The sequence below is a fragment of the Entelurus aequoreus genome, linkage group LG07, assembly GCF_033978785.1.
Source record: "Entelurus aequoreus isolate RoL-2023_Sb linkage group LG07, RoL_Eaeq_v1.1, whole genome shotgun sequence".
Taxonomy (NCBI): Eukaryota; Metazoa; Chordata; class Actinopteri; order Syngnathiformes; family Syngnathidae; genus Entelurus; species Entelurus aequoreus.
The window spans coordinates 49,498,986-49,643,164 of record NC_084737.1 but is presented as its reverse complement, the minus strand read 5'-3'; the positions used below and the strand labels follow the sequence as shown (position 1 = coordinate 49,643,164).

Below are 144,179 nucleotides of genomic sequence, written 5' to 3'. Positions count from 1 at the left end.
CGGGACATCCTCAAAAGGTCATAAACCGTTTTTAAATGTTCTAAATATAAACATATTACATTTATTGATTATAATCCTACTTTGCAGAAATCATCATATAGCAGTCAACAGTTAATTGGGCAATTACATACAGATATACAATCGCCCAATTAAACGAGGGGCGGTTGTGTATCTGTGTACATTGTATTGCTGAGGAAAATGATTAAAATAGTAACACAAAGTGACTTGGGTAAGTAACTTAAATCTCTTTACTGGTTTGGAAATAGTAGGGTGTTGCATTACTGAAACAAAAAAAAAGTGGTGTAATGCTTATCATGTTACATCACTGCCCAAAAGTGGATGAACATTTCATCTTGATCCCAAACCTTTCAATGGTCATCTGCACTACTGTGGTATATTACAGGAAATGTTGTAAGGGTGAGGACATTTGATGTCCCAAAATCAATTCTAATACTCAAACAGTTAAACATATCACATTATTGGCATGACATGTTACCTATGACCTTTACTTCAGGAATGTAACTCTAATGTCACCCCTTATGGTATCTATCCTCTATTAAACCCAGGCAATCATCATCAGACGTCTGTGTATATGGTAACATTTGGAATTCCTTGGGGGATTTTCTTCGTCTAACCAACAGTTTGAAAAGCAAGGCAACAAATTGACACTGGCAGGAGCCCGCGTTAGAACAAAGATGGTAACCATGAGGTTAATCCAAACAACTGCCACCTCTGGCCCTTTGCAGAGGGGCAACCCCCATTCCACATACACAAACACTTACACATTCAAACATCCACATGACCTGCCCCACATTGATTTATACCAAACAATCTGGATGCTGGTCCACATATGGAGAGAATGTGAATTCTTACAGTATTTCTATACAAAACCAGTTTAAAAAATAATTTTAAATAAAAAGGTTACATTTTGCGACAAAAACTAAACCAATGTATAGTGGTACTTCACTTTATGAGTTTGGTTCTACAGACCTCATAACCCAAAATATTTGTATCTCAAATCAATAATCCCCATTGAAATTATTTTCAATTCCGTTATTCTGTTCTTGAACCCCCCAAACACCACAATTTTAACATGTCACATGCTTCTCGATAGGAAAAACAAACTTCTACATCACAAACAATTCAGAAGCATGTACTACAACTACAGTAGTTTTGGTAAGTACTGTAATATTAATAATGTTCAGCAACGATTCTCAAACTGTGGCACGTGTACCACTAATGGTACGCCAAATAATCACTTAATTAAATATTCAAACACAGTGTTACTGTGTGGAATGTTACAGTGGCCAAAAAATTTAATATACTTGTGAAATTAAACCCCCGCATAGTGAAAACGAATACTTAGGCCTACAACACTTCTGTATTTTAATGTTGGTCATTAAGGTGGTACTTGGAGAGCCATTTTTTTTCTGTTGTACTTGGTGAAAACAATCTGAGATCCACTTATGCAAAGCATTTATATTGGAGAGCATACTTCTACAGTATCTCCTGCCAGCTGCCTCACCGTCAAACACACCATCAGCAGCTTCTCCATTATTTATGGATAAATATCCTCTGTTCAAAAATCATATTATAATCCCTTGGCTGGTGTTTTCAACTCATGTTGCTTCAGAATGGTGTTGATTATTGAAGCAATTGTATACCCATGGCTACATGCACATGTGTCATATTTTTTCATTGATTTCTTTCTTGATTTCAAGGAAAATCATCAGCTTCTTCTTCTCAACACTGTCCTACACATGCATTTTATGTATTCCTTTAATTGCAAAAACAAAGCAATCAAGGTTCTATAAGCTAATGCTAGCGAGTGAGACACTGGATATTTTGGTCGGATCTTACGGGGTTCACCAACTAGTGGTGAGGGGACTCATAAGCCACAGATTTTAACCTAAAGCATAACAATTAGCCGAGGGACAGCTTGTATCTCAAATAAATGGTAACGCAAGGTACTAGGGAGTGCACATTACTGTCTTTACCCATTACAAACAAAATACCCCAATCTAAACTTGTGTAGACACATTGCTATCTGAGAAACTAAGATATTTAATTGTGCACATTAAACCTACAGGGTGTGCTCTCTTAGAACAGAGTGGTAGAGCTATACATGGAGGTACATTATATGAGTGTCTACAACAAGAATTAAACCCGTTTGATGTCACACAAAACAGTCACAGAATTACACTTTTTTGGGACCAAGTGTCCATCCTATATAGGTCCAACCACCTGGACCTATACTCAAAATAGGGTTTAAGTCATTTAAGTTTTGACAAAGGTACTCTATTTTGACCAGTGCAGCTTTTAATGGACTTTCTGGAACTGGTTGATCAGATCAGGAAAGCCACCGACCAATTACATCAGCCAATCAAATCTATGTTTCTTAGGGGCGAAACATGACAACTCCAAACTATTGGTGGCTGCTGGTCTATCACGTAAGAAACGCTCATTTTCAGCTACTTTATAGCAAATAAAAGATGCTAGATTTTACAAAGAAAACATCACTTAAAGCAGGGGTCGGTAACCTTTTTGGCTGAGAGACCCATGAACGGCAAATATTTTAAAATGTATTTCCGTGAGAGCCATATAATATTTTTTAACACTGAATACAACTAAATGACTGCATCTTTAAGTAAGACCAACATTTTTAGAGTATAACAAGTCGCTTATTCTTTTTAATAACATTGTTATTCTGAAGCTAACCAGTAATAAATAAAATACTTCTTAACATTAATGCGACTTCTTTAACAAGTTCGGTAGAAAACGGATGGAAGGATTAAAATGCATTAGAATGTTTTATATTTTGAACGTTATTTTTAACACTGTAATTACCAGCGGAATTATTCATTACTTATCGTGTTAAGCAATGTCAGCTAAGATTTATCTGAGCGCCAGATGCAGTCATCAAAAGAGCCACATCTGGCTCGAGAGCCATAGGTTCCCTACCTCTGACTTAAAGAATTGTAAACATCCAGAGACGCCCAGCAACCGATGGGCGGGGCAAAGCCTGGCATTTATCCAATGACTGTATAGTTTGGCTGCAGTGGAACAACCTACTGCAGGCTCCCCCATTGAAGTGAATGTACACTCGGCTTCAACACTGTTCAATGCACTGTGACGCTACCACACTCAATGAGAAGAAAGTCGCGTCAGCTGTTGCGCAATACATTTTAGCAGTCTTGGAGCAATCGCCACTGTTCTAAATGCAGAGACAGACAAACGAGAAGCGAAGGGAGTGACACAAAAGAAAGACTGATATACCGGGAAAGAAAAGTTAAACCTGACTTTAAGGACATTTTCTGTATCTGGGCTTTTTTTTTAAATTTGAGTTGAAAACCCCTGCCCAATATGGACAAAAGTGTGTAATTAGTCCAAAAATTGCATTTAGAAAATGTACGACTTTTAAAATATGTCTGCAAAAAACATTAAGTCAGGGCTCTTGATTGGGTGGGTTCTTCCACATCAAACGTTCTCACTTATGCCTTTATGGGTGTATCATTGTGCACTGGGCTCCAAAACTGTATGTCAGTGTCAGGCTCCACGTAAAAGCAGACTTGAATAGCACCGTTTCTGTAAGTTAAACTGAGATTTATAAACAGTTTGACAGCACAGAACCATTAATTCAGTTTATTTCCTCTCAATGCCAGGAAGAGCTTTAAAAGCAGTTAACATAGCAAACAGTTAGTCTGTGTTTCATCTTCTACTTCCATCCACCTGCCAGACAGCAATATCTGGACCTCTCCGATGTGGTGAAAGTAAACAGGACGATTGTCAGCTGGTTTCAATGAAAGCATTGTTTTTCTGCATCTCAAATGGAAGATTACCAGTCATATTTTACATCAAGATGTAAAACAGATCAACTCTCACCAAAAGAACTGGCTGATGCTGTGGGCATTTCCGGACACAAAAAAGTGTGAAGGCTGTTTGCTGAGCCTTGGCCAACATTGTGCAGACCAGCGACGTGGCAACAGCAGCATGTGACATCATTAATGAGTCTCTGGACATAATTCAAACAGGACATTCGTCATTCCGACATTGTTTTGTCCGGTTGATTTTTGCTGAACTTCCTCCGCTATGTTCTTTCTGGTTGTGCTTCTCAATGGCTGCCATGAAGTGAAGCACAAGTGTGAACTAGAATGTAAAACTGTTCACCCCTTCAGACTGAGAGGCCAGATGATTAATTTTACACAAAAGCATCTCCAACAAGAATATACACATAGGGCTCATACAGATGACACTTTTATTTTTTTTGGCAAACATAGGTGCTCTGATGAATGCATGCGGTATGTAGGATGTCTATAGATTGTGATCATCAATAGCATAATGAAATAATACACGATGATCAGTTACATTTGAAACCAGACGTTGCAGGATATTCTCTGATTTGTTCTCTATTCCTTCTAATCTGTGTTATATTAAAATGTGCCGTTAATTTTTAAAAAAAAATAGGTCAGCATTTTTAAGGCCACTGGTGTGAATCACATTCCTGAAATTTGTGAAACACTTTTATTCACAACGTTGCTCGAGTTTTATGCGGTTTGGTTTACTGTGATGTCATTTGACAAGAATTCCTTGCTAAATGTGTGCCATGGTTGTGGTTGCAGACACAGGAAGTTGGTAAGAATCTTGGCCAGCAAACAAAAAGGCTTGCAGTCAAAATGCAAACAATGAAATGTCTTGATGTAGTCTCTTTGTGTTCTGCGGTTGTCTCCAGTTTCTGATCAAGAACATGCAAGTGAGTCATTGACTTGAGAGGGAAATTTTAAAATGATGGCAATATCTAATGCATTGAAAAATTCACCATTTGCACAAATATATAAAAGCTGACGTAATATTAATTTGCATTCTTGCAACTCTTGTATATATTCATTTATTCATTTAGATAAGTTTAGACAAGGCTCAATGAAACAATACAATTCATTTTAACAGTGAACAAACAACAAGAGGAGCACAGTACATGTGGTGAGCATGTCCCGCCACAATCAGGCTCAGACTTGGGCTCAAATTTCTCTCTGTTGTATGTTGTGTTCGTTATGAAAGAAACATCAATGACATTCGTCTTAAAGATATACATATATTTATCAGTGTAGATTTTTGAAAACTAAATGACGATGCTTTGGGAGAGACATTGGTTTTATTTGCCATCTGGGAACACCTCCATAAATAAATATCTTGCACACACAAAAAAGCAGATTATAAATGTGACTGTGGAGCAAAATCTACGCAAAGTTTACACCAAAGCATATCCGTGGTCCGGATCATGTTTTTGTGTTTTCTGTTAGTTTTGGACTCCTTTTGTTATTGCTTGTGCACCTGTGAGTTTGTTTCGTCACCATGGTTACTTGATTTTCACCTGCCTTGTACGCGCACCTGTTACTCATCAGATACTCTATTTAAGCCTACCTTTGTTGATCACTCGTTCTGCCTTCATTGTGTTTGCTTCACGCGAATGTCACATAAGTTTTAGACTTCCTGATTCCATGCTTAGAGTAAGCTTCTTTGTTTTCGGCGCTAAGTTTTAGCCTTAGCTTCCGCGTGCCACCGGCACGCATCCGTTTTGCTTGTCGTGTGTTTTTGGATGATTTATGATAAATACATCACTTCCTACCTTACGCCTTGGTCCGGAGCTATCCGTCTTGCATCCCAGGAGAACAACCGCGCAGCAAGCGCGACCCCCCCCCTGCCGCAAACGGACCACGAGGTGATGGAGACACGCTGGCGAAGATGGAAGCCAGCCAGAAAGGCTTCTTTTCGCCGTCATGACGTGTCGTTCCCCCAAACTCCTCCTCCGGACAGCTGGGGCCGGGAGCTGTGCTGATGGGGTGGCTCAGCTGCGCCCAGCCAGGCAACAACCTCAATCCCGGCCGCCACCACCAGTCTTTCGGCCTGCCAAGCTGCAACCTCCAGCCCGTCCTCCACCACCAGTCCGTCAACATGCCAAGCCGCAACCCCCAGCTAGACCACCTCCACCATGCTCATTGCTAACCTCAGCCGGGTGGGCCTGCAGACGCCACCATCATCTCCGGTGGGCTTGCAGACGCCACCATCATCTCCGGTGGGCTTGCAGACGCCACCATCATCTCTGGTGGGCTTGCAGACGCCACCATCATCTCCGGTGAGCTTGCAGATGCCACCATCATCTCCGGTGGGCTTGCAAACGCCACCATCATCTCCGGTGGGCCTGCAAACGCCACCATCTCCAGTTCCTGTTCCTGCTCCTCGGCTAGCTCCTGTTCCTGCTCCTCGGCTAGCTCCTGTTTCTGCTCCTCGGCTAGCTCCTGTTCCTAGTCCTCGGCTAGCTCCAGTTCCTGCTCCTCGGCTAGCACCTGCTCCAGTTCCTGCTCCTCGGCTGGCTCAAGTTCCTGCTCCTCGGATAGCACCTGCTCCAGTTCCTGCTCCTCGGCTGGCTCAAGCTCCAGTACCTGCACCACGCCAAGCTTCGCCGCCTGTACCTGCACCACGCCAAGCTTCGCCGCCTGTGCCTGCTATCACGCCTGACTCATCTGCTGCTGCGTCCACGCCTGACTCGTCTGCTGCTGCGTCCACGCCTGACTCGTCTGCTGCGGCGTCCACGTCGGACTTGTCGTCTACGTCCACGCCTGACTCGTCCACTGCTTCCAAGCCTGCCACGACGACGGCGCTGACACGCCCACCTCCACGTCGACCACGGATGTGGCCGCTCCCTGGTCATCCGTCGCACCAAGTGCGCCCACCTCCCCGATGGCCACGGGTGTGGCCGTTCCCGGGTCGGCCGCCTCACCTGCTGCAGCGGCGTTCCACTCGCCGCCGCGACTTGACTTTGCCTCGGTGGATTTGGGGACACTTGGCCTGGCGATCCACCGCCAAGTCCTCCCTCCGCCCTCCCGTGACTTTTTACCCTGCTTGTTTTTTTAAGGACATCTAGTATCTGTCCTTGAGGAAGGGGTACTGTCATGATCCGTGGTCCGGATTATGTTTTTGTATTTTCTGTTAGTTTTGGACTCCTTTCGTTATTGCTTCTGCACCTGTGAGTTTGTTTCGTCACCATGGTTACTTGATTTTCACCTTTGATTGATTGATTGATTGAGACTTTTATTAGTAGGTTGCACAGTGAAGTACATATTCCGTACAATTGACCACTAAATGGTAACACCCGAATAAGTTTTTCAACTTGTTTAAGTCGGGGTACGCTTTGTATGCGTACCTGTTACTCATCAGAGACTCTATTTAAGCCTACCTTTGTTGATCACTCGTTCTGCCTTCATTGTGTTTGCTTCACGTGAATGACACGTAAGTTTTAGAGTTCCTGATTCCATGCTTAGAGTAAGCTTCTTTGTTTTCTGCGCTAAGTTTTAGCCTTAGCTTCAGCGTGCAACCGTCATGCATCCGTTTTGCTTGTCGTGTGTTTTTGGATGATTTATGATAAATAAATCACTTCCTACCTTACGCCTTGGTCCGGAGCTGTCCGTCTTGCATCCCGGGAGAACAACCGCGCAGCAAGCGCGACCCCCCCCCCCCCCCCACCGTGACAAATACATATTATCTAGGAGCACTTTGGGTGGCTGGAGGCCGTACTTTGGCTCCTGCACATTCTGGAAGACAAATATATTGTTCATACAACACACAAACATATGCACATACACAAAAATTCATACATACATACATACATACATACATACGTACATTCATTCATACATAGATACGCGCACACATAGGTACATATGTGCTCACAAAGCATGCATATACGGACACAAATACAGAACATACATACACACTCATAGTACATATATCCTCACACACATTCACTGTACAAACACACATATACACATACTGTACATACACAAGCACATATACATACATACACTCATGATCATGTTTCATCAAACATATATTAACGTTGTTCCCCGTAGGGAAAACTGGGTAAAACACTGATAAAGCTTAACCGATCTATACTATAACAATCTACAAGGTTGATATAGTCGGCTTCCCTTTTATTCCCCCCCCAATTATCTGCCTTCTTTTGTAATTTAGATTTTCATTACATATATGTATTGATGCATTTGAAACAATTATATTGTTGATATTAGAGGTTATTATTATTATTATTATTATTATTATTATTATTATTATTATTATTATTATTATTACTATTCATTATCAACTGTGGCCCTGCGATGAGGTGGCGACTTGTCCAGGGTGTACCCCGCCTTCTGCCCGATTGTAGCTGAGATAGGCTCCAGCACCCCCCACGACCCCGAAGGGAATAAGCGGTAGAAAATGGATGGATGGATGGATGGATTATCAACTGTGTTATTTCTATTGGTATTTTTTTTATTGTTCCATGGTAATTGTAATGCAATAATGTTCATTGTCATTATGACAATGCGTTATTATTATCTCCTTCAGTAAATGGTTCTTTGCGTTTTTTGAATCATATTTGTACATATCATATATGCTGACGTTGTTCTGTTGTTGTTGTTTTTATGTTGTTGTTGTTCTCTGTCTTATCTCCCTCTTCTCCCCGCAATTCCCCCTCTGTCTTTCTTTTTTCTCTCCTTTATATCCCCTCCTGCTCAGGTCGGATTTTAAGGTGCATTAAAGGGGTAATATTATGATTTTTTTCTACATTTAAAACACTTCCTTGTGGTATAGATAACATGTAATGGTGGTTCTTTGGTCAAAATGTTGCATAGATTATGTTTTACAGACCATCTTCAAGTCGCTTTCTGACAGTCGCTTCAGGATGTGCCGTTTTGTGGGCAGTCTTATTTACGTGGCTCACTTTCGACCGTGTCTTCTCCCCGGCATCTTTGTTGTACCGGTGTAGCGTGCAAGGACGGGAGTTGAAGAAGTGTCAAAAGATGGAGCTAACTGTTTTAATGACATTCAGACCTTGATGAAAACGATGAAAACAGAGCTGTTTGTATTGGGACACAATGGTGTCCCAATACTTCCACAAACTCAGTGACGTCACGCGCAAACGCAATTATACCGAGACGTTTTCAGCCGGATATTTCCCAGGAAATTTAAAATTGCACTTTATAAGTTAACCCGGCCGTATTGGCATGTGTTGCAATGTTAAGATTTCATCATTGATATATAAACTATCAGACTGCGTGGTCGGTAGTAGTGGGTTTCAGTAGGCCTTTAATTATTTAATAACAGAGCAGCATCTCCTCATACGTGACTCACGAGTGCAACAACAACGCCGTAAATGGGTTTGTGAAAACCGTCCGACCGGAACTCTCTAATAACTAAAGTTCCGTGGGTGAATTATGTAAACTCACTATACCGGTAGTTTTTAGCGCTATAGTAGCGTGTCGACTGACAGATATAAGTTAGAACTTTAAGCTACTTAATATTAGAAATGGAAACAGCGGAGGATGAATGTCTCATAACAAGAGGATATAGAAAAATGGTAGACAACGGTGTCGGCTCGGACTACGAAGGCGGACCCGCGCAAATTTTCAGGACTTATGCAGATCCCAAATACAGCAGGTACCAGAAGGTAAGAAAATTTGGTTTTGCATAATACTGCGAAACAAAACGCCAATGTGATGTCTGCTAATAGGTGCCCTTTTGCGGTCTTTATACACACACCATACTAATACTCGTATGTTGAAGAGTATGTCTGACTATTGTAGCCGCAACGCGCCGACAATCCATCAAGTGGTGCGGCTTCATAACTTTTTGTGCGCCGTGTGTAATGTTTTGGTGTTGTTAACTGACATTATATTGCAGTCTACACGTATTTCCTATGTGTGACTGCCATCCGCTGATTACACTTATCATCACACCATGTACCAAATGAAATAGATTTGAGGTTGTTTAGCACGACCAAAATTATTCCGTACATTAGGCGCACCGGGTTATAAGGCGCACTGTCGATTTTTGAGAAAATTTAAGTATTTTAAGTGCGCCTTACATTCCGAAAAATACGGTAATTTTTTAATTTGTCCACAACAATATCTTAAATTGATCGATAAACAGATATTTTCAAGCCTAGTTACAGCAACGCGGGCCCACTCACCCACACTGATGTGGTGTGGTCCTGTGTGGTCCCACTCGGTTGGGAAGGCGTTAGTCAGAGGTTTAAGTTTGAAGTGGGAGAGACATCTTTATGGCTCTGAGGCCCACACTCGCGCCACAACACTAAACACTGAAATTGGCTCAGCAGACCACCAGGACACCCCCTAAGTGTGTGTGCGTGTGTGCGTGTGTGTGTGTGTGTGTGTGTGTGCGTGTGTGTGTGTGTGTGTGTGTGTGTGTGTGTGTGTGTGTGTGTGTGTGTGTGTGTGTGTGTTAGCATATATTGTATATCGTCCCTCTATTAAAGATAGAAAATGCTGTGAAAAGTTTCAACATTCTGTATTTGATTTCACACACTTCATGGGTTTCGACAATAGAAGTCAGACCTCTTATCATGAAGAAATAAGTCAAATATGTTTTTGGTCAAAGGGTAACTGCACTTTTTTGGAATTTCACCATTCACAATTCTTATTTAAGACAAAACACATATGTTTTTTCTCTTTTTTGTTGCACTCTTACTAGTAAATAACTGTGACCAAAAGTCTGCTTATAATGGAGCCTATGGGAGTCGCTCTATTCTGCCTATAAATCGTTTAAAAAAAACATCCAAACACTTTCATTAGGTTTTATATGCACACTGTAAGTATATATTTTTTGTGGTAACAGACACATTCATAACAACATTTATCATTTACGTATGTTCCTCATTTTAAGCACATGCAGCGCATTAAGATCAAGAAGGAATCACGACGTTCGCTTTTTCTTTTCGAAAACACCACTGATTACTTCTCACTGCAGACTTCATGAAAGTCATCAAACATGATGAAACATCACGTCTATGAATGTTCTCATTCGTCCAGGTCATTGTCATCTCAGGGCATTTAATCGATCGCAACTGGACAAGTTGATTTGTCTTAGAGGACCGTTCTCCTCTCATCCGAGTAGGTTTCATCAGTTGCTTATAGACTTAGATTGGTCAGATATGGTGTAGCGACTTGTGCCAAAACCCAAAATAGTTATACTCCAAAACCAAGAGGGTGTGCCTGGGAAAGAATGGTTTCACCCTATCGTTGTGAGAAAAACAACTGTTTTGATGCAAACAAGCAATCCTACTGTCGTTGAAGTGTATTGAGGTATTGTGTGGCAGAACGATCGCTGTGGATCGACTACTACCAGTCCAAAATAGTCGGAATCCCCCACGTAAGCATTCCATTCAGTTGTAAACAAATGGCATTCTGGTCACCTACTGTGACCATAATGTTTCTAACCCCTGTTATTTGTCAGAGGCTAAATTGCAGAGTCTTTTAAGAATGGTTGAAAGGACAGTGTTGGATGTGGGAGACAGGTGGTGTCGCAGACCACCTCCTCTGTTCAGGGATGGTTTTTCAACCTTGACAGATATGGCTTCCCTCACTCCTGTCTCCTACCATCCGCCCTGCCTGTCCAGAATCTGGACATTTTTGTTCTCAATGGAGTGTTGATTCTCCCTGAGGTGCAGGTAGACAGCTGAGTCTTGGCCTGAAGAGTCTATGCTGTGTCTTATGTCGGCTTAATTGTTGTTTTGTTTTTCCAATATATTAATCAGTGCATTCATCATTACACTGGATAGCATACATCAGATTGTTTTTATGTGTGTGGAGTGTCCGGTCTTTAAAATGCAATAGTCTCTGTCTCAGAGTGTTGCCTGGTTTGAAGTGCACTGGAATTTTGTGTTGGTTAAAATTTCTTCTGAGTTTCTCAGATAGACCTGATACATATGGAATGACAATATTTGTTTGTGTCTATCACCTTTTTCCTCCTCATCCACTCTGTTCTTGTTATTTCTGGAACTGGATGCACTTTTGACAAACGACCAGTAGCGGTAACCACAGGTGTTGAGGGCTTCTTCGAATGCCTATGCTCTTTTGTTGGCCTGTGGGCTGGTAGGAACATTATCAGCTCTGTGTTGTAGGGCAGTGGTCCGTGGACCAATTGGTACCGGGCCGCAGCCGCACAAGAAATTATAAAAAAATGAAAAATAAAAAAATAAAATATTTCTATTAAATCAACACAAAAAACACAATATATACATTATATATCAATATAAATCAATACAGTCTGCAGGGATACAGTCCGTAAGCACACATGATTGTATTTATTTATGACAAAAAACAAAATTAAAAAAAGTTTTGTTTTTTTTACTACCCCCCTTCAAGCGTTGAAGTACAAAAAGGTTGGGGACCACTGTTGTAGTGTTCTGATAATTTTTTTTGTTCCAGTGGGTGGTGTAAGTCAAAAAGTAGGTATTGATCTGTATGTGTGGGTTTTCGGTAAACCCCAACATGGAGGCCCCTGTTTTCTCCAATGTGGACATCACAGTCCAAAAAAGGCAACTTACTGTCTTTGACATTCTTACGTGTAAACTTAATGTTTTTGTCCACTGAGTTAATGTGCTCGGTGAAGGCTTGCACTTCTTGGTTTCTGATTTTCACCCATGTGTCATCTACATATCTGTACCAATGACTTGGTGATGTTCCCTTTAAAGAGCTCAGAGCTCTCTTTTTCATGTCCTCCATGTAAGGGTTTTCTACTATTGGGGAAACAGGTGATCCCATGGCACAACCATGTTTTTGTCGGTAAAACGTTCCCATGAATTGAAAGTATCTAGTATTAATGCAAAGTTCCAGCAAAAGGCAAATCTGTTCTGGGTTTAGTGTGGATCTATCCTGTAAAGTGTAACCACCTAGTAGACGTTGCCGCACCGTTTCTACTGCATCCTTGCAGTAGAATGCTTAAGATGTCAAAACAACAGCATCAGGTAGTGTCCTCTCTTGATAAATGCACCGTTAAAGAAAACATTTCTTAACGTTAGTGCTTATGATAACAATATCACTAATACTTGCTTAATATTTAGGTCACAAAATAAAAATGGAGTATTGTTGTGTTTGGATGTTTTTTATTCTGTTTTATGGTCGGAATAGACAATGACGTCATGGCTCCCATATGCGCCATTGTAAGCAGACTTTTATTTACGTTTATTTACGAGTTGGAATGCATCTTAAAAAAGAGAAATTTGTTCTTTTCCCTCCTAAGGATTGTGAATTATAGGCAAAAAAGTGCAGTTCCCCTTTAAGAGTGAATGGAAAAACACAGTGGCAACTACAAACGAAGGCTGCAAATGTTTACTGCAACATTCATTGTAACACGTAAGCAGTTCCACCTTGACAATTTGTGGTGCACAGAAAGTGATTATGAAACATTCTCCATGTTTGAGCAAAGAAAATGAGCACTAGCGAAGTTGCCTAGTCAAGCTGCCACATCTTTTCCCAGTTAGAAAGGCTTAGACAGCCGTCATCTGACTCCAGTGGCCTTCAATGATTGGATAAGTGTTTGGAACAGAGGAAGAGTGTGTTTGCCCAGTTATAATCACCAAAACACACACATTCACACATTCATTCACACACACATATATAGATGTATTTTGGCCTCCTCAATATGCAGATACTTGGTTTTAGCAATTCATAACTAAAATGACAACTGGGATCAATGTCTAGTCTGTCAATGTTAAATGCATCAGGAGATAATTTGAAAGAAGCAAACTACTCATGGAGTTTATGCAGATGGTCTTTTCTTTGTAGCGACAGCAACTTCCAGTCTTCTAGTAAGACTTTTTGTAAGATTTTTTTTTCTAGGATATTTTGTTCATTTATCCAGAAGGTCATTTGGCCACTGATGCTAGATGAGAGAACCAAGTTGACTCTAGTTTCATAGTTTGAGTTCATGTCAAAGGTATCTGATGGATTTAAGTTTAGGACTGTCCATTCATGACCTGATGTAATTTGCTCTGTATACTAGCATATATTGATGATAAAATAATAAAGATCTTCCCCAAATGATTCCCACAAACTTACACACATAGAACTAACTTCAGAATGTAATGTGTCATTCAATTAAAACAATACAGTTCAAAGGTAATTAAAACAGCACACATGCCCGCAGCTGAAATGTACAAATTATGAAGAAGCTTTCAGTGTGAAGTTTTGACAAGAATGCATTTCTGTCAATTTAAATGATTATATAGAGGTTTATTTGAAATAGGGACAGATACAAAAACATAGACATCTGAAACAGTTATCCGATGCATGCATCACAGTGTTTGTAGCCAAAGCTAATTTACAACACTTGTCCCCAACAACAACAACAACACAGATCCAACATCATTAAAATAGGAAAATAAAAAATAGAATGAGTTGATAATAATGATAATAGTAATAACACAGACAAAGTGCAAACTAGATAAAAGCCAATAATAATAATAATAACACAGACAAAGTGCAGACTAGATAAATACCAATTAGTAAAAATTAGTAAAAACTAAACATGGGAACACGATTGTTGCTCAACTTGCCATAATTTTGTTTGTTTTTTGAAAGTGACAAGTGCAGGTATGCTTTTCAAAGTGTCCGGTAAAGAGTTCCATAGTTGTGGTCCTTTTATTGAAAAGGCAGTCTGGGCAAAAGATGTTCTACGGAATGGAACACAACAGTTGCCTTTTGACACTGCTCGGGTGGTAGATCTGGTACCACTTTGCAGTCTTGTAATTGCCTTGCAGAGCAATTGAGGAGCAGAGTTATACAAGAATTTAAAAACCAGTTTGACTGTGTGTAACAAAATAAAATTGGTAAAACTTAAAATATTGTATTTGGTTAAAATTTGGCAATGATGATATCGTATACTCTTCTTGTCTAGAACTTTCAAGATGCGGTTATAAAGACACTCAATGGTCTTGATTGATGATGGTGTGCCTGAGAACATGTGGTTAAGCCATTAGATATGTGTGACAGAATCATTGCATTCATAAAATTAAAAGCACAGCTAAGAGTTAAGCAGTGTCTTATAATCTTAAAACAGCCTAGGTTTGCCTTCAGGGTTTTACACATTTTCTTAATGTGACTTTTAAAATTCAGCTGATAGTCTATGATTATGCCCAAATATTTGACTTCAGGTACTTGTTCAATGACCTCCTCATTAATTTTTATATTCAGGTTTGTTTGAGGTAGCTTTTTTATGGATAAGCAGACAGAGTTAGTCTTTTTAGTGTTTAGGGTTAAACAGGATGACTCCAGCCAAGATGCTATTTTGTCTAATTGAGTATTTAACTTCTCAGCAACTAGAGTACAGGTCTTACCTGATGTATATACCACTGTGTCATCCGCATACATCTGTAAATCTATATTTGTGCATATATCTGGTAGGTCATTGATGTATAGACTGAATAGTATAGGTCCCAAGACACTACCCTGAGGTATCCCTGTTTCTATTTTGCGGAAGGAAGATCTCACATTATTAATGGTGACACATTGTTCACGGCCCTTTAGATATGACTCAAACCAGGACAATGACTGTTTAGATAAATTGAATTTAGTTAGTTTTGAAATTAAAATGTCATGATTGACTGTATCAAATGCTTTTTTTAAGTCTAGAAATACTGCACCAACCACCTGTCCTTTGTCAAGAGAATGTTTGATCCTTTCAGTTAAAAAACAAGTGGCAGATTCTGTAGAATGGTTACGTCTGAATCCGAATTGTAGGGGAGTCAAATAGTGATTTGTCTCAAGGTGGTGCATTAGTTGTTCCGAAACAATCTTCTCCAGGACTTTAGATAAAACTGGAAGAAGGCTGATATATAGTCTATAGTTAGATGTCATTCCAGCATCACCAGATTTTAAAAGTGGTATTACCTGTGCAGTTTTCCATCCATCTGGGAATTGTCCAGTTTTAATGGAAATATTAATAAGATGGGTAAGAGGCTGTATAAGGATGCCGCTATATTTTTTAAGAAAAGCTGTGTCTAGGTTATAAATATCCTTTGAGTATGTGGTGTTTAGGTCATGTATGACATTTAGGACAGTTGTCTGACTAACCTCCTTGAGCTGAAATTAGCTGTCTTGTTCATTAGGTATGTCTGTTGTTTGATCATCATTAGTCCTACAAGAGAAACCAGAGGAAAGGTTTTTGACAGATTCTATAAATAATTTATTGAAGTCATTTGAGACTTGTGTACAATCAGTAATGATTTTGTCTCCTACTTTAAGTTTATATTGGGTTTGGGTGGTGTTACCCTCTGGGTTTAATAGGCTGTGTAGTAGTTTCCAGATCATTTTGCCATTTCCTTTGGCCTCTAATAGCATGTGGATGTAGTAGTTTGATTGGGACATTCTGAGCTGTTTAACTACTTGATTACGCAAGCCTTTAAATATTTTCCAATCAGTGTCACTACGAGTTTTGACAAAAGTTTTTAAGGCATAATCTCTCTTTTTCATTAATTTCCGGATATCATCATTAATCCATGGTAATTGAAATTTTCTGTGGGATTTTTTTCGCTTTCTAATAAATTTATCAATAATGTGTCCGATAGTAGACATTAGCTGATTACAACAGGCGTGTACTTGGTCATGTTGTTGGAGCTCGTCCCAATTAATACCCTTTAATTCGTTTTCAAAAGCAGTTGTTGATTGGCGAGGGATCTCAAGTTTAAAAGTTTTCTGATCTTGATTTTTAAACCTTGTCAGACGTGTCTTTGTGAGTTTTCTTGCAGCTAATGTCAGATTATGGTCTGACAAGCCGGTGACTAGATTGTACGTTTTTACGATTCTGTCAGGCTTGTTTGTGAAGATTAAATCAATTAGTGTCTGAGTGTTTTAGTGATACGTGTGGGGGTTTCTATCTTCTGACTAAAGTCATGTCTAGATGTGAGGTCTTTTAGTTTTTTTCTGCAGTGTTTGTCTAGCCAGTTTAAGTTAAAGTCTCCGAAGACAAGTACTTCACTGTTATTCTTAAAATTCTTAAACAGTACATCTAAGTCTTCGCATAGCGTTCCAACGCATGCAGATGGAAGGCTGTATACCACCAATACATTGAATTGCATATTTTGTGATAGTGTGACATTAATACATAAACATTCAGTAGATATATCAGCAGTCAGAGGAATTTCCTTTGCATTAAGTGAGTCCTTGACATATATCAGTACACCCCCTCCCTTTCCCACAGTTCGGTCCCTTCTAAAACATATACAGGTATATCCCGGAACACTGATTATGCTGGTTAAAATGCTATCATGCAGCCACGTTTCACTAATGCATAGAAAATCAAGATTAGACTCGGACAGTAATAATCTGATTTCATCACACTTGGGAACTAGGCTTCGGATGTTTAAGTGACCTCCCAAAATACCTTTGGGTTTCACTGCAGGATCCCAAATCACTTTAGCATGATTAACAGTTTGAAAAAGCAAAGTCTGTTTCTGCTTCGTCTGTGCTTGTGTTTGGAGTGTTCCTTTTTTACCTTGCGGCCCGCGCTTCTCCAGCTGGGCGCCGTACGTGTAGTCCCCCCCGAAGAAGCACCCGCCGCGCAGGGGCGCCCGGTCCACGGCGCGCTCCCGGCATTGTCCGGCCTCCGCCCTGGACACCACCTGGTCGATCCTCTCCTCGATGAGGTTGCACTCCTCCGGCGTGAAGATGCTCCTCCGCAGGACGCCACTCTTCACCTGCGGGGCTTCCAGCTCCCGGAGGTCGATGATTGTGAACATAGAGTTGGTTGCAAGCAGGAATAGCTCAAACATATGAAAATTTAAAAATTTGTAATGGCCAAACAGGTCGAGGGGTTGAGATCTGACCTCGTACAACCCCTGACAGAGTATGGAATCACCAGTCTCTTTTCTTTGTTGGTTGTGGGATCATTCCAAATGTCTTGGTGAACGTATTGGAGGAACTGTCACGGTTGATGGCATTTTTCACTTCTTGTTTTGCTTTTCTTTATTGTTCGCTCTTTTTAGTTATTTTTCTTGCACAGTTTCCCTGTGCTTGCTTTGTGCTTATCCTTCTACTTTGGATTTGTGGCCCTCTTGACATTAAATAACCAATTACCTGCACGTTGCCTGCTGTTTCTTACTTTTTGGGGTCACGACCTCTGCTGCAAAGAGCATTCCTAACAACAGGAAAAGACCTAACAACGCGACCAAGAGAGTCGAGTCTGTCCTAGGCTGCCCACTAGCTCTCAGCTAACATCTTGTCCACACGGATGAGCATTAATCCTTGAAAGGAAACCAAAGTGTCCCACACATGCTCACTCAGCCAGGGCTCCGATAAAGATCATCCATTCCGAAGGCCAACGATCCGCAGTCCTGTCTCCTCCTTCGCATCTTCTCCGGTCTCTACAAATGGGGATTATTTCAAAATAAGATACCAAAAGATTTAAAAAAATGGATGCAGTTACAAACAACAATGCAGGTCTTTGGACCCGAGGTTGGGGATTGCTGCTTTACACAATGCCACACTATTCACCAAACTGAATCTGTGCAATACTTACCACTTGGTCCAGATATGTAAGTTTGACAGGTTTTAAGGCAGCGTTGAACACACCACTATGTCATTTGGAATATGTAGTCATGCCATTTAATTTAACTGATGCTGTGTTTCACACATCACCTGAAGTCTAACGACCAGACGGAGAAGCCCAACAAGGACCTACTAGGTCCGATGTATACGCCACCAGCACACCGTCACAGGGTCCTCACATCTCCCATTGCTCAAATGTGCCCATAACTACCTTATCAGTTCAGCCAAAGGTCTGTATGATTTCAATGCAGTATACAGCTTTTAAATCCCTGCATTTAACTCCCAGGACTCTGAATCATTCATTGGAAACGATGTACGCAGTGCCCACCAAACTAGGTCCAAAACACTGGGTCCTCCACCCCCTCACACACCAACAAACTAAACAAATGACTGACAAAAAAATCCTCTGCATCACTACCCCCTCCTCACAACACAGTCAAAGGGTGTGTTGGCCGTCTCGGCCATGGATATCAAGAATTACCAGAATAATTACCTTAATAATGATCAAAGTTTTCTACTTTAATTAACCCTCCTGTTGTCCTCGGGTCATTTTGACCCGCCACTGTGTTAAAAAAAAAAAAAAAAAATCCCCTAAACGATTTTTTTTTATCTTGAAATTTTATGGCTTTTCCTAGATTGGCACCAACAGTAGAAAAAGTGAAATGTTGTTTTTATTCACATTTCCATGTAAGCTGTACAAACATTTTTACAAAGGTGGTCTTCGGGTCAAAATGACCTGTGAGTCACAAAGTGTTGAAATCAAAGTCACAGAGTTATTTATAGATCACAGAATGTTACAATGATTTAGTTGTTATAGTCCAACAGTAGCAGAGCTCTTTTTCTGTGGATTTCCAGAGATTATAAAGGTGCTGCAGATCACAGGGACCCGAATTATGTCTGTGCTGAAGCCATGAGTGTGCGTTATACCGCTGAAGAGGCTCTAGAGCTGATTTTTTCAGATGTCCAGCAAGACAACTCTTATTCAGAAAAGGAAGTGGAGGATGTATCAGAATAAGAAGATGGGGAGGAATACAACCCAGAGCATTATGAATCATCAGAAAAAGAAGAAAACCCTAAAGCTGAAAGAGAGACTTTCCTTTCAAAAAATGGCAAAATAACATGGTCCTCAGAAGGATATGACCATCAAGGCAGGCATGCAGAACAAAACATCATAAAGATGACCCCAGGACCCACAAGGTATGCCGTTTCTCATGTCCATGACATTGTCTCTACATTCTACCTGTTTATCACACCAGCAATTGAAAATATAATCCTGGAGATGACAAATTTGGAGGGTTTTCGCAAATATGCAGACAGTTGGAAAAAGATGGATGAGACTGACCTGCAGGCCTTCTACAAACCCCGTTTCCATATGAGTTGGGAAATTGTGTTAGATGTAAATATAAACGGAATACAATGATTTGCAAATCCTTTTCAAACCATATTCATATAGAATGCACTACAAACACAAGATATTTGATGTCCAAACTCATAAACTTTTTTTTTTTTTTGCAAATAATAATTAACTTAGAATTTCATGGCTGCAACACGTGCCAAAGTAGTTGGGAAAGGGCATTTTCACCACTGTCTTACATGGCCTTTCCTTATAACAACACTCAATAAACGTTTGGGAACTGAGGAGACACATTTTTTAAGCTTCTCAGGTGGAATTCTTTCCCATTCTTGCTTGATGTACAGCTTAAGTTGTTCAACAGTCCGGGGGTCCCCGTTGTGGTATTTTAGGCTTCATAATGCGCCACACATTTTCAATTGGAGACAGGTCTGGACTACAGGCAGGCCAGTCTAGTACCCGCACTCTTTTACTATGAAGCCACATTGATGTAACACGTGGCTTGGCATTGTCTTGCTGAAATAAGTAGGGGCGTCCATGGTAACATATCTTGGATGGCAACAATGTTGCTCCAAAACCTGTATGTACCTTTCAGCATTAATGGCGCCTTCACATATAAATGATAAATGATAAATGGGTTGTACTTGATGTGTAAGTTACCCATGTCTTGGGCACTAATACACCCCCACACCATCACAGATGCTGGCTTTTCAACTTTGCGCCTATAGCAATCCGGTTTTTAACTTGTACTTGCAGTTTTAACTTGCACTTACAGATGTAGCGACCAACTGTATTTACTGACAGTGGGTTTCTGAAGTGCTCCTGAGCCCATGTGGTGATATCCTTTACACACTGATGTCGCTTGTTGATGCAGTACAGCCTGAGGGATCGAAGGTCACGGGCTTAGCTGCTTAGGTGCAGTGATTTCTCCAGATTCTCTGAACCCTTTTGATGATATTACGGACCGTAGATGGTGAAATCCCTAAATGTCTTGCAATAGTTGGTTGAGAAAGTTTTTTCTTAAACTGTTCAACAATTTGCTCACGCATTTGTTGATAAAGTGGTGACCCTCGCCCCATCCTTGTTTGTGAAAGACTGAGCATTTCATGGAATCTACTTTTATACCCAATCATGGCACCCACCTGTTCCCAATTTTCCTGTTCACCTGTGGGTTGTTCCAAATAAGTGTTTGATGAGCATTCCTAAACTTTATCAGTATTTATTGCCACCTTTCCCAACTTCTTTGTCACGTGTTGCTGGCATCAAATTCTAAAGTTAATGATTATTTGCAAAAGAAAAAATGTCTATCAGTTTGAACATGAAATATGTTGTCTTTGTAGCATATTCAATTGAATATGGGTTGAAAATGATTTGCAAATCATTGTATTCCGTTTATATTTACATCCAACACATTTTCCCAACTCATATGGAAACGGGGTTTGTAGATAAGGTGATTGGAACATACAGCTGCAGAAGGATGACTGCCCGCTGGCCCCTGGTCATCTTCCACAACATCATTGATGTTTCCTCCTACAATGCCTTTGTGATTTGGAGAGAGATCAACCTGACCTGGATGTCTCGTACGCAGAACAAGAGGAGGGTGTTCCTGGAGCAGCTGGGAAAGGCACTTGTAATTCCACTCATTGAAAGAAGGAAGCATGTCCCCCTCACAGAAGCCTCAGCAGCAGTTGTGAAAGCTATTCAGAGTGCAGGAGCTCCTGATCAACCTGAGGATCCAGCTACCACAGCCACTTCCCTAGCTAGGGCAAGTAAGAGGAAGAGATGTCAGTTCTGCCCTCAAAAGAAGGACTGTAAAACACATACTGTGTGCTGCAGGTGTAAGAAATGTATCTGCAAAGGCTGCACACTTGCATACTGCCCTACATGTGCCAATTAGGGTTAGTTAATTAGTTAATTAGTTGAATGGGTTGTGTTATTTTTTATATTTTTGTATTGTACATTGTCTTCAATTGTTCACTGGAAAAAGAAAAGAAAGAAACTGAGTAATTGGGATGAATAAAAATGCATTCAAAACGCACATTTTTCTGATTTTCTTAAGCTATACAAATGAAGTGAAGAGGGAAAACTCAGTTATTCACACATTTTGTGGTGAATGACAAGTTGTTTCTTCAAGCAAGATGAAATTTGGTGTTTAAATTCAATTAAGCTGCTTATATTAGGGGTTTAGTGAAGACGGGTCATTTTGACCCGGAGGACACGGGGCGTATACAGGAAATGAGGAGAACACAAGGGTTAAAAGTGCGAAGAAGTTGCACCAGCTTGGCACTGTGCATGTCTTTATTGAGTATCACATTAACTGGAAAGAGATTCCTTAGTCATCACCTGGCATCTTTTCCATTACTCATTTCAATCACCATTTCATAATTGCAGATCCCTGTCACCCCACCCTTTATAGTCACAAGAAATCTCACACATGTTTAACACCGCCGCTCCCTCCCTGAGTGAAGCACAACAAATTGCTGTGAAGAAAACCAGACGGATGAACTGTACGGGTGTGAGGTGAACATCTGTCCACAGCTCTCCTGCATTTCAAGTGAAGTGCCAGATACAATGAAATCCACCGAAATGTTCTCTCATGGGTTTGAACAAAATGAATAATCTTTTCAGGGGTATCTTTTGACCTGTACGTGATGAGCTATGTCAGCACGCAATAAGATATGCATTTTCTGTCATAGAACTGATTTTGCTGAACACGTTGCTGTACTGCTGTAAGGCTACTATTGAATGATACGTGTGTATCCTCAGGCTGGGCGTGCGTGTGTGCGTATGTGCATGCATGAGTAAGGTCTACAGACATTTGAAGGCTCTGAAGTGAGGGATCTTTGTGGGTGGAGAAACAATAGTACTTTCAACAACTCTTTAGCCCACTAAAGTGAAAAATGGCTCCTTGGAGATTTTTCTACAGCTGCATATTTTAAAGGATAAAACCTGGTTAAGGGAAGATTTTGCTCATTTTTTGCTTGTATATTTTGGATGTTTTACTCTTCAGTTATTGATGCTGTTATTTTCTGAACACCCCAACCTCAAACACTGCTGTGACTAAATCTCACCTGATTCTAGCTCCAAGCTATGTATACTTAATGAAAAGCCATTCCTGCCATTGTGAATGAATAAAGTCTGTCATAATAACCAGCAAACCAAAGGATTCCTACTGACGTCATGTCTGTGGTAAATGCTCTGACTGCGTGTGAATCAGCTTGTAAAGCTGATGTCATAAAACAGTAAGAGGCGGAAGAAATTTCCCTTTTTCCCACCAGCAGGCTGAACAATATAAAAGGACATAACTTTTTTAAGGTCACATTTTAATTTTGTGTTTGAAATGGGTTAGTTATATTTAATAATCTCTTGAATTTAGTTGGAAAATTTCTGAATATAAAGCTTTCTTTAGTTGATGTATCTTATCTCCAGACACCAGTGCCCAAATTACCAGACCTACTATACAGAAAAAAGGTCTATTGAAAGGTTCCTTATGTTTTTTTCCATGATGTTTTAGCAGGGTAAAACAAACACATCTGCAATCAATTTGACAATACACACTATACTTTATCTGTGTTCATCCCTTGAAGGTCTTCTACCTATTTTCTTTCCCTTCTGCCTTCGATTTATCCTTCATTCAACATGTAATAGCTTTCACAGATGTGATCGAGAGTTGGCAGTCGTTAGATTAGATAGAAAACTACTGTGTGGCTGTGTTCCAAGTTTTTAAGGCCTTAACTAAGATTTGAGGCCAGTGTCAGCCCAGCTGTCTATCACATACTGTAAGACGGGGATATTCAACTAAATTGTTTTGGGAGCCACATTTTCAGAAAGCTAAGGACCGAGGGGCTGTACTTCTCTTTTAACTATTATACCTTATTTTGCGTATTCCGGAGAACCAGCATGGTAGACATTTGGTTTTTGTCTACTTATTTTTCTCAGTTACATGAGCGCTCTGCTGTTTTTAAGGACCTTTTGCAATGTCGAAGATCGTTATGACATCACTCCAGTGTTTTTTAAGAATCGGTTGCAAAAATGTTTAGTTTTTTTATCCTAAAATCGCGGGACAGCAGTTAATTAGCCCAAAATATGAAAAAAGAAAGGACTTAAAATTGAACCTTGACTGCATCTGAAGTAATCAAGCTAAAGCAACATCTTGGTTACAAAAATCACATTTTGACTTAAAGGGGTGCCTTGAGGAACGCCTTAGTTATGTTATGGGGACGGCATGGCGAAGTTGGTAGAGTGGCTCTGCCACCAATCGGAGGGTTGCTGGTTAATGGGGTTCAATCCCCACCTTCTACCATCCTAGTCATGTCCGTTGTGTCCTTGGGCAAGACGCTTCACCCTTCCTCCTGATGGGTGCTGGTTAGCGCCTTGCATGGCAGCTCCCACCATCAGTGTGTGAATGGGTGAATGTGGAAATACTATCAAAGCGCTTTGAGTACCTTGAAGGTAGAAAAGCGCTATACAAGTATAACCCATTTATCATTTATAAATCACAAGTTTAGACCTCAGCGTTCTATGTTTAAAAAAGCAAGGGTAAAATGTCAATACAATGTACATTGGTTTATAGTGGTCCAAGTTTCTCCACACAACAGGAGTTGTGTTTTTAGGAATGTTTGTCTCCCAGGTTTTGAACTGAACAAGGTGGGCTGGAATGATGTCATTCCCAGGCCGGATTTGACTCCCAGACTGCCAGTGGAATAGCCCTTAAGTACTGTAAGAGTTACCTACCACTCACACAAATACTTTACCGCAAATCTGTAGCAATGTGATATGTCTTCAAAGGAATACATTTATTTTTGTTACATGTGTTGTAAAAGTATTTGGAGAAAGTTGAGAAATCTGAATGCATCTTTCCAAAGCAGCAGCAACACATGCCTCTCCTCTAATGATCTCAGACAAATTCGACAGAATATCCTACATGTCTCAGTTTATGTTTGGAATTCATGATGAGCTTTTCCAGTAAAGTCTGTGTTTTGGTTAGGCACAAACAAAAATGAGCTTGCCAAGTTTGTTCATGTTCGATCTCATGTGTGTGTCCCTGTTTGGGAATGTACTTGCTCTTCATGCCCTTAATACAGCCCGGTTTCTTGGTGGCAGCAAGAACAAGCGGCTGACCTCATTTCCATTACTTGTTGTATGCAATGCTGCTACTTTCTCATCTTATCCCTTGTGCATACTCAGTCTGACATTGATCTCTTTTAATCTAAGTACACCAAAGAACAGCTCAGGACAAAGAAAAAAGCATAAAAGCCCATAAAACCTTTTGATGATGTGCTCTTCTTTATAAATGTATCAGTGGCAAAGGCCATTTTTGATCTCTCTTCACTATGCTTGTTGTTGCTTCAGCAATCATCTGCTTCAACAAATGACACACAAAAGTTGTTTTTTTAAGAAATTTGCTTGAAAACTATTTCCAAAAAAACTAACACCCCTGACAAATTAAGGTAAAACGTTCACCCACTGGTCCCGAAATTCTCTCATAAAAGTATTATGAAAAATGTATGTACAGCGGTACCTCAGCTTACAAATACCTTAACTTATGAATATTTTTAAACTTGTCAATAATATAATTTTTTTATGTAAAGCAATCAAAAATATGTGGTGATAAATGGAACCAAATCGGTCCCAAGAGGAATATATGGAAATGTCTCAGTTTCTATACACCTTGCTATAGTGCGGAATCGTGATATACATATGAATACAATTTTTAACTAATTTTGAACAGCTGTCATGCAATTATTCTTACAATTGACCGATTTATTCATAATCAAAACAATACATTTGCAAAATAGACATGTTTTGTCCACCAAGGTAATAATATGGATCTGAATAGATAGCACGGTGGGACAAGGGTTAGTGCGTGTGCCTCACAATAAGAAGGTCCTTTGTTTGATCCCAGGTCTCTTGGGTCTTTCTGTGTGGAGTTTGCATGTTCTCCTCGTGACTGCGTGGTTCCCTTCGGGTACTCCGGCTTCCTCCCACCTCCAAAGACATGCACCTGGGGATAGGTTGATTGGCAACACTAAATTGGTCCTAGTGGGCTCTGAACCGAGGATGTCGTTGTGGCCTTTGAGACACTTGTGATTTAGGGCTATATAAATAAACATTGATTGATTGATTGTGTGTGAATGTGAGTGTGAATGTTGTCTGTCTATCTGTGTTGGCCCTGTGATGAGGTGGCGACTTGTCCAGGGTGTACCCCGCCTTCCGCCCGAATGCAGCTGAGATAGGCTCCAGCACCCCCCGTGACCCGAAAGGGACGAGTTGTAGCAAATGGATGGATGAATGGATGGATGGATCTGGATGGATCATCAAGAATAAGCAGAAAAAACATCATAGTCAGTGCAATGTCCAAACTATTAGTCGACCATATTCTTCATCCAGACAGTGAGCGTTTCTGGGAAACATTCTGATTAGTAAGGGTTGGAAAAAAAAAAAATCTGTGTAAATATGTCCGTACCCATGAGATATATCCCAGTGTAGTTTTTATTGGATCAGGGATACATTCAAAAGAATAGTCATCTGAGTAGCTTATTTTAATGAATGCAAAACTCTCCTAAAGTTTTGTTATTTTCAATAGTAAGTTCAAAACATTTCATGAACGTTCTGCATCATTAACTCTCACAAATGTTCACAGGATCAAGAAGAAAAAAAACTATTTGGTGAGGTTTTTCTCATTTTCAGCGTAGAAGCAAAGCCAAGAACCTGGATTTGTGACAAAAAGACAACTAAACACCACTTTTAACCTGAGGTGGTTAGAGTACCCAAAAATTGTACTCGAGTAAGAATACAAATATATTATAATAATGTAGTGTGCTCAAGTATAAGTCAAAAGTAGTCATCTAAATAATTACTTGAGTAAGAGTAAGTAAGTATTGTTTTAACAAACTACTCAATCTACAATTCACTGTTGCATGTTTTCTGTTGGCAGCACGGTGGAACAGGGGTTAGTGCATGTACCTCACAATACGAAGGTCATGGGTTCGATCCTGGGCTCGGGATCTTTCTGTGTGGAGTTTGCATGTTCTCCCCGTGACTGTGTGGGTTCCCTCCGGGTACTCCAGCTTCCTCCCACCTCCAAAAACATGCACCTGGGGATAGGTTGATTGACAACAATAAAATTGGCCCTAGTGTGTGAATGTGAGTGTGAATGTTATCTATCTGTGTTGGCCCTGTGATGAGGTGGAGACTTGTCCAGGATGTACCCTGCCTTCCGCCCGAAGCAGGTGAGATAGGCTCCAGCACCCCCCGCGATCCCGAACGGGACAAGCGGTATAACATCGATAGATGGATGGATGTTTTCTGTTGTTGGAAGTGGAATTGTTGCAGGCTGAAATGTGAAAATTTCTACAGAAACAAATGAAAGCACATGATTTTCTTTTTAGTAGTTTGAATGGAATAATTTAAGATTTTTTTGCTGCCTTGTCTGACGTCCTGTAACTTTTCACAGTCAGTATGTTTCTTTGTACTAAATTAGTTTATCAAATAATTCAGTGTCTTCTATTTTCTCACATACATGTGAAGTTCTAGTTTCCATAATCATATCTCTAATGCGACTGTTGACCATACCCAGTGTGCCTCTTGTACACTAGGGGGCGCTTGTAGTCATTTCAGCCTGTTAGCAATGTGGTAATGTAAATTGGGTAGAAGAAGAGAATGCTACATGCAAATAAGCTTGCGCTAGTAACTTTCAGGCTCCAGATCTAACAGATAAGTACACAATTCCACTAATATTTGGTGTTGTTGGTAATGGTTTATTGTGTTTAAATGACACTTGTGGTTATTCAGATGATAAGACACATACACAAAGATTGCTTTTTTGGTCAACTGTTTTAGTAAGTTTACCAGTTACCAGTTGTCTTAAACAGCTGGGTTGTGCTGGTGCTGTGTCATGTAATTAAAGTATCTTCTTTGGTAATATTCTGACACATATTAAACAAGTAAGGTTTTGTTGTATCATATATTTTAATATACTGACCTATTTCAGCTTTTATATCTGTACTTTGTGTTTGTTTGGTGTAAACAGTCCCTCACCACCGGCTTGATGGAATGTCAGGCTGTGTTTTATTGGTGGGATGGATTGAAGCATCACTTGTGTTTAAGTTGGATTGGTCAGATAGAGTCATGTGACTGCCAGCCTCTGTTTGAATGACGAAATGGTATCAATTGTCACTAATGCTTACATCAGACTGGTGAAACAGGTTAATGTGACAGTGCTTGTCGGAAGAAGGCTCAGTGACAAATGAATTAGTCTTTGCAAGCCTTAATTAATAGATTATAAATAGTTGTTATATAAATAAATGTAACAATCGGAATTAAACTCGATGTAACGGAATACAAATAGTGTTTCTTCTTCACAAAAAACTCAAGTAAAAGTAAAAAGTATATTAAATATTATAATTATATACATTAATTATAATACATTATTATATTATTATTGATCCAAAAAGTTACTTAAGTAAATGTAACATAGTAAATGTAGCGCCTCTGCTTTTAAACACATGTTGTTGTGTTCTCTGCATTTGGAACAGGGTCAAATTTGTCTCTGTATAGCAGAGGTGGGACCAAGTCATTGTTTTGCAAGTCACAAGTAAGTCTCAAGTCTTTGCCCTCAAGTCTCGAGTCAAGTCCCGAGTCAAGACAGGCAAGTCCCAAGTCAAGTCCAAAGTCAAGACTGGAAAGTCTCAAGTCAAGTCCCAAGTCCTGCATTTTGAGTTTCGAGTCCTTTCAAGTCCTTTTAACCCATCCATTCATCCATCTTCCTCCGCTTATCCGAGGTCGGGTCGCGGGGGTAGCAGCCTAAGCAGGGAAGCCCAGACTTCCCTCTCCCCAGCCATTTGGTCCAGCTCTTCCCGGGGGATCCCGAGGCGTTCCCAGGCCAGCCGGGAGACATAGTCTTCCCAACGTGTCCTGGGTCTTCCCCGTGGCCTCTTACCGGTCGGACGTGCTCTAAACACCTCCCTAGGGAGGCGTTCGGGTGGCATCCTGACCAGATGCCCGAACCACCTCATCTGGCTCCTCTCGATGTGGAGGAGCAGTGGCTTTACTTTGAGCTCCTCCCGGATGACAGAGCTTCTCACCCTATCTCTAAGGAAGGAAACTCATTTCGGCCGCTTGTACCCGTGATCTTGTCCTTTCGGTCATAACCCAAAGCTCATGACCATAGGTGAGGATGGGAACGTAGATCGACCGGTAGATTGAGAGCTTTGCCTTGCGGCTCAGCTCCTTCTTCACCACAACAGACCGATACAGCGTCCGCATTACTGAAGACGCCGCACCGATCCGCCTGTCGATCTCACGATCCACTCTTCCCTCACTCGTCAACAAGACTCCGAGGTACTTGAACTCCTCCACTTGGGGCAAGATCTCCTCCCCAACCCGGAGATGGCACTCCACCCTTTTCCGGGCGAGAAACATGGAGTCGGACTTAGAGGTGCTGATTCTCATCCCAGTCGCTTCACACTCAGCTGCGAACCGATCCAGTGAGAGCTGAAGATCCTGGCCAGATGAAGCCATCAGGACCACATCATCTGCAAAAAGCAGAGACCTAATCCTGCAGCCACCAAACCGGATCCCCTCAACGCCTTGACTGCGCCTAGAAATTCTGTCCATAAAAGTTATGAACAGAATCGGTGACAAAGGGCAGCCTTGGCGGAGTCCAACCCTCACTGGAAACGTGTCCGACTTACTGCCAGCAATGCGGACCAAGCTCTGACACTGATCATACAGGGAGCGGACCGCCACAATCAGACAGTCCGATACCCCATACTCTCTGAGCACTCCCCACAGGACTTCCCAAGGGACACGGTCGAATGCCTTCTCCAAGTCCACAAAACACATGTAGACTGGTTGGGCAAACTCCCATGCACCCTCAAGGACCCTGCCGAGAGTATAAAGCTGGTCCACAGTTCCACGACCAGGACGAAAACCACACTGTTCCTCCTGAATCCGAGGTTTCGATTATCCGGCGTAGCCTCCTCTCCAGCACACCTGAATAGACCTTACCGGGAAGGCTGAGGAGTGTGATCCCACGATAGTTAGAACACACCCTCCGGTTCCCCTTCTTAAAGAGAGGAACCACCACCCCGGTCTGCCAATCCAGAGGTACCGCCCCCGATGTCCACGCGATGCTGCAGAGTCTTGTCAACCAAGACACCCCCGCAGCATCCAGAGCCTTAAGGAACTCCGGGCGGGTCTCATCCACCCCCGGGGCCTTGCCACCGAGGAGATTTTTAACTACCTCAGCAACTTCAGCCCCAGAAATAGGAGAGCCCACCACAGATTCCCCAGGCACTGCTTCCTCATAGGAAGACGTGTTGGTGGGATTGAGGAGGTCTTCGAAGTATTCCCTCCACCGATCCACAACATCCGCAGTCGAGGTCAGCAGAACACCATCCTCACCATACACGGTGTTGATAGTGCACTGCTTCCCCTTCCTGAGGCAGCGGATGGTGGTCCAGAATCGCTTCGAAGCCGTCCGGAAGTCGTTTTCCATGGCTTCCCCGAACTCCTCCCATGTCCGAGTTTTTGCCTCCGCGACCGCTGAAGCCGCACACCGCTTGGCCTGTCGGTACCTGTCCGCTGCCTCAGGAGTCCTATGAGCCAAAAGAACCCGATAGGACTCCTTCTTCAGCTTGACGGCATCCCTCACCGCCGGTGTCCACCAACGGGTTCTAGGATTGCCGCCATGACAGGCACCAACTACCTTGCGGCCACAGCTCCAATCAGCCGCCTCGACAATAGAGGTGCGGAACATGGTCCACTCGGACTCAATGTCCAGCACCTCCCTCGTGACATGTTCAAAGTTCTTCCGGAGTTGGGAATTGAAACTCTCTCTGACAGGAGACTCTGCCAGACGTTCCAAGCAAACCCTCACAATGCGTTTGGGCCTGCCAGGTCTGTCCGGCATCCTCCCCCACCATCGCAGCCAACTCACCACCAGGTGGTGATCGGTAGAAAGCTCCGCCCCTCTCTTTACCCGAGTGTCCAAAACATGAGGCCGCAAATCCGATGACACAACTACAAAGTCGATCATGGAACTGCGGCCCAGGGTGTCCTGGTGCCAAGTGCACATATGGACACCCTTATGCTTGAACATGGTGTTTGTTATGGACAATCCGTGACGGGCACAAAAGTCCAATAACAAAACACCACTCGGGTTCAGATCCGGGCGGCCATTCTTACCAATCACGCCTCTCCAGGTTTCACTGTCGTTGCCAATATGAGCGTTGAAGTCCCCCGGTAGAACGAGGGAATCACCCGGGGGAGCACCCTCAAGTACTCCCTCGAGTGAATCCAAAAAGGGTGGGTACTCTGAGCTGCTATTTGTCGCGTAAGCGCAAACAACAGTCAGGAACCGTCCCCCCACCCGAAGGCGGAGAGAAGCTACCCTCTCGTCCACCGGGTTGAACTCCAACATGCAGGTTCTGAGCCGGGGGGAAACACGAATTGCCACCCCAGCCCGTCGCCTCTCACTTCCGGCAACGCCAGAGTGGAAGAGAGTCCATCCCCTCTCGAGAGAACTGGTTCCGGAGCCCTTGCTGTGCGTCGAAGTGAGTCCGACTATATCTAGCCGGAACTTCTCCACCTCGCGCACTAGCTCAGGCTCCTTCCCCCCCAGCGAGGTGACGTTCCACGTCCCAAGAGCTAGCTTCTGTAGCCGAGGATCGGACCGCCAAGTGCCCTGCCTTCGGCTGCCGCCCAGCTCACATTGCACCCGACCTCTATGGCCCCTACTATGGGTGGTGAGCCCATTGGAGGGGGGACCCACGTTGCCTCTTCGGGCTGTGCCCGGCCGGGCCCCATGGGGACAGGCCCGGCCACCAGGCGCTCGCCATCGTGCCCCAACTCCGGGCCTGGCTCCAGAGGGGGGCCCCGGTGACCCGCGTCCAGGCGAGGGAAATCTGAGTCTCGGTTCTTGTATTTCCATAGAAGTCTTCGAGCTGCTCTTTGTCTGATCCCTTTTAACCACCGACTAATATATTTACACAGATTGTTTATGCTTTTAAAACGCTGTATTTATTTATTAAAACAAGAGCATTTGAAATTGCAGGAAAAAAAATTATGCTGACATTGCACTTCATAATAGCACTATTAACCAGTCATTTTAAACATTTAACTCATTCCTTTACAGAATAAACACCCCTACAGGGGTTTGGTTTACAAACTTTCTGCCCCACCTAAAACAAAATTCACCAGCCGCCACTGATTATGATACATTCTCGTTTTAGGCAAAATATAAGACAATACTTTAACAGTTTAATTGTAACCAGAAATAAATCTTCAAGTAACAATATTCAAATACTAGCATTGTTGGGTAAGACAGAATTTGGTTTTATTCTGAATCCTATGAAACAGATTGGTGGTTTTAGCTGATATAAAGACTTTCAGGTGTTTATATATGTTAATGTTTAAGTATTTGGCAGACGCTTTTATCCAAAGCGACATACATAAAATACACATATAAAACAATCACTGTAAACATTATCATTTAAGGGAAGAATGTAATACAAAATATCAATACAAAGTGTCAAGACAGAATAAACTCTGCTGCTGCAGCAACAGAGATACAGTCTTTAGGTCCCTAACATATATAGATAATTAATGTATTCATACATTGTTTATGTAGGATTTACACATGTATATATAACCTAATCATATTGTTTCTTTAATTTAAAAATTGCTGACTGTTTTTTTCCCCCTTCTCTGGGATTATATTCCCAGTTTTGATCTCGGACGTCTGGTCACTTATAGCATATAAGAATATTTTATTACTGTTAAGCAAACTCCATCCATCCATTTGCTACCGCTTATTCCTTTCGGGGTCGCGGGGGGGCGCTGGAGCCTATCTCAGCTGCATCCGGGCGGAAGGCGGGGTACACCCTGGACAAGTCGCCACCTCATCGCAGTGTTAAGCAAACTATGAATAATAAAACATGTGTCCTTTATCATAGATACACGTATGACAAAAAAACGCGTAAAAATCAGTGGTATTCAGTGAGGTAAGATGAATTAAATGCACTGACAGTTCATTGCTCCAGCCAAATGAATTGCACTGAGTGGAGCGGATCACCACTCCAAGATGGCAGCCCCGCGTCTCATCTGCGCCAGTAGGCAGTTGCGCTCGATGCTGCGTCTACTTATAAGATGTCTATGGTTATAACGTTAGCAGTGAGTTTACAGCCTCACTGATTTACCTACACAGCAAATAAAAGTCACGTTACTTAGCCAATAATTGTTAGCTTACATTCAAAAGTTACCCTTCTTTGTGCATCTTCAAAAGTCGAACGAAGTTGGAAGTTGTAGCGTCTTCGTCTGTAATCTTCAAACTGCATGTTTTGCATACGGCAATTAGTTTTTTGTTGACCAAGTCGTAGTTGTTATACCCGAACGAAACCAACTTTGGCATCATTTTTTCTCACTGCCACGTTGTTTGACAATTCTTCTTCGTTGGTTTTCCTGCTATTTGATTGGATGAGAGCTGTGGGATGAAAACAACTTAGATCTAATTATATTGGCTGTTGTACTGACAGCACACACGCAGCTCACACGCTGATAGATAGACACACAAGTACAAAATGAAAGATACGCAGCGATCCTGAATAACTTTTTAATCTTTGGGTTTTGGGGAAAGTAGCAAATCATGTCAAGTCAAAAGGCTCAAGTCCAAGTGAAGTCACAAGTCATTGATGTTAAAGTCTAAGTCGAGTTGCAAGTCTCTTTACATTTGGTCAAGTAGAGTCTAAAGTCATCAAATTCATGACTCGAGTCTGACTTGAGTCCAAGTCATGTGACTCGAGTCCACACCTCTGCTGTATAGTCCCTTGATTTTTTCTTTTGTACAATCCATTTTTGCCCAGTTTGCTGCTCCCTCCCTCACAGTACCGCGGATACAGCCATGTAAACTAAAGTTAAAGTTAAAGTTAAAGTACCAATGATTGTCACACGCACACTAGGTGTGGCGAAATTATTCTCTGCATTTGACCCATCACCCTTGATCACCCCCTGGGAGGTGAGGGGAGCAGTGGGCAGCAGCAGTGGGCAGCAGCAGTGGCCGCGCCCGGGAATCATTTTTGGTGATTTTTGGTAAAGCTTAAGACAGCAGAAATGGCAAGCTCGGCCCCACAATGCATTGCAAAATCATGTGCCCCTTTGAGTTCTATTGGCCCTGTTTCTCACGCAGTGAATAAACCCTGGTTCTAGAATAAGGCCTTGTTCACACTGCAGGTCAATTCCAATTTTGCCTATATGTGACCTGTATGAGATTTTTTCATGTCAATATGAACAGTGCATGTCTGACTTTTTCAAATAGGACCCAGGCCGCTTTCATATGTGGATATGAATCGGATACGTATCAAATGCGACTGCAGACTGAATGCTCCGGGCGCATTAATCCGACCAATACGTCATCAAATAGCAGTTAACGTCAAAATCTATTCTGCAAACAAGACAGTTGCAAAATAAATAGCTGACAAATTAGCAGAAAACAGGCAAAAATTATGTTTTAGGAACTTACGTTGTCACGTGGGGGGTCGCAGCTCACTGCGGGGTCGTTCTCCCGGGATGCAGAACGGACAACTCCGGACAAAGCGTGAAGGTAGGAGTATGATTTATTGTCATAAATCCTACACATTACAAAAGACAGGAACCAAACAAAAGGAAAGCATGCTGTTCGCACGAGAAGCTAAAGAACCCAAAACTTAGCACTGGAATCATGAACTGGAAGCCAAGAAATAAGAAATCAACCTACGTGTTGCATACAGCAAACAATGACGCCAGGCCCACTGACTGGCAAAGGCAAGCTTAAATAATGCCTCTGATTAGAAACAGGTGAGCGTCCAGAACACAAGAGGCAGGTGAAAACAATAAGCAGCCATGGCAACCAAACCAAACTCAGAGGTGTCACAAACAGGAACTAAAGCAGTCCAAAACTAACAGAAAATACAAAAACATGATCCGGACCACGGATCATGACATACGTCAATGTTCCACCAATATTAAATTTACTTGTTAAATAAAACCTCTGTCTTGTTTTTTTATGAATACTTGCCGGTAGTCAGCAACCTGCGGCTCTGGAGCCACATGCGGCTCTCTAGCGTTTAATATGTTTGTTTTTGTGCTTCACTGATGAGTATTTGGTGAGCGCCATTTTGATATACTAATTTCGGCGGTCCTTGAACTCACCGTAGTTGTGTGGACTGTGACGGAACAGTTTGTCTACATGTACAACTTTCTCCGCTGCCACAGAAAGATTTTGTATAATTTTGTCCAACCAAATGTTTAATGCTGTGTGTGGATGCACAAAGGTGAGCTTTGTTGTTGTTATTGACTTGTTGGAGTGCTAATCAGTAGGGGTGTGGGAAAAAATCGATTCGAAATCTAATCGCGATTCTCACGTTGTGCGATTCAGAATCGATTCTCATTTTTTAAAAATTGTGTTTTATTTATTTATTTTTTATTTTTTTCAAATGTATTTTATTTATTTATTTATTTTTTTGTTTTATTTTTTTTAAATTAATCAATCCAACAAAACAATACACAGAAATACCATAACAATGCAATCCAATTCCTAAACCAAACCCGAACCAGCAACACTCAGAACTGCAATAAACAGAGCAATTGAGAGGAGACACAAACACGACACAGAACAAACCAAAAGTAGTGAAACAAAAAGGAATATTCTCAACAACAGTATCAATATTCGTTACAATTTCAACATAGCAGTGATTAAAAATCCCTCATTGACATTATCATTAGACATTTGTATAAAAAAAAAAAGAAGAACAATAGTGTCACAGTGGCTTACACTTGCATCGCATCTCATAAGCTTGACAACACACTGTGTCCAATATTTTCACAAAGATTAAATAAGTCATATTTTTGGTTCATTTAATAGTTAAAACAAATTTACATTATTGCAATCAGTTGATAAAACATTGCCCTTTACAATTATAAGAGCTTTTTACAAAAATCTACCACTCTGCTTGCATGTCAGCAGACTGGGGTAGATCCTGCTGAAATCCTATGTATTGAATGAATAGAGAATCGTTTTGAATCGGGAAAATATCGTTTTTGAATCGAGAATCACGTTGAATCGGAAAAAATCGAGTTTGAATCGAATCGTGACCCCAAGAATCGATATTGAATCGAATCATGGGACAACCAAAGATTCACAGCCCTACTAATCAGGCATATTTGGTCAGTGCAAGACTGCAAGCTAATTGATGCTAACATGCTATTTATACTAATGCATTATTATGCCTTGTTTGTAGGTATATTTGAGCTAATTTAATTTCCTTTACTTATGTCCTCCGTTTTAATAATGTTTCCATCCATCCATCCATCCATTTTCTACCGCTTATTCCCTTCGGGGTCGCGGGGGGCGCTGGAGCCTATCTCAGCTACAATCGGGCGGAAGGCAGGGTACACCCTGGACAAGTCACCACCTCATCGCAGGGCCAACACAGATAGACAGACAACATTCAGTGTAGAATAAATATTGCATTTCAACATTTCTGTCAACGAAGTTTTGCGTCAGCCTGCGACATACAGTCATTTTGATAGTAGGCTAATATAAACATTATGTGTGTTGGCCCTGCGATGAGGTGGCGACTTGTCCAGGGTGTACCCCGCCTTCCGCCCGATTGTAGCTGAGATAGGCTCCAGCGCCCCCCGCGACCCCGAAGGGAATAAGCGGTAGAAAATGGATGGATGGATGGATGGTGTTGCCTTCATTATAAGACTTATATAAGGCTTTTAATGTTTTGCAGCTCCAAACAGATTAGTTTTTTTTATTTTTGGTCCAATATGGCTCTTTAAACATTTTGCGTTGCCAACCCCTTAGGCCTATAACGCCACTGTAATTTAAAGTTGGTCAATATGGTTGTACTTAAAGAGCTACGTTTTTTCTAAGGTGGAACAGGGTGAAAAAGGTTTGAGAACCATTGTTCTACACGTAGTAATTCCGTTCAGAAAATTTTGTCTTTGATTGCACAAAATCCTTAAAATTGCCACAAATGCGCCACGACTGAAACCTATTAGAATTTAAGCCATGTTTACCTCCGTAAACACTGCAGCACAGGTGATGTCATGTCAGATTGCGTTCACATTGGACATTGCATTTTTTTTGTAATGTGATCAACTACATAAAACGATCGTAGTTGACGAAAAAATACAAATTGGACACTTTACCCTGCAGGGTAAACTTATCCTAAATCATATTGTAAACCAGTATTTAGTGAAATTGCTTTGTCAGACATGGTTTGAAAAAGTCTTAGACTTGTCCTAGTCTTGTAAATGGTCTAATGTCTTGAAGTGAGACTACAGCTAATTCTGGTCTAAATCAAGTGTTAAATTAAACCTGTCCGATGCAGGTTTAACTTAAGTGAAAAGGCTCTATGCATCACAATGTATGGTGAATAAACACTTCTTTTTCGCTGTGCATATGACAACTGACAGTCATTTATCTGCAGTCTCTGCCTTGTTTATTAATGCATGATTAATTTTCTGATGATTTTATTTTTATTTATGATTGTATATGCATCTGTAAAGCAATTTGAATTGTCTTGCAAACAAATTGTGCTTTATAAATAAACTTGCCTTGAGGACGGATTACTTTGACTACCTCAATGATGCTGAAAGACCACTAAGACCAGAAAGAAAATTGTAAAAAGACAGGAGTAACCTTTTGAATCAATCAATCAATCAATGTTTATTTATATAGCCCTAAATCACAAGTGTCTCAAAGGGCTGTACAAGCCACAACGACATCCTCGGTACAGAGCCCACATACGGGCAAGGAAAAACTCACCCCAGTGGGACGTCGGTGAATGACTATGAGAAACCTTGGAGAGGACCGCATATGTGGGTAACCCCCCCCCTCTAGGGGAGACCGAAAGCAACGGATGTCGAGTGGGTCTGACATAACATTGTGAAAGTCCAGTCCACAGTGGATCCAACACATCAGCGGGAGTCCAGTCCACAGCGGGGCCAACAGGAAACCATCCCGAGCGGAGACGGGTCAGCAGCGCAGAGATGTCCCCAACCGATGCACAGGCTAGTGGTCCACCCGGGGTCCCGGCTCTGGACAGCCAGCACTTCATCCATGGCCACCGGACCTATGCGACTCCCCCTCGCAAGGGACAGGGGAGAAGAGGAGAGAAGAAAAGAAACGGCAGATCAACTGGTCTAAAAAAGGGGGGGTCTATTTAAAGGCTAGATTATACAAATGAGTTTTAAGATGGGACTTAAATGCTTCTACTGAGGTAGCATCTCTAACTGCTACCGGGAGGGCATTCCAGAGCACTGGAGCCCGAACAGAAAACGCCCTATAGCCCGCAGACTTTTTTTTGGCTCTGGGAATCACTAATAAGCCGGAGTTCTTTGAACGCAGATTTCTTGTCGGGACATATGGTACAATACAATCGGCGAGATAGGCTGGAGCTAAACCGTGTAATATTTTATACGTAAGTAGTAAAACCTTAAAGTCGCATCTTAAGTGCACAGGAAGCCAGTGCAAGTGAGCCAGTATAGGCGTAATATGATCAAACTTTCTTGTTTTTGTCAAAAGCCTTGCAGCCGCATTTTGTACCAACTGTAATCTTTTAATGCTAGACATAGGGAGGCCCGAAAATAATACGTTACAGTAATCGAGACGAGACGTAACGAACGCATGAATAATGATCTCAGCGTCGCTAGTGGACAAGATGGAACGAATTTTAGCGATATTACGGAGATGAAAGAAGGCCGTTTTAGTAACACTCTTAATGTGTGACTCAAACGAGAGAGTTGGGTCGAAGATAATACCCAGATTCTTTACCGAGTCTCCTTGTTTAATTGTTTGGTTGTCAAATGTTAAGGTGGTATTATTAAATAGATGTTGGTGTCTAGCAGGACCGATAATCAGCATTTCCGTTTTCTTAGCGTTGAGTTGCAAAAAGTTAGCGGACATCCATTGTTTAATTTCATTAAGACACGCCTCCAGCTGACTACAGTCCGGCGTGTTGGTCAGCTTTAGGGGCATGTAGAGTTGAGTGTCATCAGCATAACAGTGAAAGCTAACACCGTACTTGCGTATGATGTCACCCAGCGGCAGCATGTAAATACTAAAGAGTGCAGGGCCAAGAACCGAACCCTGGGGAACTCCGCACGTTACCTTGACATAGTCCGAGGTCACATTGTTATGGGAGACGCACTGCATCCTGTCAGTAAGATAAGAGTTAAACCAAGACAAGGCTAAGTCTGACATACCAATACGTGTTTTGATACGCTCTAATAAAATATTATGATCGACGGTATCGAAAGCGGCGCTAAGATCAAGAAGCAGCAACATAGATGACGCATCAGAATCCATCGTTAGCAATAGATCATTAGTCATTTTTGCGAGGGCTGTCTCCGTAGAGTGATTTGCCCTGAAACCGGATTGAAAAGGTTCACAGAGATTGTTAGTCACTAAGTGTTCATTTAGCTGCTGTGCAACAGTTTTTTCGAGAATTTTGGAAATAAACGGAAGGTGGGAGACCGGTCGGTAGTTTACCATGAGGTCAGGATCGAGGTTAGGTCTTTTGAGCAGAGGATGAATAACCGCTTTTTTGAATGCTAGGGGAACAGTGCCGGAGGAAAGTGATAAGTTTATAATATTTAACACTGATGGACCTAATAATACAAACAGTTCCTTGATAAGTTTCCCAGGAAGTGGGTCAAGTAAACATGTTGTTTGTTTTATCCCACTTACACGCTGTAATAATTCCTCTAATGTTATTTCATCAAAAATAGAGAGACTATTTTGGAGGGCAGTGTCCGTCGTATATACAGTCGTATTTGTGTTAATAGAACCCAGTTGTAGCTGGGATGCGTTGTCTTTAATCTCCTTTCTAATGAGTTCAATTTTCTTATTAAAGAAATTCATAAAATCATCTGCCGAGTGGGTGGAGCTACTGGGAGGAGTCCCTTGTTGGGTTAGCGATGCTACTGTACTAAACAGAAATTTAGGATCGTTTTTGTTGAGGCGGATGAGATTTGAGTAGTATTTAGCTTTAGCTAAGGTAAGCATGCGTTTATAAGTTATTAAACTATCACTCCATGCTTGATGGAAAACCTCAAGTTTAGTCGCGCGCCATTTGCGTTCCAGTTTTCTACATGATAATTTATGAGCTCTAATTTCTTCTGTAAACCATGGGGTGCGCCTTTTAGGGGCCCTTTTTTGCTTTAGCGGTGCTATACTATCAATAATTTCGCGCAAGGCATCGTCAAAGTTGTTAGTGAGTTTATCAATAGAGCCGACATAATTTGGGAATGGTGCTATTACCGAAGGCAGTAGGTCAGCAAGAGTCATCGTTGTGGCAGCATTAATGTTGCGGCCGCTATAGCAGTTATTATTATTATTAGCTTGTTGACAAAGAGTCAAAACTTCAAATTTTATAAGGTAATGATCGGACATTACTTTAGTATATGGAAGTATCATAACTTTGGAGGTGGTGACACCCCTGACAAGCACTAGATCTATTGTATTACCGTTGCGATGCGTGGGTTCATGTATTATTTGTGTAAGACCACAGCTATCAATTATGGTTTGGAGCGCCACGCACTGAGGGTCCGATGGGGTATTCATATGGATATTAAAGTCCCCCATTATGATTATATTGTCGGCGTGCGTCACTAGATCAGCAACGAACTCTGAGAATTCACTGATAAAGTCCGAATAGGGCCCAGGGGGGCGGTAGATAACAGCCAGGTCGAGAGGTAGCGGTGTGACGGACCTCATAGTAAGCACCTCAAACGATTTATATTTATTATTTAGGTTAGGGGTAAGGTTGAAATTTTCATTGTATATTAGTGCGACACCCCCTCCCCTTTTAAGAGGGCGGGCAACATGCGCATTCGTATAGTTAGGAGGAGATGCCTCATTGAGCGCAAAAAATTCGTCCGGTTTGAGCCAGGTTTCGCTAAGACCAATGACGTTAAGATTGTTGTCTCTAATGACCTCATTAACCAATAACGCCCTGGGAGACAATGATCTTATGTTTAAAAAGCCCATATTATAGGTATTGGGCTGTTTTGACGAGTTTTTGTTAAGATTATCCGTAGTGGCAATATTAACAATGTTGCGTTTATTATGCGTAGTGCACTTTAAATAGTTTCGACCATATCTAGGAATTGATATGACGGGAATTTTCCGATTGTTTGCTTGGTGCTGCAATAGACTGGACATATCATAATTTGCCACCTCAGTAGAATGCATGTCCACCTCTGACACAGACACAACAGAAAAAACATTATGTGAATTGTGTATTATTCTAAGAGAATTGCTATGCGTACATGGATTATCCAGCCTGGCGCTGGCTAGTTCTAGCTTAACTGACTCCTCACCCGGACTAACAGACATTGTAATTGCCTGTGACCGGGCTTGCTCTAGTGTAGTCAGTCAAGTGAGACTTAAATAGTAGTCTATGTTTCTAGACAGGATGATGGCGCCTTCCTGGTTAGGGTGAAGGCCGTCTCTCATCAGCAAGCCTGGTTTGCCCCAGAAAGAGGGCCAGTTATCAATAAACGTTAGTCCCTGCGTCCTACAGTAGCTAGCCAACCACTTGTTAAGCGAGACTAATCTGCTATATCTCTCATCATTGCCTCTCGCAGGCAGGGGGCCAGAGACAATTACTCGATGCCTGGACATCTTTCTGGCGAGATCACAAGTCCTGGCTATGTTTCTCTTTGTAATCTCTGACTGTCTCATTCTAGTGTCATTGGAGCCAACGTGTACAACTATATTCGCATAATTAGTGGTGCGATTAGCCTGTCGTACGTGTTTACTAGGCCTGTTGCGAGTTAGCTCCCTAAGATTAGCTTCAATGTCAGGTGCTCTGGCCCCGGGGATACACTTTATTGTGGCTGGTTTGCTAAGCTTTATGTTTCGGGTGATGGAGTCCCCTATAACTAAGGTGTGGTGCCCGGTAGACTGGGGTGTAGGACTAGCTAAAGAGCTAAATCTATTATGCGTCTCAACCGGTACACCGTAGCTTGTAGGCCGCTTAGGACTGCTACAAGCTGGGCTAGTTAGCTCGCTACAGCTAACGCTAGCAGATGTGTCCGCAACATCTAAAGTTACGACATTACTCTGCTCTAACTGGCGGACACGGCCCTCTAGCAGAGCCAACCTCTCCGTGAGTATGGTGCAAGACGCACAGGAAGCCATTACTCACAGTGTTTTCTGTCACCGAGTGAAGTTCCTGCTGTCCTCAGGGAAGTGGTCGCGGTCTGTAGGAGTAGCTTCTTACTGACCGGCGCTGCCTTTCTCCGCGCTAGCTTAGCAGCTGGCTAGCTGAGGAAAGGGTGGTGGGACAGAGATCGGGTGATTTGCAAGTTAAATAGTACCACTAAAAATGTTTGAGAAGTGATAAAGAAAGCTGTAGAACAATTAAAAGCACACAGATAGAGCGCTACTTAGCTTTTTCGCAACAGCGAACAGACGGCGAGCAGTCACGCACGGTGAACCGGAATGTATTTCTATACAAAACATATTGAACGTCAGATACAGATTTCCGTGACTGCTTTCGTATATCCATTGAACGATGCAGCCATAATTATTTGTGACTCAATAAGGGGAGCCCCTACACCTTTTCCTACAAGTATTTTTACCATCAGCTTTTTGGAAAATGGAACCGTTCATGGTGAAACAATGAATTTATGTGATGTCTGTAAAAAAAAAAAGAGCACAAAGTTTGCAAAGCAATATGTGAAGTGAATTATATAGCGATTTTTCTCTAATGACTCAAAGCGCTTTACATAGTGAAACCCAATATCTAAGTTACATTTAAACCAGTGTGGGTGGCACTGGGAGCAGGTGGGTAAAGTGTCTTGCCCAAGGACACAACGGCAGTGACTAGGATGGCGGAAGCGGGGATCGAACCTGGAACCCACAAGTTGGTGGCACGGCCACTCTACCAACCGAGCTATACCGACCCTGTGAACTGTGAAAGGATTATATTAAGTTTTCTGATGTTGTTAATAAGAATAGGAACTCCCTCGAGTAGTTAATTGCCTGGCTTTACTGGAAACAGAGATTTGTACCCTCGACCTCCCTACTATGTAGCCAACATGTTAACCACTGGGCCTTTTGAGTTATACTGAGTCCAGTGTGCAGGCCATGCATTTCCTATTTTGCTTTCTGTAGTTGAATCATGATGTTTGTCTTCAATTGCATAGATAGATAGATAGATAGATAGATAGATAGATAGATAGATAGATAGATAGATAGATAGATAGATAGATAGATAGATAGATAGATAGATAGATAGATAGATAGATAGATAGATAGATAGATAGATAGATAGTACTTTTTTGATTCCTTCAGGTGAGTTCCCTCAAGAAAATTGAATACTTAGAAATATTTGACTTGAGTTTATTTTTGCTTCACTGAAGTTTTTCGAAAATGATATTGTTCCTTTCCTAATTCTAGATTAGAAGGCAAACTCCAGTTCCATACATGTACACACTGATAAAATGTATATTTAAAGAATCAATCCGAAGTTTTCAGTGCACCCTTACCCTTTGCACAATGTGCACATCCTTGATCTAATTTGGCTTCTAAAACATGATTTTAGTCGTTGTTGCTTACATACTGAGACTCTGTATTCTTGAACTAATTAATCTGCAGTTAAGTGACATCTCAGAATACAAATGGATTAGTACAGATTCATTTAAACCAGAATAGTTCAGTCCTGGTTTTATTAATACTCTGAACACAAAACCGGACCCTCATGTCTAAAACTGTACTGTCAGGGTCAACATGCAAAGGTAACAACGCATCTCAGAGTAAGAAAAATGCATTCAAACTCATTTTTATTCCAACATTAGGAGATATTTGTGTGTCTGTCTGCTCGTATCTGAATTCCCAGGTGTCATTGTGTATATAAGGGTTCATAGCCTGACACAGTTGAAACTCTAACAAAGACTTGTCAAGATGTTTCTAGAAGTAAAGCCTTACCAGCTGCTGCTTTGTTCATTTCCCAGGTGTCTCTTTTAACTCACCCCTCACAAGTACTTCTACTTGTCTCATCTCCCCCTCTTGCTCGCTATAATTCACCAATAATCCCACGGTCACATAATCCTACACATGGGCCAAGCGGGAATGTTTAAGATCCAGTGGAGCATTGTCAATACCATATTTAAGACACAGCTCTTGATATTTATGGCTCTGTCACAAAATGTGACGGGCTCCTCTATGGCCCATGCTATACCTTTTCACAAAATTTTGTAAATGTCCTTTTAATCGTTGTACAGGAGGCTCTCTAACTTCCTTTAGAGACTGTTGGAGGTTAAAAACCTGTTTTGAACCAACCACATGTTGATGTAAAAAGGCATGTTTGACCTCAAAATACGCACACATTGCCATGGAGTTTTTTTCATTTCAGTGATCTTCAAATGTATTGCAGACAATGACTTTAGATCCACTCTTGGAACCGGTCATTGATAATGGATTTATTAGCTCTGACTATACTACATTCGGTAAAAAGTGTATGAAAGTAAAAAATATTTTTACCTTGGAAGAATTCTTTTTTTTTTGAGACCCACCCCTTCTGTTAAGATTGGTTGCTCAGGTTTGCATGCTTATGTAGATATTCCAAACGACATGGCATCTGTAGAGTGTAATTAGGGGAGCTTCGCAACACATTTTTTCATATAGTGTTTATTGGCAACATGTTTTTCCCTGTGCTTACTCAGTAATGACTAAGAAGGTGTCAAGTGATTAGGAGAGAATACTAATCATTATTGTAGAGTCATAACATAAACGTCTGTTCTAACATGTGCATTAAAATGGAATGGCGTGAGCCCGAACCCTTATACTTAATGTATGCAGCAAATGAATAATAAATAAGAGTAACTTAAAAAATGTGTGTAAATGAACAAAAGCCAAGTGATTTCCTGCTTTGAACAAGTACGCTTTGCAGAGAGTCCTCAGGGTGCCTTTACTGGCATTGGTTTTATTGAAACTGTGGTCGTTAACTCTGTGGGCCAGAGGTTAGGCCACTTTTTCTTTTTTTTTTTATTAGAAAATTATTTTTATTTGTCTTCACTTCGGTGGGTATGCTATAACAATGATTTTAAATAAATTGATACTGATGAGTTGTAAGCCTACAATAAATTAAAGAATGGACTGCAGACAAAAATTAGGCTTTCATCTACAATGTTTGCATGTCAAATGTTCTTCAATGTGTAATGTTACTTTTAATAACTTATATACAAATATAAATACTGTATATCTGTCACTCCTGTCAGTCTGGAAGAAAATAATAGTTTACAAACTGCAAAAAAACAAGAGTTATTAATATACTGTAAATTCCGGACTAAAAGATGCTGCTTTTTTTCCAGGTTTTTAACCCTGCGCTTTATACAATACTGCAGCTAATTTATGGATTTTTTTCTGGGTTCACAAGCTTCAGATCCTGCCAATAAATTTAGCTTTGTCACATCAGTCCAATGAAATTTGCAGAACGGGTCACGGGACTCGATGACATTGTTGTTAAATCAAACACACTCACGCAACCATTTAGTCAGCCATTGAGTGTGTTACGGACTCACCCGTGTCATGAAATGCACACAACACAGCTCCAAAACCGAAGAAGATCGACCTGGCCATCAAAAAGGAAATTGCCGTCGCATGGAAATTAAATCCACCACCATTGTTGGGCCTTGAAAAGCCAAATTGCCGCAGTACAGGGGAAGAGAAGAACGAAGACTTCACTCAATCACTTTTCCAGTAGGCTAATGTATGATAATGATTACAAGCGATTGTGTAAACATTTCATGTTTTAATGTAAATATTTCATTTTTCAATTCTTGCGACTCAAAGAATTGTGCGGTCAATATATGAAAAAAGTTAAATTTGTACAAAAAAGTTTGGTGGGTGCAGCTTATATTTAGGTGTGCTATAAAGTCTGGAAATTACATTAAATATGATTTAAATGTAAAAAGAATGCCAAAAACTTGTGATAACAACTTGAGACTTGATGTGATAGTCTTTGATAAATAAGTCCACAATAGTATCCATCTGTATCCACGTCTAGGAACAGACTGATGGTGAGAGAGGTACAACGTTGTAGACCACCTCCATGTGTAAAGTACCCTGAAATAACTTACTGTATGTTGGGATTTGGCGCCATACAAATACAATTTAATTGATTTAAAAGCCTTCCGCTGGAGTGCATCTGGGATAGGCTCCAGCTCCCCCGTGACTCTGAGAGCGACAAGCGGTAGGAAATGGATGGATAAAAGGTTAATACACTTGACCAAAACACCCTCAGTGAATTAAGTTTGCGTAAAGTAATGTGTTAAGGCCAAGGGGGGAAACAAACTGGAAGCAATGAATTCAACCCAAAACCCCTCAGACATTTGGTGAGTATATTCTGTCACAGTGCGTGACAGTGTTCGCAGGGCTGTCCACACCATTGGCCATCCTAGGCAGGACAATAGTGGGATTCTGCATAGCGAGCCCGTGGGAGGAAGAGTACAGTGAAGTCAATGAGTGAAGAGGCCTCCTGGTACGTCAGCACAAGGTCACCATGAGAGTGTAGGAGGATGTGCCCTGCGAGTTGACAATGTGCAGGAAGTCACACATACAGTATGCAAACAACCATGGGTCTACAGTGCAGGTGTCATTATACCATTGAAGCAGGCAAATGGATGAAAGATAGCCTCATTCAGTAACCTGATGAGACCTGATTACTCACCTGGAAGAAATAATATTGCTAAAACTGTTTCAGGGAAGCACATCTGCAAACGTGTTGTCTGTATCTGGGTCTCCACCTGAGTCCAGTTTGTTTTTGCAATCGACATGAGTGGACAAATGCTCACATTCATTAGCACCGTGCCGGTAAAAAATTACAAAAAATCACACACTGTAGAAAATCCATTGACACACACTTTTTCTCGCCATGTCAAATTACAAGTACAATTATATCCTTCCATCCATCCATTTTCTACCGCGTGTCCCTATCTTGAGCCTATCTCAGCTGCATTCGGGCGGTAGGCGGGGTACACCCTGGACAAGTCGCCACCTCATCACAGGGCCAACACAGATAGACAGACAACATTCACACTCACATTCACACACTAGGGCCCATTTAGTGTTGCCAATCAACCTATCCCCAGGTGCATGTCTTTGGAGGTGGGAGGAAGCCGGAGTACCCGGAGGGAACCTACGCAGTCACGGAGAGAACATGCAAACTCCACACAGAAAGATCCCGAGCCCGGGCTATACATTTGAGAAATAATGTGCTTTCTATACAATTGATATACAGTGGAACATTGATTGGTTCTTAAACAGTGTTCGTAAAAAGAAAAGTTCATAAATCCATTGTAAATATGACTAATTGGTTCCAGCCTTGACAAAAGTCCTTATTTTAGTAAAGGTTTATACACTTTGAACACAGTAAAAAGTGCTATACAGTACTATATATCAAACAAACATAACAAGGTGGTGATGGATACATTTTCTATTTAATAACAAAGCCTAAACCAAAACAAAAGTTGAACCGTCCTCTATGGCAGCCGGCCTGCTTACGCACACACACACACACACACACACACACACACACACACACACACACACACACACACACACACACACACACACACACACACACACACATTAGCTATCACTAGCCCTGGAAATTTGGAAAGTTGGAAATCACAAAACTCCTTAACTTTGACAGTCGGGTCACTTCAATGATTAGGAATTAGAAAAAAAATCCACTTTACCTTGAGCCCCGAAGAAAGGGGCGGGGTAGAAGAGGAGCAGTGTCAACAACGCTGTCGATACTTCCTGAATATTCCAAACCACAATCGCTTGTCCATTGCTTTCTCTGGACTTATAATGAGCTACCAAAATTATAAAAATGCTATAAAAATGCACACAAAATATCAATTAGCAGTGTAGCTAATGACAGCACTGGTGTGCTCACTGAATAAGAATGGAGATCAATCACCCGCCCCCACAATTGCTGTGCTGCGAGGCACACAATGGCTGGATGAAACGTTTGTACACACAGACAAAATACGTACAACAAAGCCAATTTTCATTCGGTCTGTGGTTCGTAAACTGAAAAGTGTGCATAATGAGGGGTTCGTAAAACTAAATTTCACTGCAGTTAACTCAGATGCATCAAACCGCTTGTGGGCTTATTTTGCACAGGAAGTTTGTTGTTTTGGATTAACATTAAAACAAACTATGACTTCTAATGATCAAAATCACTGGATGAAACCAAAGACGCGTGGCGATGTGCAATGACTGAGCAACAGTTTTGTTTCAGTCTTATCATTTTCCTCAAATATTACTGAGCCACATTTGAAGTTAGTATCAACCTGGTGATAAGCGCTTAAAAGAAAACAATTGAGATATTCACACTTGGATGTTTGTTACTCACAGGAATATGAAAATGAGCAGCCATATAGTGCAAGGTAGCATCACAACCAGGGACGTGCGGTCAAGGTAAATAATAATATGTGTCCATTTAACTGTTATAAATGCATTTTATGTATGATAAAATCTCTTTATAACATTTAAGTAGAAATCATCAACCGATAGGCTTCAGCATCACTTCCTTGCTTGTGTGTAAGAGAAAGAAGAAGAGAGCGTGGTTTACTTCTGCTTGCACAATGTCGCTAAATAATACTTGGAGATACATTTTTACACCATGAATTTCTAGTTTTTACACTGTACAATCTACAGCCTCTTTCATGTTTTTAATGTAAGTATGACATCATTATTCTTGACAATCAAACTACAAGATAGAGAAAAGAGAAGCTGGAGGCTTAGGTCCTCCAATGCCTAAGCAGTATTGTGGGTGAAGTGGGGGGCGATCGAGCCGGCAGACTCATGTCTCTAGGATGTATTTTTTTAATTTATAACAAAAATGGCAATTGTAATACAGGAAGCCAGCGTTTAGGTGTTTTTTTGTTTTGTTTTTGTTTTGTCAGATGCAAAAGCTTTGTTTTCTGTGTCTGCCGTAATGGAGGATTCCATCCATCCATTTTCTCCCGCTTTCTGCTGGGGCCTATCCCTGCACTTGGGTGAAACGCGGGATACACCCTGGAAAAGTTGCCACCTCATCACAGGGCCAACACAGATAGACAACATTCACACTCACGTTCACACACTAGGGCCAATTTAGTGTTGCCAATCAATCTATCCCCAGGTGCATGTCTTTGGAGGTGGGAGGAAGCCGGAGTATCCTAAGGTAACCCACGCAGTCACCGGGAGAACATGCAAACTCCAGACAGAAACAAACTGGATTTTAGGACAGATTGAAGGTGCATGATCATACCAAGTATGTTTTCAATGAGGATACATAGTGCTGCTTCAAATACAAATACAGAAAAGTAAGAAACACTCCAAATATTGTATTTATTTTATTAAAGCAAATGGGACCAAAACGTATTTGGTAATGGCTTTATCAAAAACGTTTTGGTACCATTTATCATACCATAATATCATTATATTAATGTTTTTATAAATGTGAATTACTCCCTTCTTTTTTTGTTATTCTAATGATGAATGAATGATTATTATCAATATTTATCCATCCATCCATCCATTTTCTACCGCTTGTCCCTATTTAAAGCATTGAATTTAGGTTTGAAAAAAAATGAAAGGCATAAACGCCTAACCTAGAGTAAAGGTCACCACATGTCACTGATCACAACCAAGTTCAAGTCCTTGCAGGCATTAACTGGAATTTATAGCACTGTATATTGAAGACAACCCTGGATTATGACTCACCCCATTAATTACTGCACATGCATGCATGCACATGCACACTAAATGATTATTTGCAAAATGCAAAACAAACTGGAGTATTTTTCTCCCAAAGGTTATATACATGTGTATATATATATATATATAAATATATATATATATATTTTTTTTTAATAAAGGTGGCGACTTGTCCAGGGTGTACCCCGCCTTCCGCCCAATTGTAGCTGAGATAGGCTCCAGCGCCCCCCGCGAAGGGAATAAGCGGTAGAAAATGGATGGATGGATGGATGTTTTTTTAATTCCACCGATGTGGTTTTAATAAAAGTGTTGGGTGTGATGTAATTACCAAATTCTAAACAAATCTTACCCATTTTTACAAGCCGGGTGCACTTCTATGTCTCAAACAAGTTCACACAGATCATCTGAAGCAGTCTTGCCGACACAAAGCGTGAAGTATGAGAATTTTAGCGCTCTTCTGACCTTCTCGCTGCCCTGCCGGCCCAAAGTGTCAACCCCCTCCTCTACATTTCTCACCCTAAAACAACCTTGAGTCGAGTGCGGGGTCAAAGTCCACCAGCTCGGAGTTTCCCCTTTCAGCCGTAGACCCGATAACAAGGTCCAACTCAAATCTGACAGGCACCTGAGCTTGCGTACACAGAGCGGATTTAAGGAAATGCTTACTTGGTTTTGAACTCAGATGAGCGGTTCAACATTCTTGAGCACAAAAAGAGGGAAGGAGAGAGAGAGAGAAAAAGAGAGACCACCTCGCACCTGTTTTTTCTTCCACTGTCAACTGACATTCTATTAAGTTCTGTCATTATCACCAAAACAGACTCGACATATCAACTGAATCAAGGAATTCCACTAGGAGGAGAAAAGAGATGGCACTGACACACAATCCTTCCTTTCTCTTATTTTTCTTCTCTTTTTTTCCTCTGTCTGACAGAGAAAATGGGTGGGATGACTGTCTGTGCAGTGCCAAAGGCCCTGACAGCGATATGGTTCAGGTCAGAGAGAAGCTGGGAGAAGAGAGCAGTGTGAAAAATAAAGATGCAAAAACAGTAACGAAATGTCGCTGTTGCCGAGAGGCCCAACTTGAATGTCAGGTGTGGCTGATATCTTCTAAGGGTGATGCGTGGTTGGAATCTTCCTATTGCTGTCTGCAATATTCACACAAAGGTTAGCTTCTGAAGCTGCAGCAGTTATATCTTCTGTATGACTGTTGCATTGTTTTTCTCACACATGGTTGCTGCATTGTACAACAAATTAAAGGACCCATAGCGTCCGGATAACCGGGAATTTCACGAGCAAGTTATATTTATATATTTATTGCTCCTGAAAAATCAATCTGGCTGTCAGTTTTCATCAAATCTACTAGTTTTTCATTAATCGGTAGATGATTAATCATTCTTGGAACGCCCCCTTTCCATCACCAGACATCATCTGGAAAACTGGAGCCAATTTCTCCATAGAGACAGTGTGGATAGAGGCTTTTTTTTTGGTTTTGATCACTTAATTGCATATTTTTGTCGCTCTGGTCCATATTACTTAAAAACTAAAACACTTAACATTATGAGCAAAAAACAAATATAATTATGTCAATATTAAGACACCATAGCCTGTGTTTCCTAATCTTCAGTGTCTGTCTGTGAATTTCTCTTGAAGGTGAAAAAGCATCTAATTTTGTTCTTTTACCATTTTCTCAAGCACAATTCAACTTAACTTATGGTACGGTTTAAGTAATGCAACATCCGTAGAAGAGGATGCAAAATAAATTGCTAGCATATTACCTTCTTTTTCTCTGCTTTTTGAGCGCCAGTGCTTGAGGCGACGCTTCCCCTTGCCGCAAACATGAAGCGGACCTTCACTTCCGTATGTACGATATGAATACTGTTAAACTCCGTAATGTAGCCACCGTTGTGTGTAGATTATGCTCAAAGCCAAATAGAATTTGCAAACTCTCAATGAAAGCACCACATCTGCAGAGGTGAGAAAGCTTCGTTACGCATGCCACGGGTGTACCTGCCCCAAGTAGAAACCGCACAGCAAAAAGTGGCAAACATTTTTGCAACATGTAATGTACAGAATATGTTTCTGCAGGTTCTGACTCAGTCTTTCTTCCCTCGAGGCTAATTTCGAGGGAAGTGCAGGGTATACCCTGCCTTCCGCCCGAGTGCAGCCCGTGACTTTGAGAGAGAAAATAGATGGAAGGATGATTCGGGATGTTGATGCAATCAAAACACAAATCACCACAGGGCAACTGCTTGTGACGTCAACAGGCTGGCAGAGGCCCACCCATATTTTGGAGCTAAAAGTGGGTGTTCCAAAATGTAGAGAAACTTCGAAAACAAGCCTAACATCAGTACTGTGTCTGTGTTGCTGGAAATTGTACCTGTAAACATAATTTTTAGGTCCAGACTTATAAAATATAGTCTTCACTGCCAATGGGGGAACCCCAAACCTCTCTCTTAATGACACCAATTTTCAAAACTAAACACATCAATCTATGCAAAAGGGCCAGTCATTAAATGTTGTGAAAAATGCTTACAACGTTGTTTGCCTCTATGTGGCAGCACATGGGAGTGGTCGGCACTAGGACCTTCAGGGAGCAACACATAGAGGGAGGGAGCAGCATTTGGACTCTTGTTACTTAACTTTTTGAACAAACCATTTTCCAAAGACTGTGGGAGGGAGACAGGCAGAAGTGGATGGCAGCAGACTTGGATGCACAGCTTTGAAATCAGGAGTGAGACCTGGACTTTGGGATAATTCCAGGGAGGAGGGTGTGGTGGAATACATCAAGACTTTCCCTGGAAGTGTTCAGATAGTGGAGAGACAAGAGAAGGAACGCCTAACACATTGGTGAGTATTTCTTGTAAATAGAAGCAAGTGTGATATGGATATCAGCTTTGTGTCTTCAGAACACCTTTAATTAATTGGAAGTGGAGCATCTGAATTGAGAGCCTGCAACAGTTTGTTAGAAGATTTGTTTTTTCCACCTCAGACACAATCTGAGGGGTTGATGAATGTCAGGTTTGCTGGAAATGTTCCATGTTAGATCTAGAATAAGTTGTACAACAGGAAGATGGAGAATTAGTCCATTAATCTGGTTGGAGGAACAAAATAATTGAGTTTGGTGAACAAACTTCAATGAGAGCCAGTTTAATTTTATGAAAACCATCAGGTTCACTCTCCCTTACCCCTTTTTCTATCTGCCTAAAACCCCCCTAGGTTTCTATCTGTCTGTCTCTGTGCTCATGTTACACAACCCTCAAAGGCCTTGTAGATTGTGATGAGCTCCAATGTCCAACCTGAAATATGCTGTTGAGGTTCCCCGTTCCTGCTTGTCTGGGTGGGGCCTGCAGGCTGGATCCCCTGTGCTGATGGCCATTGTTTATATCCTGACAGGAATATTTATGTGTACTTCTTTGCATGTTTACAAGCGTGTGTGTGCTCCAGCGAAACCTCATGCCTGCCACTCCTACCAGGGAATTCCTTTCTGGCTTTGACAGGAGAGGAATGTCACCCAGGACACACATTTACTGTACATCCACCAACAGTCACTTCAAACAGAAGACTTACGACCACTCCCAACCTGTTGTCAGTGCAGGATGTTCTTAAATGAGGTTCTGTTCCAATGGTGCTCATCACTGCAGCATTGCACTTGTACACATACTTTAAGTATTTAATACAATAAGTCAGTTTAGTACTGCTCTCTTAAAAGCTTTTTTTTTTTTTTTTTTTTTTTTATGAGCTCATAGCATGCGCTTCAAGGGTTCCAGAGGAATTGCAAGAGAAAGCTGCTACAATTTAGTTATAGATCTGACATGACATAGTCTATGTGCAAGAGTCCATCTGGACCAGCTCTTCTTTTTCTTTGGTCTGTTCTCACTAAACAAAATGTACCATTGACTGACATCATAGACACAGAGAAAATGCCTGTAATATTTTATACCAATGTCACATGACCACTGACATGACTTTCAGATCCAAAAAGCTACATATCAGTCTTACCTAAAATCGACAACTTTGTATAATGCGCTCAGTGCCATATTTTGTTGGAAACACAATTAAACATTAAAAGGCTGTTGGAATATTACAACACAACTTAATTGAATAACAATTTGTTTATCTTGCTGGTACTGTTTAAGGAAGTTTGGTTGCTGGTCTCCAGTGCAAAAAGCAAGCTCCGTGGTTGGACCTGAAATAGGCAACTCTGCAGTTAACATTTTCCTAAATCAAGCACCCCTTTAAGAAATAGATTATAGCTCTGGACACTCTTTCACATAAATGTTCACATAATAATATTGTTGCACGCTGTGACTTTTCTCCTCAACCGCTGCACGCAATTCACTTCAGGTGACTGAGAACATGTCTGTAAAATGTCATCGTGATTTGCAATTAATTGCCGATAACTCAATGAAAATTGGTCTAATTATTACATAACTGTAAATATCAATATTACATGTATGGTAGCATGTCTTGTGGGCCACTCAATAGAATCATACAATTCATATTTTCTCTTTTTTTGTATCCAAACGTCATGGACACCGAAACAATCCAAGGCCCCATAGATACCAGATTAAGATTGCATATTCTGTTTGACCCCACTGTTATTGCAATTCTTGTCTTCTCACTCACCTCTCATATGTTTAATATTGCTGATGGCTCAGAAACAGGATCAGTATCAGGTTTATTGGCCAAGTATGCTCAATACACAAGGGGTTTGACTTGGTATGTGCTCTGTTTTTTTCAATGCAAGAAAAAAAGAAACACGCAAAATACAACAATAGAGACGCGGCGCCATGGATAGCTCACTTTATTACCAATATTTATTTATTGAGAGACTTTCTTGATGATCACATTTGGTCCATTCTCCAAACCTCACTCTGCAGTAAACACACAAACAAACTGGTGTGTGAATGGAAGGCAGATGGACAGTTTTCCACTGCTGAAAAAGATGTCCATGATTATTTATGACCCTCTCAGGTTTCCCTTTGAAGCTGAATTACAGTTTTCCCTATACTTGAGTGTCTGTGTATGAGAGAGAGCGACCTAACAATGAAAATAGTAATGGTTTAATAGTGTTGTCTGTAATATTTACATATCTTTTTGTACCATTTGCTTGAAAGGAATGACAGAAATCAACACTATTGCAGAGGTGATATCTTAACATGTGAGTGGTCAGAGGAAGGATACAGTGACTAAATGGTAGTGACAGCAAGAAAATACATGTGATTACCATTCTATAGCATTGCCTATCAGCAGTAAATAGATACAGCATGTCATCTGGCAACTATCTCTTGATGTGCTTCTAGAAGGGGTGGATGTGATGACACATGTTTTTCAATAGTGTTTGTGTTACAAGAATAGAAAACCAAATTAAGTTATTTGGCTTCTCTCTGGGTGTGTTGTGGGCATCTTTTTTCGAGACAAACCTGTGTACAGTATATTCCTGTACTCCCAGGTTTATCCTGTCTTAGAAGGGACAACCAATATAGAGGTTATACAACATTTGTTGAAATATATGGTTTATCTCAAATATGAAAAGATGAATTAAAGGCCAGAACGGTGAGACGGAGTTAAGAATCTGTACTTAGTTGGAAAGGAAGATGCATCATGTTACCACACAAATGTGCACAAAAGATGGAAAAGTGTATTTTGTCCAAACTGTACATTGTTTCATAGGACACCTGGGCAAGTGAAATGCTGTGACACACCTGGACTGGCTGTTTAACTATGGCTATTTCACCTTAGGGCCCATAGCTAATCTTAAGCAATCTCAAAAAGGTATAATTACACATTCCGTCATCGTAGAAAAAATACTTGCAATACCATTTTTACTTTATTGTTCAAAAATACTGTACTTAAAAAATTGAAACTGCAAGTTGGTATAAACGTATTTTGGTGAACAGGGTGAAAGCAGTAATTTTGTTTTATTAGTGTCTGGAATGTAAAAATATAAGCTTTGCACCAATTTAGAACAGTGACCGTATTTTTATACTTGCATGAAGTAGTCTCGTAAAGGGTTGACACAATGCTAAATAACTTCCCTCACTTCAATTAAGGGTTCTCCCATAAAGACAGAGTACCATACCGTCCGGGCTATAGAGTGCACCGGTATTTTAAGCCGCACCAACCAAATATTAGAATAAATAATGTGAGTGTGAATGTTGTCTGTCTATCTGTGTTGGCCCTGCGATGAGCTGGCGACTTCTCCAGGGTGTACCCCGCCTTCCGCCCGAGTGCAGCTCCAGCACCCCAGAGGGACAAGCGGTAGAAAATGGATGGATGGATGGAAAAAATATCTTTACATGTATTAGCTGCACTGGAAAATAAGCCACAGATATATACCGGTACAAAAGTACAAACATTTTGTAAATGTTTATTTAGCTACCTTATTTGTTTCCAAACGGTGCCTGCAACACGGCATTCAAACGGCTGATGAAACAAAACAGAAGTCATTGTCAGGTACCCAGTAGCTGCAGAAGCTAGCTCTCCAAACAGCTAAACAGACTCAAAAACTCCACGGTGACATTTTGGTGCATTTACGAAACTGAAACAATATAAAATGAATGCCATTAGTTAATAATTCTAATACAGATACTTGTAAACGTGTTGGCATGTTCGCTAATGCTAACGACGCTAGCTTGATTACATTACAACAGCACGAACAACTAGGCATAAAAACACTCCTACAGACATCACAAATGGGACGATTTAGTCAGTATGAATTGTTTTAGTTATTTTGTAAAACTTACAAACGTTGCTTGGAGTGATGAATGAATAATTATTTCGAGCAGAAATGCTATGGACAAATAGTAGACAAACCGAGATGTACTTCTAGTTCAAGACACAAAACAGGAAGTACATTTTCAACCCACAGCACCTGCAGTGAGCAAACTCGTCCATAAATGGTGCCATATCACAAACAATAACATACCTTTTCAGTGTCTCGGTCTGTGTTGAAAACTGTTTTTTTTCATTCAAAACATTATGGCAGCTAGCGAAGAAAAATCCCTAAATTAGCCGCACCGTTTTATAATCCGCAGGGTTCAAAGCATAGGAAAAATGTTGTGGCTTATAGTCCAAAAATATACCGTCAGTCTTGTGTGATTACTTGTTATCTTACTAATTGAATGTTCTTCGCAAATAACTAAAGCCTTTGGAAATAAGATAAGAACCCCATCCTATAATCTAAAATACATTTACATTGAAACCGGGGCGCCGCATCAGAGAGGAAAATATAGGTCAATTCCAGGCACCACAACAAATAGGATTGTTGCCTGGTGGGGCCACAATGTGATTTATTTCAAGGAGCCTAGAATTTCTGGCTGTGCTTTTTACAGTTGCTTCCACAACGCAACTGTATATTCATAACATCAGAGGCTAGCAATTTGTGTTTTGTGGTAGTGTGCTTAAAATAAGCTTAATAAAACTTGCTGAATTGTAAACTTTAAAAAAAAATAAGGATTATATTTTCTGATTTCTCTTTTTTCCACCAAAAAATACCAGGTAGTTTTATTCAAAGATTAAAAAAAACTTTACAGGTACATGTCTTTTTCCAATATATGAATCACCTGTTGGAACTCTCCTAATCCAGCCTGTTATAGTTAAACACAGCTTGACAGATTTTCAGGATGTGTTAAAGTAAATGAGCCAAAGTGCCTGCATGATTTTTCAAGAGGTGCTGACAACTTAAACCACTGATATTTTTTGCACCATGTGGTGCTCAATCACAGCCTCTGCCTTTACTGTTTCCTTAGCCATAATAGTTTTAACAGCAGTGCATGCAACCCAAACAAAGCCGAATGTGTTATTTTGGGAAATGTTAAACCTTGGCACTATCCAGTCAGAGACACATTATTGCAGATTGTCCTATAAAAAACTAAAAGCATTTTTTGTAAGAAAGATCAGGCATACATTTGAAATTCTGGAAACAAACTTTTAGAAGATCAAATAAATTGGATGACTTTTTAATGCACAAAACGTAGACCACATATCATTTTGCTAATCTTTCTGGTAATCAAAGCTGTTAAACTACAGAGGAGGGTAAGAACATCTGGTGTAAAGTGAACCAGCTGAAGCGTTCTGTCTGGAATCAGCAGAAAGATAAAAGGTCGGGAGTTCAACCTCTGGGTTATGCTTGGTGTTTGTTGAGGGAATACTGGGATCTGGAGGTCACTGCATCCCGGGACTGTGAAGCATGTGTCACAGGATCAAGAGAAAAGCACTGATGTCATCTAACGGTAAGCTTGTGCACTCATTCTCACCAATGTTTCCTTTTAAAACTTCTCGTGTTAAAACGTTGAGCTGCTATGTTGGTCTCAATGGGAAGATATCTGGAAGCACACACAGGCACTAACTCATGCATCCGTCCATTTTCTACCGCTTGTCCCTCTCGGGATTGCGGGGTGCTGGAGCCTATCCCAGTTGCATTCGGGCGGAAGGCGAGGTACACCCTGGACAAGTCGCCACCTCATCGCAGACAGGTAGTAACATCTTTATTAAAAATAACGTTACGAAATCCAGAAGTTCCCCAAAAAAGTAAAGGAAAAAAAGAAAATCTTACCTAATGTTAGAAACATAAAGCAGCAGAAGACAATTAGACAATACTTAGTGGAAAGCAAAAGACTGAATAAATGCAGGTCTATAAAAAGTACTCTTTGACCTACGGTCATTGACACAGGAGGGAAGTATCTGATTAGTAAAGGAGGGCGGATGCATCAAAAATATTGATATTATCGATACCAGAGGGATATTCCACAAAACCAGGATAAGAGATCAGGGTCCTGATTTACTAAAGTTTGCGTGTCCTAAAACACGTGCAAACCTGATAGCACACGCAAAGCTGATCCACTAAACGTGTGCAAAGTCGATTGCGTCTGTCAAGTAAGTAGAATAAGGCATGCAATCCCTTTTGCGTTTCTGTCATCATTAATATGCAAAGAATATGCTGATCATCAAAACGTCCGACATACTGGGAGAAGAACATGCAAAAATTATAATTTATCAACACCTTTTTGCGACTTCTATTTATCTATTTTGCGTTTTATTTAGCACGTGTCAGAAGGACGTGCAAACTGACAGTTCCACTCGCAGCTGCAGGATCGGTGATAAATGATGGACAGACGAGTATCCTCCGTTCTATGTGTGTGTGTGTCAACATTTTGGATGGTCGAAAATAACAAAAATATTAGACACCGTCTATTTAGCAAGATCTTTTTATCATTTTTTTGTATACTAGAGGACTTAAGGGGCAGATAAAAACAATTTCAATGTATGCGTTTTGGTGTCTTTAGTATATTTTTAATGACGTGATTTTTTTACATAGTATATATATTAGTAAAAAAGCCTTTGTATCAAAAAAATTTCTTTAAGTTAGCATTTTTTGTGCCTTGAGCGAAGTAATGTGCAGTCTCTTTACAATGAGCACATATTTGGCTGTAAAAAAAGATGCACTGCACGACTGCTTCTAAAATGCCCATAAAAAGTGTTAGATGTCCGCTTCATGTTTGAAAACACAGCAAAACGCTGCAGGTAGGTGCATGATAACCCGCATCTGCAGTGTCTCTTTGGTGAACTCCCGTATAGTACACGCAAAATCCTCATTTAAATAAGTCGGTCTGGACTACTTTAATTGCACACACATGCAACTTCGCCCACTAATAGTACATGCAATTTTATAGATTGCACACAGTGTTTACCGCGTGGTGTTTGGATCCTAGTAAGTCAGGCCCTAAATTGGGAAGTATTGTTTATCCATGATGCATTTGCACAAAGTAACAACAATGTGATGTATTCATTCTCTGTAGCTAGCTTGCTCCAGACCAGGTTAACAATCCAGGATAATTAATTATATGAGGACTGTGCTGTAGAGTGTTCCCGTGGTTTTTTTAAATGTTAACTAATTGTAACATGTTTTTTAAAATAATTTTGCAGAGTGTAAGGCCCTATCCATGGGAGTGGGTTATATTTTGAGAAAGAAGGCAGATGTAAAATGTCAATTAACAAATGGCAGAGCGCTCAACGTGAAATTCAATGGCAAACATTAATTTATGGCAAACATTAACAGTGTTGGCGTTAACACACTTTTTTGTGTCTTTTTATGCATTGAAATCAGAAAGGACGCGCAATTCCAGAAGCCCGCGCGTCCCCTTGACGCGGACTTATTTATTTATTTATTTTACTGCCCGGTTTGCTTGTTTTTTAAAATTTGATCGATTATCGCTTTCTGCTGTTGTTTTGTTTTGTTTATATTTGCCGGATCAAATTTCCGTTCCCGTTTATTGCATTTTTATTGGTCGTAAATTTTAATTCGCCGAACATTTTATCAATTACAAATACTGCCTCCGTTTGCACTCAGACAACTTTACCGCGAGGGGCTGTCAAAAGAAAGACTTCATGTAAACACTAAGGTGAGTGTAAATTCAACCTTTTTAACTTCATCCTGTGCCATGGCTCCAGTAAATGACTTATTTTAGTCTTTGTGAGTCCATGGAAACTTCAGTTGTATCTCCCGCTGAAGCAACATCGTTCGAGGATGGAGACTGTTAGCTGTTAGCTTCAAGATAACCAGCACCTGACCAGACTCCTCCACCCCAAAAACATACTTTGTAGGTCAACAAACGGGGCAAATATGTGCCTTTTGAAGTGTTAATGTGTGAGGAGTGTTCAAAAGAAGTCTCTTGGGGACGTGGCTGACAAGTTAGCAAGTGTTGCTCGCATCGCTGACAGTGACGTCATCACGGTCATTGTTTACTGAAGCAGAGATGCTGACTGCATTATGATACGTGCATGCGTCGCCAGGCTCTGCTTTTTATCGATAGACTTATCAGATGTAATTGTTTATCATCTATAGCAGGGGTGTCAAAAGTGTGGCCCAGAGGCCATTTGCGGCCCGCAGATAATGTTTTAAAGGCCCACAGCACATTCTAAAAATAATATTAAAATAAGCAAAAACATAACAAAAGTGGAATAAAAAAGCTTACAGGTGAAATGTAATTTAGAAAAAGTTGCAATGTTGACTAATAAAACAAAGCTGTTTTTTTTCTTTAAAACTTTCATTGCTCAAAACATAATATTAAATCAAAATCAATGTTTTTATGAATTATTGACCTATCCAAGGCTCCGATTACTTCACATCAAATATTCCGCTTTAAAAAATATTTTTTGTGGAACATTTTCCATTTTTTTGTGTGTTTGCCATAAAAAAACAAAAACATAGTTTTCTTTGACAAAAAGGGCAGGAAACAAACAAAAAAACAACATGAAAAAAACAGACAAACAAACTTAGAATTGACAGATGGATCTGAAGTTGATGTAGGCTCTAAAGATTTAAGCGTTAAATAAATGGCACACCATTATCATCATTTCATGACCGAAGCAAACAACTTTTTACACTTTTATACTGAAATAAATACACCTACAACTTATAAAATACAAATATAGAAAAACTACTGGCAGCGGTAAAGTTTAGATCCATTAAGGAAAGAAGAAAGTGAATGAATGTTTATAACTGAATAAATGTATATATGCATAAAAAATTGTTTTCTTTTGTATTATTTTTTTTTAATGAATTAAGTAATGTTTATGACAACCTTTTTCCAAAACACAATATAGAATGTGGGCTATAACAGGATAATGCATACATTTATCATTTGTTTTCAAAACGGTTACAAAAAAGTGGGACCCCAAAAATTTACTGTGGGACCCCATTTTGATGACTTGAGATTTTGAAAATTCCTAGCGCCAACACTGATTGATTTATGGCAAATATTTTCTTGCTCTGACAATAAGTAGAATGTATTGGCAACATTCTGAATGCTTTTCACAGTTTGGTGGTGCAGTGGTTAATTATCTATTAAGTCAGATGTCCTGAGTTTGACCCACTATTGGGGTTTGTGGCAGGAAGAGTAACTAATTTAAGATTATTAGTATGTTCACTTTCTTATTTTGCAAAAATATAATAATTTTTGAACAATTTATTTAAAGTTGTTTTACTCCAAATCATGCATCTCATTAAATTCAGTTTCGAATCAAATGCAGTGAATCCGGCCAAAACATCCTTGGGCAAGACACTTTACCAACTTGCTCCCAGTGACACCCACTCTGGTTTAAATGTACCTTAAAGATGTAGATAATGGGTTCCACTACTGTATGTCAAGCGCTTTGAGTATCTATAGAAAAGAGCTATATAAATATAATTCATCTTACTTCACTACATTCTATTGTATTGGTTTTTTTTATAAAATATTTATCATCCTAAAGTTTTTTTTTATTTTAAAAGGCAATGGTGGTGTTTTGGGGCTGGGGGGCATGCACAGGATTAAATAGTTTTCCACAAAATAGTTTTTTGAGGTACGCGTTGCGTCACAGAACTAAATAAACGTGTATCCCGAGGTACCACTGGACCATGAAAATAGTTTCAATCAAATAATTTAAAAAAATGTAATCAGGGCCAGGGTCCTCAAAATAGGACCCTTTTACTACACTTCATTCAAACTTCAAGTGAAAAATAATCAGGGTTGTCTTCGACTGAAGATTTTTATAGTCAAATCTAATTGTTAGATTTTGCACATAGTCAACAATGGAGTTTTCTTGTTTTTTTTTATAAATAAACAAACAGTGATATGTAATAGAGTATATTGACTGATCACAAGGTGTCAGTAACGTTATATGGATTTGCTTTAAAACTTCCATCCATCCATTTTCTATCACTTGTCCCTCTCGGGTTCGCGGGGAGTGGAGCCTGTCCCAGATGCACTCGGGCAGAAGGCAGGGTACACCCTGGACAAGTCGTATATGTGAATATAACAAAGTTAATTAAAGGTACTTATACATTTGATAGTCTTTCATTAAATCAAACAAAACAAAGATTTCATTTGCAAATGTTTCCACCTTAAAGAAAGGCTAAACCACATTGTGTGAGGACTTGGGCTGTGGCGTGCAGCGCCAAGAAGATGTCGAACTGTTCTAACAAAGATTCTGTAGGTAAACCTGAGGAAGGATCATTACATTTGCAAGAGGAAAGCTACTTGTCCAGGGCGAGGCGGTGCGTCTTGCTGTGTCCAATATCTGGCAATCAGTCCCACCTGCCACTTCACGACTAGCCTTTAACATCCAACGACTGTGAGGTTCAAAGTCGAATCAGACTCTTCCGAATCAAACAAGGAATGTTTGGAATGGATATACTGCATATATATACATATATATATATATATATATATATATATATATATATATATATATATATATATATATATATATATATATATATATATATATATATATATATATATATATATATATGCAGTATATCCATCCATCCATCCATTCATTTTCTACCGCTTGTCCAGTTCGGGTCGCGGACGTGCTTATATATATATATATATATATGTGCTTATATATATATATATATATATATATATATATATATATATATATATATATATATATATATATATATATAAGCACGTCCGCGACCCGAACTGGACAAGCGGTAGAAAATGAATGGATGGATGGATGGATATACTGCATATATATATATATGTTAGGTCAGAAAAAATTTAGAGGCTATATCATCCCTACAAGCCTGTTTCACAGGTTTCCCTGCTGGTCAGGGGATTTTAATTTTAATTTGAATTTTAATTGAAATCCCCCCAATAAAATGATATAGCCTCTGAGTTTTTTCTGACCTAACGTATATTCCACTCTACCCCGGTATTGAGCACTGTATAACGGATAAACCACACATATATATATATATATATATATATATATATATATATATATATATATATATATATATATATATATATATATATATATATATATATATATACATATATATATATATATATATATATATATATATATATATATATATTTTTTTTTTTTTTTATATATATATATATATATATATGTATATATATATATATATATATATATATATATATATATATATATATATATATATATATATATATATATATATATATATATATATATATATATATATAAGGAAGAAAAAAAAGCAAAGTAACTTTACCATGTGTCTGACAATATTTGTGGCGTTGTTGAACACTCTGGGAGTGACAAACAAGCATTGGCTTCGCATACTCACCGCTAGCATTAGCACAAACTAGCAGTGTGAGGCGATCCTTCATTGGCTTGTGTCCCGGTAGTGCCTTCTTCTTCCCTGAAAAAAAGGTTATTTTTCAGTTTCATCACAATTAAAGACTTGCGGGGGACCAAAGCTCCCTTCGCTGATAAAATCCTCAAACTGAAGGGGCCGCAAGGCAGAGGCTAAAGAGATAAAATGCTAGCTGTATAGCTTGTCTACTTTGAAGCTATACAGCAAGACTGAAAGTTTGGGCACATTTCAAGCGTTTTTGATCACACAAAGTCATTTCTAAGACATAGCTTTGACAGGCGCAAAGTACAACAATTGCGGAAATAAATGTCAGAAGTGCCGATAGCCATCCAAGCTTTTCGAAATGGCTGAGCCCCTGTGTACAGGATGTAAAGATGATGTGACGTAGGTGGCCCCGCCTATTAAAAACGGCCGTACCTGCATGTAGAAGAAACAGCCCTAAATATAATGTTTCACCCTAGTGCAGGGGTCGGCAACCCGCGGCTCCGGAGCCACATGTGGCTCTATGGCCACTCTGATGCGGCTCAGCTGCATACATGCCGACCCTCCCGATTTTCCCAGGAGACTTATAGATTTCAGTGCCTCTCCTAAAAATCTCCCGGGGCAAATTTTCTCCAATTTTCACCCTAACATCTAAATTACGGGCGTGCCCTGATGGCACTGCATTTACTGTCCTCCATAACCTGTACCAACAGCGTGCCAGGCCGGCCACATGTTGTATGAAGTTTTTACTTGTACACGTGAGAGACAGCAAGGCATGCTTGGTCAACAGCCACACAGCTTACACTGACAGTAGCCGTGTAAAACAACTTTAACACTGTTACGTTACAAATATGCGCCACACTGTGAACCCACACCAAAAAAGAATGACAAACACATTTCTGGAGAACCTCCGCACCGTAACACAACATAAATACAACACAACAAATACCCAGAATCCCATGCAGCCCTAACTCTTCCGGTCTACATTATACACCCCTGCTACCACCAAACCCCCCCACACATCAACCCCCCCTCTGTGCGTCGGTTGAGGTGGGCGGGGTTTGGTCGTAGCGGGGGTGTATAATGTAGACCGGAAGAGTTAGGGCTGCATGGGATTCTGGGTATTTATATTGTTGTGTTTATGTTGTGTTACAGTGCGAATGTTCTCCAGAAATGTGTTTGTTATTCTTATTTGGTGTGGGTTCACAGTGTGGCGCATATTTGTAACGTAACAGTGTTAAAGTTGTTTTATACGGCCACCATCAGTGTAAGCTGTGTGGCTCTTGAGCAAGTATGCCTTGCTGTCACTTACGTGTACAAGCAGAATCTGCGATCAACATGTGGACGAGCAGGTACGTTGTTTGAGCAGGCTGTAGAGGGCATTAAAAGCAGCACCATCACGCCTTGAGACTCGGGAGTCACCCGGAAACATTGGGAGGGTTGGCAAGTATGTTGCTATCAAGCGCCATTCAGGTGAAACTCGCGGGCCGCACTAACATTAAATTTGCATAATAAGGTGCGGGCCGGGGCGTGTGTCTGAGACCCCAGGTTAAAACATAGCACAAAGCAAAAAAAAAGCTTTGTATGCAGTGTTATTGCATTTTAAATTTTCAAAAGAGTTTTGTGGCTCCCATTGTTTTCTTTAATTTGTGAAACTTGTCAAAATGGCTCTTTGAGCGGTAAAGGTTGCCGACCCCTGCCCTAGTGGGACGCTGGACTTATTCTAGTCTTGGAAGCATGTGGTAGCAAAAGTACTTACAGTAATTTGATGGGAGAATACCCAGAAACCCGGATTTGACCGTGAGCGCCAACATTTAAGGGTTGCTCCACCTAAAAGGCACATCTTGGTTGAAGGCTGCAGTGACAGACTTAAGTCGAGGGGTAGAATTCTGCACAGCCAGAATCCAAGCAATTGGGCAGCATTCTTTATTTAAACACATGGGAGAATATAAGGCCCATGATTATTTGCATTATTTGCATTTTTTTTATTAGGAAATGTCTTATGTTTTTGTGGGCACAGTAGACGTGTGGCTCGGTTGGTAGAACGGCCGTGCAAGCAACTTCAAGGTTCCTGGTTTGATCCCCAGCTTCCACCATCCTCGTCATGAGCAAGACACTTCACCCTTGCTCCTGATGGGTCGTGGTTAGGGCCTTGCAAGACAGCTCCTGCCATCAGTGTGTGAATGTGTGAAGGTAGAAAAGTGCTATACAAGTATAACCCATTTAGACTGCATTAGAAATGGCGTGTTATTTATTCAAAAATTATTATATTTCAAAATTTCAATTATAATATGTTCCACTTCCATCATGTTCTTTTATATTGTTTAAAAATACCTTCTTTTGAAAAAAACATTTGAAAATGACAAATTTTGCAGCTTTAATTGTTCAGTTCAGATCAGTTCAGTTTCAGTTTATTTCGAACATGCATACGATACAATGTCATGCATCACACAATTCCAGTTGTTTCATTACAGCACGTCCGAAAAGGAGTCCTACCCCTTTTCATACAATAGCAATTTTATCCAATTTCCTTGTTCTCTGTAACAGAACAGTGAACAAATAAATAATAAATAAATAATATACCATAGTAAGCATACACATATTAAATACATAAATAATCTTTGTCTCAAAAAAAAAGAAAAAAAAAGGGTTCAAGATGTTCATCATTCTGGTTCTGTGTACTTTGTGAACAGTCTCTTAAACTGAATCATATTGGTGCTTTGTTTGATTTATTTGGTTAATGTGGTCCATAATTTAATTCCACAAGTGTTGTACGAGCATACAAATGTTTTAAATTAGATTTTCCTCTAAGATTATATGTTTTTCCTCTAAGGTTATATTTTTTTCCTCTAAGGTTATAATTTTTTCCTCTAAGGTTACATTTAAGGTTATTATGTAACACCAAACAATAAAAAGGTGATACCTTTTCCTAAGGTTATCATACAATCAGAAGATGTGACACATGGACCAATGACGTTCTTGGGAAACTACAAAAAAACAAAACGGCGGAACTGTCAAAAAATTCAACAAAAATCAAGTCTATTGACAGAAAATCAATAGTCACAATGAAACACTAACATTATGTTTTGAACACACTAAATCAAATTATTTTCCCCACATATAAAACTTCCATAGGCCTGCTTTTCAGCTTCTACTGTATGAAATGTGCCTTGTGTATTCACAGGAAACCAGTTCTCTCAGTGCATATTTGCATTCAACTGAACTGACAGATTTGACAGGTTTTCCATCAAAAGAGATACATTTTCCTGTTTGTGCATGCTTCTATTTGTTTGAATTCACATATGTACATGTGTCCTCTACATGTGTTTCAATGAATGACAATTAAATGGGGAGACATTCCTGATCATTCCACATGCTCATGTAGGCGCAGGCAGCGTTAATGCCCTGTGGCTGTGTGACCTGACAATTGTAATTCCAGCTAAAATAACAGTCTTGTGGTCTTAATTTGTTGATTTAGTGCTGCTGTTGTGTTTTCAATTGTTTCTCTGAAAAAGTCTCAGTTTCATACCATTTCAACAACTGCTTGTCAGGACATGAAACTTGCTAGCTGTGGTTGACTAAGAAAAAATTGTCTTTGGGTAGTTGTTTTTTTTTTTAACTTCAGCCCACACCTTATAATATTAGTATTTGTTATTCACAAAAAATGTAATTCATTACTGAAATCTCCTTTGCTTGTATATGTAGCCAGAGCTTAATCGCAGTTAAAGGGCAACTGCACTGTTTTGAAATTTTGCCTATCGTTCACAATCATTATGTGTTAAGTTCCACTCTTTTCCTCCAAAAAGGACCCACGGACAACTCACAATTTCCAATTGATCAACTTTTATTTTTTCCAACTTGAAGAATTGTTGGTTTCTTTTTAGTTGATCTTCAAAATCGTCAGTAGGTTGTAAACCATTGGTGTGTTTGGAAACTTGAGTGGATCTTGCGGTTGTGGCTGCTTGCTGCTGTTCTTTCCATGGAGGTTGTTTGGTCCATGAGTGACTGAACCTCCTTCCTTTTCAGGTGCCTTCAATTAGTAATTTGGCGGCCATTTTACCTTGGCATTCTGGGAATTGTAGTTTGCCCTGATGTTGACCATGATTACTGACACTTCTGAGTTTTTGACTCAACATTATGGAAGACTTGACGATGGATGGTATTTTATACATTTTTTTTCATTCTAAATTTAAATAAATGTGATCAAAAGTCCCCTTAGAATGGAGCCTACAAAGCAGTTAGAAAACTAACATCCAAACACCTCCATTGAGGTATACATGATGTAAGTGTATATGTTATTTAGTAGTGGGCACATTTATAATAACATTTGAAGGCCTACTGAAATGAATTGTTTTTATTTAAACGGGAATAGCAGATCCATTCTATGTGTCATACTTGATCATTTCGCGATATTGCCATATTTTTGCTGAAAGGATTTAGTAGAGAAAATCGACGATAAAGTTCGCAACTTTTGCTCGCTGATAAAAAAAGCCTTGCCTGTACCGGAAGTAGCGTGACGTCACAGGAGGCAATATTACTCACAATTTTCCTTTGTTTACAATGGAGCGAGAGAGATTCGGACCGAGAAAGCGACGATTACCCCATTAATTTGAGCGAGGATGAAAGATTCGTAGATGAGGAACGTTACAGTGAAGGATTAGAGAGGCTGTGATGGACGTATCGTTTTTCGCTCTGACCGTAACTTAGGTACAAGCTGGCTCATTGGATTCCACACTCTCTCCTTTTTTTATTGTGGATCACGGATTTGTATTTTAAACCACCTCGGATACTATATCCTCTTGAAAATGAGAGTCGAGAACGCGAAATGGACATTCACAGTGACTTTTATCTCCACGACTATACATTGGTGACACACTTAGCTACTGAGCTAACGTGATAGCATCGTTCTCAAATGAAGATAGAAACAAAATAAATAAATCCCTGACTGGAAGGATAGACAGAAGATCAACAATACTATTAAACCATGTACATGTAACTACACGGTTAAAAATTATCAGCCTGGTAAGGCTTAACAATGCTGTTGCTAACGACGCTAAGGCTAATTTAGCAACTTAGCAACCGGTGTTGTGCCTGAAACCTCACAGAACTATGATAAAAACATTAGCGCTCAACCTACGCCAGCCAGCCCTCATCTTCCCATCAACAGCCGTGCTCACTTGCATTCCAGCGATCGACGGCGCGACGAAGGACTTCATCCTTGGGTTTGGCGGCAAGCATCGGCTAGGCGTCTGCTAGTCCTTGTTGTGTTGTTGTAAGTATTGTACTTAGCCGCTAATACACCAATCGATCCCACCTACAATGTTCTTCTTTGCAGCCTCCATTGTTCACTAAACAAATTGCAAAAGATTCACCAACACAGATGTCCAGAATACTGTGGAATTTTGTCGAAGAAAACAAGAGGTTTCTGTATCGGGTTCGACAGGGTCCAATCACTTCTGTGGATTTTGTGACGTCACGCGCATAAATCATATCCAAAGGAGTTTTTCAACCGGAAGTGTGGCGGGAATTTTAAAATTGCACTTTATAATTTAACCCGGCCGTATTGGCATGTGTTTCAATGTTAAGATTTCATCATTGATATATAAACTATCAGACTGCGTGGTCGGTAGTAGTGGGTTTCAGTAGGCCTTTAATATTAATGTATTTTGATCATATGAAGCATATGCAGTGCATTCATTTAAAAAAGGCATCATTGTTTTCTTCATCACTGAGATTGATTGATTGATTGAAACTTTTATTGGTAGATTGCACAGTGCAGTACATATTCCGTACAATTGACCACTAAATGGTAACACCCGAATACGTTTTTCAACTTGTTTAAGTATTACTCACTGCAGACTTTATGAGAGCCAGCAAACATTACAAAACATCACTTACTGTATAAGGTCAGCTGTTATTAGGATGCCGACTGCTGGGATGCTCATATATTCCCAGTTAGGTGAAAAAGTCTAATAACCCTTACGAAGAAAAGAGCTGGGGAGTGGTGGAGGGACCAAGCGTCTTTTCGTGTGGTTCTTGCCATTTTCGGGTCAAACTTGGCTGTCAAAGTGTAACAACTTGTTGGAATACCTATTCACACTTCTCCTGTTTAGGTGAGATGCATGAGTCATGATCTAGAATAAACCTACAAGGGCCAGGAAGCAAGAAAGCAGCAGACCACTCGAGGCTGTAAACGTGGGCACAATCAGTAGTGATCACAGCGCCACTTTAAATAGTTTGTCTGCGTTAGCGCTTATAATAACAATATCACTAATACTTGGTTAATATTCAAATCACAAAATATAAATGGAGTATGGTTAGCGGTTTTTGAGTGGTTATTTATTGGATGTTGTGTGCGAAATAAAGGAGCTCTTTTTGGCTGCGCTGTTAGCGGACAGTTATTAACATTTATTTAATGTTTAGAATGAAAAAAAAATCCATCCGTCATGTCTTTCATAATGATTGTAAACGATAGGCAAAATTCAATTTTTGGGAATTTTGCCTATCATTCACAATCCTAATGTAAATAAGTACACATATTTTTTTATGCTTTCTAACTTGTAAATACATTTGATCAAAAGTCCACTTACAGTGGATTCTGTGGGGGTCACTCTATTCTGCCTATAAGCACTTAAAAAACATCCAAACACCACCATCAAGGTTTCATACACACACTGTAAGTATACACAGTATGTAATGTAGAAACAGGCCCATTCATAATAACATTTAATATTTACTTAGATTGCCTATTTTCATTCATTTCAAAAACCCATCACAACTTTCGCTTTTTCCTTTGACAACATCACTGATTACTACTCACTGCAAACTTCATGATAGCCAACAAACATGATAAAACATCACTTACTGTACAATTTCTGCTGTCACTGGGATGCCGATCGTTCGAATGTTGATATATTCCCGTTCAGATGAAGAATTAATCATAATCCTCACAAAGAAACAAACAAAGCGTCTTTTAGTGTTTTTCTTGCCATTTTCGGGTCTAAATTGGATGCAAAAAGTTGACCAACTAGTCGGATTATGTCCTCATCCTTCTACTACCAAAGTGAGATGCATTATTTATGATCTACAATAAACTTTCATTAGCACCAAGGTGAGAAAGCAGCTCAACAGCCAATGATGTCAACATAGGCACATAAGCTAGTGATCACGGCGCCACTATAAATAGTTTGTCTGCATTAGCACTTATAATACCAATATCACTAATACTTAGTTTATATTTAAGTCACAAAATGTAAATAGAGTATTGTATGCAGCTTTGATTGTAAAGAAATGTGGTTTTTAATTGTCTGTGACAAAAATGTCCAAGTGTGTTTGTTTTGGATACGCATCAAACATACACACGTCTTAGCCCCAAGTCTACAAGTTATTATGCACCTATTCGGATTATGTCACGTGGAATTCACACTACCCGATGAGTTATAATCGGTCTCCTCAAAACTGCAAATTACTAAAGAATGTGCTTTTTCAAAGGAAGTGATTTTCTACTTCCATATGCTATTGTGTGCTTTGTAGAGGAAGACACTGAAGGCCGTCAGCTATATTCCTTGTTTACGTCCACCTTCAGTAAATATTAAACCTTCTGCAGTCGATCTACAGGTCAAGCTGGAAGCTTTATCACTTTTGGCCATAGATGTGTTCACACGCTGAAAATGGCATTCTGCTAACAGACAGAGTGCTGGTCAGGGAGGTCCCACGCAGACAGGTGGTTGGCATCAGCTAATGGGAGAGCAAGACACAGGGATGGATGTGGAGGGGTTGAGGGCAGTAGCAGTTTAGAAGCAGACGGGAAGAGATGACAGAACGATGTGGAGACCACACAGAAGCAAAAAATGGCCTGGTTATGTGTTTAGTAGGCAAAGTGTGGCTTTAATTGAGAAAACAGTGGAAGCCTGGACAAATTCGGAAGTTTACTGACATGACAAGGTCATGCTGTATAGCACAGTGCATGGATATTCCGGCCTGAGTTCAATTCAAAACTTGGTAGACAAACATTTTTGCAACAAATTCTAAAACCACTAGAGTGCTCCAGTTGTATAGAGGAACTTGGACCACTGTAAACACATTTGCAGATCCTTGCATTGACATGTTAACCTTGCGAGCAAACCTTAAAACATTGGGTCTAAACCAGGGGTGTCAAACTAATTTTAGATCAGGGGCCACATGAAGAAAAGTCTACTCCCAAGTGGGCCAGACTGGTAAAATCACGGCATGATAACTTCAAATTAAAGACAACCTCAGATTGTTTTCTTTGTTTAGAAATAGAACAAGCACATTCTGAAAATGTACAAATCATAATGTTGTTGTTGTTGTTTTTTCTTACATGTTGCGGTCAATATTATTCTATCTGTATTTGTTGTTATTTATACTTTCTGAATAAAGTATGTGATAATGTTCATCAGTCAACTCATTGGTGTTAATTTTCAAACTATCAAGATAAACAAATAATATCAAAATCAAATTACAGGATGTTATTTATGTAGTTCGCTCATTTTCCTTGACTGGTAAACTAACATGTGGTTTATTTTTTTTACATAAGTAGCATAATCTACAAAGATACAAATAATTGCTATTGCAGCATCTAGTGGACACATTTAGAACAGCAGTTTCTTTCATTCAAAAATGTTGGCTAATTTTTATACTTAGCAAACTAATCTTGCGGGCCGGACGTTTGACACCCCTGGTCTAAACGTTATACAATTACATAACTGAGGCGTTCCTCAAGGCACCACTTTAAGTCCTCTCCTTTTTTGGCAATGTTTTTATTTATTTATGTAACGGGCAGCATGGTGGAACAGGGGTTAGTTTGTGTGCATCACAATAAGAAGGTCCTGGGTTTGATCCCTGGGCTCGGGGTCTTTCTGTGCATGTTCTCCCCGTGACTGCGTGGGCTCCCTCCGGGTCCTCCGGCTTCCTCCCACCTCCAAAGACATGCACCTGGGGATAGGTTGATTGGCAACACTAAATTGGCCCTAGTGTGTGAATGTGAGTGTGAATGTTGTTTATTTGTGTTGGCCCTGCGATGAGGTGGCCACTTGTCCAAGGTGTACGTCGCCTTCCGCCCGAATGCAGCTGGGACATGCTCCAGCAACCCCCACAACACCAACAGGGACAAGTGGTAGAAAATGGATGGATGGATGGATTTATGTAACTAAAATGTTACTGTAGTTTGTTAACTTCAGATGCAGTCAGTAGTCATTTGACCAAATAATTACTTATATTAGTGGTGTTCTCCAATGTTCCATTGCAGGTCTTCTCTTTTTCACATTTAACATTTGAATTTTTGCAGCAGAATTTTAAAAACACAGGACTGCTTTCAAAAAGTCTCGCTTTTTTGCAGAAGTTCCTTAAAAGCAGGAGAGCGCTCCTGTAACTGACAAAATAAATAGACCAAAATCAAATGTCTACTGTAGAGACCAGTGGTTCTCTGCAATATACTAAATAAGAGTAATAGTGAAGGGATAAGTCCGCCCTCTCTGGTCCTTAGCTTTCTGGAAATGTGGCGACCATCAATGAAAGCAATGGTAGTCAATTATGTATGGAAAATATTCTTGTTAATCAAAGGGGAAAAAAAACAACTCGCAAGTGTAATACTTGAAAAGTACTTAGTTTAATGCCAATGTGATAAATGGTAAACAACTTGGTAAACATGCATTTGTTTACAAGCAAATGCAGTACAAGCTAAAGAAGGCAAGCTAACGGCAGTATGTTCTAAACATTAACTCGTCAGTGTTATAAACAATAATAAATGTTGTCTGACAACTTTAGTGTGTGATAAAGTTATAGTACACAACACTGTGTTCTAACCGTAGTGATAACACAACATGAGAGGTGTCCTGGCTGGTCCATAGATATTTTACACCACTAAAGTCGGTAATCCATTGTCGCCAAGGCAATGAAATGAGACACAATCATAGTGTCAAAACAGTGCCAAAATCCACGCGGCTAACAACCACTCTGCACTCTTTGTTAGCACGCGTTTGGGCTGTTTGGGTTCACACTGACTCGGTTTGCGTTCACTGTGTTTCTCTGCGCGTTCAGCGTTCCTCCTCTTTTAGTACCCAGTAGGGCATTTATACAATTCCAATCATTTCTGATTGGTTACTTTTAACAACCCCTGTCTCCTGGTTGGAGCCAATCCGAGGGAACTGTTACCACCAAAGTGTGTGGCCCTTCTGAAGAAGAGGAGTCTTTAAACAAAATAAGCCATTACGTCATTCCTTATGGAGTTAAGTGCTTGAAATTTAAAAAAGCAATACAATAACACACAAATTGATTACATTTTGAGGGTATCACACTCGTGACTCTGGCACTTTGACATTGGACCACTGATAAATGTTATCATATTGTCTAAACCAGTGGTCCCCAACCACCAGGCCGCGGCCCGGTACCGGTCCGTGGACCGATTGGTACCGGGCCGCACAAGAAATATTGTTTTTATTTTTTTTTTAATCAAATCAACATAAAAAACACAATATGTACATTATAGATCAATATAGATCAATACAGTCTGGAGGGATACAGTCCGTAAGCACACATGATTGTATTTATTTATGGAAAAAAAAAAAAAAATTACCCCCCCCCCCCCCCACCTTCCCCGGTCCGTGGGACACATTTTCAAGCGTTGACCGGTCCGCAGCTACAAAAAGATTGGGGACCACTGGTCTAAACTATCTCTGTATAATGCAACATTGCAAATACCTGGGCAACTTATATCAAGAAAAAAATATTTTGCGAGTTGAAATATCTTTGATGACATCAAGCTGTTAAAAGTTGTTGTTTGAGATCGCAATTTTTGACATATTCACAGGACATCACGATAATTAATCATTGTTTAAAACATGAATATTAAATTAAAAAATACACTAACATTGGGTTATTTTGTCTTAAGTTCCCTCGAATTGGCTCTGATCAGGAAACAGTACTGTATTTTTCGGACTATAAGTCACTCCGGAGTATAAGTCGCACCAGCCGAAAATGCATAATAAAGAAGGAAAAAAACATATATAAGTCGCACTGGATAATAAGTCGCATTTTTTGGGGAAATGTATTTGATAAAACCCAACACCAAGAATAGACATTTGAAAGGCAATTTAAAATAAATAAAGAATAGTGAACAACAGGCTGAATAAGTGTACGTTATATGACGCATAAATAACCAACTGAGAACGTGCCTGGTATGTTAACGTAAAATATTATGGTAAGAGTCATTCAAATAACTATAACATATAGAACATGCTATACGTTTACCAAACAATCTGTCACTCCTAATCGCTAAATCCCATGAAATCCCATATGTCTAGTCTCTTACGTGAATGAGCTAAATAATATTATTTGATATTTTACGGTAATGTGTTAATAATTTCACACATAAGTCGCTCCTGAGTATAAGTCGCACCCCCGGCCAAACTATGAAAAAAACTGCGACTTATAGTCCGAAAAATACGGTAGGTGATTAAAGTGACCAAACAGAAGGAAGCAAAGTTGCTGGGCCGTGTATTCAATGCCCGCCCCTAAGTGCCAAACGGAAGGAAAACACAAAAACACAGAGCGAGCGCAAACAGTCTGCACGCGCACATATAGGAGCCTTGTGCAGATTTTCACACCATACCTAATTCCCAACCAGTGTCGTAATAAACACACATTTCCCGCACTCTGGGGTTTGAAAAAAATCTCCATTTACAAGTATTGAAAAAATGTCTGCAAATATAAAAAACACATTCACAGGCTGTCATGCGCATTTGGGCCAATCAGAAGCCTGAAAAAGCAACCACAGCTGACTGGACTTGGTCGTGCATTATGGTGCCTCTCTTCATCAACTTGGTGACATATTAAATGTACCAGGGTCGGTTTTGGCTATGAGCAAAAACAAACACAACAAAACAAAAAAACCTTGACAGTTTTCTCGACTATCGCCGCTCTTTTCCATTAGTGGCCCTTTTTATATAAGCAACACACTAGCTCCAAGGTAAGGGCGGCAATTTGCCGGCCGGACTTTTTAAAATGGAGGCGTAACCTCCCTTTTTTTCCAAAACCGCTTCTGGTGCCGGTCATTAACACTACTGCCCATCTCCCCCACGGGCCGGCACATTTCCGCCTTGTTTTAATATAGAACTCGAGGCGTAAATAACAGACCCCAGTTTGCCACCCTCTGTATAACAACGATGACCGATCTGTCAAAAAGAAAATTAGAAGCTTCGTGCTCTGCAAAAAACGGCTACTGACACCCTCAACTTGCTGCTAAGAGTGATACTGGTTGTGTATGTCAGACTGATCCCAAGCCAAGGAGGCCACACAACACAAACAGCTTCCAAATAAATTGCATGTCATTCCTAAAATTGAAATAGGCCCATATACCTACATGTAATACATTGGGTTATGTGGAAAAAAAATAAAAACTTCTGCAGTCATTTACAAAACCCAAAACCAGTGAAGTTGGCACGTTGTGTAATTCGTAAATAAAAACATAATACAATGATTTGCAAATCCTTTTCAACTTATATTCAATTGAATACACTGCAAAGACAAGATATTTAATGTTCAAACTGAGAAACCTATTTAATGGCAGCAAAAAAGTTGGCACAGGGGCATTTTTACCACTGTGTTACACCACCTTTCCTTTTAACAACACTCTGTAAACGTTTAGGAACTGAGGAGACCAATTTTTGAAGCTTTTCAGGTGGAATTATTTCCCATTCTTGCTTGATGTACAGCTTAAGTTGTTCAACAGTCCAGGGGCTCCGTTGTCGTATTTGACGCTTCATATTGCACCACACATTTTCAATTGGAGACATGTCTGTACTACTGGCAGGCCAGTCTAGTACCCACACTCTTTCTATGAAGCCACGCTGTTGTAACACATGCAGAATGTGGCTTGGGATTGTCTTGCTGAAATAAGCAGGGGCGTCTATAAAAAAGACGTTTTTTGGATGGCAACATGTGTTGCTCCAAAACCTGTATGTACCTTTCAGCATTAATGGTGCCTTCACAGATGTGTAAGTTACCCATGTTTTGGGCACTAATACACCCCCATACCAACACAGATGCTGGCTTTTGAACTTAACGCCTATAACAGTCCGGATGGTTATTTTCCTCTTTGGTCCAGAGGACAGGAGGCCCACAGTTTCCCAAAAAAAATTGAAACATGGACTTGTCAGACCAGAGAACATGTTTCCACTTTGCATCAGTCCATCTTAGATGAGCTCGGGCCTATTGAAGCCGGCGGCATTTCTGGGTGTTTTTGATAAATGGCTTTCGGTTTGCATAGTAGAGTTTTAACTTGCACTTACAGATGTAGCGACAAACAGTAGTTACCAGAGGTGTGGACTCGAGTCACATGACTTGGACTCGAGTCAGACTCGAGTCATGAATTTGATGACTTTAGACTCGACTTGACAAAATGTAAAGAGACTTGCAACTCGACTTAGACTTTAACATCAATGACTTGTGACTTCACTTGGACTTGAGCCTTTTGACTTGACATGACTTGCTACTTTCACCAAAACCCAAAGCTTAAAAAGTTATTTGGGAGCGCTCCGTAGCTTTCATTTTGTACGTGTCTGTCTGTCTATCAGCGTGTGTGCTGCGTGTCAGTGTGTGTGCTCTCAGTACAACAGCCAATCAAATTAGTTATACGTTGTTTTCATCACACAGCATTCATCCAATCAAATTGCAGGACAACCACCGAACAAGAGTTGTCAAACAATGCGGCAGAGAGAAACAATTATGCCAAAGTTGGTTTCGTTCGGGTATAAAAACTACGACTTGGTCAACAAAAAACGAATTGCGTATGCAAATCACGCAGTTCGAATATTACAGACGGAGACGCAACAACTTCCAACTTCGTTCGACATTTGAAGTTGCCCAAAGAAGGGTAAGTTTTGAATGTAAGATAACGTTTATTGGCTAAGTAACATGACTTTTATTTGCTGTGTAGTTAAATCAGTGAGGCTGTAAACTCACTGCTAACGTTATAACCATAGACATGTTTTAAGGGTACGCAGCATCGAGCGCTACTGCCTACTGGCGCAGACGAGACGCGGGGCCGCCATCTTGGAGTGGTGATCCGCTCCACTCAGTGCAATTCATTTGTCAGGAGCAATGAACTGTCAGCGCATTTAATTCATTTTACCTCACTGAATACCACTGATTTTCACGCGGTTTTTTGTCATACGTGTAGCTATGATAACGGACACATGTTTTGGCAAGTTTTATTATTCATAGTTTGCTTAACAGTAATATAATATTCTTATACGCTATAAGTGACCAGACGTCCGAGATCAAAACTGGGAATATAATCCCAGAGAAGGGGGAAAAAACGGTAAGCTATTTTTAAATTGAAGAAACAATATGATTAGGTTATATATACATGCGTATATCCTACATAAACAATGTATGAATACATTAGATATCTATATATCCTAGGGACCTATAGACTGTAACTCTGTTGCTGCAGCAGCAGAGAGTTTATTCTGTCTTGACACTTTGTATTGATATTTTGTATTACATTCTTCCCTTAAATGATAATGTTTACAGTGATTGTTATGTATGTATTTTTTATGTATGTCGCTTTGGATAAAAGCGTCTGCCAAATACTTAAACATATATAAACACCTGAAAGTCTTTATATCAGCTAAAACCACCAATTTGTTTCACTACATTCAGAATAAAACCAAATGCTGTTTTACCCAACAATGTTAGTATTTGAATATTGTTACTTGAAGACTTATTCCTGGTTACAATTATACTGTTAAGAAAGTATTGTCTTGCCTAAAATGAGAATGCATCATAATCAGTGGCGGCTGGTGAATTTTGTTTTAGGTGGGGCTGAAAGTTTGTAAACCAAACCCCTGTAGGGGCGTCATCCTCCCCCAGAAGATTTATTTGTGATTTTCACATACAAATATTGAAGATCTTTGCTCCTTCTCAACTCTGTGGTAATATTATTTTCATAAAATACAACCAATAGTATGTTAATGTTTGTTTTTGCAAATGTGTTTATTCTGTAAAGGAATGAGTTAAATGTTTAAAATTGTTTAAACTATTAAAATTACTGTTAATAGTGATGTTATGAATTGCAATGTCAGCACTATTTTTTTTCTTGCAATTTCAAATGCACTTGTTTTAATAAATAAATACAGCGTTTTAAAAGCATACACAATCTGTGTAAAAATATTAGTCTGTGGTTAAAAGGACTTGAAAGGACTCGAAACTCAAAATGCAGGACTTGTGACTTGACTTGAGACTTTCCAGTCTTGACTTTGGACTTGACTCGGGACTTGCCTGTCTTGACTCGGGACTTGACTCAAGACTTAAGGGCAAAGACTTGAGACTTACTTGTGACTTGCAAAGCAATGACTTGGTCCCACCTCTGGTAGTTACTGACAGTGGTTTTCTGAAGTGTTCCTGAGCCCATGTGGTGATATCCTTTACACACTGAAGTCGGTTTTTGATGCAGTACCGCCTGAGGGATCGAAGGTTGCAGCTTACGTGCAGTGATTTCTCCAGATTCTCTGAACCTTTTGATGATATTACGGACTGTAGATGGTGAAATCCCTAAATTCTAAATTCGTTGAGAAATTTTGTTCTTAAACTGTTCAACAATTTGCTCACACATTTGTTCACAAAATGGTGACCCTCGCCCAATCCTTGTTTGTGAATGACTGAGCATTTCATGGAAGCTGCTTTTATACCTAATCATGTTAAGTTAAAGTACCAATGATCGTCACACACACACTTGGTGTGGTGATATTGGTCCTCTGCATTTGACCCATGCCCTTGTTCACCCCCTGGGAGGTGAGGGGAGCAGTGAGCAGCAGCAGTGGCCGCGCTCAGGAATCATTTTGGTGATTTAACCCCCAATTCCAACCCTTGATGCTGAGTGCCAAGCAGGGAGGTAATTGGTCCCATTTTTATAGTCTTTGCTATGACTCGGCCGGGGTTTGAACTTACGACCTACCGATCTCAGGGCTGACACTCTAACCATTAGGCCACTGAGCAGCATTGCACCCACATGTTCTTCAATTTTCTCAGTCTTTTTTGCCACTTCTACCAGCTTTTTTGAAACATGTAGCAGGCATCAAATTCCAAATGAGCTAATATTTGCCAAAAATAACAAAGTTTACCAGATCGAACGTTAAGTATCTTGTCTTTGCAGTCTATTCAATTGAATTTAGGTTGAAAAGGATTTGCAAATCATTGTATTCCGTTTTTATTTACTACTTACACACGGTGCCAACTTCACTGGTTTTGGGTTTTGTACATGACTCACGTGACTCCGGATGATTAACGGGTGACTCAGTGAAGGGTCTCTCTGGACTTGCTATCATCAGCATCAATCATACAGTTGCACAACAGATTTTGTATGATGATGTAATTGATGATTTTGCATCAAACAAGGCTAGAAAAGTCAAGTTGTAGATTGCACTTCACAGCTGTTGTAACGTTAATGCCCAATATAAACAGGGTGAAAAACAAGGGCTGAAAAATCTGCTACAGTCTGAGCACAAAATTCATATTATGTTAATTATCTGCTGTTTCTCTATGTATTAAACTGGTGTGTTATCATAACTGGAACTGTTCAGATGTTACTCGGATGATGCAAAACAAAACCTGTATGTAAAATACAAAAGGGACGGTTCGCCCAGTGTGTACATCTAGCCAAGGCCGCCTCTGAGATGGACAATGACGTGTACATTATCTTTGAAATCAGTGCACTTACATGGAACCCAGAAAACATCATGAACGTTGTTTTTAATCCCCTGGTGCCTTTCTAAGTTGTGTATCTACCCCTGCATGAATGACACCAACACCAATAAGTCAATACCTACATGTATTGATTTGATTATTGAGATAAAAAAACATGAAATATTTTTGCACATCTAATGACCCAAGACAAACGCAGGGTGTCACCATTCGACACACAAACACAAAAGCCGTTTTGTAAGGACAAAAACCTAAGTTTACGAGTGCAAAAGAGACCATATTAATTTCAAATATCCGCATTTGTGTCAACATGGCTTATGACAGGAGTGTAGATTTTTATGTTGAAAAAAATTCAGGGTATAACATTTAGTGAATTGTTTTGCTGGATGCTTCATAGGTCCTGTCACTGAGCACTTTCACTTTACTGAGAATGCAATTTTAGCTCATGTGTACTTTAAGGCAGTGATCCCCAACCTTTTTTGCACCACGGACCAGTTTAATGTAGGCATTATTTTCAGGGACCGGCTTTCCACTTGTGCCAGATAAAAATACAGCAAAAATAAGTGCATGAAAAATACCACTCACTATAACGCTGAATTAGTGGGAGTCCTGGGCTTGTTTCTTTGCAATGAGATGCAGATGGAAATCAGCCTTTGGCTACAATCTGTCACATTTATATTTTATATGTTCATTAATGTGCATTGTATCATGTCACAAAGCTATAACAAATATAACAAATGGCAACTTACTATAAGGAGTTATAAACAAGCTTATTGGTGTGTCTAGTGGGACAGGCGAAAGTTAAGTCGGAGAAAATGCAGTTGTTTATAAATGATTTAATGTTTCTCTGTGGCCCGGTAGCAAATGCGTCACGGACCGGTACCGGTCCCCGGACCGGGGGTTGGGGACCACTGCTTTAAGGGGAAACAACATGCATAATAAAAGACCTTTAAATTGTATGCATATTGCGTACATAGCTCTATCTTCAGTGGAATACTCTGTGCATATGCTCAGTGAATTGAAGTCCACAATACTGAAGGGAATATTGAAAGAAAACCATGCATGCATACATACCCTAATGCCTGACGCATAGCACGTGTAATTCAGGTCCATGCATGCGCCAACGCCCGTGCTCCTGGCCTGAGACGTCAGCACCGCGTCATGGAAAAACGACGTGTCCCATTGACATCAACAAGCTCACTCTGCTATTTCTGTAAAAGCCATTTGAAGCGGCCGGCAAATACGAAATAATAAAGTCAATTCAAACTCTCTGAGATGAACTGAGTGAGTCATTCGAGCATTTGTCAGTGATCTCTATCGGAAATGTGGCACATATTTCATGTAATTAGAATCAGGCTGACACTGATGTCTTTTCCAGGAAGATAAGCATCAATAGCAGGGATCTGTTGTGCATATAGAGAGGAGAGTCGGCTTTGCCAGATTCCCTTAGAGTAAATATGCAACATGTGCTAGAACAGCTCTGGTGCACTGAGATTTGCTGACAGGTGGAACAAAGATTTTGTTGTTAAAGCTAAGGTATCCCTTAGTGCTTTAGTCTTCGAACCTGTCTTTCTCTCCAATGTTCCTTTATTTTCTACATTTCCAGACCCTCTCATCGCCCACCCTCCATTGCCTGTGGCCTTTGCCCATCCATGGATGTTTCTGGTTCTTCCCTCGTCCTCACCGCTCCCCTTCTCGTGCTGACCCGTACTCTGAACTCTTATATTCTCATCAGCAAAGGGGAGTGTTGCCAAAAGATTTGCGGAAACACTTTTCACAAGGAGATTGTTAAATGCTAAGGTCAGAGAAATTGGTCTGGAAAATCGTTGTTTTCTAAGGCCTCCCACGTCCGCAGCACCTGTGCTGGAAGACACATTGGGAACGATAGGCTTGGCTCGCTGTAATAAGATGGAGGGTGGAGAGACTTGTGGTTTTGCTTCATTGCCAGAGTAAGTCTGGACACACCAGGTTCCAAAACAGAAGTCAAGAGTTTATTATGGGGATATAAAATTAGTTGACTTTAACAACCGCTTAAGCCAACATGTCAGGGACCAGTTTCATTAATGTGGGATTGCTCTCAGTGTGTCATAACTCAGAAGTGAAGTTGTACGTTGTCATATTAGAAAGCACATGCTATTCCACATGTTGACATTAAAACACATGTTAGACATCTCACAGTGGAGAACATTCATAATATCAGCAACAACAAAAAAAACAGATGAGAAAAAACAGCGGCCCCCTATCAACTAAAAGTCTGTTTGCTTTTGTCAACTTCACCTCTTTTTTTTGTCCTTACCAACACTTAAAGGGGCTGTTTGCACTTTAAAAAATGAATATATATACAGGTATGTATATATATATATATATATATATATATATATATATATATATATATATATATATATATATATATATATATATATATATATATATGTATATATACCTGTGTATATATATATATATATATATATATATATATATATATATATATATATATATATATATATATATATATATATATATATATATATATATATATATATATATATATATATATACACAGGTATATATACATATATATATATATACCTGTATATATATATATATATATATATATATATATATATATATATATATATATATATATACAGGTATATATACATATATATATATATATACCTGTATATATATATATATATATATATATATATATATATATATATATATATATATATATATATATATATATATATATATATATATATATATATATATATATATAAAATGAAGAAAGCCACTGGCTAGCTTATGTTACCATTCATGGTTTAAAGCCCCACTTTAAAGGCCTACTGAAACCCACTACTACCGACCTCGCAGTCTGATAGTTTATATATCAATGATGAAATCTTAACATTGCAACACATGCCAATACGGCCGGGTTAACTTATAAAGTGCAATTTTAAATTTCCTGCGAAACTTCCGGTTGGAAACGTCTATGTATGATGACGTATGCGCGTGACGTCACGGAGTGAACGGAAGTATTGGCACACCGTTGTGTCCCAATACAAACAGCTCTGTTTTCATCTCAAAATTCCACCTGGACATCTGTGTTGGTGAATCTTTTGCAATTTGTTTAATGAACAATGAAGACTGCAAAGAAAAAAGCTGTAGGTGGGATCGGTGTATTAGCGGCAGACTACAGCAACACAACCAGGACTTTGAGATGGATAGCAGACGCGCTAGCCGCCGACCTCACCTTGACTTCCTCCGTCTCCGGGCCGCCGACCGCATCTATGATCGGGTGGAGTCCTTCGTCGCGCCGTCGATCGCTGGAACGCAGGTGAGCACGGGTGTTGATGAGCAGATGAGGGCTGGCTGGCGTAGGTGGAGCGCTAATGTTTTTAGCATAGCTCTGTCGAGGTCCCGTAGCTAAGTTAGCTTCAATGGCGTCATTAGCAACAGCATTGTTAAGCTTCGCCAGGCTGGAAAGCATTAACCGTGTAGTTACAGGTCCATGGTTTAATAGTATTGTTGATTTTCTGTCTATCCTTCCAGTCAGGGGTTTATTTCTTTTGTTTCTATCTGCATTTAAGCCCGATGCTAACACGTTAGCTCCGTAGCTAAAGAGCTTCACCGATGTATTGTCGTGGAGATAAAAGTCACTTTGAATGTCCATTTCTCGTTCTCAACTCTCATTTTCAAGAGGATATAGTATCCGAGGTGATTTAAAATACAAATCTGTGATCCACAATAGAAAAAGGAGAAAGTGTGGAATCCAATGAACACTTGTACCTAAGTTACGGTCAGAGCGAAAAATGATACGTCCTGCACTGCACTCTAATCCTTCACTCTCACGTTCCTCATCCACAAATCTTTCATCCTGGCTCAAATTAATGGGGTAATCGTCGCTTTCTCGGTCCGAATCGCTCTGGCTGCATTGTAAACAATGGGGAAATGTGAGGAGCCCTTCAGCCTGTGACTTCACGCTACTTCCGGTACAGGCAAGGTTTTTTTATCAACCAAAACTTTATCGTCGATGTTCTCTACTAAATCCTTTCAGCAAAAATATGGCAATATCGCGAAATGATCAAGTATGACACATAGAATGGATCTGCTATCCCCGTTTAAATTAAAAAAAAAATCATTTCAGAAGGCCTTTAAGCCCAACTTAAAAACATTCAGTTTTGGTTGATTTTAGCGGCACCAGTGGACCAAATCGTAATATTCAATTTCAATTTTTACATTATTTTTATTATCATTCTTATTTTATTTTTCAATGTTTCTGTTGTTGTATCATGTTGTATGCTTGTAATGATTGTACTATTTGTATTTTAACCATGTGAAGCACTTTGTGAGATCTCTCTTTGAGAAGTGCTGTAAAGATACATTTTACCTACTTACATACTACAAAGCAGTAGTGTTTTGCCAGAAAATTGTTTGGTAGCACCTGCCCAGTTTGTATTAAAATGATTAGAAGGACACAAGTGTTGCTGGCCTTGCTTTTTCATTTAGTACACTTTTTTCCATGCACCTTTTTATTTTTATTTTTTTAAGTTTTTTGGAGAGTGCGTGTTTTTCCTGTATTTTGAAGACCACATTTCCCAGGATGACTAGCGCATATACTGTAGCGTCATACTAACATGATGTCCGCTGTAATAATGGCACAAATATTACGTCTCTAATGGCTATGCTAATGTTAAATAGCAGACACTATCAAGAAATGATCTTGGATTGCGCTACAATAATGATGCTACTACCAAGAGTATATTGGGGCGGATGCAGGTCCGAAGCAAAGAAACATAAGAAGGCTATTTATTGCTACCATGCAAATTCCCGATAGCTAACATTAGCATTAGCATTTTGATTTGAGCATTGAAAGTCACTTACTAGTCTAGCAGGAACAGAGGCAAGGCAGTATCGGTCTGAAATTCCTCGTCTTTGAGCTCACGCCAGCGAGTGAAAAGCGGGCCAATGTTGATCCTTGACTGACCTTTTATCCAGGTAACCTCCTTTTTTTCTTTTTTTGTCTCCTCATACACAACTTTGTGTATGAGGTGTATGTACATATGCCGCAATGCAAGTCAACACATTTGTAATTGTTTGTGTAGCAGTGTTCCTGCCACCCTCCACAACATCGCTAAGTGCCAGTAAAAGCCATACAGACCCCCTCAGACCATGACGGGGTCTAGTTGTTACTTGTCTGACTAGTTGTAAACCTTTTACTTTCCACTTTGTGTACTGTAAACACAATAATCAGCTGGATTTTGGAGGAACTCATTTTCAGTTAGGAAATTGTGCAACATTGTATTCCATTTCCGTCCTGACTGATTCAAGCCCTAAAGTAACTTAAGTTTACACACACATTTTTAAAGGCCTACTAAAATGATTTTTTTTTTTTTTCAAACGGGGATAGCAGATCCATTCTATGTGTCATACTTGATCATTTCGCGATATTGCCATATGTTTGCTGAAAGGATTTAGTAGAGAACAACGACGATAAAGTTCGCAATTTTTGGTCGCTGATAAAAAAAAGCCTTGCCCCTACTGGAAGTAGCGTGACGTCACAAGCTGGAGTGCTGCTCACATTTCTCTATTGTTTACACCAGCAGCGAAAGAGATTCGGACCGAAAAAGTGACGATGACCCCATTAATTTGAGCGAGGATGAAAGATTCGTGGATGAGGATAGTGAGAGTGAAGGACTGTAGTGCAGTGCAGGACGTATCTTTTTTCGCTCTGACCGTAACTTAGGTACAAGGGTTCATTGGATTCCACACTTTGTCCTTTTTCTATTGTGGATCACGGATTTGTATTTTAAACCACCTTGGATACTATATCCTCTTGAAAATGAGAGTCGAGAACGCGAAATGGACATTCACAGTGACTTTTATCTCCACGACAATACATCGGCGAAACACTTTAGCTACGGAGCTAACGTGATAGCATCGGGCTCAAATGCAGATATAAACAGACGAAATAAACCCATGACTGGAAAAATAGACAAAAAATCAACAATACTATTAAACCAGGGACATGTAAATACACGGTTAATGCTTTCCCACTTGGCGAAGATTAACAATGCTGTTTCTAACGACGTCATTGAAGCTAACTTAGCAACCGGACCTCACAGAGCTATGATAAAAACATTAGCGCTCCACCTACGCCAGCCAGCCCTCATCTGCTCATCAACACCCGTGCTCACCTGCGTTCCAGCGATCGACGGGAGGGCGAAGGACTTCACCCGATCATCCGTGCAGTCGGCGGCTAGCGGCGGCTAGCGGCGGCTAGCGGCGGCTAGCGGCGGCTAGCGCCGGCTAGCGCGTCTGCTATCCAAGTCAAAGTCCTCCTGCTTGTGTTGCTACAGCCAGCCGCTAATACACCGATCCCACCTACAACTTTCTTCTTTGCAGTCTTCATTGTTCATTAAACAAATTGCAAAAGATTCACCAACACAGATGTCCAGAATACTGTGGAATTTTGAGATGAAAACAGAGCTTTTTTGTATTGGATTCAAAGGTGTACAAATACTTCCGTTTAACTAGTGACGTCACTCGCATACGTCATCATACAAAGACGTTTTCAACCAGAAGTTTAGCGGGAAATTTAAAATTACACTTTATAAGTTAACCCGGCCGTATTGGCATGTGTTGCAATGTTAAGATTTCATCATTGATATATAAACTATCAGACTGCGTGGTCGGTAGTAGTGGGTTTCAGTAGGCCTTTAAGTAATATGGCGTCTGCCCCATACTTTGTTGTAAAATCTTTTTCTTATTATAGCAGCAGTTTGTACTGCGTATTTCCACAACTCTCTTTTGGTAATTTGCTCTCAGTCAGCGTGCATCCTGATATTTCAAACAGGGTTCTCCAGGTTCTTTCAGCTGTCCCATTTTGATGGTGCGAATAAGCAGCCTAGGTGTCATGTCTAATTGCATTGTTGCAGAGCAGCGATTTTAATAAAGCAGATGTAAACTCTGTTTCAGTATCTGATCCAATACATTTGATTCTTCCATAAGGTCCAACACTAGAAATGAACTTCTCTGGGGCTTCAAAATTATCACTCTTAGTCATACTTGCCAACCCTCCCGTTTTTAGCGGGAGAATCCCGATATTCAGCGCCTCTCCCGACAACCTCCCGACAGAGATTTTCTCCCGACAAAGTCCCGGTATTCAGCCGTAGCCTGAAGGCCACGCCCCCCCCCAAAAAAAAGTCTGCCGCAGCTGCGATTGGACCTGACCAGCCTCCGGGTACAAGTACTGGAGTACCAATTGCTTGCCAGGGAAAATCTTCCCCAGGAAGCAAGGATTGACCGGTTTTGGGCCATGCTAGGGAGAGATGGAAGATTCCACACTCTCGTGCATTTGATGAAAAGCACTTTTGTGCGTGCCACACAGCAATGCATCATCAGAGAGGGTGTTCAGCATGGTTAGAAAAATAGTGACAGAGAATAGAAAGAGGATGGACAATTCAACCCTTAACAAAGCATTGTACTTTCAAGACAACAATGAGTAGATGAGTGTTGTGTGTGTGTGTGTGTATATGTATAAATAAATGAACACTAAAATTCAAGTATTTCTTTTATTTATATAATAAAATCAATATATATATATATATATATACATATATATATATAATATATATATATTATACATATATATATATTAATATATATATATATATATATATATATAATATATATATATATATATATATATATATATATATATATATATATATAATATATATATATATATATGTAACGGTGTAGAAACAGACGTTCATTATGCTTGATTAAATTATGAATGAAGTGTTGCAACAGCGCCTGTGCTGGCGAGAAGTGGTATGTACTTACCTGCGGGAAGTGCTCAGAACTGTGACGCCTTCCAATTGATAATCCTGTGACCCAAGTGGACTCACAGTCTCACAATTTGCACTGTTTTGCAGGACACTGTAATAAAAGAAATTCATAATCCACTGGTGCCAGTGATATGTTGAAGCGACAGCAGTGTGGAGCTGCATTTTGCCACATACAGTTGTGGACCGTCACATATATATATATATATATATATATATATATATATTGCTTAGAATTCACTGAAAGTCAAGTATTTATATATATATATATATATATATATATATATATATATATATATATTATATATATATATATATATATATATATATATATATATATATATATATATATATATATATATATGATAAATTGGGTTATACTTGTATAGCGCTTTTCTACCTTCAAGGTACTCAAAGCGCTTTGACACTATTTCCACATTCACCCATTCACACACACATTCACACACTGATGGCGGGAGCTGCCATGCAAGGCGCTAACCAGCAGCCATCAGAGGCAAAGGGTGAAGTGTCTTGCCCAAGGACACAACGGACGTGACTAGGAAGGTAGAAGGTGGGAATTGAACCCCAGTAACCAGCAACACTCCGATTGCTGGCACAGCCCCTCTATCAACTTCGCCACGCCGTATATATATATATATTATATGGAAATACTTGAGTTGGTGAATTCTAGCTGTAAATATACTCTCCTCTTAACCACGCCCTAACCCACGCCCCCCGCCCCAACCACGCCCCCCCCCACCCCCGACCAAGCCCCCCCTCCTGATATTGGAGGTCTCAAGGTTGGCAAGTGTGCTCTTAGTTTTCAGGAACTATGTAAAATAAAGCTCCTGAGTGTCGCCTGTGAATGCAAAGGCATATCTTAAACCAACCAACTTTACCTGCTGGCATATAGGTCCTGCAAGATCAACATGAACTACATCAAGTACATTTTTTGCTTTCTTATCTGGATCTCTATTTCTGATTTAAGCAAACATTCCTTTTAAACACACTTCACATGTTAAATTAGCTTCTCAGTTTTACCCCCAATTTGCATACCATTGGTGCACTTTCTAACTTTACACATCATAATTGCAATGGCCGAAAATGTCATGCCAGATCTGTTCTTTTTTATACAGACTTCATTCTTGACATTTCATAAAACAGTTGATTAGTTTTATGAATGTCGAAAGTCGTACCATTTTTTGTGAATGAGTCAGTTCTGTCCTTTGAAGATAACAGTCATTGATATTGCATCATCCAGTGGACACATTTACAACAGCAGTTTATTTCATTAAAAAAATGCAGCTCATTTTTATACTTAGCAAACTCCTCCTGTTGGCCACGGGCCGGATTAAAACTGTACGAGGGCCTGATACGGCGCAAGGGCCATACGTTTGACACCACTAAATTAGATCATATCATCACTTTTTTTTTTTACTTCTTTGCTAATCCATTCCATAATTTAATTCACATACTGGACTCTCACACTATAATGCTAGATCCACTCGACTCCCCACATCTGCGGTCCCCTCCAAGGTTTCTCATTGTATCCCATTGGGTTGAGTTTTCTCTTGCCCTAATGTGGGATTTGAGCCGAGGATGCCGTTGTGGCTTGTGCAGCCCTTTGAGACACTCGTGATTTAGGGCTGTATAATGAAAATTTGATTGGTTGATTGATTGATATACTAAAGGTGTTTCTTCTGTGTAGCAGGTGTACACAAATGTGTTAAGTTAAAATCTTCCTTAAGGTTATACTTCTCTATTTTGTTGAGAAGAATTGTTGTACATTCTTGATTAGCAGGTTGAAGTTTGCTTTGGTCATAATTTTAGCTGTTTGCAAATGCACAAAATTATTGAATTTCATACTTTTAATTCATTAAATAAAGGATGTGTTCGAAATAAACTCAAACTCTAACTCTAACTCAAACTCTATGTTCTTGATAGCCAACATTATGTATTATTTTAACAGACCTTTTTTATAACACAGTTAGTGAAAGAAGCATACTTTTGTAGTTATTGCCCCATATAACTCAGATAAGAGAATGTGGAGGTGATTTTTTAGTCCAGAACATATATTGCTTTATTCATTAATTAAATATTTCTTGCCATTTTATGTAGTATATCTGTGACGATCTGTCACTTCACTTATGGTTGTGTTTCCTTGGTTGGTGTTTGTTTCCTATCAGCGCTCTTATTTTTTTTCCCTTCCTCCATGTCTCCCTGAGCGCTCGTTTCCCTCACCTGTCCCTGATTGGCAGCCTGGCACACCTGGTTGCAGGTTGCCAATCAGGCTTCTATTTAAGCCCACCTCGCCCTGTTCGTCAGGGCTCGAGGATTTGATTATGTTTTGGACCTGTGCATGCCATGACTGCTTCTCCCTATTTTGAGTATATTAAAAGACTCTTACCTGCACTTTGTCTCCTGTTTCCTGCATCTTGGGGTCACAACTACTGCAGCCATGCAAGTTCCTCACAATAGCTTTTTGTATGAGATGTTCAGTTCATTTTATCATCTATTATTACACATAACATTTTTATTTATTCTACTCTATCAAGGTTTACTCTGTCTATTTGTATTTATGTTTGACTTTCTCTTCAATTATTACCAAATAGCATTTTTTTAGTTTTACTGATATTTGTTAATTTTCTTCTGTTGTTATTTGTATTAGCTTCTGTGTGTTCTCTACTGAACAAACACAGTTGTGTCATCTGCAAATAATACTAACTGTATGTCCCTTGGTAAATTTCCCAATGTCGATTATTTAGAGGTTAAACAATTTTGGTTCTTGGGTTACGCTGCATGATATATTTAGCACTGTAGAAGTGTGTTCGCCTAGTTTCACGTCTTGCTTCCTGTTCGTTAAATAGTTTCTTACCCAGTTCAGGACCAGGCCTCTGATGTCATAACGTTCTTATTTGTTGATTAACATATTAAGATTAATTGTGTCAAACGATTTTGTTATATCCATAAAGACTGCAGCTGCACACTGTTTACCATCTATTGTGTTGGTGATCTCTTCTGTTATTTTGATTAATGCCATTGATGTCGAAATGTTAGCTCTGTATATCGGTTGTCCGTGAGTGTTTCACTCTTATTTATGAATTTATCCAAACTGTTGTTGAATGTTTTTTCAATGCTTTTATAAAATTGTGGAAAGTAGAGAAACCGGTCTTTTGTTTGTAAACTGGTGTTTGTCTCCAGCATACTTGCCAACCCTCCCGGATTTTCCGGGAGACTCCCGAAAATTCAGCACCTCTCCTGAAACCTCCCGAGACAAATTTTCTCCCGAAAATCTCCCGATTTCCAGGTGGAGCTGGAGGCCACGCCCCCTCCAGCTCCATGCGGACCTGAGTGAGGACAGCCGGGGTTTTCACGTCCACTTACCACAATATAAACAGCATGCCTGCCCAATCACGTTATAAAATGTGAAAAAAAGACTATATAACATACATCCATAAACGTGGGATGCATATGAAAAAGTGCAATATATTTATCTGTATCAGTAACCTATTTATTTATTTATATATGCACCTTATTGCTTTTTTTATCCTGCACTTACCATGAGCTTATGTAACGAAATGTCGTTCTTATCTGTACTGTAAAGTTCAATTTGAATGACAATAAAAAGGAAGTCTAAGTCTAAGTCTATAACATCTACGGCTGGATGGCTTTCAGCAGTACAGGACCTCCCCGTGAACTCTGAAGCGTCGTGTGCTATCTGCACCACAAGGTGGCGCCAATGGGCATACCAGGTGACGTCAGACTGTTGCGCTAACTTGTAGTTGATCGTTTAAATGTGCTAAATTTACATTTAACAGCATATATATCTGTATGTAAATAGCATGAAAGCATAAAGGATGACGTTCGAAGTTTTGATTTTAATTAAACTAATAATTAATTTATAACACATGATTTTAAAAAAAAACAACGTTACACAGTGAAATTAGTGTTGTTTCTACTTTTAAAAATAGTGACAGAGAATAGAACGAGGATGGACAATCCAACCCTTAACTCACTCCTTTCCTGCAAAATAAATTTCACAGATGCTGCCCACACCTATGATCCTTCAAAGGCTGTGCTCTGGCAGCAAAGCATTGTAATTTCAAGTACAACAATGAGTAGATGAGTGTTATGTGTGTGTATATGTGTAAATAAATGAACACTGAAATTGAAGTATTTATTTTATTTATATATATAATAAATAAATAAATATATATATATATATATATATATATATATATATATATATATATATATATATATATATATATATATATATATATATATATATATATATATATATATATATATATATATATAAATCTCCTGAGGATTGAGGAAACCCCTCATGAAACAGGCCTGTAGAGATGAAATAGTCTTGTGATTTTTTTCCCACACATACATATTACGCTCTACCACGGTATCGAGCACTATTTTTTGGATAATCTAATTAAGACATATATATATATATATATATATATATATATATATATATATATATATATATAATATATATATATATATATATATAATATATATAATATATATATATTAGCTAGAATTCACTGAAGGTCAAGTATTTCATATATATATACACTACCGTTCAAAAGTTTGGGGTCACATTGAAATGTCCTTATTTTTTAAGCAAAAGCACTGTACTTTTCAATGAAGATAACTTTAAACTAGTCTTAACTTTAAAGAAATACACTCTATACATTGCTAATGTGGTAAATGACTATTCTAGCTGCAAATGTCTGGTTTTTGGTGCAATATCTACATAGGTGTATAGAGGGCCCATTTCCAGCAACTATCACTCCAGTGTTCTAATGGTACAATGTGTTTGCTCATTGGCTCAGAAGGCTAATTGATGATTAGAAAACCCTGTGCAATCATGTTCACACATCTGAAAAACAGTTTAGCTCGTTTACAGAAGCTACAAAACTGACCTTCCTTTGAGCAGATTGATTTTCTGGAGCATCACATTTGTGGGGTCAATTAAACGCTCAAGATGGCCAGAAAAAGAGAACTTTCATCTGAAACTCGACAGTCTATTCTTGTTCTTAGAAATGAAGAGTATTCCACAAAATTGTTTGGGTGACCCCAAACTTTTGAACGGTAGTGTATATATATATATATATATATATATATATATATATATATATATATATATATATATATATATATATATATATATATATATATATATATATATATACAGGTATATACTGTATATATACTGTATATATATATATATATATATATATATATATATATATATATATATATATATATATATACTGTATATATACTGTATATATATATGAAATACTTGACTTGGTGAATTCTAGCTGTAAATATACTTCTCCCCTCTTAACCACGCCCCCACACCCCCACCTCCCGAAATCGGAGGTCTCAAGGTTGGCAAGTATGGTTTCCGGTCTTATAAACTGGTAAAACTTCTGCTATTTTCAATTTGTTTGGGAATTTGCCTGTTTGAAATTATATGTTGTTGATATATGTTAAAGGTTTTGAAATCTCTTTAGTAACATTTTTATCGTTCCCCTATCAAATCTATTACAATCAGTCTTAAATGTACATGTATTCACAAATTTAAATACTTTCTCGTCTGTCACATCTATGAGGAATATCGAGCTAAGATTTCTGATGATGTCATTCAAGTCCTTTTCCTTCAGCTTTTGTCCAATATTTACAAGATATTTTTTCAAGCTTTTAACTACCTCATTCAGGGTTTTTATACGTTTAATACTTAGTTTCTGCCTCTATAGATATTTGTGTTTTAAATGTTTCCATGGACAATTTTTGTCATTAAGTTTAATGAAGGTATACAAAATACCTTATGCATCACCTACGGTGTACCGGTGCTAGTAACGTACCGCGGTACTAATGAACCAAAACGATAATATACTCTACTGGTTCCCTTTTTTTTTTTTTTTAACGGGCATGTTGTCGTGACATTGCTGGTTTTACAAGCAGAGGCGCTGACACGATCCGTGGTCCGGATCATGTTTGGTGTTATTGGTTTGTTTTGGACTCCTTTATTTCCTGTTTTTGCACCTGAGTTTGTTACCATGGCTATTTATTATTTTCACCTGCCGCTTGTGTTCCGGACGCGCATCTGTTTGTCATCAGAGACTCTATTTAAGTGTGCCTTTTCCGGTCACTCGGTGTGGCTTCATTGTTTGCGTCACATTCATGCCAAGTAAGTTTTGTTCATTCCATGCCATAGCAAGCGCTAACGTGTTTTAGGCACGCTTGCCTTTTTGTTGTGTTTCCTGTATGTTGGTAGTTTTAATGATTTATGAGGAATAAATCAAATCCTACCTTCACGCCTTGGTCCGGAGCCGTCAGTGTTGCATTGGGAGAACGAACCGCAGTGAGCTGCAAACCCCGCCGTGACAGGCGCATGTTAGAGAAGAGAGAGAATGGACGCATTTTGGCTTAAAACTAACGATAAAGGTGAAGTTATAACACCGAAATGTTGTGGTGCTTTAAAACATGGCTAGCTAGTTAGCCGCTAACAACCATCCACAGTCGGCAGTGTTTTAGCTACTTCTAAATCACTACTCCATGGCGACAAATAAAGTAAGTTTCTTACAACTAACATCCCTGCATGACGAAGAATAGCTAAACATGTTGCACTACACACCATAGGACAGGGGTCGGCAACCTTTACCACTCAAAGAGCCATTTTGACCCGTTTCACAAATTAAAGAAAACAATGGGAGCCACAAAACTCTTTTGAAATTTAAAATGAAATAACACTGCATATAACGTTGGTTTTTTTTGCTTTGTGCTATGTATAAACAAACTATTATGGGTTACATTTATGAAATCAATGAGAGATATATAATATATAATAACATTTCTGCATGCAACAAAACGTTTTTAACTCCGAAAAAGACGGCGGGTTGAAGGTTAAGTAAAATACTTAATGTCAATTTAAGTCCTCCTTGTAGTAATGAAAAAACAAAACGCCAAACTTAAATTATCCACTGGCAGAGAACCAAAAATGCCGTCCTCTCTCTCTGTGCCGTCCTCCTTTTACTGGCGCCGTGCAGTCAGCTGCCAACCTGAATAACAAAATGTCTATTTCACTGAACAACTAAAAAATGTGAATATATGCAAAATTATAGGAAATAAAAAGATTTATTATACAGTGATTTCTGCTCCTGAACCGCAGCGCACATTGTCTCCACATCAGGGCTGTATGACGTCACCTTTATCTTCACACCGGATTGTAAACTCTCATCTGTGAGGCGTATGCGATGTTTGTTTTTAATAAAGTTAATGTTGGAGAACACCTGCTCACATACATATGTGGGTGCAAAGATCGACAGGACTCCAAGTGCATACTTGTTCATGTTCACATAAAAGTGGGGGATAGCGTTCCATGTTTCGAACACAAGTTTGTCTGGTTTGGGGAGGTTTTCAATATCACACCATTTGTGATTCTGAGCAAGAACAGCCTTCTGGCGTGAAACATCTTCAAGGTCCGCTGTTAACTTGGACACCCACATGTCTTTGTCGGTTGTCAGCCAGTTCCATCTCAAGATCAGGTGGACACGTAGAGAGAGAGAGCGAGCGAGTGAGAGAGTGAGAGAGCATAAAGCTTGTGTCGGCTTACGGTACAGAAGACTATATCCCCGCGCTGATGGCAGGTTGAGCAGGCTTATGAAGGCAGCTCCCTCATTACAGGCAGGTGCGCTCATTGCCGGTGAATGATTGCAGCTGGCGGCTGCTGCAGGACGGAGACGCGGCGGCGCGTCCCAGTATGTGCGCGGCCGTGGGCGTGTCCCGAGGTTTGACTAGCAGAGCGCAAAGATGAGGAATGCGCCCTGGCCGTATTCCAATGCGCCCTGGCCGTGACAAGCTGAGCCCCATCAGAGTGATCAAAGAGCCGCATGCGGCTCCGGAGCCGCGGGTTGCCGACCCCTGCCATAGGAGGATACAATAGCTCAACGCTAACAAAAGCTAGCAGTCCTTAATGTAAACAAACGCCATGGGTGGATCTACAACTGACATCCACTGTAATGATACCAAACACAAGAGCGTATCTAGTCGAGGCTACAATGATTACATCAATATTTTTTATCGTCACAAAAAATCTTAACCCTAACCCTTTTTAAAAAATTCATATTATGTTTATAAACTCAGGAAATTTGTCCCTGGACACATGAGGATTTTGAATATGACCAATGTATGATCTTGTAACTACTTGGTATTGGATCAATACTTAAATTTGTGGTATCATCCAAAACTAAAGTATCCAAACAACAGAAGAATACATGTTTATTATTTTTTAACAGAAGTGTAGATAGAACATGTCAAAACGGAAAATAACCGCATATTAACAGTAAATGAACAGATTTAACAAATAATAATAGAATGGGAAATGACACAATATGTTACTGCATGTCAGCAGACCAATTAGGAGCCTTTGTTTGCTTACTTGATGCTTAAAAACAAGTTGTCTTGTATGTTCACTATTTGATTTAAGGCCAAAATTGTTCTTGGATTGCAATAAGAAACATATGTTTAATGTACCGTAAGATGTTTTGTTAAAATAAAGCCAATAATGCCATTTTGTGTGGTCTCCTTTATTTAGAAAAGTATAGAAATACATTTTGGTACCGATAGCGGTACCAAAATATTGGTATCGGGACAACCCTACAAGCCGCTAACCTATAACTTAAATCTTTTTATCTAATGGTTCTCCCACGTTTAGTTACAATCAAACCTAGAACCAACATTCACAGCACATTAGCATGAATCCCACATATTACAACTGTCTATTTTACTTTATTTAACATTAATAATCGTGAATCGCCCACGTGCATCGATGCATCAGAGAAACAATAATTTTTCCACCTTTAAGCTTCAGTATCGAGTCTACTGTCAGATATAAGTTAGATCAGTGGTGTCAAACTCAAATACAGAGTCTGCCAAAATTTAAAACTGAACAAAGCCGCGGGCCAAGGTTGAACAAATTAACCTTTTAATAGGGACCCAAACAAGTTTTGCATTGAATATTGAACAAGCAAGGCTTATATAATTTTATAGTGACATGCTAAATGGAGTTTCAAATAATAATAATAATAATTAAAAAATATCAATGGCATATCAAATACAATTTAAATAAAAATGTAATGCCTCTTTTCTATTTGCAGCCTTCTGAGGTAAATATCAACATGAACTTTTTCCACAGGCTAATAAATTTGAAAATAAAATAACAATGAATAAACCAACCATTCAGGACTTGAAACTGCTCAGTTTGCAACACACTGATCTAATCTGATGTGCCCAAGCCAGATACCTGGCATCTTTTCTTGGATACTAGTTCATTAATGTCGGGGCTCAGGCTGAGGGAACCTTCATTATCGAACGAAGGTGTTCATCAGTCATTATATCTCGTAGTCCACCCGGACCACAGTCTTGGGGGCGTGCCTTAAAGGCACTGCCCTTAACGTCCTCTACGAGCTGTCGTCAAGTCCACTTTTCATCCATTCTAACAACGTGCCGGCCCAGTCACAAGATATGTGCGGCTTCTGCACGCACACACACGTGCATGCAACGCATACTTGATCAACAGCAATACAGGTTACACTGAGGGTGGCCGTATTAACAACTTTAACACTGTTAGAAATATACGCCACACTGTGAATCCACACCAAACAAGAATGACAAACACATTTCGGGAGAACATCCGCACCGTAACACAACATAAACACAACAGAACAAATACCCAGAATCATTTGCAGTACTAACTCTTCCGGGATGCTACAAAATACACCCCCGCTACCACCAAACCCAAGCCCCACACACACACACCTTGTAGCCTCCCGGAAGAGGTAGTGCTGTAAAGGATTCTGGGTATTTGTTCTCTGTGGGACAAGTCAGATGAAGAAAAAGGCTAAAGTTACATTGCCCAATTGATCTGCTTTGTCTCAGTAGTGATCTTTCAAACACAACCCAATTGAACTGTTCTGCAGTTGGACATCACTCTAAGACAAGATAAAAACAAATAAGACCACACCTTAGAACGGTGATCATTGGTTCATGTGTAGTATCTGCTAGATCGGAATTAAAGACAAACCATGTCCATGATTTTAAAAAGTGCAATTACTTAAAGTGTTTCATATACAGAATTTAAAAAGTGGCTTTACTTTTGTGCTCTTGTTGAGCTAAACATTTTATTTCCATGTTAATTAGTCGTGTTTGTGGTTTTACGGTGTTATCAAGGTGAAAGTCAAGCCATATGCACACATACGTCCAACTGTCTCAAATATTTTTTTGCCAGTCAACATATTGACTTAGAATGTAAATTGCTTGGCTCGACTTTACTGAAACTATTTGCAACTTCTCAAGCAGTAGCTACAGTTTTAACTGCAAAGATTCAGAAAACAAACATTTACGCACAAATAGTGAGATGTATGTGTCGCGGATCTACGAGCCATGAATGCAATATATCAGGGTATAAATGCTGACATGTTCTGCTAATCAAAAGAATATGATGCATTTCTGAGGTTTTGCTATAAAAGTGTTTGTCTCAGCGTCTCTGCCAGATAAGTTGAACTGAAGGTCATTTTCTGGGAGAAACACCAGGAGTTTGTAAGCTCAAGGCATATTTCATATTTGGTCAAATTGTAACCTAATACCATAATTCTACCTTTCCACTAAATTCATCCCAGAGCTCATTTTCTATCAAGGCACCAGTTGGCAGAGAAACATGCTATAAAACTGTGGATTTATCATCCAAATAAAATGTTTACAACGGAAAATGTTTGTTCGGAATGCTTGATATTCTATGCTATTTTAGTGAACATAATGCTGTTTGAATATGTGCGTTGTATTTTATACATTTGGCTTCTGGGAAATGAGCACATAAAACTTGAGTTTTAAAGTTTGTGGTGTGAAATGGAGCCAAAAGACATCAAATTAAACATTTCACTTTCTTGAAAGCATACATATGAAAGTGTTTGAGCAGCAGACTTACCAAGAGCCTGATCAACTAAAGTCCAAATAAAAATGAAAAGATAAACAGTGTGTGCAAACTATAAAAATGTGTGGACTACTAGTGGGCATGTCTTAGGTGTATAATTGATAACAAGTGCAAAGGTGGTGCAGACTGCCTTATTTAAATGAGGTTTTTACATGTACAGTAAACTGGCTTTTACCATGGAGACACTCATTTGCCTTTACATTTATAATATTATATGATCCAACCTGTGGCGTTTCATCATGTTCAGGACATGCAGCACAAATTAATAATATGTACACCTTTTCTTGGCCTGAAGCACGATCCAAACAACAGAACCCATTTTTGCCACGAAGAAGGTACACTGTGGAAGGCACTGTGGTAATGTGATGTTCCTTCGGGAATGATCCATGTGCAATGAAATGCATATTGAAAGTGTTTTTTTTTTCATTTAGGAATAGACTATATATTATTTTAATGCATCTCCTATATTAAAAAAACACCATTAATAAAACCCTGGCAGACACTTAAGTCATCCAGCAGCTATAACATTATAATATGTCATTGCCGAACAGATGATTTGTCCAATATTTTCATTTCTGACAGTCCAACTATTCAAAATATTCTCTCGGTCAAGTGTCTGTATTTGCAGTAACTGTGTAAATGTGCCAGTTTGGACATACTTTATAGACGTGCTAAAATAGCTGCAATACAGCGGCTGCAGTAAAGTTTTAGCCTCGATAAATCCCACTGTAAGCGCTACATGATTATGATTGCATCTCCTCCTCCCAGTATTGTGGGCATTTCAAAATCAGCATCAATTCTACATATGCATGAAGACATACATGCTAAATCAAGGTTCAATGTTTCTTTAATGGTACCCGGAGGTAAAATAGTTGTGCAGACATTTGTAATTCAGCGTCAAGACAAAATTAAACAAGCAAACATAAATCATATAAAACATAAAAACATTTTTTTTAAACCCACAAACTATCACCAGTATACAGGCACACTGTAGAACACAGGTGTCAAACTCAAGGCCCGGGGGCCAGATCTGGCCCATGACATAATTTTATCTGGCCCGCAAACACCTAGAAATTGTGTCATTAAAGTACTTAATATTTTCTCACGAAATGTAATAGATTTTTTTGCATTTTGACAGAAAAAAATATGTACTGCTTGAAATTGCATACATTTTCAACTTTAATAGTATCCAATATTGCAATAAATATAACAATATATTATCATAGTTCCCAAACATGTTTTTGTCCAAATAAAAATACTTACCTTTAAAGCAAACTACCCATCAAATTAATACAAATTACAATTACAGCATATTACTGTAAATTGAAAAAAAATACTACTGTTTTTTTGCGTTAAAATTCTGTTGACTGAGCTGCCATTTTTTGACTGTAAAATCTACTGTTGTTGTTTTTAACGGTGTATTACTGTAAATGGAAAAACAGTACATTTGTTTTTACGGTAGAAAAACTGGCAGCAAAGTTGCCAGAATAAAAATATAATTTATACTGTTTTTCCATTAACAATATAATGTTGTAAAAACCAATGTAAATTTAACACAAACATTCTGGCAACTAAGCTGCTAGCTTTTCCCAGTAAAATTTTGTAAATGTAAAGTTTTTACTGTAAAATCGACAGTCTACTTAAAACAATTTATATAATTAATAATGAAATCCAGAGGCAAATTCATACATTATTCGCTGTGACAAGTGGCCCTCTGATGGCAGCCATAACTGCAATGTGGCCCTCAATAAAAACAAGTTTGACATCCCTGCTGTAGAACAATAAAATATAATACCTAATAAACCAATAAAATCATTGTGATTAAAATGCTACGGCATAACAAATAAATAAAATCACCATGTGATAGCCTTATTTAAGCGTGTGATGGCAGCAGGTACAAAAGTATTCTTATATCGTTTAGTCCTACAAAGAGGAACAATGAACCGCCGACCAGAGCGAAGGAGCTGGAATTCACTGCGTAAAGGATGATGGGTGCAGTGGTGAATAATAGAGCTCACCTTGCGCTGCAGCTGTGTGGCATAGATGTCAGATAAGTTGAGTTGCGGCTCACCTATAAGCTTACTAGCCCACTTTACAATTTGATTTAGTGCAGACTTGATTGTCAAAGACAAACTAACAAACCATGACACCAGGGAGATGGAAGAATGGATTGTGTTTTCCCTATTTTGCTCATTTAAGAGACGCTCTGCCCCTAAGCTTAGTAGATCAGACGTGTGTGCGCTATGTAGTTTGCACGTGTTTTAATACACACCAACATTTAGTAGATCAGGCAGTGTTTGTTTGGAGTTGCTGGACCAAGCAGATTTATGTCAACAACACCCTGCTAGGTATTACATCTACTACTATTATAATACAGTACTACTACTTTTAATATAAACAAGCAAAGCTCAGATCAGTACAATATATCTAAATGACCAATGACAACATGTTTTTTCTAGCTGTAGGTTCCTACTGTCACAGGTTACTAATGTGACCTGACCTGTAAACATGTGACTTTTGCCTTGTGATTGATCATGTAGTCCATGGTGTACTATTGCTACCCTGAAAAGGAAGTTGTAGAAAATGAATGAATGAATGTATCCATGCCAGAACAGTTTTTCAAACACTATACTTCCACACATTTAAATTCAGAAGCATCAATAAAAATTACCTCACAATGTCAAGAGCCAATGTTTTGATTTTGTTTTGGCAGGTGCCAACAGCCTTCAGCCATTTTCAGATGACGTCATATCAGCTCAATGTTTACTGTTATGAATGTGAGTGTGAAGGTTGTCTGTCCCAACAGTGCATCATTCATACAGTATGACTGGCTGGCAATCAATACAAGGTGTCATCAGTCCACATTGGCATCTGGGATGAACAGGATGTTTTTGCAAACATAAAAACCAAGCACACTTTACCACAAACATTGTACGTTCAGAACAACAAATTCCTTATGTAGAATTTATAATAAATGTACAAAAATCTGTGCTGTCAAATGATTTTTTTTTTATCCAATGAATTATACTTTTGAATTAATGGTAATTAGTCACAGTAAATTATTGGCTTACATTATCCAAATTATCCTAAAAAAAACAACCATATTTTGACACAAATACAATTGTATTTTCAAAATGTCATACAGAAACATTTTGTCATTTTAATGTTTTATGTTGTATGCACATAATTTATTTGCCTATCACTTGGGAATAGTTTGAAACGGACCTATTATGCAAAATCAACTTTTCCTGCCTATAGTATTTGTACCAGTTTTTGCGTATACATAATTCCTGAAAACGTGAAATCAGAGCATGGAGGCATGGCGATGATATTTATTAAACAATCTTGCCTTCTTTCATACTTCCTCCAAACGAGCGGTTGGGAATTTGTGTCGTGTTTCCCAACTGTGACAGCAGTGTAAGAATTTACCCGAAGTGCTTTGAAGGAGTCTGCCATTGTGGTCCGCGCTGTAGTCAATAAGTTCCTTCTTTTTCTCTGTCTTTACTTTTCTCTGTCTTTCTCTGACTGGCTCGTACATGCACATGGACCCTCTGCTTTTGCCATTTATAATACAAAGTAGCATATAGTACTAACTAGGGATGTCCGATAATATCGGACTGCCGATATTATCGACCGATAAATGCTTTAAAATGTAATATCGGGAATTATCGGTATCGGTTTCAAAAAGTAAAATGTATGACTTTTAAAAAAACGCCGCTGTGTACACGGACGTATGGAGAAGTACAGAGCGCCAATAAACCTTGACGGCACTGCCTTTGCGTGCCGGCCCAATCACATAATATATACGGCTTTTCGCACACACAAGTGAATGCAACGCATACTTGGTCAACAGCCATACAGGTCACAATGATATATATGATCGTATAAACAACTTTAACACTGTTACAAATATGCGCCACGCTGTGAACCCACACCATACAAGAATGACAAACATTTCGGGAGAACATCCGCACCGTAACACAACATAAACAAAACAGAACAGATACCCAGAACCCCTTGTAGCACTAACTCTTCCGGGACGCTACAATATACACCCCCTGCTACCCCCTACCCCCCACCTCAACATCCACATGCTCTCTCAGGGAGAGCATGTCCCAAATTCCAAGCTGCTGTTTTGAGGCATGTTAAAAAAAAATAATGCACTTGGTGACTTCAATAATAAATATGGCAGTGCCATGTTGACATCTTTTTCCATAACTTGAGTTGATTTATTTTGGAAAACCTTGTTACATTGTTTAATGCATCCAGCGGGGCATCACAACAAAATTAGGCATAATTATGTGTTAATTCCACGACTGTATATATCGGTATCGGTTGATATCGGAATCGGTAAGTAAGAGTTGGACAATATCGGAATATCGGATATCGGCAAAAAAGCCATTATCGGACATCTCTAGTTCCAACTTATATCCGTCAGTAGACTCCATATGGAAGTGCTAAAATCTACAACATGGCTGGCGGGGAGAAGACGCTGTCAAAGTGTAGGCACGTAAATAAGACCGCCCATAAAACGGCACATTCTGAAAAGACGGTCAGAAAGCGGCCTGAAAAAGGTCTGTAAAACATAATCTATGCAACATTTTGACCAGAAAACAATCATGAAATGTTTTATATGTACAAAAAAAATCATATTATGTCCCTTTTAAGTCCTATCAGGATTATTTTTTAAGTAAAACGTGCCAGTCAGACTCTCCCCCATCTTTGTATGTACATGTGCATGCATGACTGACCATAGAACAGCCAACGACGCCTTTCAGGTAACCATCCGCAGTTAAGGTAAAGGAGCATGTGCGCTTAAAATAATGTGTGTGATTAATTGGCAACTGTACATGATTAATGCAATATTTTTTGTGATTAAGCACACAATTTATTTTTGACAGCCCTAATACAAATAATATCAACATAATAAATAATTCCTGTTTCACTATCTAATGATGTCTGAGTTCTGGATGTACAAAAATATTTTTCATAAATTTAAAATGATTTCATATTATGTTGACGGTCTTATTTATCCGTTCAAAAGTTAGTTAAGTTTTAGAGGTTAGATTGTCTAATCTGTGTGATGTTTATATATATATATATATATATATATATATATATATATATATATATATATATATATATATATATATATATATATATATATATATATATATATATATATATATATATACACACTACCGTTCAAAAGTTTGGGGTCACATTGAAATGTCCTTATTTTTTAAGGAAAAGCACTGTAATTTTCAATGAAGATAACTTTAAACTAGTCTTAACTTTAAAGAAATACACTCTATACATTGCTAATGTGGTAAATGACCATTCTAGCTGCAAATGTCTGGTTTTTGGTGCAATATCTACATAGGTGTATAGAGGTCCATTTCCAGCAACTATCACTCCAGTGTTCTAATGCTACAATGTGTTTGCTCATTGGCTCAGAAGGCTAATTGATGATTAGAAAACCCTTGTGCAATCATGTTCACACATCTGAAAACAGTTTAGCTCGTTACAGAAGCTACAAAACTGACCTTCCTTTGAGCAGATTGAGTTTCTGGAGCATCACATTTGTGGGGTCAATTAAACGCTCAAAATGGCCAGAAAAAGAGAACTTTCATCTGAAACTCGACAGTCTATTCTTGTTCTTAGAAATGAAGGCTATTCCACAAAATTGTTTGGGTGACCCCAAACTTTTGAACGGTAGTGTATATATATATATATATATATATATATATATATATATATATATATATATATATACATATATATACATATATATATATACATATATATACATATATATATACATATATATATATATATATATATATATATATATATATATATATCCAAGCATGAGGAATCCAGCTGTGATTTTCAAATAAACATTTACTTCAATGCAATACCCTTGACTAATAACCATCCATGCAATGAATAATGTCAATGAAGCACTTACCACCAACACAACTTTGCGTGTTTTGGTGTGAAAGTAAGCCTGTTGACCTGACACTGGCAATCATCCCTCACGATAATTTAGGGATTGAAGGATGAATCACACTTCACTCAGTTGAAACACAGTAAAGACGTTTAGCTTCCTTTCCATTTCCTCACCCTATCCTTGCGGCTGTCAGCCTCGCTTTCACGCCCTCTCATTATCTGAAGCTGCTGTCCTCACCTGTAGAAGTGAAGTGTGCTTTTCAAGGGTGCTGTTGACACTCTGCCGCTACTGCGCTTTATCTTTTAGCCGGGGCTTTGTAACCCATGACTGCTGCATCACTTGCACATGGATGCACAACACTCGCTCAATGCGACAATTGTGTTTTATCTGGCTTTTACCGCAAACACAATGCAGCCATGTGCAGTCATTTTGCAAATGAATCCAGTACATGTCAAGGTGGGGCCCCGCTCCCTGACCTTAGGGGCCAAGTAATTAGTTTCCTCTCATGTTCCCTAATGACTGTTTTTTGTTATGGTACAGGGGGGAGAAGGAGACGGACGTAGTTTAGCTTTATTTACTAAATACAATATTATGAAGTGTGAACTTTAATCCAAATATGTGTATGGTGTGACTATGTGTAGCGATTTAACTGAGTGTTACCAGGAGTGTTGAGCGAGAGGCGGAAGTCCAAGGGTGCAAGGCAAGCTCGGAGATCCAGGGACAGGCAGGAGGTCAGGGGCAAAAGCGAGGCGTCAAAAGTCTGTGTCCAGGCGGGAGGTCGAGATCCAAAAAGGGGCAGCCAGGGAACCAGAGGGGAATACGGGGAAACGAGACACACAGCTCGTAATCAGGGGACTGAGGAATGCAGCTGGAACGACACAGGAACACGAGACAAATTAACACGGGGGAGGTGAAAACACGGAGAGAGAGAGAATGAGCATAGAGCTAGATAGGACGGCTTACTGTACGGGAACAGGTCACTACGTTCTGGCCCGGAACGCAGGTTTGCTCTGGCTTAAGAAGCCCGGCGTCTCATCAGCTTCAGGTGTGCAGATTGCTGATTGATTGCAGCTGTGCACCGGCGCAGCTGCTGCAGGAGTGACACACGCAGGTGCTCAGATGAATGTGGATTGGAGTGCGCCCGGGCCGTGACATTTTTCCAGGTCATAACCTAGCAGCTTACAGTATGTTGTCTTCCCACGTATGTTTACAAACTTTCGCTTTCGCTAACCAGAGTGTACAGTATAACTCTCATGTGATGGTCAAATTCGAAAGTGACTCATAGGGAATGGTCTTGATTTTCAATGAGCTAAATGAGACACAAAGTCATAAACATCTTTGGCGGTGCCAATTTACGGACCTTACAAGTTATGACTCACAAAGCCATAATGAAGAGCTGCTGTGTTTATGCTGGACTGCATTAATGTAATGTGAAGCACAGCGTGTTTGTCACTTGTGAGATGTTTTTAAAAGTGTCATTCATTTTGCTGGTACATGTGAGCAGGATGTACTGGCACGTTCCTAAAAATAAACCCTATACAATAGGGGTGTCCAAAGTGCCGACTGAGGCCCATTTTCAGCATTAGTGATAAACTGAAACTGATACATTCTCTAGTAATTGGTCAGCTGATTCATTTCAATGTCAAATGTTAAAATATGTTAACGTTATTTACAGTCAAATGAAGCGCGTTAAAGGCCTACTGAAACCCACTACTACCGACCACGCAGTCTAATAGTTTATATATCAATGATGAAATTTTAACATTGCAACACATGCCAATACGGCCGGGTTAACTTATAAAGTGCAATTTTAAATTTCCCGGCAAACTTCCGGCTGAAAACGTTTCGATATGATGACGTTTGCGCGTGACGTCAACGGTTGAAGCGGAAGTATTCGGAGCCCATTGAATCCAATACAAAAAGCTCTGTTTTCATCTCAAAATTCCACAGTATTCTGGACATCTGTGTTGGTGAATCTTTTGCAATTTGTTTAATGAACAATGGAGACTGCAAAGAAGAAAGTTGTAGGTAGGATCGGTGTATTAGCGGCGGACTACAGCAACACAACCAGGAGGACTTTGAGATGGATAGCAGACGCGCTAGCCGCCGACCTCACCTTGACTTCTTCGGTCTCCGGGCCGCCGACCGCATCAGTGATCGGGTGAAGTCCTTCGTACCGTCGATCGCTGGAACGCAGGTGAGCACGGGTCGTGATGAGCAGATGAGAGCTGGCATAGGTGCAGAGCTAATGTTTTTAGCATAGCTCTGTCGAGGTTCCGTAGCTAAGTTAGCTTCAATGGCGTCGTTAGCAACAGCATTGCTAAGCTTCGCCAAGCTGGAAAGCATTAACCGTGTAGTTACATGTCCAGAGTTTGGTTGTATAGTTGATCTTCTGTCTATTCTTCCAGTCAGGGACTTATTTGTTTTGTTTCTATATGCAGTTAAGCCCGATGCTATCACGTTAGCTCAGTAGCTAAAGTGCTTCACCGATGTATTGTCGTGGAGATAAAAGTCACTGTGAATGTTCATTTCGCGTTCTCGACTCTCATTTTCAAGAGGATATAGTATCCGAGGTGGTTTAAAATACAAATCTGTGATCCACAATAGAAAAAGGCGAGAGTGTGGAATCCAATGAGCCCTTGTACCTAAGTTACGGTCAGAGCGAAAAAAGATATGTTCTGCACTGCACGCTAGTCCTTCACTTTCACGTTCCTCATCCACGAATCTTTCATCATCGCTCAAATTAATGGGGTAATCGTCGCTTTCTCGGTCCGAATCTCTCTCGCTGCTGGTGTAAACAATAGGAAAATGTGAGCAGCCCTTCCTCTTGTGTCGTCACGCTACTTCCGGTAGGGGCAAGGCTTTTTTTTATCAGAGACCAAAAGTTGCGAACTTTATCGTCGTTGTTCTATACTAAATCCTTTCAGCAAAAATATGGCAATATCGTGAAATGATCAAGTAGTACACATAGAATGGATCTGCTATCCCCGTTTAAATAAAACAATGTAATTTCATTAGGCCTTTAAGTTTAATGCACCGCATTGAGAGATGAGTGTTTCACTTTAAGAACAAGCGTAACAACGCGCAGTGAACACATTCAACAGGTAATGCCTCACCTGTCCCGGATTGGCAATCAGGAGTTCCATCCATCCATCGATTTTCTACCGCTTATTCCCTTCGGGGTCGCGGGGGCGCTGGAGCCTATCTCAGCTACAATCGGGCGGAAGGCGGTGTACACCCTGGACAAGTCGCCAGCTCATCGCAGGGCCAACACAGATAGACAAGACAACATTCACACACTAGGGCCAATTTAGTGTTGCCAATCAACCTATCCCCAGGTGCATGTCTTTGGAGGTGGGAAGAAGCCGGAGTACCCGGAGGGAACCCACGCAGTCACGGGGAGGACATGCAAACTCCACACAGAAAGATCCCGAGGCCGGGATTGAATTCACGACTACTCAGGACCTTCGTATTGTGAGGCAGACACACTAACCCCTCTTCCACCGTGCTGCCCGCAATCAGGAGTTGTTTTTTAAAATATTTTTATACCAGTCCCTTCTTCTCCCTGAAAAATGTTGCTTTGTACTTCAAATAACTGCTTAGCTATCTGTGCGCTTCATACGCCTTTTTTCCATTTTTCCATCCCATGTTGCACATATTTGTTTTTGTGTTACCTGCATTTCCATTATAGAAGAGTTTGTTTTTTACCTGCATCTTGGAGTCGAGATCAACAACACCCAACTCAGACCATAACAAATTCCCTTGGTAATTTAATTATTTTGGGGAAAAAGTAACTAGTAACTATGACTAATTGCTTCTTTTTTTTAATTCCAGCACTCGTTAATATCGAAATATATTATTAGATATGGGCAGCACGGTGGAACAGGGGTTAGTGCATGTGCCTCACAATACGAAGGTCCTGAGTAGTCCTAAATTCAATCCCGGGCTTTGGCTCTTTCTGTGTGGAGTTTGGATGTTCTCCCGGTGACTGCATGGGTTCCCTCCGGGTACTGCGGCTTCCTCCCACCTCCAAAGACATGCACCTGGGGATATGTTGATTGGCAACACTAAATAGTCCTTAGTGTGTGAATGTGAGTGTGAATGTTGTCTGTCTATTTGTGTTGGCCCTGTGATGAGGTGGCGACTTGTCCAGGGTGTACTCCGCCTTCCGCCCGAATGCAGCAGGGATAGGCTCCAGCGCCCCCCGCGACCCCGAAAGGGACAAGCGGTAGAAAATGGATGGATGGATGGATTATTAGATATTACACTAAATTGCTTTGTCATAACAGCGGTCCCCAACCACCGGGCCGTGGCCCAGTACCGGTTCGTGGATCGATTGGTACCGAGCCGCACAAGAAATTAAAAATATTTAAAACAATTATTTTTATTTTTTTTAATTATTAAATCAACATAAAAAACACAAGATACACTTACAATTAGTGCACCAACCCAAAAAACCTCCCTCCCTCATTTACACTCATTCACACTCATTCGCACAAAAGGGTTGTTTCTTTCTGTTATTAATATTTTTGGTTCCTACATTATATATCAATATAGATCAATACAGTCTGCAGGGATACAGTCCGTAAGCACACATGATTGTATTTTTTTATGACAAAAAAAATTACTAAAAACAAATGCCAAAACCACCCCATGTATGTTATATCTGCTTTTATAAAAAAATAAAAAAAAGATAATTATTGGAGGATTATCTGCCAACAGATTACAGTTTTGTTTCATTTTAAAAATCGTTAAACAGAAAAGCCAAGCAGTTTTGCATTTTGCATTTTGATCCCTAACGGTACTGAAAATGAACCAACATTCAAATACTTGGCACATCTTTAGTAACTACACTACACCTCTGAACATAAGCCAGTGAACAACAAACACAAACAAATATTGATAACATAACATACCAGGGATGTGCGATTATTGGGAAGAAAATGATCATAACATAAAATAGACATTATATTTCAAATTAATTGTTTGTTTATTTGTATTGTTTATTTGTATATTTTCTTTGACCAATTGTTATTTACCTAAAATTAGGCCACGAGTGGCTCCTCTTTGCTTAATGCCCGAGCAAGCCTATACTCAGTGCCCTGAGCGCAGTAAATTAGTGGATGGTGTTAACCTGTTTTAGTTTGTAAGCATGTCAGCAAATATAATTTTTGAAGAAACATTTATTATACACCGTGACTGTAACATCTTATGCGTGGGTAGCAAGGATCGTATAGGCTTGTATCAGAAGATAAAGACTCAACTCTAAAGGGAGCGGCAGAAAATGTAATTATAGTTTTAATTTTGCTGGTACTACATATATTGACGGTAGTAGTAAATGACATACAAATTGCTGTGCAAAATATTTACAGTGAAGAGAAACAATAAAAATGAATGAATGATGAATGGCCATTCAGGCAATAAGATCGACGAGCTCAATTCATAATACAAACACAATAAAAAGCATCAATATCACAGAGTGGCGGGCCGTGCGTTTCCCACCTAGGCCTTCAGTGATCTTTCACTTAATTTAATTGAATTGAATTTCAATGATTACCTCTCAAAATACCATAATTGATGTCACCACATGAACATTGCTGGATAAATACTATACAGTAACACATTTACACCCTACTGGTCATTGAAACACATCAACAGTGTACAAAACGTGTTATTTTCTGGCGCATTTAAAAATAAATTATAACGCATCAGCAATTAAAACAAATACCGTAAATGTATCTGCTTGGCTTATGGAACTCCCAGTCAATAACGTTTGATTCAAAGTACACACTTCTCAAAGATATATTAACTGCCCTGACCACATGATGGCGACAAATACACATGTAACAATGTTAATTTAAATGACAAGCATGACACACTTCAACAACAAGAGTTTACAACTTTTAGTTGTAACAGAACAGCTACTGTCAACTACTTGTGATCTATCGCAACTGTCTCGCAACTCTATGTGTTCTCAAATTCATCCCCTAACGGTGCCGTTGAGTATCCAATCACAGGACGCCTAAATGTCACGTTCAACGTGGGGCGGTATGGCTCGGTTGGTAGAGTGGCCGTGCCAGCAACTTCATGGTTGCAGGTTCGATCCCCGCTTCTGCCATCCTAATCACTGCCGTTGTGTCCTTGGGCAAGACACTTTACCCACCTGCTCCCAGTGCCGCCCACACTGGTTTAAATGGAACTTAGATATTGGGTTTCACAATGTAAAGCGCTTTGAGTCACTTGAGAAAAAAGCGCTATATAAAGGTAATTCACTTCACTTCACTTCATCCAGAAGGCCTTACTGACAACAACTCGTGATCTGATTGGCTATCGCAATTATCCGTCAAATGTTTGTATCCGTTCACTTACAGTGCACGGACGCCGGCATTGTTGATTCTGAAGGCATCTGGCAGATTTGGTACAGCATGGCAACATAAGCTAGCTGAATTCTGATTGGATAAAAACTAAAACTAAAAACAACAGCACTGGAATGTGCATAATATGACATAAAGAGAATATGAATAATTTTAGATATTTAGGGAAAGTAAATTAAAAAATAATTGTATCTTTGATTACGGTCATGATTTCTGGTTACATTAGGCCAGCAAAGAAGGCCTTGTTGGCCCTGATGGCCCACCACTGCTATCACAGTCTGTCTGCAGTATAGTTCCTTGCATACCAAACCAAGACCCAACCATGCCCACAGTTTAATGAGGAAAAACCACGTCTGGGTTTTATTGATATTGTCCACTGGGTGAAGTGGACGTTTGTCAGGGGGAAGGGCAAAGGGAGAGAGAAAGACAGTGGGTTGAAAGGTTTGAAGGCTGCAGAGAGCCCCCTACCGGCCTGGCAGGAGAGAGTGATGCTTCAGCACAACTGCTAGTATTTAGGTTCTTTAGGCTAAGGCCTCCTTCATAGCTCGCCATTCAACCTTGGGAACCTGACCGGTTCCACGGTTCGCATCCACTCAAAATGTTGTCTTCACTGTACAAACGTTTGTAGCTCAAGGCACTGCAGAAGGCTCCTGCAGCTCGCGCTCGTATGGCTTCCCCCATGGCATCAACCCGCACTGACCACGGCGGTATATTGGAATGCACGCGACTGGTCACGCTGACCCACCTGAACCCGGGGTGTCATAAGTATAGCGAACCTTGATTGGCATAAGCAAACATACAGGGATGAGAAGGTTTTTCTCCTATTCCGCTTATTCCACCTATTCGCTAATCAGACAATAACTGCAGATTACTGACAGACGATGAGGCGTGCATTGTCCCTTCCTCACAATGAAGAGGCGGCGGCATGCGTAAAATGTGATTGAAATTGTCGGTGCCGTCTTTCTACAGCGAGACAAAGCTACAAAAGCTGGGAAGTGCAGAATAATACCCCAAGTGGCTGAGAGACTTTTAAGACTAAAATAAAATGAAGAGGACTGTTCCATACAAAGTAGCAGAGCTTCCCGAAGAAGGATAGATGGGCACATATAAGTCATGCTCCCGCATGCCATCTTGTTTGTGTGTTTCTGTTCTGGTTTTCATATGAGTTGGGAAATTGTGTTAGATGTAAATATAAACGGAATACAATGATTTGCAAATACTTTTCAACCCATATTCAATTGAATGCACTACAAAGACAAGATATTTGATGTTCAAACTCATAAACTTTTTTTTTTTTTTGCAAATAATAATTAACTTAGATTTTCATGGCTGCAACACATACCAAAGTAGTTGGGAAAGGGCATGTTCACCACTGTGTTACATGGCCTTTCCTTTTAACAACACTCAGTAAACGTTTGGGAACTGAGGAGACACATTTTTTAAGCTTTCAGGTGGAATTATTTCCCATTCTTGCTTGATGTACAGCTTAAGTTGTTCAAGAGTCCGGGGGTCTCCGTTGTGGTATTTTAGGCTTCATAATGCGCCACACATTTTCAATGGGAGACAGGTCTGGACTACAGGCAGGCCAGTCTAGTACCCGCATTCTTTTACTATGAAGCCACGTTGATGTAACACGTGGCTTGGCATTGTCTTGCTGAAATAAGCAGGGGCGTCCATGGTAACGTTGCTTGGATGGCAACATATGTTGCTCCAAAACCTGTATGTACCTTTCAGCATTAATGGCGCCTTCACAGATGTGTAAGTTACCCATGCCTTGGGCACTAATACACCCCCATACCATCACAGATGCTGGCTTTTCAACTTTGCGCCTATAACAATCCGGATGGTTCTTTTCCTCTTTGGTCCGGAGGACACGACGTCCACAGTTTTCAAAAACTATTTGAAATGTGGACTCGTCAGACCACAGAACACTTTTCCACTTTGTATCAGTCCATCTTAGATGAGCTCAGGCCCAGCGAAGCCGACGGCGTTTCTGGGTGTTGTTGATAAACGGTTTTCGCCTTGCATAGGAGAGTTTTAACTTGCACTTACAGATGTAGCGACCAACTGTAGTTACTGACAGTGGGTTTCTGAAGTGTTCCTGGGCCCATGTGGTGATATCCTTTACACACTGATGTCGCTTGTCGATACAGTACAGCCTGAGGGATCGAAGGTCACGGGCTTAGCTGCTTACGTGCAGTGATTTCTCCAGATTTTCTGAACCCTTTGATGATATTACGGACCGTAGATGGTGAAATCCCTACATTCCTTGCAATAGCCGGTTGAGAAAGGTTTTTCTTAAACTGTTCAACAATTTGCTCACGCATTTGTTGACAAAGTGGTGACCCTCGCCCCATCCTTGTTTGTGAATGACTAAGCATTTCATGGAATCTACTTTTATACCCAATCATGGCACCCACCTGTTCCCAAATTGCCTGTTCACCTGTGGGATGTTCCAAATAAGTGTTTAATGAGCATTCCTCAACTTTATCAGTATTTATTGCCACATTTCCCAACTTATTTGTCACGTGTTGCTGGCATCAAATTCTAAAGTTAATGATTATTTGCAAAAAAAAAAAAATGTTTATCAGTTTGAACATCAAATATATTGTCTTTGTAGCATATTCAACTGAATATGGGTTGAAAATGATTTGCAAATCATTGTATTCCATTTATATTTACATCTAACACAATTTCCCAACTCATATGGGGTTTGTATATTTGAGCACATTTAGTTTCCTTTACTTATGTCCTCTGTGTATTTAATTTATATTTACACAGCTCATGACATATTTGTATGTAATATTGGCTGCATTTCTGAGAGTTGTTTGTGTGCCATGTTGTTCCAGACCACAGCAAACATTACCCAGCTTGCAAAGATTGTAATAAATCCATTAGAAAAAGACAGCTTGCCATGTCCTTTAAAATCTATATCTTTGGGCACTCGAAGCTAGTAATTTCCAGGAGTTAACTCATCCTCTGAGAAGCCTCCATTTTACTAATGTTTTCCAATGTCGTAAAAATGGGTAGAATAAATATTAAATTTCAACATTTCCGTCAACAAAGATTTGTGTCAGCCTGCGACACACAGTCATTTTCATAGGAGGCTAACATAGCAGTGGCGGGCCGTACATTTCCCACCTAGGCCTTCAGTGATGTCCTGTGTACAATGATTACCTCTCAAAATACCATAATTGATGTCACCATATGACCATTGCTGGAGAAATACTATACAGAAACACATTTACGCACTACTGGGCAATGTACAAAACGTGTTATTTTCTAGCGCATTTAAATATCAGTAAACCCGCATAAGCAATTAAAACATATCTTATGTAGTACTGTCAAATTAAAATTGCAAAAAACACATTAAACGTGAAAATATAAAGAAATAAAATATCTGAACTCACAATTTGTATGACCCATTCGAGCTTCCGGGGTTGGCCGACATCGTCTCACAAGATGTAGTTTATCTTTAAATATCCTTCTTGAAAATGGCCTTGCCTTGCAAATATATGCGTTGTCTTGTCTAATCACATAAGATGCAGACGAGGCGTGTTGGCGGAGTTCTTAAAGTTTACTCCACAGCGTGCTCATCAAAAACGTCCCGCTGCCAGCATGGCAACATTCAACCTAAACAGGGCTACTGTGCATGCTCTTCACTACTGTGGCATGCTGGGTAATGGAGTTATTTTGTTACCTAGCTCATAACATCACTATATATATGCCTTAGGCCAGCGAAAAGAACAACTTGTGATCTGATTGGCTATCACAACTGTCTGTCAAATGTTTGTGTCCGTTCACTCGTGGACGCCTGCATTGTTGATTCTGAAGGCCTCTGGCAGATTTGGTACAGCATGGCAACATTAGCTAGCTGAATTCTGATTGGATAAAAACTCAATAACCTAAAAACAACAGCGCTGGAAGGAGCATAATATGACATTAAGAGAATATGAATAATTTTAGATATTTAGGGGAAAGTAAATTAAAAAATACTTGTATCTTGTATTATGATCATGATTTCTGGTTATGTTAGGCCAGCAGAGAAGGCCTTGCTGGCCCTGACGGCACACCACTGTAATATAGCTAATATAGACATTTACATCATGTGTTGCCTTTATTTTAACACTTATATAAGGCTTTTAATTTGTACGGCTCCAGACAGATTAGTTCTTTGTATTTTTGGTCCAATATGGCTCTTTCAACATTTTGGTTTGCCGAAGCTTACTGGACTTTTTAGTTTTCTAAAAATAAAAGAAAAATGGGAATAAATATTTGAAATCAACATTTTTATCAAAACTTATACATCTTATATAATCATAATGAGCAACATGTATTAACATTGATTTGTTTTTGTTTTTTAAATCAGTGTTTCACCAACTTTGAACTTCACTGCACGTCACTGTAACATACATGTAGGACAGTAGAACACACACATAGTGGCCAGTGGCTTGATAGATGGATAGATGGATAGATAAGGCTGTCAGCAGTTGTCTGCGTTCCAGGGTCAGAGAGACATCCTTTTATTGGGTGAAGAAGTCATCCTGTAAGTCAGAGTTGCTCTCACACAGCAGTTGTTTGTGTTGGCACCAGCAGCATTAAACACAGGCCACATATTTTTAACATTAGGATTCTCCTAGCAACATGTCAGCCTGGATCAATCAGCCCACTCCCTGTTTTGTATCAGCTCCGTCTGTATGTGAGCGTGTGTATATGTGCTTGTTGAAGCCAAAACAGCGGGTCACTTTCTAAAACAATAGATCATAAAAAGCCTAACAGTTCATAGTAAAATAGTCCATTTACAGGAAGAGCAAAAGTGCATAAACTGTTGTCCCCTGGGCCAATTTGTAATGTTTCGCTTTTGGCAGACACAAACAATACATCTTATACTACATACTACTAAATGATCTACAGTTATTTGCAGAACTGTTCTGCTGGGTCCATGGACAGGTAGTGGTTATGTGGTCACAATAAGAATCCTGTAATAGGACCTTTTGTCTATGCCCTTTATCTTAATGCTGCATTTATTTTTCTGTTTAAGACATATATGATGTGCAGGTCTATTTTGTACAGCAGTGGTCCCCAACCACCGGTCCGGGGACCGGTACCGGTCCGTGACGCATTTGCTCCCGGCCGCAGAGAAACATTAAATAATTTATAAAGGACTGCATTTTCTCTGACTTAATTTTGGCCTGTCCCACTAAACACACCAATAAGCTTGTTTATAGATGTACAATAAAACTCCTCATAGGAAGTTCTTATATTTGTTATAACTGTGTAACATGACACATTTCACATTCATAAACATTTCAAATACAAATGTGACAGATTGTAGCCGAAGGATGATTTCCATCTGCATCTCATTGCAAAGAAACAAGCTCCCACTAATTCAGCGTTATAGTGACTTGCATTTTTCATGCAGTTGTTTTTGCTGTATTTATCTGGCACAAGTGGAACGCCGGTCCCTGAAAATTTTTTTATAATTCAACTACCATATTTTGTCACAAATGGCCTCCCTGGCATGTGTTGGTGACAACGCTATACAACAGAAATAACGATGTATTGTTTACAAACTATTTAAACAAGTGCATCTATCCAAAGTATGCTTTCCAATTTGGATGATGCATAAATCAATTTCCATAAGTGTTTGAATACACTTATCTATTATACACGCCTAACAATATTCATAGGTGCTTAGTCGATTGAAGTCTCATGATAGCAAACCTTCAACCGTTCAAAGCTGAGCATCATTGTCTTTGTAATATTACAATGTCTGATACAGTATACATCTTGTTATTGAACATATTTGATACAGGTTGATGTGTGTGTGTGTGTGTGACATCTTTTTTTTTTTTGTTAATTTTTTTTTTTTTTTTGTCCTGTCCAGCTTCTCAGGCAAATCATGTAGTTGATGTAGATGCCCATATCGGCTGTTCAGATTTACTTTACAAAAGAGAAGCATAGGATACTTCTCTTGTTGCCTTATTTGTATTTGACTTTATTAAATGTATTTCAATCAATCAATCAATGTTTATTTATATAGCCCTAAATCACAAGTGTCTCAAAGGGCTGTACAAGCCACAACGACATCCTCGGTACAGAGCCCACATACGGGCAAGGAAAAACTCACCCCAGTGGGACGTCGGTGAATGACTATGAGAAACCTTGGAGAGGACCCCCCCCCCCCCCCCCCCCCTCTCTAGGGGAGACCGAAAGCAATGGATGTCGAGTGGGTCCGACATAACATTGTGAAAGTCCAGTCCACAGTGGATCCAACACATCAGCGAGAGTCCAGTCCACAGCGGGGCCAGCAGGAAACCATCCCGAGCGGAGACGGGTCAGCAGCGCAGAGATGTCCCCAACCGATGCACAGGCTAGTGGTCCACCCGGGGTCCCGACTCTGGACAGCCAGCACTTCATCCATGGCCACCGGACCTATGCAACTCCCCCTCGCAAGGGACAGGGGAGAAGAGGAGAGAAGAAAAGAAACGGCAGATCAACTGGTCTAAAAAAGGGGGGTCTATTTAAAGGCTAGATTATACAAATGAGTTTTAAGATGGGACTTAAATGCTTCTACTGAGGTAGCATCTCTAACTGTTACCGGGAGGGCATTCCAGAGTACTGGAGCCCGAATAGAAAATGCTCTATAGCCCGCAGACTTTTTTTTGGCTCTGGGAATCACTAATAAGCCGGAGTTCTTTGAACGCAGATTTCTTGTCGACACATATGGTACAATACAATCGGCGAGATAGGCTGGAGCTAAACAATGTAGTATTTTATACGTAAGTAGTAAAACCTTAAAGTCGCATCTTAAGTGCACAGGAAGCCAGTGCAGGTGAGCCAGTATAGGCGTAATATGATCAAACTTTCTTGTTTTTGTCAAAAGCCTTGCAGCCGCATTTTGTACCATCTGTAATCTTTTAATGCTAGACATAGGGAGACCCGAAAATAATACGTTACAGTAATCGAGACGAGACGTAACGAACGCATGAATAATGATCTCAGCGTCGCTAGTGGACAAGATGGAACGAATTTTAGCGATATTACGGAGATGAAAGAAGGCCGTTTTAGTAACACTCTTAATGTGTGACTCAAACGAGAGAGTTGGGTCGAAGATAATACCCAGATTCTTTACCGAGTCGCCTTGTGTAATTGTTTGGTTGTCAAATGTTAAGGTGGTATTATTAAATAGATGTTGTTGTCTAGCAGGACCGATAATCAGCATTTCCGTTTTCTTAGCGTTGAGTTGCAAAAAGTTAGCGGACATCCATTGTTTAATTTCATTAAGACACGCCTCCAGCTGACTACAATCCGGCATGTTGGTCAGCTTTAGGGGCATGTAGAGTTGAGTGTCATCAGCATAACAGTGAAAGCTAACACCGTACTTGCGTATGATGTCACCCAGCGGCAGCATGTGAATACTAAAGAGTGCAGGGCCAAGAACCGAACCCTGGGGAACTCCGCACGTTACCTTGACATAGTCAAGGGGGACACATTGTTATGGGAGACGCACTGCATCCTGTCAGTAAGATAAGAGTTAAACCAAGACAAGGCTAAGTCTGACATACCAATACGTGTTTTGATACGCTCTAATAAAATATTATGATCGACGGTATCGAAAGCAGCGTTAAGATCAAGAAGCAGCAACATAGATGACGCATCAGAATCCATCGTTAGCAATAGATCATTAGTCATTTTTGCGAGGGCTGTCTCCGTAGAGTGATTTGCCCTGAAACCGGATTGAAAAGGTTCACAGAGATTGTTAGTCACTAAGTGTTCATTTAGCTGCTGTGCAACAATTTTTTTGAGAATTTTGGAAATAAACGGAAGGTGGGAGACCGGTCGGTAGTTTACCATGAGGTCAGGATCGAGGTTAGGTCTTTTGAGCAGAGGATGAATAACCACTTTTTTTAATGCTAGGGGAACAGTGCCGGAGGAAAGTGATAAGTTTATAATATTTAACACTGATGGACCTAATAATACAAACAGTTCCTTGATAAGTTTCCCAGGAAGTGGGTCAAGTAAACATGTTGTTTGTTTTATCCCACTTACACGCTGTAATAATTCCTCTAATGTTATTTCATCAAAAATAGAGAGACTATTTTGGAGGGCAGTGTCCGTCGTATATACAGTCGTATTTGTGTTAATAGAACCCAGTTGTAGCTGGGATGCGTTGTCTTTAATCTCCTTTCTAATGAGTTCAATTTTCTTATTAAAGAAATTCATAAAATCATCTGCCGAGTGGGTGGAGCTACTGGGAGGAGTCCCTTGTTAGGTTAGCGATGCTACTGTACTAAACAGAAATTTAGGATCGTTTTTGTTGAGGCGGATGAGATTTGAGTAGTATTTAGCTTTAGCTAAGGTAAGCATGCGTTTATAAGTTATTAAACTATCACTCCATGCTTGATGGAAAACCTCAAGTTTAGTCGCGCGCCATTTGCGTTCCAGTTTTCTACATGATAATTTATGAGCTCTAATTTCTTCTGTAAACCATGGGGTGCGCCTTTTAGGGGCCCTTTTTTGCTTTAGCGGTGCTATACTATCAATAATTTCGCGCAAGGCATCGTCAAAGTTGTTAGTGAGGTTATCAATAGAGCCGACATAATTTGGGAATGGTGCCATTACCGAAGGCAGTTGGTCAGCAAGAGTCATCGTTGTGGCAGCATTAATGTTGCGGCCGCTATAGCAGTTATTATTATTATTAGCTTGTTGACAATGAGTCAAAACTTCAAATTTTATAAGGTAATGATCGGACATTACTTTAGTATATGGAAGTATCATAACTTTGGAGGTGGTGACACCCCTGACAAGCACTAGATCTATTGTATTACCGTTGCGATGCGAGGGTTCATGTATTATTTGTGTAAGACCACAGCTATCAATTATGGTTTGGAGCGCCACGCACTGAGGGTCCGATGGGGTATTCATATGGATATTAAAGTCCCCCATTATGATTATATTGTCGGCGTGCGTCACTAGATCAGCAACGAACTCTGAGAATTCACTGATAAAGTCCGAATAGGGCCCAGGGGGGCGGTAGATAACAGCCAGGTCGAGAGGTAGCGGTGTGACAGACCTCATAGTAAGCACCTCAAACGATTTATATTTATTATTTAGGTTAGGGGTAAGGTTGAAATTTTCATTGTATATTAGTGCGACACCCCCTCCCCTTTTAAGAGGACGGGCAACATGCGCATTCGTATAGTTAGGAGGAGATGCCTCATTGAGCGCAAAAAATTTGTCTGGTTTGAGCCAGGTTTCGCTAAGACCAATGACGTTAAGATTGTTGATTTATATTATCATTTGGTGCAGCCGGGCCGGAGCAGGAGGGGATAGAAAGAGAACAAAAGGAAGACAGAGGGGGGAATTGTGGGGACAAGAGGGGGCTTAGACAGAGAGACAAAAACAACAACATCAAACACAACAACAACAACAACAACAACAATAGAGCAACATCAGCAAATACGACATGTACAAATATGATAGTAAAAGTAGTAGCAAATAAGCAGTTAGCGAAAATAAAAAATAATACAGAAATGACAATGAGCATTATTACACTAAAAATGGAGCAATACAAATACCAATAGAAATAGCGCTATTGATAACGAACAATAACAATACTTTACCTTTATTATCAACAATACAGTTGTTCAAATGCAACAATACATATACGTAATGATAACTTGAGATACGAAAGAATGCAGAAAAATGGAGGGGAAGAAAGAGAAGCAACCTACATTAACCTTGTAGATTGTTATAGTAACAATGGGTTAAGCTTTGTCAGAGTGCCATGTGTTATACCCAGTGTGTGTGTGACATCTAATGAGGTGAGGGATGCCAAGCATTCCAGTGCTAGGCTCAAACAGTTAAAAATGGTGAGTGTGTGTACACAGAGTGGGTCAAATCTTAGTAAATTGTGTTGGTCAGGTGAGGGGTCAAGTGCTCCCAGTATCAGGACTTTTTGACATGAAAATAGATCAGCCTCATCTGCTAATTGATTTAAGTGTTTATTCTTGTTCATGTTTGACATGCAGTTTGCCTCATACTCAGCCCAGTGATAATTAGCTTGTTTTTTGTCCACATTACCGCAACAAAATCATTGATTATAGTATTGATATAGAATGTGTACATACATGCACCTACTATTAGGCATCGTGTACACCTACATACTTTACTTTCTGTACCTGTGAATACTTTGTATCCTGAAACAATGTTCTCTATTGAATTTAAACGTCACTATAGCCCCCTCTAGTGTCGCAAACGCGCATTACTGCATAGACTTTATTGACCGGAATTTTACTATTTCTAGAAAATTAGTATTTCTTGTCTCTCGTGTGTTTGTACTGTATCACATTTTCTTTGCATTAACTGCTGCTGTGACAATTTAATTTACATAATTTCCATAGTCAATCAACGACATACTTGGCACATTCCACATATTTCAATGGACTCTATTCTAAACAGTAAAGCTGTTAAGCAATTAATTTGTGTCAACAGTAACACGTGTTTGTGTGTTCTGTAGAACTGTGGTTCAGGGGGGTCCAGATGGCAGGCATGAGTGGCCCGGCCTGCACTGGAGTCTGGCTCTAGAGTCCACTGAGGCTCCCACTTTAACTGGACACATTCCACAGGTACAGTATGTACTCACTGCAGCAATGCAAATAACACAACTAGGGTTGAATGAATATACTATTGTCTACTATCTCAAAATACTTGACTTGAGGATTGAATGGACAGTTCTGATGTGTTCCTACTGTGGAACCAAATGTGGAGACTCTATAGGTTGCCATTGAATCACCCCAAAATACTAAAGCATAAAATGTTTCCCATGTCTGCAAGTGTGATTTGAATGTCTCTGATGTAATGCATGGAAAATATGATTACAGAACAGTGGGTGAAGAGAAATAAGATCAGAGATGGGATGTATGGCTCTATGAAGGGAGCCGGATCTTCAGTAACTGTTCCTTTCCAAGAGCCGTTCAAAAGACTGGCCCATTGTTATATTATTTTCTTTTTTTTTTTTTTTTTTTTTTTGGAAGTCATTTGTTTTTATAAAGGAAACAATCATTTGTAGAAGTTATAAGATACCAATTTTGATCAGGATCATTGAAATGTACACATGCCACCATAATCTGCCAAATTGATCTGAATTATTCAGAAACATTGATAACAATTTAATTTGGTTAATGTTAAACATGCTGGTGCTATTCCCATCCCATATGGATATGCACTGACAAGGAAATCACTATTTTTAATTTACCCTCACCTAAAAGACTTTGTTGATTACAATTAACAATACAAATATACAACTAATGAACAAGAATAATGACTATATGTATATAAAACATACAGTATGAATGCAATTAGGACACAATCAAAGTTTCAATACAAAATGTTACTACCCTACCTGGTGTGTGTACCCTGAAATACTTAACAAATTCACATTTAGAACAAATAACCAGAAAAGTGAATCTGAATTCTTTAATGTTTCCTTTGACTCTGGTTCATTCTCCTGTCCAGTCCAGAGGTGTGCACATGGCTGGGCAATTTCTATATAAAGTGGTTTCAAAACAAACTGCTTGTATTGCAAATCAGTTCTCATTCAAAAAAGCCCTCAAAAGATTTGACACGTATGCAAACATCCATCCATTTTCTACCGTTTGTCCTTCTTTGGGTGGCGGGGGTGGCTGGAGCCTATCCCAGCTGCACGCGGGCGGGCGGAAGGCGGGGTACACCCTGATCAAGTCGCCACCTCATCGCAGGGCCAACACAGATAGACAGACAACATTCACACTCACATTCACACACTGGGGCCAATTTAGTGTTGCCAATCAACCTATCCCCAGGTGCATGTCTTTGGAGGTGAGAGGAAGCCGGAGTAGCCGGATTGAAGCCATGCAGTCACAGGGAGAACATGCAAACTCCACGCAGAAAGAACTCAAGCCCGGGGATTGAACCCAGCACCTTCTTATTGTGAGGCACACGCACTAACCCCTGTCTCACTGTGCTGCCGTTCTCAAACATCAATTATCTAATTAAGATACAGGTGGTATATCAAATTGGAATACACATTGACCCACATGCTGTAGTTCCATTCCATATGACTTTGTTTGTATGTTTCAGTCGTTTCTGCAATGAGCATTTGTAATGTGATAAATGTCTCTCAGGGTCATTGTAATTACTGTCAAATATGTGGAAAATGACAGCTCACTTTTTTATTGGTTGTCACGGAAAGGATTTTGTACTACTGAAATTGTTATTCCAAATGTATTGAAGGTTGAGTCCAACACAGGGTCAGTGTAGACCAGGGGTCTCAGTTTACTTCAACTTAATTTAACATGAGGGCTTCTTGAGATAGAGCCACAGTGAGGCAATGTTGTTGAAGTATTCACTTCAGAATCACATTTTAACCAAGTGACTGCATTTGTGAGCTCCTTCTACCAGCAGCTGTAGTCACCCTGAGGTATAGTAAACCTTAAAAGGGTCATATTTAGATTTGTGTTTTTTTTTGTTTTTTTTACCTTTGAAACACTTCCTTGTAGTCTACATAACAAGTAATTATGGTTTATTGGTCAAAATGTTGCATACAGACCATTTTCAAACTGCTTTCTGACTGTCTCTTCAGAATGCATAGTTTTTTTGGGCAGTCTTATTTACGTGCCAAAGCCCTCCTCCAGGCCAAGCTCCTTTGGACAGTGTCTTTGTAATTTTTAGCACTCCCATATCAAGTCTACTGACATATATAATACTTTACTTTTTATTAAAGATGGCAACAGTGGAGGATTTTAGCATGCATGTGCATGTATGGGCCAGTTTTTCCCACAAGAGGATAGAGGAAAATAGGAAACTTATTGACTACAGCTTTGGACTACAACAAAGCAAAGCTCCTTGGGTAAAACTCTACAATATTTGTTTATATCTCCTAACATACCTAAGGCAAAATATGTCACTAAATCTTAAATTCTAAAAGGCTTGTTTGAAACAAGTTTGGAAGAAGGCAGATTGTTTTATAAATACACGTATCTCTGCCATGCCTCCAAGGTATGATTTCAAATTTCCGGGACTTATGCAGATCCCAAATGCACAAAAACAGGTACCAACAGGTAATAAAAGTTGGGTTTTGCATGATAAGTCTCCTATAAGTCATTATAGATGATACAATTTAATGTTGACGTTTTTAATTTTGATTTCCCCAGCAAATGGTCACAGACACTTTGGCTTGCTTAACCGAAGCCACTCTTTGTTTTGCCCACTATGATTGTTGTGCTGTAATTTTTTTGTGCACCATTAGTGTAGTCCATGTTCTTTCTAGTGGTATATTTAACATTGCCATAATATATCTAAAGGGGATCTATGATGATTTTTACCTATATTTAAAACACTTCCTTTTGGTGTAGATCAGGGATCACCAAAATCCGGCCTGCAGGAAGTCCCAAGTTAAAAAAAAAAAATATATATATATATATATATATATATATATATATATATATATATATATATATATATATATATATATATATATATATATATATATATATATATATATATATATATGTATATATATAATTTTTTATTTAATTATTATTTTTTTAAATATGTCCTTTCTAATCTATTTTCTACTGCTTGTTACGCTCGGTATCTCCTAGCTGCTCAGGCATATTGTCTAATAATGCATTTCCCAGTGCGCGCTCTTTCAGTCAATTAGTGCGTGAGAAATATATCAATCAATCAATGTTTATTTATATAGCCCTAAATCACAAGTGTCCCAAAGGGCTGCACAAGCCACAACGACATCCCCGGTACAGAGCCCACATACGGGCAAGGAAAAACTCACCCCAGTGGGACGTCGGTGAATGACTATGAGAAACCTTGGAGAGGACCGCATATGTGGGTAACCCCCCCCCCCCCCCACCACCTCCCTCTCTCTATATATATATACACATACATACATACATAGGAACTTGGAGTGCCATCCCATTCCTAACCCATAGGGTTCGATATGATGTCAGTCCACCTTTTGCAGCTATTACAGCTTCAATGTTTCTGAGAAGGCTGTCCACAAGGTTGCGGAGTGTGTTTTTGGCATTTTCGAACATTCTTTCAAAAGCGCATTGGTGAGGTCACACACTGATGTTGGTCGAGAAGGCCTGGCTCTCAGTCTCCGTTCTAAATCATCCCAAAGGTGTTGTATCGGGCTCAGGTCAAGACTCTGTGCAGGCCAGTTAAGTTCATCCACACCAGACTCTGTCATCCATGTCTTTATGGACCTTGCTTTGTGCACAAGTGCACAGTCATGTTGGATGAGGAAGGAGGGCGAGCCCTCTCCAAACTGTTCCCACAAGTTTGGGAGCATGGAATTGTCCAAAATGTTTTGGTATCCTGGAGCATTCAAAGTTCCTTTCACTGGAACTAAGGTGCCAAGCCCAACTCCTGAAAAACAACCCCACACCATAATCCCTCCTCCACCAAATTTCACACTTGGCACGATGCAGTCCGAAATGTAGCATTCTCCTGGCAACCTCCAAACCCAGACTCGTCCATCAGATTTTCAGATAGAAAAGCGTGACTCATCACTCCAGAGAACCCGTCTCCACTGCTCCAGAGTCCAGTGGCGATGTGCTTTACACCACTGCATCCAACGCTTTGCATTGGACTTGGTGATGTATGGCTTAGATGCAGCTGTGCGGCCATGGAAACCCATTCCATGAAGCTCTTTTCGTACTGTACGTGGGCTAATTGGAAGGTTACATGAAGTTTGGAGCTCTGTAGCAACTGACTGTGCAGAAAGTCGGCGACCTCTTTGCACTATACGCTTCAGCATCCGCTGACCCCTCTGTCAGTTCTGTTGTGGCTGAGTTGCTGTTGTTCCCAAACTCTTCCATCCATCCATCCATTTACTACCGCTTATTCCCTTCAGGGTAGCGGGGGGCGCTGGAGCCTATCTCAGCTACAATCGGGCGGAAGGCGGGGTACACCCTGGACAAGTCGCCACCTCATCGCAGGGCCAACACAGATAGACAGACAACATCTTCCATGTTCTTATAATAAAGCCGACAGTTGACTTTGGAATATTTATGCCTAATGCCTAAGTGCTTGATTTTATACACCTGTGGCCGGGCCAAGTGATTAGGACACCTGATTCTGATCATTTGGATGGGTGGCCAAATACTTTTGGCAATATAGTGTGTATATATATATATATATATATATATATATATATATATATATATATATATATATATATATATAGATACACCCCGGCCCCCGGCCAAATTGTTTTAACCCAATGTGGACCCCGAGTCAAAAAGTTTGGGGACACCAGATCCAGATAATATGAAATGGATATGCTTTGGTGTCAATTTTGCCTAAATTTTGCTCCACAGTTACTTTTACAACCTACTTTTTGAGTCTGTTTGTAAAGTGTTCATCTACGAATGAAACCATGCCCCACCCTTTCCAAAAGTATCTTAATGTTATCTTTTGGAAATGTATACTGTTTAAATTTATACTTTGAAGCCGTCAACGGGATTTTTTTTCCAGACACAGTTGTAAATAAACTTCATAAACATTGCAAAGATTCACCCGGTCACAACATTAGGTAAACCTGCACACTTGCTGATGGAATCAGAGAGTACATAAAAAATGGCTGTTTTTAGCAGCAATTGTCAATGCATGTTGCACATTGGCGTTATTGTGCACATGCCAAGATCAGATGAAAGTAATACTTCATCCAACCTTTTTTTGTGTTTCCTCATAGCCGGAAGCACTCTGGTGGAGTGCTTGACCTAATATCTAAATAAGTATGTCCACCTTGCTGTGACGTCACAACGTAGTCAAAATGCAAAACCCTGTGAAGAGAGACATCCAAAACTGTGTGGAAGCTCACCCTAAAATGCATGAAGCTCATGATTTAATACTTTGGCATTGGTTAACACAAGTATCCAACATTGTAACAAAATTAATAAGTAAAAAAGACAAATTTCTTCTTAGGTACCTTTAAGTAATAGTGACCCAGTGTGTGTGGGCTGCAATTACACTAAATGAGGAAGTTAAGTAGAGGGCCACAAAATATTGGCCTACAGACCCGTGAGTTTGAGACCCCCGGTGTAGAGTCTCATTCATCCCATTAGCAGTATTCAAGAGAAATCAAAGGCAATTAAACTTCTTAGTTGTTGAAGACCTTTCTCCTTTAATCCAAAATGCTTTTTCAAGGCATAACTTAAACAACTTCTTCTTTCATTGCACTGTGCACTGATGCCTGCACCAGGAATTGATAACTGAAGAAAGGCTAGAAGAAGTTCTGTTGTCATCGATTCAAACTTTGTAAGAGTTCATATTTTAACGCTTTGTGGTTCTTCGGTGTGTTTCAGGACGTGTGCCCATGAGGTCGTCACCACTGGTCCTGGTCCTCCTGATTGGCGTCCAGGCTGTACTAAACATGGGCGGTGGACTGGCCCAGAGTGCTGGGTTAGCCAACCAGAAAGCAGGACAGCATCAGCAGTCCACAGCGTCAGGGGACCAGAATGCTGAACATCACAGGACCAAGAGGCCTCATCGAGCAGGCTCATACACACCTGATCCCTCCATCCCTGTGGTGGACCCCAAGCTCTTCTCCAAGAGACGCTACCGCTCATCGCCCCGTGTCGTCTTCAGTGAGGTGCTGCCCTCCCATGACGCCCTGGAAAGCGAGGGCCATGACACTGAAGGGGTGAGGGGTCTAAGGGTGAGGCGCAAAGTGGGGTCGCACACCATGCGCAGAGGAGAGTACTCAGTCTGTGAGAGCAATAACAGCTGGAAGGGCGACATGACCCGCGCCACAGACATCGCTGGGAATGAGGTGACCGTGCTGCCCAATGTCACAATCAACAATGTGGTGAAGCGGCAGTGGTTTTGGGAGACCATCTGCCTAACCCCAACGCACAGGGGCTCTGGAACAGCAAACGGGGGACGGGTGGGAGGAAGGATGGGGGGACGGAACGGCAAACAGGGCTCCAAATCGGGCAACTCGGGCTGTCTCGGCATCGACAGTCGCCACTGGAACTCCTACTGCACCAACTCACACATATTTGTAAGCGCCCTAACCATCTTCAACGAACGGACAGCCTGGCGTTACATCCGCATCAACGCCGCGTGTGTGTGCGTGATCAGCAGGAAGTCTTGGGCGGGACACTGACTGGGGAGAAAGACAGCCCTGCCCTACCCAAATATGAACCAATGACACGTTTCTTGGCCACGACAGCTTTTTTGCCAATACTGTAACTCTTGTTCCCAGTCTACACACACACACACACACACAGTTTCCTCGTTCCAGCCCGGTGCCCGCCCTTCACCCTACCTCAGTCCAAGAAGTCCTGGTTGTTTTAAATTAAAATATTTGCATGTTATATTTATGGTTTATACAGTCAAATATGAAAATATACAGTATGTGTACATATTCGAACTCAAGATTTTATTGTTGTTACATGTTGTTTTGTTGTTGTTTTTGTTATTTATTCAACACATCTGTACTTGCCTGGTTTGTTTTATCAATTTTTGAATATGCACATTTAGAATTTTTACATGAATGATGGATAAAAATGACCAACTTGACAGCTTTATTATTGACTTCCTGGCCTTTCTTTTGGTTCAGCATGCGCATGAAGTTGTTGTTTGTTGAGTATGGTTTTATGCTAGCTCACCTCAAAATAGTTAACATGCAGTATATTTAGTTACTGTGTAATTGCATACAGTAGGAAGGGGTTTCATATGGCCCCATTCATCTTGGTTTACCTGACACATGATACGTGTTTAGCCACCAGATGACAGTGGGGTGTTAAATAAAAACATTTTTGTGGCAATTCCAACTTTGACCACAGCTTATTTTGCAATGTAGAGTGGCACCTTCCCTTATTTTCAGCAGAATGCATTGCAAAATTACCAACACCCCTCAACTTCTTACCAGAGATCCACCCAGGAATGGGGCCATATGAATACCTTCCCTACTGTATGTTTTTGGGGCGATTAGCTGCGGCAACACTAAATTGGCCCTAGTGTGTGAATGTGAGTGTGAATGTTGTCTGTCTATCTGTGTTGGCCCTGCGATGAGGTGGCGACTTGTCCAGGGTGTACCCCGCCTTCCGCCCGATTGTAGCTGAGATAGGCTCCAGCGTCCCCCGCGACCCCGAAGGGAATAAGCGGTAGAAAATGGATGGATGGGTGGATAGCTGCAGAAGGCTAGATTATGAAAAACCACAGCAAATGTTGAATAAAACCGAAGGATAAGAATTTGTTATCAAGAGTTTGATCACTGACAATATTTTTTTTTTTCTAAAGTCAGTACAGTAGCAACGTTCATGATAAGTAAAGTGAGAACTAAAAATAAAGTTCCTCATTTATAAACAGTTCTTAGAAAAATTCATTAGAGTCCACATTCTTGTTTTTGTTAGACCTGCTCAAGTCTAATTTGGATTTATGAGGTTTAAACTCAAATCAGTTTCACTGTAAATTTTAAATAACCACCAGGTTGGCCTGATCAGAAAAGGAAAGAGCACCTTTTCTCACATGCACACAATTAAAGAATGTCAAAGTTTAAAAGCTAATTCCTCTTGGTGAAATGTGGTGTGTTTCTCTGCGTCAAATGACTCAGCTGCCGTAGTCAAGGGTGTCCAAACTTTTTTTGCTGAGTGTATACTAAAAAAATGGTGGTAGCCATTTTTTTCACATTTATTTTATGTACGTTTGTACAAAAATCACACAACATGTTCATCGAATAAAAAGGATATTGAGCAACCCCAATCCCAGCTTTACAACATTTAGGATATACATGTACCAAGCAATTGAGAAGCCATACAAACACAATACTTTTTAAATACAATAAAATAATTATAATAATTATAGTAATAATAATAACAATGATTACAATTACTAAACAACAAATTACAATAACAAAAACAATAATATCCTTATTATAACTTATAACTTATATCACTATTACAGTCATTAATAAAAACTACAATAATTATAATATTAACAATGTGTTATTTTTCCAACAACACTTGATAAATGTGTATCTATGATCTTTGTCACGATGGTATTGTCTTTATTAGAAATTATATATAGAACAATGGTTACTGCAAATCAATGGATCTTAAACTTTTTTTATGTTTCAATGTAATATGATAAGCATTGAAGGTTGGAGAAAAATATGTGTTATCAAATGATGAATGGTAAATTTGTAATAATACAGGACATAATTCATCAATTAATATTTGATCAAATTCTCCGCTATAGCTATCTGAGCAAGGAGCATGTATTTTAGCAAATGATCTAGCCATTTTGAAATACTGTACAAGCTAAGGTCTAATACAGTGTTTTTCAACCACTGTGCCGTGGCACACTAATGTTCCGTGAGATACAGTCTGGTGTGCCGTGGGAGATTATGTAGTTTCACCTATTTGGGTTAAAAATATTTTTTGCAAACCAGTAATTATAATCCGCAAATAATGTGTTGTTGTTGAGTGTGTGTGTTGTCTAGAGCTCGGCAAAGTAACCATGTTATTCTCCTCAATATCAGTAGGTGCGAGCTGGTAGCTAACTGCTTTGTATATGTCGGGAACACGTCGTGTGAGACGACGATGGTTTGTCGTGATCCCGATATGCAGGCGACAGCGGGAGGCAGTGTGCAGGTAAAAAGGTATTTAATGCTTAAACCAAAAATAAATAAAAGGTGAGTGCCCCTAAGAAAAGGCATTAAAGCTTAGGGAAGGTTATGCAGAACAAAACTAAAACTGAACTGGTGACAAAGTAAACAAAAACAGAATGCTGGACGACAGCAAAGACTTACAGCGTGTGGAACAGCAGACGGCGTCCACAAAGTACATCCGTGACACATGACATGACAATCAACAATGTCCACACAAAAAAAGATAGCAACAACTTAAATATTCTTGATTGCTAAAACAGAGCAGGTGCTGGGAATAGCGCTCAAAGGAAGACATGAAACTACAACAGGAAAATACCAAAAAACAGGAAAAGCCACCAAAATAAGAGCGCAGGACAAGAACTAAAACACTACACACAGGAGCACAACCAAAAAGCTCAAAATAAGTCACGGCGTGATGTGACAGGTCGTGACAGTACACCTACTTAGAGACAAGAGCTATAGTGATGCATGGTTGGTTATGGTTTAAAGTCATATCCAACAATTGCGACAACAACTTTTTATTGTTTACTGAGTTTAATTTCTTAATGATTTCTGCTGGTGGTGTGCCTCTGGATTTTTTCTATGAAAAAAATGCGCCTTGGTTCAAAAAAGGTTGAAAAACACTGTTCTAATAGATAGGCATGTGTACATTTGCAATTGTCATCTATCTGTTAAGCTTATTAGTAGTGTGTTGTTTTTTGGGGTTTTTTTGCACTAACATTCTAACTTTTTCTAATTTTATTTTATATTTCCAATTTAGGTGGCATTTTGGACAGTCTTGCCGCAGTGCATTCATGTACTGTGTTTTCTAACAGGCCGTGTTTGCAGTAATACCACAAGGTGGCGATATACTGCCACAAATGGTCTCTCACACCAAAATGAAGCAGCTGTCTTGCATGGTGCTGACAGTCATGTGATCCAAATCATATCTAACACCTGCAGTACAGCACAAACACAACATGGTCGTTTAAACGCTAATGTGACAGAGGGCCCACTCCTGCCCTCCACCCTAGTATTCGTTCTCAGTTGTGACCTCAGAGGAAAAGGTCATAACCCAAACATGCACAAACCAACCACTTTATTGCTGACCCAACCCATTTTAGAGTGAAGGAGAAAAATGTTGAATTGATTATATTTTCACAAGTCAAGGGCTGGACCCAAAAGGTGAAGTCAAATTGTGCCAAAGGTTTTGGCTGCCCCTGACATTTCCTCTCTGTGTAATAAATACAACATAATACACAATAAATCTTCTTGTCTGTGGCTGAGACAAAAATGTAATTTAGTTCAGCACCATCGCTTTCTTTAAAAAACAAAACAAAGACAAAAAAAGTACACCTGCTAAATTGAACAGTAACATGTGAGTTTCTTCGTAATGTCATTACAGCTTTTAGTGCTTGGTGTGTGCATGTGTGCACTACAAGCTTCTCTTTACATTATTGTTGTTTTTCACATCATTCTGGTCATATTTAAAAGCCAAACTGTACTGTTTTTCTCCAACAATTCTCCCAAATTTAAGTTAGCCTTAAGGACAGTGGTTCTCAAAGTTTTTTCACCAAGCATTACCTCAGGAGAAACGTGGCTCTCCAAGTACTACCATAATGACCAACATTAAAATACATAGTAATAATAATAATAATAATAATTAGCTTTATTGTCTCCGAGGAGAAATTTGTCTTGGACATCAAGACACAGCGTTTTACATTCACTATATTGCCAACATTATATGGCCACCTACCTTTACTCACATATGAACTTGAAGTGCCATCCCATGGAATTGTCCAAAATGTGTTGGTATCCTGGAGCATTCAAAGTTCCTTTCACTGGAAGTAAGGGGCCAAGCCCAACTCCTGAAAAACAACCTCACACCATAATTCCTCCTCCACCAAATTTCACACTCGGCACTATGTAGTCTGAAATGTACCGTTTTCCTGGCAACCTCCAAACCCAGACTAATCCATTAGATTACCAGATGGAAAAGCGGCACTCATCACTCCAGAGAAGGTGTCTCCACTGCTCTAGAGTCCAGTGGCGACGTGCTTTAAACCACTGCATCCGACGCTTTGCATTGGACTTGGTGATGTAAGGCTTAGGTATTGCTGCTCGGCCATGGAAACCCATTCCATGAAGCTATCTGCGTACTGTACGTGGGCTAATTGGAAAGTCACATGAAGTTTGGAGCTTTGTAGCAACTGACTGTGCAGAAAGTATTTGCACTATGCGCTTCAGCATCCGCTGACCCCTCTCTGTCTGTTTACGTGGCCTACCACTTGTTGGCTGACTTGCTGTTGTTCCTAAACTCTTCACTTTTATTATAATAAAGTTGACTTTGGAATATTTAGAAGCGAGGAAATTTCACGACTGGATTTGTTGCACAGGTAGCATCCTATGACAGTTCCACGCTGGAAATCACTGAGAGCGGCCCATTCTTTCACAAATGTTTGTAGAAACAGTCTCCATGCCTAAGTGCTTGATTTTATACACCGGGCCAAGTGATTAGGGCACCTGATTCTCATCATTTGGATGGGTGGCCAAATACTTTTGGCAATATAGTGTACATACATACGCACATACAGTACATACAGTTCATCCGACAATACAGCGATGACAGTGAACAGTGCGCAGGTATATCAGTTAGTTATGAGATCACACATTACACTCCCCCCGTATTGCACACCTCCCGTATTGCCATATCCCAATATTGCACTCCTTATTCTGCATCCGGTTATTACAGTGGTTTTCTGCTTTTAAAGGCCTACTGAAATGAAATGTTGTTATTTAAACGGGGATAGCAGATCCATTCTATGTGTCATACTTGATAATTTCGCGATATTGCCATATTTTTGCTGAAAGGATTTAGTAGAGAACATCGACGATAAATTTCGCAACTTTTGGTCACTGATAAAAAAGCCTTGCCTGTACCGGAAGTAGCGTGACGTCACAGGTTGAAGGGCTCCTCACATTTGCACATTGTTTACACCAGCAGCGAGAGCGATTCGGACCGAGAAAGCGACGATTACCCCATTAATTTGAGCCAGGATGAAAGATTTGTGGATGAGGAAAGTGAGAGTGAAGGATTAGAGTGCAGTGCAGGGCGTATCTTTTTTCGCTCTGACCGTAACTTAGGTACAAGGGCTCATTGGATTCCACACTTTCTCCTTTTTCTATTGTGGATCACGGATTTGTATTTTAAACCACCTCGGATACTATATCCTCTTGAAAATGAGAGTCGAGAACGCGAAATGGACATTCACAGTGACTTTTATCTCCACGACAATACATCGGCGAAGCACTTTAGCTACGGAGCTAACGTGATAGCATTGTGCTTAACTGCATATAGAAACAGACGAAATAAGTCCCTGACTGGAAGGATAGACAGAAGATCAACAATACTACCAAACCCTGGACCTGTAACCACACGGTTAATGCTTTCCAGCCTAGCTAACAGCGAAGCCTAGCAATGCTGTTGCTAACGACGCCATTGAAGCTAACTTAGCTACGGGACCTCGACAGAGCTATGCTAAAAACATTAGCTCTCCACCTATGCCAGCCCTCATCTGCTCATCAACACCCGTGTTCACCTGCGTTCCAGCGATCGACGGCGCGACGAAGGACTTCACCACGATGATTGGTGCGGTCGGCGGCCCGGAGACGGAGGAAGTCAACCCAGACAGGTGAGGACAGCGGCACGGCGACGGACGGCGTTGTAGCTTTCGACGACACCCCGGTCGCCATCAGAGTCGGCAAGAAACATATATTTCCCCAAAGTTACGTACGTGACATGCACATAGGGCCACGCACGTACGGGCAAGCGATCAAATGTTTGGAAGCCAAAGCTGCGTACTCACGGTAGCGCGTCTGCTATCCAACTCAAAGTCCTCCTGGTTGTGTTGCTGCAGCCAGCCGCTAATACACCGATCCCACCTACAGCTTTCTTCTTTGCGGTCTCCATTGTTAATTGAACAAATTGCAAAAGATTCACCAACACAGATGTCCAGAATACTGTGGAATTATGTGGTAAAAAAAAGACGACTTAAGCTGGCGATCGTGCTATTCCAAAATGTCTCCTTCAACCCTTGACGTCACGCGCAAACGTCATCATACCAGACGTTTCAGCCGGAAGTTTCCCGGGAAATTTAAAATTGCACTTTATAAGTTAACCCGGCCGTATTGGCTTGTGTTGCAATGTTAAGATTTCATCATTGATATATAAACTATCAGACTGCGTGGTCGGTAGTAGTGGGTTTCAGTAGGCCTTTAAGTGCTTTGATTGCCAGTGGGACAAAGGAAAATCTATACCTGTTGAGTTTGTATGTTGCTGTTCTGTACCGTTTACCATTTGGCATCAACACAATTTCACTATGAAGTATGTGGTGTGGGTCACGGGTGATTTTAAGACCCTGCTTCTTCACGGTCTTGTCGAATATTTCTTGAAGGGAACAAGTGGGCTGCATGCCAATTATTTTACCAGCCCTCTTGATAAGGTTTTGAAGTTGGGTTTTGAGTTTGACAGACACATTTCCAAACCATGTGGAGATGCCATAATGGATGACAGATTCAATGTTTGCCTTATAAAACAACATCATAGTAGGCCTAAGTATTCATTAAAAATAAAGCAAATGTTGTTTTTTTTAAACCAGTGTATTTAATAGTTTTGGCCACTGTAACATTACACACAGTTTGACCAGTAACACTGTGTTTAAACATAGGAAAACAAAACACTCTTCTTTAATCAAGGGATTTTGTTGGCGTACCACTAGCTAGAGCCCATGTACCAATAGTGGCACACGTACCACAGTTTGAGAATCACTGCCTTAGGAGGTTCAGCCTCAAAGAGTCAAAAACGCTAGATCTTCATGATCATGTTGAAACCCCCTCTATTTTTGTCTCAGACTCCTCCTCTCCTGGGCCTGGTTTTGTTCTACAACAACGACATTTTCAGAGCATGGCCACATTTCTCTGAGAGATAAGCTGGACTATTCGTTTCCATTGTGGCGGCATGGCAGGGGGATATTCGTGTTGATCTTGGAGCTGTGGATCATTTAATGACACTTCTCGGTGCACATGATGTGCTGTCATTACTTTTCATACAAATGTAATTTCTCAAAATATTAAAATGTGTCTTATTATTTAGTAGATTTTAATTATAAACATGCATTTAAATTGTTAGTAGTCTTAAAACAAAGAAGGAATTAAAAACTTAGAACTTTCAGTGAAATAATTGGAAACTGACAAAAGTAGTAATACTGAGTATCACATCCGTTGTGTCCTTGGGCAAGACACTTCACCCTTGCTCCTGATGGGTGCTGGTTAGCGCCTTGCATGGCAGCTCCCGCCATCAGTGTGTGAATGTGTGTGTGAATGGGTGAATGTGGAAATACTGTCAAAGCGCTTTGAGTACCTTGAAGGTAGAAAAGCGCTATACAAGTATAACCCATTTTATTTATCATTTAATATAGACGAATAAAAACTAATTGACACTGCTTTTGAATTGAGGTTTAAAATATAGTTTTGATAAACAAACAGACGAATAAAATGGTGCTCTGAAAGGGGCTTTGCACCTTACACAAACCAAAACAAACGCTAGCTTGTTAGCATTAGTGTTAAAAAAAAGCATATATAATTTTAAAAAATGCCTATATTTTTAAAAAGTAGTTCATAGATGACTTGTGCACATACTTGTGCACATACATAAGTCTCTTTCCTGCGCGTGTGTATTATATAGAGCGCGGCTTGCATCTTTGGAACAGAGGACGACATACACACTTGCCAACCTTGAGACCTCCGAATTCGGGAGATGTGGGCGGGGTGGGGGGGTAGCGGGGGTGTATATATTTTCAAGTATTTCTTATATATATATATATATATATACACTGCCGTTCAAAAGTTTGGGGTCACCCAAACAATTTTGTGGAATAGCCTTCATTTCTAAGAACAAGAATATACTGTCGAGTTTCAGATGAAAGTTGTCTTTTTCTGGCCATTTTGAGCGTTTAATTGACCCCACAAATGTGATGCTCCAGAAACTCAATCTGCTCAAAGGAAGGTCAGTTTTGTAGCTTCTGTAACGAGCTAAACTGTTTTCAGATGTGTGAACATGATTGCACAAGGGTTTTCTAATCATCAATTAGCCTTCTGAGTGTCAGGGCTTGGTCCCTGGCATGGTTGGTTCTCCCAGAAGGCAACGGAAAATTGGCGCGTGCGAGGCGTGAATTTAAATACATGTTTATTTAACAATAAAAAAGGAATCAACAAAAGGCGCTCACAGTGGAGGTAGCAAACTTGGCTATACAAAACAAAAGACTTGCACAAGGGCACAAAAACTATTAAACAAAACTTACTTGGCATGAGGAAAAAGCATGAAAAAGAGCAGCATGGATCATGAGCGTGAACAGAGTGGCAGGAATGTGGATGTGATGTCGCCAGGACGAACAACAGAAACAGAAAAGCTTATATAGTGACATGATCAGTGAAAACAGGTGCGTGACTCTAAACGTGAACAGGTGCGTGACATGACGATGTGAACTAGGTGAAAACTAACGAGTTGCTATGGAAACAAACAAACCAGGAAGTGCAACCAGGAACTAAAAAGAGTCCAAAAAACAAACAACACATGGCCAAAACAAAAACATGATCAACAGACATGACAGAGCCCCTCCCTTAAGGACAGATCCCAGATGTCCAAAAACAAATAAAACAAGGCAGGATCAAGAGTCATGGGAGGGCGGGAGGGAGACATGGCGGTGGGTCGCCGGACAAGGTGTCCCCGAATCCACCGGGGCAGAGTTAGATGCCGGCAACGTGTAGAGCGCCGCTGTAACAGACGAGGTGGACGACCTGGGAATGGCCACATTCGTGGCCGACGAGGAGGTCGGCGAACCTGGCGTGGCGGACGCCCATGGAATGGCCACATCCGTGGCTGACTAGGAGGTGGATACGTTGTCATCGTGGCAGGAGCAGATGACGCAGGTGCAGCAGACAGCGAAGCTTGGCGTGGTGCGTTGGGCGGCAAAGCTTGGCGTGGCGGGTCTTTGTCTTGGCATGGTGGTGCTTGGTCTTTGTCTTGGCTTGGGGGGTCTGGGTCTTTGTCTTCGCTTGGTGGGTCTTGGTCTTTGTCTTGGTTTGGGGGTCTTGGTCTTTGTCTTGGCTTGGGGGGTCTTGGTCTTTGTCTTGGCTTGGGTGGTCTTGGTCTTGGTCTTGGCGTGGGTCAGGGTCTTGGTCTTGGCGTGGGTCAGGGTCTTGGCGTGGGTCTTGGTCTTGGTCTTGGCGTGGGTCTTGGTCTTGGTGTGGAGCTGGTACCGGAGCTTGCCGTCGTGGAGCTGGTACCGGAGCTTGCCGTCGTGGAGCTGGTACCGGAGCTCGGCGTGGTGGGTCTTGGCATGGTGGAGGTGGTGCTGCGACGGGTGCCAGCCGTGGTGCTGCGACGGGTGCCAGCCGTGGTGCTGCGACGGGTGCCAGCCGTGGTGCCAGCCGTGATGCTGCGACGGGTGGCACCTGGCGTCGTGGAGCTGGTACCGGAGCTCGACGTGGTGGGTCTTTGCGTGGTGGAGCTGGTGCTGCGACGGGTGCCAGCCGTGGTGCCAGCCGTGGTGCAGCAACTGGAGCTTGGCAGCGTGGTGCAGCAACTGGAGCTTGGCAGCGTGGTGCAGCAACTGGAGCTTGGCAGCGTGGTGCAGCAACTGGAGCTTGGCAGCGTGGAAATACCGGTGGTGGTGGCCGAACCGGAGGTTGCGGCTTAGCAAGCCGAAAGACTGGTGGTGGCGGCCATGCTGGAGGCTGTGGCTTGGCAGACCGAAGAACTGCCCCACCTGAACAGTTCCCAGCCCTAGCCCCCCCCCCTCAAGGAGCGGATCCCAGACGCGCTCCGGAACCGTCTTTTGGGGTGGGTGGAGAGAGGTCAGGAGGGGGGCAGAATCCTCCCCTTTTAATTGTCCAAAAAGTATTTTATCCCGATCAATCCCCACCTGGGATTGATTGGGAGAGAAAAAAAATGTTTGTGACTTGGGCGTGGCTTGAGTCCTGGGGGGCGGGGCATGGAATTTGGGTGGCTTGGATTGACTTGCTCTAATGTCCAAAAGCATGTTCTGATAGTGTTGTATCATGTTTATGGGTTTAGAGTCTTTTGCTGGAGGGGAGTGATCAAAAGAAAAAGTCCTGAAAAAAAAATCCTGGTCTCTGAAGTCATCAGGGCGAAGCTGGGCTGCCTGTTGCTTGCTTCCACCCGGAGGGGGAGGAGCTTGCGGGAGTGAGGCGTCCTCTCTCTTTGCGGAAGTCCTCCGTCTTGGGCGATGCTTCCGCGGCTGGGGCAACGTGCCAACGTCGTCCTCGGACTAAATGGAGCACAATGGCACCAGTCTTCCATCTGGCCCCCACATCATGTCTCTGTGCTCCATGGAGGAGTAGTGCAGAGTTTCCTCCTCCATCGCGCGCAGGACCGCCCAAGAAGCCTCGTCAAAAACGTCCAATTTTTGTGCGGGAGAATTTTTCTGCTGGCGACATACTGTCAGGACTTGGTCCCTGGCGTGGTTGGTTCTCCCAGAAGGCAACGGAAAATTGGCGCGTGCGAGGCGTGAATTTAAATACATGTTTATTTAACAATAAAAAAGGAATCAACAAAAGGCGCTCACAGTGGAGGTAGCAAACTTGGCTATACAAAACAAAAGACTTACACAAAAACTATTAAACAAAACTTACTTGGCTAGAGGAAAAAGCATGAAAAAGATCATGAGCGTGAACAGAGTGGCAGGAGTGTGAATGTGATGTCGCCAGGACGAACAACAGAAACAGAAAAGCTTATATAGTGACATGATCAGTGAAAACAGGTGCGTGACTCTAAAGGTGAACAGGTGCGTGACATGACGATGTGAACCAGGTGAAAACTAACGAGTTGCTATGGAAACAAACAACCCACACAGCAAAAACACTCCGCGGCGGATCCCCGCGGAGGTATCGCGCTTTCCGGAACGGAACCGCGAAACGGACCCGCATCGGCAGGAACGTATCCGCCACGGCGGCGGGTCGCGGATCCGCTCCGCACCCATGATCAAAGCCTTATTTCCGCGGCGGGTGCGGCGGGTGCGGATGGTGCGGCGGGTGCGGATGGTGCGGCGGGTGCGGATGGTGCGGCGGGTGCGCCGTGTCGGCGCGCTGCATCCGCTCCGCACCCATGATCAAAGCCTAACCTCCCGCCACGGACCAGCAACGGACTCATAAAAACCCTGGCTCATCTGGCCGTTTTGGACCCCTTTATCTTATTTTCAAAATCCCTTCTGTTCTTGCTGTAGGATAAAATAGGAAACTAAAAAATTCACTAAGCCCTACTACAGCAATATAGGCTTACATATGCATTGCCTTGTATTTTTAAACTAACAATATTGTCAATAGGCAGAAACAGAAAATGGTTAATTCACTCTATAAAGTAAATATATAATATATAAATATATATATAAAAAGTAAATATACATATTTAATCTATTAGGCTACAACTTCAACGAAATGCTGCTCCATGCACAGCTAACATATCAGAAAATGAATAACTGGTGAATGACAAGAAGTCCAATAAAAGGTTGTTTATTTATACATATACATCTCTATTCCTCCTGAGGAGGTGGAAGCGGGACTCGTCTCCTCGTTGCCCGATCCCCCGCCAAGTTGAACCACCTGATGGCGTGTTTGGTGACCTCAGCGTCCGTGGCTGACCTTGTCAACACATTTTTTCTCACAGCACCTGTAATCAAACAAGATTACAAGACAGATACGTTTATGTTTATGGTATGTAGCATCCAAAGCCAAGTATGCTTACACAATACAAGATATGTGATAGGTATTAAGGAGATTACATTTGAAAAAAAAACATGACTTAAAGTTACTGAAGGTGGTTAAAATAAGGTGCGTAAACTATGAATTTGTGATCAGGGTATAGGTGTGCAAGACATCCAAAATGTTCAAACAATATCGTTATTTGGTTCCTTGATCAGAGTACTTGTTTGGCTCTGTTGGATGACGGCGGCGGGGGGTTGGGGGGCATAAATAAATATCCATAACTCAACTTTGGGAGGTTGACATTGTTTTCTTATTATATTTGTACTATCATTCTATGTTTGTATTCGTGTAGGCCAGGGGTGTCCAAAGTGCGGCCATTTGCGGCCTGCAGGTCATTTTTTAACGGCCCCAGGGCACATTTTTAAAAAATACGATTAAAATAAATAAAAAACATTAAAAGTGGTATTTAAAGAGCAAACAGGTGAAATGTAACAAGAACATGTAGCAATGTTTACTCTAATCACACAAAGCTGCCATGTAGGCTGTTTCTTTCTTTAAAAAATAATAATGAATCAAAATCAATGTCATTATGAATTATTGACCTATTCAAGGCTTAGGAAGTTTACCTTCGCAATCAGCTGGTCTTGGTTGTGCTTAATAGTTTCCAGCAGGCTAAGGATCTGGATTACCTCAGGCGCTGTTGACAAACAGCAGTACAAAATTAACATGTTTCAGTGTTTATCCTCATTACTCATAATCCTGACATTAGCTATTGACAGTAGTTAATGACAAAAGGTATTGAAAATATGTGATTGCTTGTGAATTTGAATTTTTTCCAAAATTTGTGGCACAGAATGACCATCCGGTATTTGTCAGTTATTGCTCACCAGAGCAGGAAATGTTGTCGGCCATTCTTCCCCCTCGCCATGTTGGCCTGTAGGCCAGGCTGGATCCAGGCTCCTCTGTCTGCCACATGTTGAGGGCTGCTGGTGAAGGGGGTGGAGGGAGTCGAGGAGGGACTGCCGTTCCTAGAGAGGTGGGCATTGTGAGAGAGCCATCAGTTAACCATGACTGGTAATAATACCCAAGAGGCCTATCTATACACTAATATTTCAGAGATCAGTCCCTACCTTGTGTAACTCTCTGCATGTTTAATGCAGGTGCTGGTGAAGGCATGTGAATGCGTCCTTCCTCATGGTGATGTGCTAAGGGAGATAAATTGGTATTAAATGGTTGTGATCTGTTAACCATGGTTACTGGATGCTGAGATATTATTTCAGAGATCAGTCTTTACCTAGAAAGTTATCTCCAGTTGAGGAGTCGAGTTGACAAGTACTCATGACTCTTGCTGGCACTCGGCGAGATGGTGGAGCTGGGAGGAGGGATACAAGGAGAGGGGAATATCTTTAGCACTAAGAATGTTAACCATATCTTTAATATTAATGTGGTGGTTTCGTTTTTTTCGATGTTAAGAGATTATTCCTTACTCTGCCTGTGCAATTGGCTTGCCAACCCCAGAGATGCGAGGTCACCATTTCCCGGGTCTTCTTCGCTATCATCTGAGTCCCCGAGACGATGGCTGTTGGGTAACCATATCATTAGGATTATTGCAATACCAAAATTGCCAAATATACATATAGTACAAGCATCTCTGGTGTATTTTTGAATGCTACCGGAAATAGCCTTCCTATTACTGTAGAAACATGACAAAAACAAGACGGAACACACTTACACTGTCTTCCTGTTCCTTTTTTCTGGCAGCTCCTCGTTCTCTGCCTCAGATTGCAAATCCCAACTCCATGTTCCTCGGTAATGTGACACAGGAGGAAATAGTTACAATCGTGATTTTTTTTTAAATCTAAGACTTCAACTGATTGTAACGGAATTGATATGGAAACGATAAAAAAGGTTATTGAAGAGATCTCAGGACCATTGATGTATATTAGTAACCTATCATTTCAAACAGGTACATTTCCAAACAAAATGAAAATAGCTAAAGTTGCACCAATTTATAAGACTGGAGACAAACATCAATTTACAAATTATAGACCTGTTTCTTTACTTCCACAATTTTCTAAAATCGTTGAAAAACTGTTCAATAACAGATTAGAGAGTTTCATAAATAAAAATAGAATACTCGAAGAGAACCAATATGGATACAGAGCTAATGTTTCAACTTCAATGGCTTTAATTGAAATTACAGAAGAAATTACCAATGCAATAGATAGTAAAAAATGTGCGGCAGCAGTTTTTATGGATCCAACTAAAGCATTTGACATAATTAATCACAATATTTTAATCAAAAAACGAGAACAATTTGGCATCAGAGGGTTAGTCTTAAACTGGATAAGAAGTTATCTAATGAACAGGAAACAATACGTGAAGCTAGTCGAACACACGTCTACAACGCTAAATATATCCTGTGGTGTACCTCAGGGATCAATATAGGACCTCAATTATTCAGTCTCTATATAAATGACATTTGTAAAGTTACAAAAGATTTAAAGTTAGTATTATTTGCGGATGATACAACAGCGTTTTGTTCAGGAGAGAACACACAGAAGATAATACAAATAATAACAGAAGAAATTAACAAATTAAAAAGATGGTTTGACAAAAACAGACTATCTTTGAATCTCAGTAAAACTAAAATAACGCTATTTGGTAACAGTAGAAGAGTAAGTCAAACACAAATACAAATAGACGGAATAGAAATTGAAAGAGTAAATGAAACCAAATTTCTAGGTATAATGATTGATGATAAATTGAACTGGAAATCTCAAGTAAAAAATATACAACATAAAGTTGCAAGAAACACGTCAATAATGAATAAAGCAAAACATGTTATAGACAAAAAATCACTTCATATTCTAAACTGTTCACTAGTGTTACATATCTGAGTTATTGTGTAGAAATATGGGGAAATAATTACAAAAGTACACTTCATTCATTAACGGTGTTACAAAAAAGATCAGTTAGAATAATACATAATGTTGGATATAGACAACACACAAATCCTTTATTTATTGAATCAAAGATACTGAAATTCCACGACATAGTGAATTTGCAAACAGCTAAAATTATGCACAAAGCAAACTATAACCTGCTACCCAAGAATATACAACAATTCTTCTCAAAAAAAGAGGAGAAAAATAATCTTAGAGAGAAATGTAATT

The 144,179-nt window shown here is 40.1% G+C and overlaps 1 protein-coding gene across 3 annotated transcripts; it reads left to right on the top strand.

The window, feature by feature from the left end:
- The first annotated feature begins 52,195 nt into the window (after positions 1 to 52,195).
- On the top strand, positions 52,196 to 129,149 carry ngfa (nerve growth factor a (beta polypeptide)). 3 transcript variants are annotated; one of them, XM_062052106.1, is made up of 3 exons: positions 52,196 to 52,366; positions 122,086 to 122,194; positions 127,934 to 129,149. In XM_062052106.1, the coding sequence occupies exon 3, from the start codon at positions 127,945 to 127,947 to the stop codon at positions 128,734 to 128,736; it is 792 nt and encodes a 263-aa protein (XP_061908090.1). In that variant the 5' UTR covers positions 52,196 to 52,366; positions 122,086 to 122,194; positions 127,934 to 127,944; the 3' UTR covers positions 128,737 to 129,149. The 3 variants fall into 3 exon arrangements, with proteins under 3 accessions (XP_061908090.1, XP_061908092.1, XP_061908091.1); XM_062052107.1 differs by lacking the exon at positions 52,196 to 52,366 and adding an exon at positions 59,891 to 59,922; XM_062052108.1 differs by lacking the exon at positions 122,086 to 122,194.
- Positions 129,150 to 144,179: the final 15,030 nt, after the last annotated feature.

Coding starts and splice junctions, on each gene's coding strand:
- ngfa (XM_062052108.1), top strand. CDS start 127,945: ATGAGGTCGTCACCACTGGTCCTGGTCCTCCTGATTGGCGTCCAGGCT.